General features: G+C 43.3%; 1 protein-coding gene across 7 annotated transcripts; it reads left to right on the top strand.

Moving 5' to 3' along the window:
* Positions 1-15,053: 15,053 nt before the first annotated feature.
* On the top strand, positions 15,054-94,775 carry LOC106586808 (E3 ubiquitin-protein ligase Midline-1). Of its 7 annotated transcripts, none has more exons than XM_014174481.2 (11): positions 15,054-15,210; positions 65,517-66,238; positions 67,956-68,021; positions 83,578-83,673; positions 85,313-85,420; positions 90,469-90,617; positions 90,720-90,847; positions 91,455-91,598; positions 92,265-92,426; positions 92,765-92,972; positions 93,215-94,775. In XM_014174481.2, the coding sequence occupies exons 2-11, from the start codon at positions 65,573-65,575 to the stop codon at positions 93,561-93,563; spliced, it is 2,076 nt and encodes a 691-aa protein (XP_014029956.2). In that variant the 5' UTR covers positions 15,054-15,210; positions 65,517-65,572; the 3' UTR covers positions 93,564-94,775. The 7 variants fall into 7 exon arrangements, with proteins under 7 accessions (XP_014029956.2, XP_014029955.2, XP_014029953.2 ...); XM_014174480.2 differs by lacking the exon at positions 15,054-15,210 and adding an exon at positions 36,226-36,492; XM_014174478.2 differs by lacking the exon at positions 15,054-15,210 and adding an exon at positions 41,666-41,895.
* The last annotated feature ends 12,082 nt before the right edge of the window (positions 94,776-106,857 follow it).

The raw sequence follows: 106,857 nt of genomic DNA on the forward strand, positions 1-106,857 counted from the left end.
TTCCAAGATCACAATAATCTCCATCATTCGGAAATTGAAAAAATATGGAACTACCTCGACTCTGCGCAGAGCTGAATGTCCGACCAAACTGAGCAACCGGGAAAGAAGGACTTTCGACCAAGAAGCCCATGACCACTCTGATAGAACTACAGAGTTCCTTGGCTGAGATGTCTCTACAGCACTTCGCCAATCTGGGCTTTATGTGAGAGTGGCCAGATGGAAGCCACTCCTGAGAAAAAGGCACATGACAGCACGCCTGGAGTTTACATAACGGCATGTCAAAGATTCTGAGAGCATAAGCCAAACAATTCTGTGGTCTCATGAGACAAAAACGGAACTGTTTGGACTGAATGCAAAGCGCTATGTCTGGAAAAAGACAGAGACAGCTCATCACCCATCTAACACCATTCCTTATTCAATCAATCAAATTAAATCTTATTTGTCACATGCGCAGAATACAACGTGAAGAATTTACCGTGAATTTCCTTACTTACGAGTCCTTAACGAACAATGCAGTTTTTTATTAAAAAGTAAGTAAGATAAATGTCACACTCATCTTCGTCTTCTGACGATATTGCGAAATCGTCGTCGGAAAAGGTAGACCAATACGCAGCAGGTATGTGATTGTTCATTTTGAACATTTATTCACTTCAAAACGAATACAAACCAAGAAAACGAACGATTTACTGACAGTCTACAAGGCTAACACAGAACAATCACCCACAAATAACAAACAAACACACCCTAATATATGGGACTCTCAATCAAAGGCAGATAGACAACACCTGCCTTCAACTGAGAGTCCCAACCCCAATTAACCAAACATAGAAACAGACATACTAGACTAAACATAGAATACCTGAAAACCAAACAGTGCCCAAAAACCCCGGAATACTTAAACCAAATGCCCCTTCAACAAAACACACCACCCCGAACCACATAAAACGAATACCCTCTGCCACGTCCTGACCAAACTACAATACCAATGAACCTTATACTGGCCAGGACGTGACAATAAATCTGCTAAATAAAATTAAGGAAAAATAGTAACACAATAAAATAACAATAATGAGGCTGTATACAAAGGGTACCGGTACCGAGTCAATGTGCAGGGGTACGGGTTAGTCGAGGTAATGGAGGTAATATGTACTGTAGATGTAGGTAGAGGTAGTGACTATTCATAGATAATAAACAGACTATTAGCAGAGCATGTGAATGTACAGTATGTGTGTGTGTGTGTGTGTGTGTGTAGCGTCAATATGCGCATGTGTGTGTGTTAGTGTCAGTGTAGTATGTGTGAGTGTGTGGTTAGAGTCCAGTGAGTGTACATCGAGCCTGTGCAAAAGAGTCAGTGCAAAACAATTATAATAAATCCGAATAAAAAAAGGGGGTCAATGCAAATAGTCAAGGTAGCCATTTGATTAAGTGTTCAGCAGTCTTATGGCTTGGGGGTAGAAGCTGTTCAGGAGCCTTTTGGTCCCAGACTTGGTGCTACCGCTTGCTATGCGGTAGCAGAGATCATCTTTGATCATTTTTTGGGCCTTCCTGGTATAAAGGTCCTGGATGACAGGAAGCTCGGCCCCAGGGATGTACTGGGCCATACACACCAGTGGAGGCTCCTCAAAGGAGGAAGGGGAGGACCATCCTCCTCAGTGAATTTCATAAAAATTAAAATGATAAAACATTAAAGTTATCCTTTTTAGGTAAAACTTTACTCCATAATCACGTCACCAAATAATTGATTAAATCACACTATTTTGCAAAGAAGGTAAACAGTAGCCTCAACAACACTCTGTAGGGTAGCACCATGGTGTAGCCGGAGGACAGCTTGCTTCCGTCCTCCTCTGGGTACATTGACCTCAATACAAAACGTAGGAGGTTCCATAGACTTAAACAGAAATTATAACAAATGTGTCTCTTGACATGGGTGCACCTACAATACCAGTGAAATGTTTGGACATACCTACTCATTCAAGTTTTTTAAATGTTTTACTATTATTCTACATTGTAGAAAAGTAGTGAAGACATCAAAACTATGAAATAACACATATGGAATCATGTAGTAACCAAAAAAGTGTTAAACAAATCAAAATATATTTTAGATTTGAGATTCTTCAAATAGCCACCCTTTACCTTGATGACAGCTTTGCACACTTTTGGCATTCTCTCAATCAGCTTCAGCTGTAATGCTTTTCCAGCAGTCTTGAAGGAGTTCCCACATATGCTCAGCGCTTGTTGGCTGCTCTTCCTTCATTCTGCGGTCCAACTTGGTTGTGTGATTGTGGGGGCCAGATCATCTGATGCAGCACTCCATCACTCTCCTTCTTGGTCAAATAGCCCTTACACATCCTGGAGGTGTGTCGGGTCATTGTCCTGTTGAAAAACAAATGATTGTCCCACTAAGTGCAAACCAGATGGGATGGCGTATCACTGCAGAATGCTGTGGTAGCCATGCTGGTTAAGTGTGCCTTGAATTCTAAATAAATCACTGACAGTGTCACCAGCAAAGCACCCCCACACCATCACAGCTCCTCCTCCGTGCTTCACGGTGGGAACCACAAATGCGGAGATCATCCGTTCACCTACTCTGTGTCTCACAAAGACACAGCGGTTACAGATTTGGACTCATCAGACCAAAGGACAGATTTCCACCAGTCTAATGTCCATTGCTCGTGTTTCTTGGCCCACTCAAGTCTCTTCTTCTTCTTGGTGTCCTTTAGTAGTGGTTTCTTTGCAGCAATTCAACCATGAAGGCCTGATTCACGCAGTCTCCTCTGAACAGTTGATGTTGAGATGTGTCTGTTACTTGAACTCTGTGAAGCATTTATTTGGGCTGCAATCTGATGTGCAGTTAACTCTAATGAACTTATCCTCTTTAGCAGAGGTAACACTGGGTCTTCCTTTCCAGTGGCGGTCCTCATGAGATCCAGTGTTATCATACCACTTGATGGTTTTTGCGACTGCACTTGAATAAACTTACACTTTTCTGGATTGGCTGACCTTCATCTCTTAAAGTAATGATGGACTGTCATTTCTCTTTGCTTATTTGTGAACCGATTCAGGGAACTAGGCTGAATGTCGCAAGTCAAGACTTAACAGAAGAGCCGTTTGAATGTATAAAATATTTTTTTTATCAAAATACAAAATGCCTTCTCGAACATGTGAACTTTCATGTGCCTTAATAACAAACTTGTATGTCATCTGTAAATACGAATACAATTGTTAAATCACAAGCCTTGTTGGTTAAGCCACAGAAAATGCAAGCAACCTTTCCACTAGCCATGGCTGAGATAATGAGTGGGCTGGACATGCAGAGGGGAGTGCGGATTGGTCTGCCAAATTGAAGGCTGCTGTCTATTTGAGCTCGTCAGTCTGTGTTGTTAATCCTGTCGAACGCGGCTTTTTAAAAAATGTATTGTGTAGTGGAGCTGCATAAGTGTTGCTCTCCACTTTCTGGAGGATCACGTTTTGAAATCAGTGGAATTAGAGTATGATAGCTAAAGAGATGGAGAAAACACCTGTCTCCGGATTACATCTTCAAACTAAGGGCAACCGTGGTATGGTATTCCTGACAGGGAGATGCGTCCATCATGCATGACGATGTATACAGGTAAGATAGTCTAGCATTAGCTAGCTACATTTTCAGATATTACACGTTTCTAATTTTGACAGAAAGTGTTTTCATTTCAAGCTTAAATATACTTTATAGCTAGCTAGCTAATGTTAGCTGGCTGGCTCCCTAGCTGATTTCACCCTAGCTAATTCTGATTTCACTCACTAGCTAATTCCACTGATTTCAAAACTTGAGGCAATAAGTTATATTAATAACATCAGGGGCGTCTCTATTGGTGACGAAGAGCATAGAATCAATACAATCAACTTAGAAACTATATCTCCTGTCTAATTGCCTGAAACAGTCTTAAAATACTTGGGCATATATATGACTCCAAATCTTAAAGACCTGTTCACTTCCAATGACATGCCTTTGGGCACAAAGATTAAACAGGGCTTGGTTAACTGGTCTACCGTACCAAACTCTTTTTTTGGAAGGATTTATGTCGTCAGGATGAATATCCTTCCTCGGCTAAATGATCTATTCCAAAATATCCCATGACATTTATCTCAGTCCTTTTTTAAGAAAATGAATGCCAATATCTCTAAATATATATGGAACAATAAGAAACATAGAACCACTTTAACCAAACAAATTTTAAGCCTAAGGATTTAAGAGGGGTCTCTTTTGCCAAATCTGCAACTATATTACTGGTCTGCTCAGATCAAGCACATGTTTAGTTGGTGCCTAAACAAATGCCACTTACTTCGGGTTGGGATGGAATTAATAGCATGTCATCCAAGAGCCATAGCTTCCTTATCATTTATTAATAGCTTTGAAAAGATCCTGGCCTTAAATGGTACTTGCAGATTCCAGAACTTAAATCCCTCTGATTGTAAACCGATTGCCCTTAATTCGATTGCCCTTAATGTTTCAGATGTAAACAGGATACTGGCACCTTGATTTTTTTTATTTCATGCACGTTTTTTGGTACTGTAGCAGAATCCAGTCTTATTGGAATTATATTCATTTACACATCCAGAAGGATTTTGGGTAGACAATTAGCTTTTTCACCAAATTAATATTTGCTCTACTTTGATTGTAACAATGTGTTTGACCCTGACTCTGAACGTCTGTTCAATACTCTTGTTTACTTAGCCAAAACATTTATATTGTTATTATGGTCCACACCTAAAGTACCATCTGCGAGAATGTGTCTTTCTCAAGCTTCTGCTATTCTACCCCTAGAGAAACTTACCTTTGATTTACACAAGAAGTCTGACACATATTAAAAAACTCTGGTCTCCATTGTGGTCCTATGTAGAAAACCTCCCATAAATGCCCCATGTTATAGCTGTGATGTTTGTAATTTTTTTCTTCATTTTATGACTGTTGTATAATATTTTGCTGTATCCATATTCATTTTATTGTACTTGGTCTGTGTGGTGCACTTTGTTTGGTTGTTTATTTAACCCCTGTTAAAATTATAATAAAAGATAATTACAAAAATAAAGGTCTTACATCGGCTACGGAGAGCGTGATCATACAGTCGTCCGGAACAGCTGGTGTTCTCATGCATGGTTCAGTGTTGCTTGTCTAGTAGCGAGCATAGAAGGCATTTAGCTCATCTGGTAGGCTCGCGTCACTGGGCAGCTTGCGGCTTGGTATCCCTTTGTAATGCATAATAGTTTGCAAGCCCTGCCACATGCGACGAGCATCAGAGTCGGTGTAGTAGTATTCGAGCCGGTGTTGTAGTATTCTAAACGATATCATAATCGCCATCGATAAGAGACAATACTGTGCAGCTGTATTCATCGACCTAGCCAAGGCTTTCGACTCTGTCAATCACAACATTCTAATCGGCAGACTCAACAGCCTTGGTTTCTCAACTGACTGCCTCGCCTGGTTCACCAACTACTTCTCAGACAGAGTTCAGTGTGTCAAATTGGAGGGCCTGTTGTCCGGACCTCTGGCAGTCTCTATGGGGGTGCCACAGGGTTCAATTCTCGGGCCGACTCTCTTCTCTGTATACATCAATGATGTCGCTCTTGCTGCTGGTGATTTTCTGATCCACTTCTATGCAGACGACACCATTCTGTATACTTCTGGCCCTTCTTTGGACACTGTGTTAACTAACCTCCAGACAAGCTTCAATGCCATACAACTCTCCTTCCGTGGCCTCCAACTGCTCTTAAATGCAAGTAAAACTAAATGCATGCTCTTCAACCGATCGCTGCCATTAAGCATCTCCAATCCTAAATTAAATCTAGAATCGGCTTCCTATTTCGCAACAAAGCATCCTTTACTCATGCTGCCAAACATACCCTCGTAAAACTGACTATCCTACCGGTCCTTGACTTCGGCGATGTCATTTACAAAATAGCCTCCAACACTCTACTCAGCAAATTGGATGCAGTCTATCACAGTGCCATCCATTTTGTCACCGAAGCCCCATATACTACCCACCACTGCGACCTGTAAGCTCTCGTTGGCATGCCCTCGCTTCATATTCGTCGCCAAACCCACTGGCTCCAGGTCATCTATAAGTCTTTGCTAGGTAAAGCCCCGCCTTATCTCAGCTCACTGGTGACCACAGCAGCACCCACCCGTAGCACGCGCTCCAGCAGGTATATTTCACCCCCAAAGCCAATTCCTACTTTGGCCACCCGTCCTTCCTGTTCTCTGCTGACAATGACTGGAACGAACTGCAAAGATCACTGAAGCTGGAGACTCATATCTCCCTCACTAACTTTAAGCACCAGCTGTCAGAGCAGCTCACAGATCACTGCACCTGTACATAGCCCATCTGTAAATAGCCCTTTCAACTACCTCATCCCCATACTGTTATTTATTTATTTATTTTGCTCCTTTGCACCTCAGTATTTCTACTTGCACGTTCATCTTCTGCACATCAATCACTCCAGTGTTTAATTGCTATGTTGTAATTATTTCACAACTATGGCCTATTTATTGCCTTACCTCCCTTATCCTACCTCATTTGCACACACTGTATATAGATTTTTCTATTGTATTATTGACTATGTTTGTTTATTCCATGTGTAACTCTGTGTTGTTGTTTGTGTCGCACTGCTTTGCTTTATCTTGGCCAGGTTGCAGTTGTAAATGAGAACTTGTTCTCAACTAGTCTACCTGGTTAAATAAAGGTTAAATAAAAAATACAACTTTTTTATTAATGAAGCCGGTGACTGATGTGGTATATTCCCTGCCGTGAAGCATGGTGGTGGCAGCATCATGCTATGGGGATGCTATTCAGCGGCAGGGACTGGGAGACTGGTAAGGATATAGGGAACAATGGATGGAGCCAAATACAGGCACCTTCTTCAGAGTGAATAAGTGGGGGCCCCAGTCTAAGCTCATTGACCCCAAGCATGCAGCCAAAGCAACGCTGGAATGACTTCAGAACAAGAATGCGAAAAATCCTTGAGTGGGCCAGCCAAAGCCCAGACTTGTATCCTATTGAAAATCTTTGGAAATACTTGAAGATAGCTGTTCACTGCCACTCCCCATCTAACTTAACATAGCTTGAGAAAATCTCCAAGCAAGAATTAAAATAGATCCCCAAATCCAGATGTGCATAGCTGATACAGACATACCCAAGACGACTCAAAGCTGTAATCACTGCCAAAGGTTCTTCTACAAAGTGTTGACTCAGGGGTGTGAATACTTACAGTATGTAAATGAGATATTTAAGTGTTTTATTTTCAATAAATGTGCTAACATTTCTAAAAACATATTTTCACTTTGTAATTTTGGGGTATTGATCATTTTAAATATTTTATTCATTTTGAATTCAGGCTGTAACACAAAATATGGAATAAATCAAGGGGTGTGAATACTTTCTAAAGGCACTGTATGTTATCTTGCTGAATATCCATAAAAATGGTTGTGTATCCTTCTACTTTGACGTGTTTTTATATTTACAGAATGTGTCTAAGCTCAGTCTCTCAATGTAGACAGTGTAGTGATCAAACTCAGCAAGTCACTCGAAAACAAAGTGCTGCTTGACATCATGTCCAGTCACCACCCTACTATTCGTTGGAACAAATAGGACATCTAGTTTTCTGTTCTCATAATACAGCAGTCTACTCCTTGTTAGGCAAAGCCAGGGATATTTCTCAAAACTGAGAAATGTGGTTAAACTTTGTGGGCCACATCTGCCTCGCCAGCTGTGTTAAGGCTGTGGTCCTGTTCCATTCTGACCACAATAGAGCTTGTCACACACTCTCTGACCAGGCCAGAGAGACAGAACAGGATGTCTGGATGCACCACTACCACTACCACCACCTCCAACATCACCACCTCCTCCACCACCACCTCCACCACTTCTACTACCACCACCACCTCCACAACTTCCTCCACAACAACTACTTCCACCACTTCCTCCACCTCCACCACGTCCTCCACCACCACCGCCTCCTCCACCTCCACCACCACCTCCTCCACCTCCACCACCACTTCCTCTAACACCACCACTTCCTCCTCCTCCAACTCCAACACCACTTCTTCTAACACCACCACTTCCTCCACCACCTCCTCCTCCACCTTCACCTCCACTTCCACCTCCACCACCTACACCACCACCACTTCCTCTACCACCACTTCCTCCACCACCACCGCCTCCTCCACCTCCACCACCACTTCCTCCACCACCTCCTCCACCACCTCCTCCACCACCACCTCCACCACTTTCTCCACCTCCACCACCACTTCCTCCACCACCACTTCTCCCTCCACCACCTCTTCCACCACCACTTCCTTGACCACCTCCTCCTCCACCTCCACCACCACCTCCTCCACCAACACTTCCTCCTCCTCCTATACCACCTCCACCACCACTTCCTCCACCTCCACAACCTCCTCCACCACCACCAACTCCACCTCCCCCATCTCCACCACCACCACCTCTACCACCTCCACCACCTCCACCACCACCACTTCCTCCACCCCCTCCACCACCACTGATCCACTGGCTGGGAGGGGAGGAGAGGAGAGGAAGGGAGCAGAGGAGGTGAGGAGAGGAGGGGAGGAAGGGAGCAGACGAGGGGACGGGAGAGGGGTCTGATTTGTCTACAGGGGTCCATCCTGTCTGGGTCTACTGGTAGCAGCAGCAGCTGTAGGGAGGACAGAGGAAGGTTATAGCCGAGACAGTGGGTGGCTATCCAGGATCCACAGAACACCAGGAACCACAGAACATCCATTAGAACTCCTCCAAGAGCAAGAGGTTATGTCTGCACTCCACACGCAAACTCTGTAGACCTGTCACATGTTTTATTAAAGATGTGATCAACTGCTGAGCTGTTTCAATACATATTACTGAATATGAGTGACAACTTCCAATGGAGACATTGAACAACCCTGAAATTATGTTAAAGCTTTATTACTGCAATATTATTACTTCCCGTCTAGAAGGACTCCTTATGTACTAACTAGCTTTTACTATTGCTCCTAGTTTTCTACTAAAACACTAATTACCAATGAAACACCCATTATTAAAAATATATATAACAAATGATGTAACCTTTATTTAACTAGGCAAGTCAGTTAAGAACAAATTCTTATTTACAATGATTGCCTATACATTATTGGTTAAGGTTATGAACTTTATGCTGGAGATAATTTCCTTTCGGATTAAAGGATTAACACTGATTGCATTAAGCCTCTAAACCCAAAAAATCTTCTTAAAGGGATTTTTTTCTTCTTCTTGACTTCAGATTATTACCAAGGCTTTTAAAGATAAAAAAAAAAAGATAGGCTGAAGTTATTGGGTGCACTTTGTTGTCAAACTTTTGATTCTGAGCAAGACCTTTTTATTTGAAACGCGCAAGAAAACATCTATTATGGGAAACTGGTTTACTTTATGTTTTATTCAAATATTAGTGCTGAGATAAGAGAATGTATTTTAATAGCAGGGGACAACTGCTGGATTCATATTTAGATAAGAAAATAACTTTCAACTGACACAAACACTGATGGGTTATATGTGTCCCCATACAAATAAATACAACTTGCTACATTAACATTGGTCTAGGACTGTTTAAACTTCTACATTACTACTTTTAGCTCAGTGTAGTCCCTGATCATGTATTCTATATTTCAGCCGGAAAATATAACTACAGCCTTCCTTCTTAATGTGAATCATTTAATGTGAAACATTCTTGCTCCCACTGTGACTGACAGACCACTGGAAGGATCTGCTTTGTTTTGTTCTCAGCTGGCAGCTCGGTTTTAACCTCATATTCAGTCTTCTAGAACTCTGTTCAGCTTCCCCTCCATGTGAAACCAAGGGAATATGTGTTATTTAAATTACATGTTAATGATCCAAAAGGAAGTATAATGAGTCTAATTTTTGTAGTTGAGCTAACAAGCGTTATTTAATTATCACTATATACTTGTAGTGTTATAAGAAATTAAAATAAATATGTGTGTGCCTTGAAAAACATTTCAAATATTGGTATCCCCTAGGAGAGAGATCATGTTTCCATTAATTGGCTTAGATCATCTGCATGGCATGATACTTTAGCACAACTGGGATACAGATGCCTTGGACATGGTGGAACAAGAAATCAATTTGGGTCAACCTCAATATATTCCTGTTCTGGCACCTGATTCTAAACAATTGTTGTTTTATAAAATGTGTTATCACTCTACTTCATCATATTCACCAGAAGGGCGTTCCTAATACAGAAACTGTGTCGCCATCCAACTTTCAAACAATCAGAGAATTGTTAAACTGAACTGCAATATGGAGCAGCTCTCCTCTCCTCAGAGCTACAAATATTATGTATCCAGATGTTGTCCTGCAGACAGTCCAGAGCAGTCATCTGCTTGTTAACAAATGATTTGAAAAAAACCTGATCTTGTAAACAGATGTTTTCTTATTATGTGGCTTCTCAGAAGTGACCGTAAAATAGATAGAAACTGAAATATTGCTCCAGAGCTCTTGTTTGTTCTCCATATTTCTCCATTGCTTTGTAATGCTTCTGGAGTCATCGACAAAATATGAATGTAGTGTTGGGAAATATTGTCAAGTGTGTGCATGTTGGTTTCTGAAACTGATATTACAGACCGTGGATCTGTGTTGTTTCGGGTGAGACTGCAATAGAAGAAGCATTATCAACTTTATTCATCCAAATGAGAACACATTCTTATTTGCAATGACAGGCTGGCCAATCATCACAAATGTTGAGTGTATGCAATTTTCTCGTCCCCCTTAGGGTTCTCAGATCTACATTCCCCAAAGGTCATTACCAGTATTCACTGGAGACAACATTGTGAAGGCTATGTTAGCTAACATTCCAAGGCATACCTTCAATTCAATTATACTGCTGACTAGATAGATTGTGGCAAACATTGGTGATCAGACTAAGGTAGTAGACAGTGATAAATCTAGTTTCTAACCATATAATCATGTGTTTTATGCCTCAAAGAAACATCCAGTGAAAGCAAGCAGCAATTAAGCAGAAGATAGGACTTGATAATAAGCAGTCATTTTAATTTATTGGAGTCACTGAAACTGAGGGAATTTCTTCAAGATTTTTCAAAGTTCAGTTAGCATACAGATGACTTGTCTTTAGGGAGGTTGGGAGATTCCTGTGCACTCCACACCCATATGATCTCCCTATTGTGATGATGAAATCATTCCTTTTCAAACATCGCAATGAATCCTGCTGGGTTTAAAGTAATTTGCTGAGAAATCCAATTTGGCCTTTTTCTAATAACAATGGGTTTGTTGCCTGTCGGCGTAGGATGATGCTTAGGAAGATGATCCATTCTGTTCCAGATGTCTTTATTTTCCAGAGTCTTCTCTGTGGGATAAACTGTTAGGATGAAAGAACATGTATCCTCATAATCGGGAACTGATTTTCCACTCACAGCTAACATTTGCTAGTCCTAGGAAACACACTGACAGCTAACACAGCTAGTCCTAGTAAAACACACTGGCAGCTAACACAGCTAGTCCTAGTAAACACACTGACAGCTAACACAGCTAGTCCTAGTAAACACACTGACAGCTAACACAGCTAGTCCTAGTAAACACACTGACAGCTAACACAGCTAGTCCTAGTAAACACACTGACAGCTAACACAGCTAGTCCTAGTGAACACACTGACAGCTAACACAGCTAGTCCTAGTAAACACACTGACAGCTAACACAGCTAGTCCTAGTAAACACACTGACAGCTAACACAGCTAGTCCTAGTAAACACACTGACAGCTAACACAGCTAGTCCTAGTGAACACACTGACAGCTAACACAGCTAGTCCTAGTAAACACACTGACAGCTAACACAGCTAGTCCTAGTAAACACATTGACAGCTAACACAGCTAGTCCTAGTGAACACACTGACAGCTAACACAGCTAGTCCTAGTAAACACACTGACAGCTAACACAGCTAGTCCTAGTAAACACACTGACAGCTAACACAGCTAGTCCTAGTAAACACACTGACAGCTAACACAGCTAGTCCTAGTAAACACACTGACAGCTAACACAGCTAGTCCTAGTAAACACACTGACAGCTACTAACACAGCTAGTCCTAGTAAACACACTGACAGCTACTAACACAGCTGGTCCTATCAAACACACTGACAGCTAACACAGCTAGTCCTAGTAAACACACTGACAGCTAACACAGCTAGTCCTAGTAAACACACTGACAGCTAACACAGCTAGTCCTAGTAAACACACTGACAGCTAACACAGCTAGTCCTAGTAAACACAATGACAGCTAACACAGCTAGTCCTAGTAAACACAATGACAGCTAACACAGCTAGTCCTAGTAAACACACTGACAGCTAACACAGCTAGTCCTAGTAAACACACTGACAGCTAACACAGCTAGTCCTGCAAACTTTCTACTTTTAAACTCGGACAAAACAGAGATGCTTGTTCTAGGTCCCAAGAAACAAAGAGATCTTCTGTTGAATATGACAATTAATCTGGATGGTTGTACAGTCGTCTCAAATAAAACTGTGAAGGACCTCGGCGTTACTCTGGACCCTGATCTCTCTTTTGAAGAACATATCAAGACTGTTTCAAGGACAGCTTTTTTCCATCTACATAACATTGCAAAAATCAGAAACTTTCTGTCCAAAAATGATACAGAAACATTAATCCATGCTTTTGTTACTTCTAGGCTGGACTACTGCAATGCTCTACTTTCCGTCTACCCGGATAAAGCACTAAACAAACTTCAGTTAGTGCTAAATACGGTTGCAAGAATCCTGACTAGAACCAAAAAATGTGATCATATTACTCCAGTGCTAGCCTCCCTACACTGGCTTCCTGTTAAGGCAAGGGCTGATTTCAAGGTTTTACTGCTAACCTACAAAGCATTACATGGGCTTGCTCCTACCTATCTTTCCGATTTGGTCCTGCCGTACATACCTACACGTACGCTACGGTCACAAGACGCAGGCCTCCTAATTGTCCCTAGAATTTCTAAGCAAACGGCTGGAGGTAGGGCTTTCTCCTATAGAGCTCCATTTTTATGGAATGGTCTGCCTACCCATGTGAGAGACGCAGACTCAGTCTCAACCTTTAAGTCTTTACTGAAGACTTATCTCTTCAGTAGGTCCTATGATTAAGTATAGTCTGGCCCAGGAGTGTGAAGGTGAACGGAAAGGCTGGAGCAACGAACCGCCCTTGCTGTCTCTGCCTTGCCGGTTCCCCTCTCTCCACTGGGATTCTCTGACTCTAACCCTATTACAGGGGCTGAGTCACTGGCTTACTGGTCTTCTTCCATGCCGTCCATGGGGGGGGGTGCGTCACTTGAGTGAGTTGAGTCACTGGCGTGGTCTTCCTGTCTGGGTTGGCGCCCCCACCCCCCCTTGGGTTGTGCCGTGGCGGAGATCTTTGTGGGCTATACTCGGCCTTGTCTTAGGACGGTAAGTTGGTGGTTGGAGACATCCCTCTAGTGGTGTGGGGGCTGTGCTTTGGCAAAGTGGGTGGGGTTATATCCTGCCTGTTTGGCCCTGTCCGGGGGTATCATCGGATGGGGCCACAGTGTCTTCTGATCCCTCCTGTCTCAGCCTTCAGTATTTATGCTGCAGTAGTTTATGTGTCAGGGGGCTAGGGTCAGTCTGTTACATCTGGAGTATTTCTCTTGTCTTACCCGGTGTCCTGTGTGAGTTTAAATATGCTCTCTCTAATTCTCTCTTTCTCTCTTTCTTTCTTTGTCTCGGAGGACCTGAGCCCTAGGACCATGCCTCAGGACTACCTGGCATGATGACTCCTTGCTGTCCCCAGTCCACCTGGCCATGCTGCTGCTCCAGTTTTATCTGTTCTGCCTGCGGTTATGGAACCCTGACCTGTTCACCGGACATGCTTGCTGCACCCTCGACAACTACTATGATTATTATTATTTGACCATGCTGGTCATTTATGAACATTTTAACATCTTGACCATGTTCTGTTATAATATCCACCCGGCACAGCCAGAAGAGGACTGGCCACCCCTCATAGCCTGGTTCCTCTCTAGGTTTCTTCCTAGGTTTTTGGCCTTTCTAGGGAGTTTTTCCTAGGGAGTTTTTGTTAGCCACCGTGCTTCTTTCACATGCATTGCTTGCTGTTTGGGGTTTTAGGCTGGGTTTCTGTACAGCACTTTGAGATATCAGCTGATGTACGAAGGGCTATATAAATAAATTTGATTTGATTTTGATTTCATTTAAACACACTGACAGCTAACACAGCTAGTCCTAGTAAACATACTGACAGCTACTAACACAGCTAGTCCTAGTAAACACACGGACAGCTACTAACACAGCTAGTCCAAGTTAACACACTGACAGCTACTAACACAGCTAGTCCTAGCAAACACACTGACAGCTACTAACACAGCTGGGCCTAGCAAACACACTGACAGCTAACACAGCTAGTCCTAGTAAACACACTGACAGCTACTAACACAGCTAGTCCTAGCAAACACACTGACAGCTACTAACACAGCTAGTCCAAGTTAACACACTGACAGCTACTAACATAGCTAGTCCTAGTAAACACACTGACAGCTAACACAGCTAGTCCTAGTAAACACACTGACAGCTACTAACACAGCTGGTACTAGCAAACACAGTGACTTTCTTCCTATTTCCATCTTTCAATTGGCTTTTACAGCAGATGACCAAAAGTGAATCATGAAGTTCCAAAGTTACAGCCTATTAGGTGTAGAACAGAGACGTTCTCCCACCATATGGGTGGTTTGGGGGATGAATATTTCAGAGTATTTTTAGAGTATAACGAAGGTGAATTAAAAGGGAAATAGTTGTATACTGTGTTTGTGGAAAGAACTGTAAAGGTAAAGGCGTTACCGTAATTCAGCTCCCCTGGGGGCAGAAGGCCTCAGCCCAGCCCAGCTCTCTGTGCTCCTGTGTAAACTTGTAAGGCAGATGAGAAGCAGAGTGTGAGTCAATAAAATATGTGTGTGTGTGTACCCACCCTGATGAAGAGGAGGGAACAGCAGTGAGACAGAACAACTTCCAACCTCCTGTCTCCTGTCTGTTTTTACCAGAGGAATCCTTTACTGGCTGACTGCTGTCTCACGGAGACATTCTGTCTGGTTCTGCTTTTCTGCCATTATTCAGCTGGGAGAGAATCTCAAACATGGCAGGATTGGCAGCCATGGGGAGCCAGGTAAGATGCACACTGTACAGCAGAGATCATCAACTAAATTCAGCCTTGGGCCTTTTTCTTGAGCGGATGGTCAGGGGGCCGAATCATAATTACAAATAATTTGTAGACTGCAAATTGACCGCAAGAAGCCTAAACAGATATAATATTTGATTAAAACATCATTTCAAACCTTGTTTACATTTGTATACGATCACATAGTATCTCTCTGTTATGCATGGGAATACTTTGGAACATATTTCCAAAATTGTAATAATATTTGACTAAAACATAACCATTTCAAATCTTGCTTACATTTGAATACGATCAGATAACATATCTCTATTAGGCGTGGAAATACTTTGGTGTTTCTAAAATCTTTTATGTTCAACAATATATATATACGTGTGTATATATGTATGTATGTAATGCCTTTACCTTTACCTATATATATATTTATATATACAGTTAAAGTCGGAAGTTTACATACACTTAGGTTGGAGTAAACTCATACATTTGTTTTTCAACCACTCCACAAATTATAGTTTTGGCAAGTCGGTTAGGACATCTACTTTGTGCATGACACAAGTAATTTTTCCAACAATTGTTTACAGACAGATTATTTCACTTATAATTCACTGTATCACAATTCTAGTGGGTCAGAAGTTTACATACACTAAGTGGACTGTGCCTTTAAACAGCTTGGACAATTCCAGAAAATTATGTCACGGCTTTAGAAGCTTCTGATTGGCTAATTGACATAATTTGAGTCAATTGGAGGTGACCCTGTGGATGTATTTCAAGGCCTACCTTCAAAGTCAGTGATCTTTGCTTGACATCATGGGAAAATCAAAAGAAATCAGCCAAGACCTCAGAAAAAAAATTGTAGACCTCCACAAGTCTGGTTCAACCCCTGAAGGTACCACGTTCATCTGTACAAACAATAATACGCAAGTATAAACACCATGGAACCACGCAGCCTTCATAATGCTCAGGAAGGAGACGCGTTCTGTCTCCTAGAGATGAACGTACTTTGGTGCGAAAAGTGCAAATCAATCCCAGAACAACAGCAAAGGACCTTGTGAAGATGCTGGAGGAAACAAAAGTACAAAAGTATCTATATCCACAGTAAAACGAGTACTATATCGATCTAACCTGAAATGCCGTTCAGCAAGGAAGAAGCCACTGCTCCAAAACCGCCATAAAAAAAGCCAGACTACGGTTTGCAACTGCACATGGGGACAAAGATCGTATAATAATTCACCCAACTTATTGTGGGAAGCTTGTGGAAGACTGCCTGAAAAGTTTGACCCAAGTTAAGCAATTTATAGCCAATGCTACCAAATACTAATTGAGTGTATGTAAACTTCTGACCCACTGTGATGAAAAAAATAAAAGCTGACATAAAATCATTCTCTCTACTATTATTCTAACATTTCACATTCTTAAAATAAAGTGGTGATCCTAAATGACCTAAGACAGGGAATTCTTACTAGGATTAAATGTCAGGAATTGTGAAAAAATGAGTTTAAATGTATTTTGCTAAGGTGTATGTAAACTTCCGACTTCAACTGTGTATATATACACTGCTCAAAAAAATAAAGGGAACACTTAAACAACACAATGTAACTCCAAGTCAATCACACTCCTGTGAAATCAAACTGTCCACTTAGGAAGCAACACTGATTGACAATAAATTTCACATGCTGTTGTGCAAATGGAATAGACAACAGGTGGAAATTATAGGCAATTAGCAAGACACCCCCTATAAAGGAGTGGTTCTGCAGGTGGGGACCACAGACCACTTCTAATTTCCTATGCTTCCTGGCTGATGTTTTGGTCACTTTTGAATGCTGGCGGTGCTTTCACTCTAGTGGTAGCATGAGACGGAGTCTACAACCCTCACAAGTGGCTCAGGTAGTGCAGCTCATCCAGGATGGCACATCAATGCGAGCTGTGGCAAGAAGGTTTGCTGTGTCTGTCAGCGTAGTGTCCAGAGCATGGAGGCGCTACCAGGAGACAGGCCAGTACATCAGGAGACATGGAGGAGGCCGTAGGAGGGCAACAACCCAGCAGCAGGACCGCTACCTCCGCCTTTGTGCAAGGAGGAGCAGGAGGAGCACTGCCAGAGCCCTGCAAAATGACCTCCAGCAGGCCACAAATGTGCATGTGTCTGCTCAAACGGTCAGAAACAGACTCCATGAGGGTGGTATGAGGGCCCGACGTCCACAGGTGGGGGTTGTGCTTACAGCCCAACACCGTGCAGAACGTTTGGCATTTGCCAGACAACACCAAGATTGGCAAATTCGCCACTGGCGCCCTGTGCTCTTCACAGATGAAAGCAGGTTCACACTGAGCACGTGACAGACGTGACAGAGTCTGGAGACACCGTGGAGAACGTTCTGCTGCCTGCAACATCCTCCAGCATGACTGGTTTGGCGGTGGGTCAGTTATGGTGTGGGGTGGCATTTCCTTGGGGGGCCGCACAGCCCTCCATGTGCTCGCCAGAGGTAGCCTGACTGCCATTAGGTACCGAGATGAGATCCTCAGACCCCTTGTGAGACCATATGCTGGTGCGGTTGGCCCTGGGTTCCTCCTAATGCAAGACAATGCTAGACCTCATGTGGCTGGAGTGTGTCAGCAGTTCCTGCAAGAGGAAGGCATTGATGCTATGGACTGGCCCGCCCGTTCCCCAGACCTGAATCCAATTGAGCACATCTGGGACATCATGTCTCGCTCCATCCACCAACGCTACGTTGCACCACAGACTGTCCAGGAGTTGGTGGATGCTTTAGTCCAGGTCTGGGAGGAGATCCCTCAGGAGACCATCCGCCACCTCATCAGGAGCATGCCCTGGCGTTGTAGGGAGGTCATACAGGCACGTGGAGGCCACACACACTACTGAGCCTCATTTTGACTTGTTTTAAGGACATTACATCAAAGTTAGATCAGCCTGTATTGTGGTTTTCCACTTTAATTTTGAGTGTGACTCCAAATCCAGACCTCCATGGGTTGATAAACTGGATTTCCATTGATTATTTTTGTGTGATTTTGTTGTCAGCACATTCAACTATGTAAAGAAAAAAGTATTTAATAAGATTATTTATTTCATTCAGATCTAGGATGTGTTGTTTAAGTGTTCCCTTTATTTTTTTGAGCAGTGTATATATATATATATAACTGGCACCACCAGTTTTAGAACCCTGCTGTAGAGGACTACAGATGTAGTATCCTAATTTGATCACCCGGTTGGAAGAGAACTTTCCTGAAAATGTTAAACTTGTAGTGTATTTGAGGTTTTATATGGCTTCTGAAGTTTGTAATTTCCACTTTGAAATGTTCCCGAAAAAATGTATCAATCCCTACAAAAATGTCCATTAATTATAATCCACACAATAATTGGCATTTCCTGTTGCTACAGGATTATTTTTCTGATGTAGCAAACTGGTTCAAATTAAGATCCTACAAATGTAAGGACAAATGACAACACTGGATTAGTGATGAAACTGTAAATTGTGTTCATGATTGAATTTTTGCATAACTTTCTCCATGACTTTCACTTGCGTATCTCAGCTTCTAAATTGCTGCTGACTCAACATTGTTGTCTCCCCTGCACATTGTGCACAAGGCAGAGAATGTGATTTGATTAGGGATTGCAGAGTGATTAGGATAACACATCCTCAGTATTGCCTTAGAAGGACTATAAAAAGACTTCATCAATCTCTTTTATATGAATATTCATGAGACTCAGAGCCCTCAGAGCTTAGGCTTTTTCTTCCACTCTGATAAACAGCAGAATAGAAATGGGCTGTAATTGAATTAATGTGACTGAGCTACTGGCGTGTGTGTGTGTGTGTGTGTGTGTGTGTGTGTGTGTGTGTGTGTGTGTGTGTGTGTGTGTGTGTGTCTGTGTCTGTGTGTCTGTGTGTGTGTGTCTGTGTGTGTGTCTGTGTGTGTGTCTGTGTGTGTGTGTGCGTGCGTGCCAGAGAGAGAAAGTGTGTGTTCAGATTAAGGAGGAGCAGGAATTGCTGAGGTAGAATAAGTTAAGACTGGTGTGAACATGAATCATACCATCTGAAACAAAATGGAATCTGGTCTGACTGGTCCAGTGGGTTACCAGGTACCACAAAGAGGAATCTGGTCTGACTAGTCCAGTGGGTTACCAGGTACCACAAAGAGGAATCTGGTCTGACTGGTCCAGTGGGTTACCAGGTACCACAAAGAGGAATCTGGTCTGACTGGTCCAGTGGGTTACCAGGTACCACAAAGAGGAATCTGGTCTGTCGTTGACTTATTAAACAGAAAAAGGAATGCGTAACACAGGAGGTTGGTGGCATCTTAATTGGGGAGAACAGGCTCGTGGTAATGACTGGAGCGGAATCAGTGGAATAGTTTCAAATACATCAAACACATGGTTTCCAGGTGTTCGATTCCATTCCATTGGCTCTGTTCCGGCAATTATTATAGGCCGTTTTCAGCAGCCTCCTGTGAATTGCATACTTATTTTCAGGCAACCATTTAACTGTCAGGCAGCTACTGTACTTAAGGACAGAGGGTTTCCATTCCATGTAACTTTACACTATAAAGCTTATCATTTGAAATAAACATTATGGCATATATCTTAACCTAAAGCTTTTTGGTTAAAATGACACCAATGCCATGCTATTTTAGTAAAGGATAAAGTACATATATCTGTGCCAACACTTGTAAAAGTGGAAATCTGGTATATTAATTTTGGTTTCCTCAAAGAAGCATCTGGTGGTGTTTGAACACTCCAGAGACTCTTTGTAGACTTCATATTAAAGAGACTGAAGCAGTAGTATTTTCTCTCTACATTAATCTCTAGTGCCTTTACATTTTAGCAGATGCTCTTATCCAGAACAACTTAAAGTAGTGAGTGCATACATTTTCCTATTGGTCCCCCAGTTGGAAAGCACCATGCTCTAACAACTGAGCCAAACAGAACCTTTCTCTCACTTCTGGACTGAATTCCTTACCCAACTCCTTTTTTTCAGCTGTTATCTCATGAATATGTGGATTTCTTGTGATCTTTCATTTACGTATAAAAGTGTGAATTTTTGTTTCTCTTGCTTTATCACCTCTTAAATTCCACTTTAACCTCAATACTGTTCTCCTTAATGATAAATACAGTAACCCCATACAGTAAATCACAGATCAAGAGAGGCAAGGCCATTCGTGAGTGTGAGTTCCCCAGACCTGGGTGTTGTGAAGGAACACGACTCTGTGTTGATGTGAGCCCCAGTGTTGTGCCATAGTAGCGACTGTGGAAAGAGAGATGCTGAGTCTGTGTGTCAGTCACCACAATGTGTGGTTGGATACTCCTCTGCTGTTGTAGGCTAGAGCACAAGCTCCCGTTCTCAGAGAAGACAATTTGAGGCTGGAGCACAAGCTCCCGTTCTCAGAGAAGACAATTTGAGGCTGGAGCACAAGCTCCCTTTCTCAGAGAAGACAATCTGAGCTCAAGGAATAAGGCAACTGTTTAACCCATTTTGAAATGGGAGTCTATTGTTCGAGCCAAGTTTGGGGAATGTGTCCTGCAAATACTTTAAAGCATGTGAGATACATATGGAGAAGGAGTGAAAGAAGGATATTCTGCATTCCTCAAGTAGGCCAAAACAATGAAACTTTCAGCTATGTCAGTTAACTGATAGACTACTCAACACCATCTAACCAGAACCTTCTCAATTATCATGTAGCACAACAATGATATATGCCAACAAGTGATAACTAACTTATATCCACTGTGATAAGCTATTCTGCCATCCAACAACCCAGCATGTGACCATTCCCAGTGAGGGAATAAAGTAGTGTTAGTGTTTTGATGATCCCTCAGAGCCAGTAGTCTAGTTAGGATGGAATGCACCCAGCCACACTTAGAGCTCAGACCCAGAGCTCAGACCCAGAGCTCAGACCCAGAGCTCAGACCCAGACCTTAGCCCCAGAGCTCAGACCTTTTGTTTTTTTATGTGTTATTTCTTACATTGTTACCCCAGGTAATCTTAGGTTTTATTACATACAGTCGGGAGGAACTATTGGATATAAGAGCAACATTTTACATTTACATTTTAGTCATTTAGCAGACGCTCTTATCTAGAGCGACTTACAGTAGTGAATGCATACATTTCATTTCATGCATTTTTTTATTTTTTTTAATATATATTTTTTTGTACTGGCCCCCCGTGGGAATCAAACCTACAACCCTGGTGTTGCACACAGCATGCTGGCGTTGCAAACGCCATGCTCTACCAACTGAGCCACAGGGAACGTCAACTCACCAACATTACGACCAGAAATATGACTTTCCCGAAGTTGATCCTCTGTTTGGCCTACCACCCAGGACAATGGATCGGATCCCAGCCGGCGACCCAAAACAACGACGCCGTGGAAGAAGGGGCAGACGGAGCGGTCTTCTGGTCAGGCTCCGTAGACGGGCACACCGAGCATACTACTCGCCAATGTCCAGTCTCTTGACAACAAGGTAGACGAAATCCGAGCAAGGGTAGCATTCCAGAGAGACATCCGACACTGTAGCGTTCTTTGTTTCACGGAAACATGGCTCACTCGAGACATGCTATCTGAGTCGATACAGCCACCTGGTTTCTTCACGCATCGCGCCGACAGAAACAAGCATCTCTCTGGTAAGAAGAAGGGCGGGGGTGTATGCCTTATGATTAATGAGACGTGGTGTGATCATAACAATATACAGGAACTCAAGTCCTTTTATTCACCTAACTTAGAATTCCTCACAATCAAATGCCGACCGCATTATCTACCAAGAGAATTCTCTTCGATCATAATCACAGTCGACGGCCCTGAAAGAAGACACAGACACATCGACGGCCCTGAAAGAACTTCATTGGAGTCTATGTAAACTGGAAACCACATATCCTGAGGCAGCATTTATTGTAGCCGGGGATTTTAACCAGGCTAATCTGAAAACAAGGCTCCCCAAATTCCATCAGCATATCGATTGTGCTACCAGGGGTAGCAAAATCCTGGATCATTGTTATTCTAACTTCCGCGACGCATATAAGGCCCTCCTCCGCCCTCCCTTCGGAAAAGCTGACCACGACTCCATTTTGTTGCTTCTAGCCTATAGACAGAAACTAAAACAGGAAGCTCCCGCCCTCAGGTCTGTTCAACACTGGTCTGACCAATCGGATTCCACGCTTCAAGATTGCTTCAATCACATGGACTGGGATATGTTCCGCATTGTGGAGAACAACAACATTGACGAATACGCTGATTCGGTGTGCGAGTTCATTAACAAGTGCATCGGTGATGTTGTACCCACAGCGTCTATTAAAACATTCCCCAACCAGAAACCATGGGTGGATGGCAGCATTCGCGCAAAACTGAACGCGCGAACCACTGCTTTTAATCAGGGCAAGGTGACCGGAAACATGACCGCATACAAACAGTGTAGCTATTCCCTCCGCAAGGCAATCAAACAAGCTAAGCGTCAGTACAGAGACAAAGTGGAGTCGCAATTCAACGGCTCAGACATGAGAGGTATGTGACACGGTCTACAGTCAATCACGGACTACAAAAGAAAAACCAGCCCAGTCGCGGATCGCGATGCTTTGCTCCCAGACAGACTAAACAACTTTTTTGCTCGCTTTGAGGACAATACAGTGCCACTGACACGGCCCGCTACCAAAACCTGTGGGCTCTCCTTCACTGTAGCCAACGTGAGTAAAACATTTAAACGTGTTAACCCTCGCAAGGCTGCAGGCCCAGACGGCATCCCCGGCCGTGTCCTCAGAGCATGCGCAGACCAGCTGGCTGGTGTGTTTACAGACATATTCAATCAATCCTTATCCCAGTCTGCAGTCCCCACATGCTTCAAGAGGGCCACCATTGTTCCTGTTCCTAAGAAAGCTAAGGTAACTGAGCTAAATGACTACCGCCCTGTAGCACTCACTTCCGTCATCATGAAGTGCTTTGAGAGACTAGTCAAGGACCATATCACCTCCACCCTACCTGACACCCTAGGCCCACTCCAATTTGCATACCGCCACAAATAGGTCCACAGATGACGCAATTGCCATCACACTGCACACTGCCCTAACCCATCTGGACAAGAGGAATACCTATGTAAGAATGCTGTTCATCGATTACAGCTAAGCATTTAACACCATAGTACCCTCCAAACTCGTCACTAAGCTCGAGACCCTGGGTCTCGACCCCGCCCTGTGCAACTGGGTCCTGGACTTCCTGACGGGCCGCCCCCAGGTGGTGAGGGTAGGTAACAACATCTCCACCCCGCTGATCCTCAACACTGAGTCCCCACAAGGGTGCGTTCTCAGCCCTCTCCTGTACTCCCTGTTCACCCAAATTCGGCTTGTCACCAAAAACACTCACAAACATTTACAGATGCACAATCGAGAGCATCCTGTCGGGCTGTATCACCGCCTGGTACGGCAGCTTGCTCTGCTCATATCCGGAAGGCTCTCCAGAGGGTAGTGAGGTCTGCACAACGCATCACCGGTGAAAACTACCTGCCCTCCAGGACACCTACACCACCTTATGTCACAGGAAGGCCAAAAAGATCATCAAGGACAACAACCAACCGAGCCACTGCCTGTTCACCCAGAAGGCGAGGTCAGTACTGGTGCATCAAAGCTGGAACCGAGAGACTGAAAAACAGCTTCTATCTCAAGGCCATCAATCAGACTGTTAAACAGCCATCACTAACATTGAGTGACTGCTGCCAACATACTGACTCAACTCCACCCACTTTAATAATGGAAAAATGTATGTAATCAATTTATCACTAGCCACTTTATATTATATAATGTTTACTTACACTACATTACTCATCTCTTATTTATATACTGTACGCTATACCATCTACTGCATCTTGCCATCTGATGTAATTAAATGTATCACTAGCCACTTTAAACAATGCCACTTTATATTATATAATGTTCTCATACCCTACATTGCTCATCTCATATGTATATACTGTACTCTATACCATCTACTGCATCTTGCCTATGCCGTTCGGCCATCACTCATTTATATATTTTTATGTACATATTCGCATTCATTCCTTTACACTTGTGTGTATAAGGTAGTTGTTGTGAAATTGTTAGGTTATATTACTTGTTAGATATTACTGCATGGTCGGAACTAGAAGCACAAGCATTTCGCTACACTTGCATTAACACCTGCTAACCATGTGTATGTGACAAATACATTTGATTTGATTTGAACCAGACCCAGACCCAGAGCTCAAACCTAGAGCTCAGACCCTGAGCTCAGACCTAGACCCAGACCCAGAGCTCAGACCCTGAGTTCAGACCTAGACCCAGAGCTCAAACCCAGACCCGGAGCTCAGACCCAGACCCAGACCCAGACCCAGAGCTCAGACCCTGAGTTCAGACCTAGACCCAGAACTCAGACCTAGACCCAGAGCTCAGACCCAGACCCAGACCCAGAGCTCAGACCTAGACCCAGACCCAGAGCTCAGACCCTGAGTTCAGACCTAGACCCAGAGCTCAAACCCAGACCTAGAGCTCAGACCCAGACCCAGACCCAGAGCTCAGACCCTGAGTTCAGACCTAGACCCAGAACTCAGACCTAGACCCAGAGCTCAGACCCAGACCCAGACCCAGAGCTCCGACCCAGAGCTCAGAACCAGACCCGGAGCTCAGACCCAGAGCCAGAGCTCCGACCCAGAGCTCAGACCCAGACCTGGAGCTCAGACCCAGACCCGGAGCTCAGACCCAGAGCTCAGACCTAGACACAGAGCTCAGGCCCAGAGCTCCGACCCAGACCCAGACCCAGAGCTCAGACCCAGAGCTCAGACCTAGACACAGAGCTCAAACCCAGAGCTCCGACCCAGACCCAGACCCAGAGCTCAGACCCAGACCCAGAGCCCAGACCCAGAGCTCCCGACCCAGGTCTCTAACAGCTGGGCTCCCGCAGTGCTCAGCCTGTCCCAGGATAGGCCACAGTAGTCTAGATAGTAGTAGTCTAGTCTCTACTTTGTTCAGTTTTTTAAGACTGTCTGTTTGTGGGAGGATGCAAGGCACAGTACAATAGGGTCTGTATTAAAGTTACGTGATGATTTGAGCAGGGGTATCATGAATGTACTAATGACTACTGTAAGTTTAATTAAGCAGTTGTTAGCTGTGTAAATGTATGACCTGGACATTTCTCATCTCATCTGAATTGAGAAAAACAGCTTTAAAGTGTCAACCAGCAGTTGAAACAATTACAAAGCCAAATCCCCACCCCTGTTTCGGTATGGGGATAGGGCTGGATAAATTCCTAGACAGAACTATGAATGCAAGGACTGACCATCCATGATATCAAAATTGTAGTTTTAACCATGTTTTGAGGCTACCGTATATAGCGTTTGTTTACATTTTGCTTTGTTTACAAACATTGGAGTAAAACAAGCTTATATTTTTGGTTCTCATGGAGAGTGACAGTTGAACTGAGCTCATGAGGTGTTTCTAAGTTATATTCTTCAAGAATCAATGGTTACATTTAATTAACTCAGAAGGCCAGACATGGATGAAGCAACTGCAGATTGCCCCTTTAAGTTGTGATGATGCTTAATGAAGACATCTCATAGTCTAACTGTCACCGAAGGTGGTTCCTCTCCTTGTTCGGGCGGTGCTCAGCGGTTGGCGTCGCCGATCCATTTTTCCTTTTCTGTTGGTTTTGTCTTTGATTCATTTTAATTTGCTTTAATTTATGTGTGTATATTTACCCCTGTTTCCCCGCTTAGGTTTGTGTGGGGTTATTTTCATGTTGCTCATGGAGGTTTTTTCCTCAGTTTATTCACGTGTGTACCGTGTGTTAAGTATAGTAGGAGCGTTGTTTTTCCTCCTTCCGTGAATAACTGTGTGTTCTATTGTCTCGGGCGTTTATGGACCTTGTATCTGTACCGTTTTGAGACTTGCCTATTAAAGACGCTACATTGACATCTCTGCTCTCCTGCGCTTGACTCCTTAGCTACCTTCAGTACGATTTCACAACAGAATCCCGCACCATGATTATGGAGTCAGCAGGAGCAGACGCTCTCCCGATATCTATGGAGGAGTGCGTTCAACAACACACGGCAGTACTGCAACGTCTGGGAACACCGATGGATCAGGTGATGGCAACGATGGACAGGTGGGAGAGAGGTGGCCTTCCTAAACCTCCACTAGCCACACTACAACCAGCCCCACAACCCTCTCATACGTCGCCTGGTTCCAGTGGTATTCGGCTCGCGCTCCCGAGGGTATACGATGGGACGGCTGCCGGGTGCCAGGGGTTCCTACTCCAGCTGGATCTCTACCTGGCAACCGTTCACCCGGCTCCTTTGGGACGTGAGAGCGTGAATGCCCTCGTCTCCTGCCTCTCAGGCAAAGCCCTGGAGTGGGCCAACGCGGTGTGGAATGAGGTAGACTCGGCGAGGGACCACTACCCAGAGTTCACCCGCCACTTTCGGGCAGTGTTCGACCACCCACCTGAGGGCCGAGCGGCGGGTGAACGTCTGTTCCAGCTGAGGCAGGAGACGAGGAGCGCGCAGGAATTCGCACTGGAGCTCCGGACCTTGGCCGCCGGCGTGGGATGGAACGACAGGGCACTGATCGATCACTATAGGTGCAGTTTACGCGAGGACGTCCGTCGGGAGCTAGCCTGTAGAGATACCACCCTCACCTTGGACCAGCTGGTGGACATGTCCATTCGGCTGAACAACTTGCTGGCTACCTGCGGACGTCTGGATCGGGCTCTGTCAGTTTCATCCCCCAGCACCTCCGCTCCGATGACCATGGAGCTAGGAGGTGCTGCAGCAAGGGCGACCAGAGGAGGAGCCCTTTCCTGTACCAGATGTGGTCGTAGAGGGCACATTGCTGACCGGTGCTGGGGGAGCTCTTCTGGGAATCGAGACGACAGGCAGGGCACTGTTCGGTCACCCCAGGTGAGTAGGCACCAGGATCACCCAGAGTCCCCTGTTGCTCACATGTATGTGTTGATTTCTTTTCCTGAGTTTGCCCCACATTCCCAGCATAAGGCGCTAGTAGATTCAGGCGCAGCGGGTCATTTTATTGACCGTGGTTTTGCTTATAGTTTAGGGATCCCCCTTGTTCGGATTGATAAGCCCTTCCCAGTTCATGCTTTAGATAGTCGACCATTAGGGTCAGTGCTAATCAGGGAGGCCACGGCTCCACTGGACATGGTTACGCAGGAGGGTCATGGGGAGAGAATTAGTCTCTTCCTTATTGATTCTCCTGTGTTTCCCGTGGTGCTGGGGATACCCTGGTTGGCCTGTCACAACCCCAAGATTTCGTGGCAACAGAGGGCTCTGAAGGGGTGGTCAGAGGAGTGCTCAGGCAGGTGTGTAGGAGTTTCCATCGGTGCAACGAAGGTGGAGAGTCCAGACCAAGTCTCCACCGTGCGCATTCCCTCAGAATATGCCGATTTGGCTATCGCCTTCTGTAAAAGGAAGGCAACTCAGTTACCATCGAATAGGGGATTGTGCGATAAATCTCCTGGTAGACGCCGCACTTCCCAGGAGTCACGTGTATCCCCTGTCACAGGAGGAGACGGTGGCTATGGAGACATATGTCTCTTAATCTCTGGGGCAAGGGTACATTCGGCCCTCCACTTCACCTGCCTCCTCGAGTTTCTTTTTTGTGAAGAAGAAGGAGGGAGGTCTGCGTCCGTGCATTGACTATAGAGGTCTAAATTCTATTACAGTGGGGTACAGTTACCCGCTACCTCTCATCGCCACGGCAATTGAGTCATTTCACTGGGCACGCTTCTTCACAAAACTGGATCTCAGGAGCGTGTATAATTTGGTGCGTATCCGGGAGGGAGATGAGTGGAAGACAGCGTTTAGTACCACATCCGGCCATTATGAGTACCTCGTCATGCCGTACGGGTTGAAGAATGCTCCAGCAGTCTTCCAATCCTTTGTAGATGAGATTCTCAGGGACCTGCACGGGCAGGGTGTAGTGGTGTATATCAATGACATTCTGATATATTCCGCTACAAGCGCCGCACATGTGTTTCTGGTGCGCAGAGTACTTGGGCGACTGTTGGAGCATGACCTGTATGCAAGGCTGAGAAATGCTTGTTCTTCAAACAGGCCGTCTCCTTCCTAGGATATCGCATTTCCACATCTGAGTTGGTGATGGAGTTTGACAGCATTGCAGCCGTGCGTAATTGGCCGACTCCCACCACGGTAAAGGAAGTGCAGCGGTTGCCAACTACTACCTGAGGTTTATCCAGGGTTTTGGGCAGGTGGTTGCTCCCATTACCTCACTGCTGAAGGGGGGACCGGTGCGTCTGCGTTGGTCGGCTGAGGCGGACAGAGCTTTTGGTCGCCTGAAGGCTCTGTTTACCTCGGCTCCCGTGCTGGCGCATCCGGATCCCTCTTTGGCATTCATAGTGGAGGTGGACGCATCCGAGGCTGGGATTAGAGCCGTGCTCTCACAGCGCTCGGGTACGCCACCGAAGCTCCGCCCCTGTGCTTTCTTTTTGAGGAAGCTCAGCTCGGCGGAGCGAAACTATGATGTGGGGGACCGGGAGTTGTTGGCTGTCGTCAGGGCTCTGAAGTTGTGGAGACATTGGCTTGAGGGGGCTAAACACCCTTTTCTCATCTGGACTGACCACCGGAATCTGGAGTACATCCGGGCAGCGAGGAGACTGAACCCTCGCCAGGCAAGGTGGGCTTTGTTTTTCATCCGGTTTAGGTTTACGATGTCATATAGACCAGGTTCCCAGAACACTAAGGCAGACGCACTGTCACGACTGTATGATACAGAGGAGTGGTCCATCGATCCCACTCCCATACTTCCGGCCTCTTGTCTGATGGCACCGGTGGTACGAGTGGTGGACGCGGACATCGAGCGGGCATCACGTTCAGAGCCTACCCCACCACAGTGTCCAGCTGGACGGATGTACGTTCCGTTCGATGTTCAGATTGATCTGGTGGGCTCACACGTCACCCTCCTCTGGTCATCCGGGCATCGGTAGGACGGTGCGAAGTCTTAGTGGGAAGTACTGGTGGTCCACTTTGGCCAAGGACGTGAGGGTTTATGTTTCCTCCTGCTTGGTGTGCGCTCAGTGCAAGGCTCCTAGGCACCTGCCCAGAGAAAAATTACAACCCCTTCCCATTCCACAGCGGCCTTGGTCACACCTGTCAGTGGACTTCCTGACCGATCTTCCGCCGTCACAGGGCAACACCACGATCTTGGTTGTTGTGGATTGGTTTTCTAAGTCCTGTCATCTCCTCCCTTTGCCCAGTCTCCCTACGGCCCTACAGACTGCGGAGGGCCTGTTTACACACGTCTCCCGGCACTATGGGGTACCTGAGGACATAGTTTCTGATCGGGGTCCCCAGTTCATGTCCAGGGTTTGGAAGGCATTCATGGAGCGTCTGGGGGTCTCGGTCAGCCTTACCTCAGGTTTTCACCCTGAGAGTAATGGGCAGGTGGAGAGAGTAAACCAGGATGTGGGTAGGTTTCTGCGGTCGTATTGCCAGGACCGGCCAGGGGAGTGGGCGACATTCATTCCATGGGCAGAGATGGCCCAGAACTCACTCCACCACCCCTCTACTAACCTATCGCCCTTCTAGTGTGTGTTTGGGGTGTCAGCCGGTTCTGTACCGTGGCATCAGAGCCAGACCGAGGCTCCTGTGGTGGACGAATGGGTGAAGCGGGTACCACGGGTACCTGAAATGGGTCGAAGGGCGGCAGAAGGCGAGCGCTGACTGTCACTGCAGTGAGGCCCCGGTGTTCGCACCGGGGGACCGGGTCTGGCTCTCGACCCGAAACCTGCCCCTCCGCCTGCCCTGCTGGAAGCTGGGTCCGCGTTTTGTGGGGCCATTTAAAGTCCTGAGGAAAATAAACAAGGTGTGTTACAGGTTACAGCTCCCCCTGATTACTGTATTAACCCCTCGTTTCATGTGTCTCTCCTCAGGCCGGTGGTGGCTGATCCGCTTCAAGAAGCTGGGGTACAGGAGGTTCCTCCGCCCCCTCTGGACATCGAGGGGGCTCCGGCATATGCAGTTCTTTCCGTACTGGACTCGAGGCGTTGGGTGAGGGGCATTCAGTACCTCGTGGATTGGGAGGGGTACGGCCCGGAGGAGAGATGCTGGGTGACGGTGGAGGACGTATTAGACCCATCGATGCTGAGGGAGTTTCACCGCCTCCATCCGGATCGGCCTGCAACTCGTCCTCCGGGTCGTCCTCGAGGCCGGCGTCGGTGCGCTGCAGGAGCCGAGCGTCGGGGGGGGGGGTACTATCACGACTTCCACCGAAGATGGTTCCTTTCCTTGTTCGGGCGGTGCTCGGCGGTCACCGATCCATTTTTCCTTTTCTGTTGGTTTTGTCTTTGATTCATTCACACCTGATTTTCATTTGCTTTAATTTCTGTGTGTATATTTACCCGTTTCCCCACTTCGGTTTGTGCGGGATTATTTTCATGTTGCTCATGGAGGTTTTTTCCTCAGTTTATTCACGTGTGTACCGAGTGTTAAGTATAGTAGGAGTGTTGTTTTTCCTCCTTCCGTGAATAACTGTGTGTTCCATTGTCTCGGGCGTTTATGGGCCTTGTACCTGTACCGTTTTGACACTTGCCTATTAAAGACGCTACATTGACATTTCTGCTCTCCTGCGCTTGACTCCTTAGCTACCTTCAGTACGATTTCACAACACTAACTGTGTCTCAGAAAACCCTCAGAACCTGCTGGAAGCAATTATAGGGCTCTCCAAGCAGTAAAGAATGTGGCCGGCTTTCACCACAGTCCTACAAAAGAATGATACATTTTTCAAGAAAAAAATTAAGCAAACAGTCTTTGGCTATGGGCTATTCTGTGGAACTAAACACAACACATGAACTTATTTTCCCATAAATTACTCCCTGTTTAACTGGGAAAACAACAGATATTCAGTATCACATTGTGCTGCTCTAAACCACAGATCTCAACTCATCCCGGCTCTTCTCTGTGAGTGATTTATCTGTGCTGGACATTTGAGTCATACATTGTCTGCAGGCTTTCTGTCTAAGTTGTGGATTTGTAGAGTGAGTCAGGCTAGCTAGTCATAACCTGCCTCATCGTAAACAGTCTAATCCTGACATTTATCTTTGATAGGAGATTACATGACCTCTGACCTTTTGAGGAGTCAGGTATCAGGAACACAGTGGACCACCAGAGGTGAAACTCCAGAGAATCTCCAAAGTCATCTCTTTATGCAAAGTTATTTTATAGTCTTATCACTGTAGAAGTGTTGTTTGATACACATACCAGCACTGTTATGATATTTTAAGAGTCTACAGCGTATCAGTAGATAAGAACTGTACAGAGTAATATCGACTAGGGAATGCCCTGCCCAAGCAACATGGGAAATGTAGACAACCTCCATATTACACTGTTAAACAGCATACAGTTCCTCCAAGTCTTTTTCTATGCTCCTGATAACATCCTACACTGTGTCAGTTCAGATCATGGCTGCTGTTGGTTTGCTACAGCTCGTGTGAGAGAGAGAGAGAACTGCATGGCATCTGATGCCACAGTGCTGGCAGGCAGGGCTGTAGCCATGGAGCCAATCACGCTGTAGTATACGTTGCACCCTACACCCACAGGAAAAACATCACTTCCAGGTCAATGACTCCTATAGCCCCTCATAGATATGTTATCCGGGCTAATCAGAAAGCAGTTCAAAGGTAGTTTACATTCAGTGGATCTCTTGCTGTGGCATATATACATTTGGCTTTCCAGTTCCACTCGCTTGACACTTAAGCAACGCTTCTCAAACTGAAAACAACAAAGGTTATGAGGATACTAGGCATCGGCATTGCTATTCTATTGCTATTCTATATGTCATATTTTTGATAGAGTTAAAAGTAGGTTCATTAGTTATTGTAGGACTCTGTGATGCAGCTGTAAATGCATTTCTATATTGATTTATACCACAGCATTGTTGAATACTAATTTCTGATTGGCTAGAAGGGAATTCTCGAATGGGTATTAAAACCAGATAGCTTACAGTTGGAAAAGATATCGGGACTCTGTTCGAATAGATATCCCGGACACTTTGAAATCCTGACGCTATATGTGCATACACAACTGTACGTGCTGCAAAGTTACAGAAAGCTAAACCAAGAACCACACAAACCGAAATTGGATACATTGTAAACGCAGGTTCAAGGAGGAAAAAGTTCCAGCATTGATTTGTTTTTGCAGACATCTATTTATTGGGAGCATCTGATGACCTAACATGGTGAGTGCTGACCATGCATTTCTCTGGTCCCTACTGATGCAGTCATGACACAAGTGGCTCTATGCTGTCAAATCCTGCCATGTTTCTAGTTTGACCATCTGTTTTAAGCAAATATTTGTTCATTTGGTTGTCATCTAGGCAGGTTTTCAAGCAACAAACTATTTAGCTAAAGTAGCTAGCTTCTAGCCTAGAGTTTGATATGCATTGCGATTTCCTCGTAATGTACAGTGTTGAGTGTCTTGACGAGAAGGCAACATTTTCTAGCTTTGCCAGGCAAACTTGGGCATCATCTTTAATTTGGATGTATCCAAATGAATTTCAATAGAAAACAGCTTAAACAAACACAAATGCAGCTACTTTGCTTTTATTCTGTCTGCAGAGGTCGTGACTGTTAGCCATAGTTAGTTGGCTAGCTAGCAAGCATGGGACAAGAACGTTGCCAGCGAGCATGGCAATGAAACATATAAAACAAACAACCAGTGCTTGTCTTGGGTCGGAGCTGTCTGGAGCGCCATACCAGCACCTCCAATTTTTTGGGAACTGCATTTCAGCTCCTCTATAAAACTTTATATTTTACCAGGTAAGTTGACTGAGAACACATTCTCATTTACAGCAACAACCTGGGGAATAGTTACAGGGGGATGAATGAGCCAATTGTAAGCTGGGGATAATTAGGTGACCACAATGGTATGAGGGACAGCTTGGGAATTTAGCCAGGACACCAGGGTTAACACCCCTACTCTTACAATAAGTGCCTTGGGATTTTTTACCAAACTCAGAGAGTCAGGACACCCATTTAACATCCCATCTGAAAGACAGCACCCTACACAGGGCAGCGTCCCCAGTCGCTACCCTGGGGAATTGGGATATTTTTTAGACCAGAGGAAAGAGTGCCTCCTACTGGCCCTCCAACACCACTTCCATCAGCATCTGGTCTCCCATCCAGGGACTGACCAGGACCAACCCTGCTTAGCTTCAGAAGCAAGCCAGCAGTGGGATGCACAGTGGCCTATCACCAGCAGGGATTCACACAAAAAGTTTGATCAAAGCAGAATGAAGGCAGGAGCGGCATTGAATAGCAACGGAGAGTGGGCATTCATATCCTTATTTCGCTTTAAGTTTATTTGCTGCTAGTCTGTGAATCCGGTCTACAGTATATGGTGCCAGCTTCAGAATGCACAGATTGAGAATGTGCCAGCCTGAATGGGCAGGATACGGTGTTCCAAGTTGTCAAATGAGGGTTCTAATGGTCTTGAAAATCCTGGAAAAGTCATGGAATTTTAATATAGTGTTTTCCTCTTTAAATATATCATCACTCACTTAAAAGTCGACATATCAGACATGATCAGAATTAGGCCAGCACACACACAGCGCGTCTCTCGGTGTGTGATGTGCATCATCTGTGTGTGTGAGTGTGCCGTGCCGTTGCCTGAGGAGAGAGACACATTTCAGAAGACATGGAAGAGATGACGAATACAAATCAGTAGCAGATTTAGGTACGGGCGACATGGGCAGCCGCCCAGGGCTGCATCTTGCCGGGGGGGCGGACAAGGGCGCCCCCGGGTGCGGGCGAGGGCAGGCGCGGGCGCTGAAGGGGGGGTTCGCCAAGAGCGCCATACAAGCTAGAACCGCCACATACACTTGAAAAAAAAAGCTAAACCGAAAACTGAGTGAAGAGCAGATATTTCAACTAGCAAGCAAGTCGCAGCAATGAAGAACACGAATAGGGGGAGAATTCTGGCAGGGGGGATATTTTTGGCACATCACCGGCACTGTTGAGAAATAAATCTGACACTGTTATTTGAAAGCTGGGATTCCCCTCTATTAAATAGTGGGCTATGTAATTCAGACAATGTAAAAAATATTCAAAGAATAGCCTAATTGACAAATAACTTCCATGCTGTGCATAGATCTCCCCTGAAACATGAATATTTTAGCCTTTTCAAGGTTGTAGATAAACATGTATTAGCTACTTTGCTTGAATCATTGAATGAGGGAATAATTGTAGAAAGACAGAAAACTATTTGGTTGTAATGTTACAACCTTTTATGTAAAGGGTTGCCAGCCATCCTCCAGGAGGACTAAGCCTACTGGGTGTGCTGGCTTTTGATTGGACACACAACAGTATATTTATATATTATTAATTCCATTCCTTTACTTTTAGATTTGTGTGTATTGTGTGTATTGTTGTGATATTGTTAGATATTACTTGTTAGATATTATTGTATTGTTGGAGCTAGAAGCTACAAGCATTTTCACTACACCCGCAATAACATCTGCTAAACATGTGTATGTGACCAATAAAATTAGATTTGATATAGCCTAAACACCAGCTGCTCAACAAGACCTTGATAAGCAGACTCGGGTGTGTTTCAGGGCTAGATCAAAAGCCTGCGCGCCCAGTACCTCTCCAGGTGCAGGGTTGACCACATGTGTTTTATACAGTAGCCTAATAGTGCAGTTATTCTACTTTGTGGAGGGTGAAGTGCCTTGATTGATTTCAGAGCACAATGGCAGGAAATAGTAGGTCTACATGGGATCTGTATAGAGACGCTACCAATTATTTATCATTAAAAAAAAAATGGTTAAAAGTCATGGAGAAGTCATGGAAAAGTCATTGAAATTCCATCTGTCAAAATGTGTATGAACCCTTAGCAGTGAATAATCAGGTCTCTATAGCATTCTGTCGTTTGGGAATTTCTTTGAACATAGTCTAACGAACTGACTTGGAAAAAGAGAGCTCCTGCACTTCTTTCATCCAACTGGGTCACGTCCTTAAATATACAACCAAAAGATAATAAAGTATGAATTTGCTTATAATGAAAACATCAACAAGAATAAAAAAATATTCTACGGATAAATTTATGCTTGAGTATTGTTTTCTTTGGCAGCTGTGGTATAAGCGGGATAATTCCTCTGTTCTGTACATTACCTTGGGGGGAAAAAAAATTGAACTCCACCAAGCCTCGTCCTGCCATGTTCCATTATTTCCAAGGTAATGTACAGAACGTGTGCGTTTATCCCTTACTTATTTGATTCATTAGCCTTGTGTTTTTCAGAAGTGAGCCTTGGGGGAGATCCTCTTACTGATGGGGCAGCAGAGTAATTAAAATCTTGAACCTTTGCCATGGTTACCGTGGGCACATCCACATCAGATGCTAATCTACATTGCCAATAGAACTGTCTGTGGGGGACAATAAGGTAGAATAAAGTAATGATAGTGTTCTCACAGAATGATGCAGATTTAGTTCAGTACTGTGTCGTTCATACTGGATTTATCCCTCAATTTAATGTTAAGTCTCCTGGCTGGTTGAATACAGAAATATTCAATACGGCCTCATAATAAATCTGTGAAACATTTATCGTTAAAAAAATGCTCGCATTCACTTGCATTACATCTCTGTTCTCACAGCTGACCATGCTAACATTGGAGACATCAATGAAGGCGTCGCCCTTCCACCCTAGATCTTGTCACTTTTTGTGGTGTTGGAATTGAACATTTATTTGACCATTCATGATCTCATGAGTAGCTTTCATTGAGCAGTGTTGTCTATCTATTGTGATGATGAATGGGTGTGTGGATGGGATGCAGCGAAGCAGCCGAGCCTTGGAGGCTGACCCCATCTGGCTTCAGCCTGGTTATGTTCTAGAATGAGTTCCAGCCCCATCCCCAGCCTCATCACAATAGAGTCCCCAAGGTTCCCCCTGCTCCCCAGCCTTTGTCTTCACATTGGCTTACCTTTTGTCTCATAACGTGGAGAAGGGATAGATGGGAAATAGAGAGCCCTAGCCCTTAATGGAGGCAGCGTCCTTGAAATAACCCAGTGGAAATTACGCTTCCCCAGCATGTTACACGCTTCCGTGAGCATACAGCCAAGGCTGGGGCTGAGGCAGAGGGAGGGAAGGCACCACAGTAACTAGGTGGCTGTGTTATGTTTGGAGGCAGAGTTTCATCCATGTGCCAGTGACATGCAATAGAGGGTTTAATAACCGTTCAGTGGGAGTTGCATCATTCCTCTCTGTTGGATAGGACCACCCTGGAACGTGTTATGTGAGTACTGCTTACGCTGTGAAGGCTGTATATTGTGGAAAGTTGTTGTAATTTATGAGTGTAGCTATTTATTATGATGTCATAGAGAGCAGTAGCGTCTTGAGATTCTTTACATGCTGATTCATGATATAAACAGTATACTTTTACTTGTAAGTAATCCTTTAGATTTTTGTGTTTGAAGGATATCACATTACTTTTGTGGAGCATTATCCTCTTATTTAGTATATTTATGAACCTAAATAAACTATTGTTTGATGATGGGGAATAATGTGACTAGTTTTGATACACCTGTACCTGAAACCTTATATATTTGAGAAGTGTATTATGTTCAGAAAACTTCATGTATGAATCTGTTTAGTTGCAATCGTATGGACTAGTTAAACGGTTCAATAACCAGACTAAACCAAGAGTACTGGGAGAAGTAGATGAATTATTGGATGGACGGTGTGAACCCAGTCCGTAATATGACACATCCTACATCTGACTCACCCATGTGCTTTAGACTCTTCGAACCATTAGGCCTCAGTGTTTCTCTGTTCCGTCCCTTATCTTGTCTTTCAGGAAGGTTTTTTCCAACCGGCAATATCTTCTGTTTGTCGTGCCAAGCACCACAAACGAAATAGCCCCTGGCTGCTAATGGCCTTATTTAGAAGAAATGAATAGTAATCTGTTTGGAATATTTGTTCTATATTATGGTAGTCATCGAAGCGAACAATAGATGCTTTATATATATACATATATATTATATATATACACACACTACTGTTCAAAAGTTTGGGGTCACGTAGAAATGTCCTTCTTTTTGAAAGAAAAGCTACTTTTTTGTGCATTAAAATAACATCAAATTGGTCAGAAATACAGTGTAGACATTGTTACTGTTGTAAATGACTATTGTAGCTGGAAACTGCCGATTTTTTATGGAATATCTACATAGGCATACAGAGGCCCATTATCAGCAACCATCACTCCTGTGTTCCAATGGCACGTTGTGTTAGCTAACCCAAGTTGATCATTTTAAAAGGCTAATTTATCATTAGAAAACCCTTTTGCAATTATGTTAGCACAGCTGAAAACTGTTGTCTTGATTAAATAACAATAAAACTGGCCTTCTTTAGACTAGTTGAGTATCTGGAGCATCAGCATTTGTGGGTTCGATTACAGGCTTAAAATGGCCAGAAACAAATACATTTCTTCTGAAATTCGTCAGTCTATTCTTGTTCTGAGAAATTAAGTCTATTCCATGCGAGAAATTGCCAAGAAACTGAAGATCTCGTACAACGCTGTGTACTACTCCCTTCATAGAACAGCACAAACTAGCTCTAACCAGAATAGAAACAGGAGTGGGAGGCCCCGGTGCACAACTGAGCAAGAGCACAAGTACATTAGAGTGTCTAGTTTGAGAAACAGATGCCTCACAAGTCCTCAACTGGCAGCTTCATTAAATAGTACCCGCAAAACACCAGTCTCAACATCAATAGTGAAGAGGTGACTCCAGGATGCTGGCCTTCTAGGCAGAGTTGCAATGAAATAGCCATATCTCAGACTGGCCTATAAAAAGTAAAGATTAAGATGGGCAAAATAACACACTGGACAGAAATATGATTTTTCTTTGCAACTCTGCATATGTGGTAACTCCTTCAAGACTGTTGGAAAAGCATTCCAGTTGAAGCTGGTTTAGAGAATGCCAAGCGTGTGCAAAGCTGTATCAAGGCAAAGGGTGGCTACTTTGAAGAATCTCAAAAATAAAATATATTTTGATTTTTTTAACACTTTTTTGGTTACTACATGATTCCATATGTGTTATTTCATAGTTTTGATGTCTTCACTACAATTCTACAATGTAGAAAATTGTCAAATTAAAGAAAAACCCTTGAATGAGTAGGTGTGTCCAATATATATATATATATATATACACATTACCGTTCAAAAGTTTGGGGTTACTTAGAAATGTCCTTGTTTTTGAAAGTAATGCAGCTGTTTTGGCCATTAAAATAACATCAAATTGATCAGAAATACAGTATAGACATGGTTAATGTTGTAAATGACTATTGTAGCTGGTACTGTGTATATATATGAAACAAAATAACCACTTTCAATTTATTGATGAATATTCAAAGCCTTCTGGATCGGATGAAGCTGTATTTGCTGCCTGTCTAATGTTCATGTAAAACCTCACCGTCTCAGTTTGTACTCTATGTAATGCCTCAGTTAACTATAACACCGTCAGATGTAGCTTACACAATTATGTACCAGAAGTTCATTGTTATCGGTATGATTATGTTGTTGAGGGAAGTTTGTTTAGAAGTGAGTTATAGTTAAAAACCTTAAGGCTTTGGTTTCCTGACTCTTTTCTCTCCGAAAATCATAAATGCAGCTTTGTTTGCCAGCCTGCATTCAGGATCAAGTTGGATTTCATGTGGGCGAGGTGGAGACAGTCGCTAAGCCGCAGTCAAGACATGTCCTTTTGGAGTGTTTCAAAATAACGTTTCCACTCAAGCCTTATTTCAGCTCTAAATGGGTGTGATATTGGACTTGACCTACTGCTGGTAAACTAGTTGTTACCAGTAAAAAGAGTCTTGTCCCCAAATAACCTGGACTGCTGAGGCAATGACACTGCAGCATCTGTCATAATGGCATTTCGAAAAATCTGAGTGGAAATGCTATTATGGAGCAATCCTGTTTACTCTGGAGCTTTACCTGGAAACCAAACAAAGGGAATAGAATAAGAGCTATTTCAATACAGGCCTTCCAGGAGGATTCATACACTGCTGGAATCTCAATTGTGTGTCGAACATATACAGTATGTGTCAGTTAGCTTGTGGAGTTGTTGTCACGTGCTGTAATAAGGGGGTGGAGGGGGGACGTACTTCTGTCAAGCGAAGTGAGAATAATCTAACATGGCGTGTATACAGCATGTGCGAAGTAGTTCTTGGTACATCTTTTTTTTTATTTATCTTTAGAAACAAGGCACATTTTTCATAATGATGTACGCATTTCATATTTCACAATTATCACGCTGCGTTTGACCTATTTTATTGGAAGCTCCTCTCAAGCTACGATGTAAAGAGAGGGTCAGGTTGACGCAGGTATACTAGACATCAACTTGACCACTTCTGTTGGGAAGCCTTTGTACAAACCTTCCATCTGTACCACTCCTCAAGCCTCTCCATGTCAAACCGTCAAGTTTAAGAGTATATTTGGGGTCAGCGGGAACAGAAAGACCCTTCACACGTCCAGTCCCATTGTGTGGAGAAAGCCTTTGTAAACAAATTGCTTTGCCTTTTGAAAACATTCTACCAGTCTTCACAGTAGGGGGTGGAGAGAAGGAGAGCAGGAGGGACTGGCAGCCATGGGCCTGACTCGGAGACAAGCAGGCTTTCATCTGAGATGGAGCGAGAGAGCTGAGCTGGAGGACTTGCCATGAAAAGATTAGAGTGCTGTTTGGCACAAGAATCAAGATGCACTGTGGATCTGTTGCACACCACCATGGCAACCAAAGCCTTACAGCCCCCTGCCAACTCTCCTCAATGCCATCCCTTCTCATGCAATTAAAAAGGATCTTACTGTATGGGATGAATACTTTTTTTGTACTGTACTCGCTTGTAACTGTAGCATATGAGCAGTGAAATCGTACGGTGAACAATAATGCATCTACAGTACATAGCTAAGTACACATATATTTCATGTGTCAAGTCTCTTATTGCAAAATAATAGGAGTCATTTATCTCCATTATCAATATACAGGCCAGCTAAGCTGTCCCAACTCCCTGTCCCAAAATCCCCATATCCCCATCCCTTATCACCATATCCTTACCCCCATATCCCCATATCCTCACCCCCATCACCATGTCCCTATATCCTCACCCCATACTGTATCACCATATCACCATCCCCATATCCCCATATCCTCACCCCCATATCCCATATCACCATCCCCATATCCCATATCCTCACCCCCATATCCCCATCCACACATCCCCATCCCCATATCACCATCCACATCTCCCCTTATCCCCATCCCCATATCCCCTTATCCCCATCCCCATATCACCATCCCCATATCCCCTTATCCCCATCCCCATATCCCATATCCTCACCCCCATATCCCCATCCCCATATCCCCTTATCCCCATCCCATATCCCCTTGTCCCCATCCCCTTATCCCCTGATCCCATCCCCATATCCCCTTATCCCCATCCCCATGTCCTTGATCCCATCCCCATATCCCTTTATCCCCATCCCCTTACTCCTGATCCCATCCCCATATCCCCTTATCCCCATCCCCATATCCCCATATCCCCATCACCATATCCCCTTATCTCCATCCCCATATCCCCTTATCCCCATCCCCTTATCCCCATCCTGTTATCCCCTGATCCCATCCCCATATCCCCTTATCCCCATCCCCTTATCCCCATCCCCATATCCCATATCCTCACCCCCATATCCCCATCCCCATATCCCCTTATCCCCATCCTGTTATCCCCTGATCCCATCCCCATATCCCCTTATCCCCATCCCCATATCCCAATCCCCATATCCCCATATCCCCATCCCCATATCCCATCCCATATCCCCTTATCCCCATCCCCATATCCCCATATCCCCATCCCCATATCCCCATCCCCATATCCCCATATCCCCATCCCCATATCCCCATCCCCATATCCCCATATCCTCATCACCATATCCCCTTATCCTCACCCCCATATCCCCCCATCCCCACCCCCATATCACCACATCACCATCCCCATGTCCCATATATCTCCATGCAGGGCACTGCTGTACCCTAATTACCAACCAGGGATGTCTCCTTGGAAGCCAGACTCCCCAGTCCCCGCCACCAGGTTTGATTGACAGCCTCCCACCACAGGAGGGGATTATTTACCTCCTAAAGTCTCCAGGGACTAAGTTAACGATCCCAGCCAGCAACACAACACAAAGAGGAAGTTAACGATCCCAGCCAGCAACACAACACAAAGAGGAAGTTAATGATCCCAGCCAACAACACAACACATAGAGGAAAAGCCTGAGAAGTCACTTCTGCCTGCTGGAGTTATTTGAAGCACACTCTGCTTCCTTTGAGGGGGATTAGAGAAGAGAGAGAAACGATTGTGTGTTGTGTGTGTGTGTGTGTGTGTGTGTGTGTGTGTGTGTGTGTGTGTGTGTGTGTGTGTGTGTGTGTGTGTGCGTGCGTGTGTGCGTGCGTGTGTGTGTGTGTGAGGAGAATTTCACAAATAGTGGCAAAGGCAGACGAAGCAGGAGAGACCAACCAAGGCTGAGAGAGAGAAAGAGGCTCCTGAAGTAAGAAAACTAATGTTCTCAGCACTTTGCCACTCTTCAAGGTGTCTGTGACAGTGCTGTGTTCATCTGTCACCCAGGCTGTGTGTGGAGAAGTGACTGGTAAGGGACAATGGCAATGTTTTGTGTTTTTATTAACAAATACAAGATATCACATTTAATCATGGTAGTAGGTGTGATGGTGGTGATGACGATTTATCCTTTGTAGCGTGATATTTCTACTGTTTGGTTTGTTTAGTTAGCAGTCTTACTCTTATTTTACTTATATACTTAGACCATATTATACAATGTGTCATCAAAAAGAAAGGAGGACCAAGGCAGTCTTCATATAATTAAAATGCCTTTATTTGTATGGCATGTTCAATAGAAACAAAGTTTTAAAAAACATTTTGTATTTATTTTTGGCTACTTTATGCCAAATAAAGATAAACGGGTTGAAGAAGTAACTGTATACTAAGGTCAAATTCAACAAGTTTGGCTGCAGTCACTTTCTTTTGTGTGTGTGTGTGTGTGTGTGTGTGTGTGTGTGTGTGTGTGTGTGTGTGTGTGTGTGTGTGTGTGTGTGTGTGTGTGTGTGTGTGTGTGTGTGTGTGTGTGTGTGTGTGTGTGTGTGTGTGTGTGTGTGTGTGTGTGTGTGTGTGTGTGTGTGTGTGTGTGTTTGTGTGTGTGTGTGTGTGTGTGTGTGTGTGTGTGTGTGTGTGTGTGTGTGTGTGTGTGTGTGTGTGTGTGTGTGTGTCTGTGTGTCTGTGTGTGTGAAATATTCAATCAATAATGTGTTATTCCCCTCTGGCTTTGTTTGCATTGTTCATCTGTATGTTTCATCAGCTGGAACATGATGGGGAAGTATGCATTAAGTCACTATCGATTGGTAGTGCCAGTATTTGTATGCAGCTGTTGGCCAGTGTCCTATACAATACACAGGACTGGGAATAAAAACAACTAGAGCTGAGACTGTTGTTGTTGTGGCATCAGAGGGGCTGATGTGCCAGTGTTGATTAGGAAGTTAAATGTAGATTTCCCGTCTACAATAGATGGACAATCTCAAAAGTAATTATTTATCATGAGAGGACCATAAACAATCAACTAATAATTCCTATACTGCCAGAAAGATTATAATATCACCTTTCTGGTAAAACTAGTCACATATTATTGTTTTCCTATACAACAAAAGTGGGGGCTTGAAATAATCAAAATAATTTCTAAATATAGTAAGAATCTAATTATAAACAACCTTTCTTATAACTGTAAAATAAATATCAACAAATCAAATTTTATTGGTCACATACACATATTTAGCAGATGCTTTGTGGGTGTAGCGAAATGCTTGTGTTCTTAGGTCCAACAGTGCAGCAGAATCCAACAATTCACAACAATACACACAAATCTAAAAGTAAAAGAATGGAATTAAGAAATATATAAATATTATGACGAGCAATGTCGGATTGGCATTGATTAAAATACAGTAGAATAGAATACAGTATATACATATGAGATGATTAAAGCAGTATGTAAACATTATTTAAGTGACTAGTGTTCAATTATTAAAATGGCTAGGGATTCCATGTCTATGTATATAGAGCAGCAGCCTCAAAGGTGCAAGGTTGAGTAACTGGGTGGTAGCCGGCTAGTGATGGCTATTTAACAGTCTTATGGCCTTAAGATAGAAGCTGTTTTTCAGTCTCTCGGTCCCAGCTTTGATGCACCTGCACTGACCTCGACCTACTGGATGATAGCGGGGAGAACAGGCAGTGGCTCGAGTGTTGATCTTGTTGATCTTCTTGGCCTTCCTGTTACATCGGGTGCTGTAGGTGTCCTAGAGGGCAGGCAGTGTGCACAGTGATGCGTTGGGCAGACCCCACCATCCTCTGGAGAGGATGCTCTCAATTGTGCATCTGCAAAAGTTCGTGAGGGTCTTAGAGGCCAAGTCAAATTTCTTCAGCCTCCTGAGGTTGAAGAGGTGCTTTTGCACCTCTGTGTGGATGGACCATTTCAAATTGTCAGTGATGTGTATGCAGAGGAACTTGAACCTTTTCACCTTCTCCAATGCGGTCCCGTCGATGTGGATAGGGGCGTGCTCCCTCTGCTGTTTCCTGAAGTCCACGATCAGCTCCTTCATTTTGTTGACATTGAAGAGAGGTTATTTTCCTGGCACCGCTCCGCCAGGGCCCTCACCTCCTCCATGTAGGCTGTCTCGTCATTGTTGATAATTAGGCCTACCACTGTTGTGTTGTCTGCAAACTTGATGATTGAGTTGAAGGCGTGCGTGGCCACACAGTCATGGGTGAACAGGGAGTACAGGAGGGGGCTGAGTACGCACCCTTGTGGGGCCCCTGTGTTGAGGATCAGCGAGGTGGAGGTGTTGTTTCCTACCTTCCCCACCTGGGGGCGGCCCATCAGGAATTCCAGGATCCAGTTGCACAGGGCAGGGTTCAGACCCAGGACCCTGAGCTTAATGATGAGCTTGGAGGGTACTATGGTGTTGAAGGCTGAGCTATAGTCAATGAACAGCATTCTTACAAAGGTATTCCTCTTGTCCAGATGGGATATGGCAGTGTGCAGAGCGAATTGAAGTGGGTCTAGGGTGTCAGGTAAGGTAGAGGTGATATGATCCTTCACTAGCCTCTCAAAGCACTTCATGATCACAGAAGTGAGTGCTACTGGGCGATAGTCATGTAGATCAGTTACCTTTTGCTTTCTAGGGTACAGGAACAATGGAGGACATCTTGAAGCAAGTGAGGACAGCAGACTGGGAATGGGAGAGATTGAATATGTCCAGCCAGCTGGTCTGCACATGCTCTGAGGACGCGTCTAGGGATGCCGTCTGGGCCGGCAGCCTTGCGAGGGTTAACACGCTTAAATGTCTTACTCACGTCAGCCACTGAGAATGAGAGCCCACAGTCCTTGGGAGCGGGCCGTGTCGATGGCACTATGTTATCCTCAAAGTAGGCGAAGAAGATGTTTAGCTTGTCCTGGAGCAAGACGTTGGTGTCCACAACGTGGCTGGTTTTCCCTTTGTAATCTGTGATTGTCTGTAGACCCTGCCACAGACGTCTCGTGTCTCAGCCATTGAATTGTGACTTACGGAGGGAAAAACTACACTGTTTGTGTTCAACCATATTACCAGTCACCTTGCCATGGTAAAATATCGTGGTTCGTGCTTTCAGTTTTGCGCTAATGCTGCCATCTATCCACAGTTTCTGGTTTGTTTAGGTTTTAATAGTCACAGTGTGAACAACATCCCCTATACACTTTCTGGTGAACCTCGTTACTGTGTCCGTGTATACGTCAATGTTATTCTTAAAGGCTATCCGGAACATATCTCAGTCTGCGTGAGCAAAACAATCTTGAAGCATGGATTCCGATTGGTCAGACCAACGTTGAATAGACCTTGAATAGAGTTTCTGCCTATAGGAAGGGAGGAGAAAAATGGAGTCGTGAAATCATGATCAATGATGTTTACTCTCAGGTGTGGCCGGATATTGGGAGGTTATTATTTGCAGATGATGTGGCCTTATGTAAGAGAGGAAGACATGTGCCTTACGTAGTCAGGAAGGTACAGGAAGCTATTGATGAGGTAGAGTGGTAGGCATTAATGTTGGAATTCAGGTTCTCTGTAGAGAATTTAGACAGTGTTCTTTACCAGGGGTAAGGTGGGAGATGAGGTATGCTTGAGGTTATATGGGAGAAACTTGGAGAGGGTGGGGCCCTTCAGGTTCCTTGGGGTGTACTTTGACACTAGACTGACCTGGGCAGAACACATTGAGAGAGCGGTGGGAAAGTGTAAGAAGGCGCTAAATGTGATGTGCTGTCTGACGGGGAAGGAGAGGGGGGGCTGCGCGTTTCTCATTCAGGACCATGTATGTTGCATTGATCTGATCTGTAATAGACTATGGCAGTATAGCGTATGGTTCGGCAGCCTGGACCTTAATGGAAAGGCTAGATGTCATACAGGGGAAAGGACTCAGTAGTGTGGCGTTTCTGACCTCCCCAGTTGCTGCACTACAGGTGGAGATGGGGGAAATGCCATTGCAGATTAGGAGACAGCATCTGGCAATGAATTATTGGGTCAACCTACAGGGACATGGGGTGTCTCATCCTGGAAAGGGATTTTACAGGCATGCTTGGAACATGAGCGAAGACAGAACATGAGCTTTGGGTGGGAGGGTAATACCCAGGCGAAGGAGATGGGACTGTATGGAAGAGAGTTTAGTCCAACGGTAGCTATTCCTGTAAATCCACCATGGCTACTCCCGCCTCCAGTAGTTCATCTAGAAGTGTTGGAGAGACTACAGAAAGATAGGGAGGGTGATGATCCATCTGATTTATTTAATAGACGTCTGGATTTTGTGTATCAGGATGTTGTGGCCATTTACACAGATGGTTCAAAAGATCCAATGACAGGACGTACTGGGTCAGCATTTGAAGTGCAGGAATGTGGGGTGAGAGTCAGGAAACGTATTACAGATCATCTGGCTGTATATACGGCGGAGCTGATGACTATACTGTTGGCCTTGCAGTGGGTGGAGGAAGTCAGGAAGCATATTACAGATCATCTGGCTGTATATACGGCAGAGCTGATGGCCATAGTGTTTGCCTTGCAGTGGGTGGAGGAAGTCAGGAAACGTATTACAGATCATCTGGCTGTATATACGTCGGAGCTGATGACTATACTGTTGGCCTAGCAGTGGGTGGAGGAAGTCAGGTAACGTATTACAGATCATCTGGCTGTATATACGGAGGAGCTGATGGACATACTGTTGGCCTTGCAGTGGGTGGAGGAAGTCAGGAAACGTATTACAGATCATCTGGCTGTATATACGGCGGAGCTGATGACTATACTGTTGGCCTTTGCAGTGGGTGGAGGAAGTCAGGAAACGTATTACAGATCATCTGGCTCTATATACGGTGGAGCTGATGACTATACTGTTGGCCTTGCAGTGGGTGGAGGAAGTTAAGCCAGACAGAGTAGTTATTTGCTCTGATTCATGTGCAGTGTTGATGAGTCTCTAGTCCTTTAGCTCACATAGCAGACAAGACATGTTTTATGAGGTGCTACAAACCCATTGCAGGATTAGAGTAATGAGTATACAGATAAGATTTACTTAGGTCCCAGCCCATGTGGGGGTGGAGGAGAATGAGCCAGTTGATGTACTGGCTAAACAAGCACTTAGTACTGGGGATGTTAAGGTTGTAGTTTCCATGAGCAAGGCAGAGGCAAAAAGCCTGATATGGACAGTAGTGGCGCAGAGATACTAAGGGCAGGCATTTATTTCAAATACAGAGGAGAGTCAGGGAGACCAGGACGGCAGGAAGGGACAAGATTAAGGGTGGGACACAGCCAGTTGAATAAGACCTTAAGTGTGATAGGAAAGCATCCAACAGGAAATTGTGATTATTGCCACGAAACCGAGACAGTTGAGCATGTATTGCTACAGTGTGGGCAGTATCAGAGGGAGAGAGAGAGGCTGAGATATAGTATCAGGGAGAAGGGGATTCAGGAAATTAGTTTAAAGAGTATATTGAGTAGAACGTCATTAAACATAGTCTCAAATATTTTGTTATCTTTTTTTAAGAGCAACGGGGCTGGCAGGTAGGATTTAGATTCTCCCTGTCTCTGGCCCACACTCCAGAATGGTAATGCACCATGACATTGGATGCCAACCGCCAATAAACCCCACTGAAGAAGAAGAAGATGGAGTCGTGATCTGATTTGCCGAAGGGAGTGCGGGGGAGGGCCTTGTAGGCATCTCGAAAGGGGAATTTTCTGTAATTGAGTGTTTTTCCAGAACTTCGGTAGCGTTTTCCTCAAATTTGCTTAGTTAAAATACCCAGCTACAATAAATACGACCTCAGGATATGTGGTTTCCAGTTTGCATAAAGTCCAGTGTAGTTCCTTGAGGGCCGTCGTGGTATCGGCTTGAGGGCTGTGACTATAGACGAAGGGAATTCTCTTGGGAGGTAATATGATTGTCATTTGATTGTGAGGTATTCTAGGTCGGGTGAACAAAAGGACTATGTTATCACAATCACACCATGAGTAGTTAATCATGAAACATACACCCCCGCGCTTCTTCTTCCGGGAGAGTTCTTTATTCCTGTCTGCGCGATGTACTGAGAACCCAGCTGGCTGTATGGATGGGGACAGTATATCCCGAGAGAGCCAGGATTCCGTGATATAGAGTATGTTACAGTCCCTGATGTCTCTCTGGAAGGAGAACCTCGCCCTGAGCTCGTCTACTTTATTGTCCAGTGACTGACCAAGAGCGAGTAATATACTCGTAAGCGGTGGATGGTGTGCACGCCTCCTGAGCCGGACTAGAAATCCACTCCAAATACCTCTTCTCCGCCGGCGGCATCTTGGAGCAGCCTCTGGGACTTCAGTTCAATTGCCCTGGGGGGTACAAACAAAGGATCCAATTCGGGAAAGTCGTATTCCTGGTCGTAATGCTGGTGAGTTACCACTGCTCTGGTATCCATAAGTTGTGTCCCAGCAGTATGTAATAACACAAAAAACGTTCTGAGCTAATAATGTAAGAAATAACACACACAAAAAACTAAATACAGCAAAGTTGCTTAGGAGCTAGACGTAGAGCTGCCATGTCTGTCGGCGCTTACTTAGTGACAATATACAATTGGAACCATTCAAATGCCTGCTGGCTCGTTAACAACTTCAGCTTTAAGCACACATTGATTTTGGCCATCTGTGACTAAGAGAAAGTAGTCTTGTTTCAATTCTAAATCCATCTGAGAACATCACAGCGAGATGAGACTATGTTTGCTGTAACCGCTAGAGCCCTCAAACTCAACTCTGGACCTCGAAGCCAGTTCCACTGCATTTTTTCAATGTTCCCCTCTAATCAGGGACTGATTTAGACCTGGGACACCAGGTGTGTGTGCGATTAATTATAAGGTAGAACAGAAAACCAGCAGGCTCCGGACCTCGTAGGGTAAGAGTTGAATACCCCTGCTCTAGAGTCTCCCGTTTCGTATGCCATATTGTAAGTGGAGCTGTGAGGTTCACAGCCAATGGAGTTCTATCCTTTGTCTGGATAGGCCAGAAAATGTGACATGTCGCTACTTACTCAAATGAGGTGTCAGATTTCACATACTGTGGTCGGGTTCCCCTGCTCAGACATTGCGTGCATCAACCAATGGTTGCGTGCCACATCATCGACTGTGTCATCGACTGACAGATTGCTGTAACATATGATGCGGTTAGATGAATGCGTAAAATACCTATCCTGGCATGGTAAGATCTGGGCAGAGGAACGCAACCTGTGTCTCAGATGAGAGCGGAGCAGGACAACCAGAGATGTCACGGAGCAATTCACAGAGCGCTCTGTATAGAAATATGTTGGTCAGAACTGGTCCAGAATCGCTCAAAGTCACCCAAATAGTGGACTTAACGTTTAAGAGGATTACTGTAGGCCATCAACGTCATATTGAGGCAGATTTCCATGACAGATGCCATGCAGTGTGCAGTGCACTGTCCACTCACCCACTATTTATCTCGGAAGATTCTGTTTTGATGAGTTCGCAAAATCAACTACACTGGACAAAAATATGAATGCAACATGTAAAGTGTTGGTTCCATCTTCCATGAGCTGAAATAAAAAATCCCAGAAATGTTCCATTCTGACATGACTTTCCCTTTTGGGTGAGGATCATAGGAGCCAGATCCCCCCCCCTCTCTCTCCCACAGAGGGGGAGAGGGGTGAAGTTGGACGCTTTATGACGGTCTAAATTGCTGCAGGAACTCTCTCTCTCCCACACAATGAAAGGGAAGTAAAAAAATCCCTTTGTTACAACAGAGAGAGATTTTGTAGTACGGTGACATCCAAGGTTGGATAATGAAACAGTATTTCTGTAATCCAAATGGTTGAAAGGGTTCGTGGGTACTTAAAGAACAATCATGTTGAATTCATTACTAATTTCTGATGTAACTAAGGACAGTAGAACAACGTAACTGTATCTCTGAATGTGTATATTTCCTAGTGATCAGATTCACATCTAGATGTTGTGGAACTTATACGATTAAATGTGAAACTATTTATGAGAAGATGTAATGTGATGTTAGCCTTCTAAATGACAGAAATGTTTTTCATATGAAGTCTTAACCAGTCAGTGACCACACCCACGTGAGCACAGACATTATGTCGGCGTAATGGAACAACCTTTTTTCCGGAGTGCATAAAAGGAACCGTGATGAAATTTACATCAGACCAGTGGGACCGACAGCGTGAGCTGGAAGGTACGAAATGGTTAGACGCTCTGAAACTTTCAACAGAGGAGAAGAAAATCTCTATAGACCAGATAGCATAAAGCAGTGGCCACATGGCTGAGAAATAGTTTAAAACTAAAGACCAAGCAGGCAGACAGTGTGAACCGGACGTCACGAATGATTAGACACTACAAGACCAGTACACGGACAGCGTGAGCTGAAAGGAACAAAATGGTTAGAAACTCTGAAACTTTCTCAAGTGAAGAAGATGAAGACTATACAGGAACATTCCCTCTGCAGCTGTTTAAGTACTTTAGTCTAGTAAACGCGACTGAGAACCACCAGGTGGTACTCTGAAAGATCCATTCTATAGAACATTTCCCTATCAAACGACCATTGGTACGTCTGATGTATGCATTATAACAGAGCTACAACTACAAAAGACTTTGATCCCTGGTGAACAAACCAGAGACTTCCAGTCAAATTACTCCCCAGACGGACCATCAATTTCAATAGAGAGACAACAAAGACATACACACGTAAATGTGTACATTGCAATTCTTTCAAATGAGCGGCCGTTCATGTGCAAAGTATTCGCATTTCCATGAGCATAGTTCTCAGCTTTATGTACGTTAGTGAAGTCCTTTCCCTTTTTCTCCAGCTCTTTCTTACATGCCACTCACTTTCCCTCTCTTTTGCATCCGCCATTTTGTGTAACAAGCCGTCATATCTGTTCAGTCCACTAGAGACTTTTCATTGCATTATGTAGTAATCAATGTGTAAGTTATTCTGTTTGTGCGTTTATGTCATTTTCTGTGATTATTTAGTTAGTTAGTAAATAAATAATTAAGCCTATGTGTATATCGCTGATTCATCACTTATGCTAGGGTTGTGCAGATATCCAAGGATTTTGCGACATCCAGAATGAGACTGAAGGTAAATTAATTAATGACTGATTGATGACGGAAATGTAAGAGATCTTTATATCTTTAAGAGTTATTTCGGGAAACGGTAACTCGCTAAATAAACTTTTTCCGTGGTTCACCAAGATCGCTGATAAGTTAATTGTTACAGGATTAATTTAATCATTGTAATAATTAAACATAGTTAATTGATTTGAGAAAATAATCGTCATCACCTTATTAATGACAGTAAAGACACGACAATTCTCACAAATTTCATTCAAATTGTGTGCACAAATTTGTTTACATCCCTGTTAGTGAGAATCCATCCACTTGACAGGTGTGGCATATCAAGAGGCTGATTAAACAGCATGGTCATTACACAGGTGCACCTTGTGCAGGGGACAATAAAAGGCCACTCTAAAATGTGCAGTTTTGTCCCACAACACAATGTCACAGATATATCAAGTTTTGAGGGAGCGTGCAATTGGCACGCTCCCTCAAAACATCAGGAATTTCCACCAGAACTGTTTCCAGATACTTTAATGTTAATTTCTGTACCATAAACCGCCTCCAATGTCGTTTTAGAGAATTTGGCAGTACGTCCAACCGGCCTCACAACCGCAGACCACATGTGACCACGCCAGCCCAGGACTTCCACATCCGCCTTCTTTACCTGCAGGATGGTCCGAGATGAGCCACCTGGACAGCTGATGAATTTGTGGGTTTGCACAATCGAAGTATTTCTGCACAAACTGTCTGAAACCATCTCATGGAAGCTCATCTGCGTGCTCATCATCCTCACCAGGGTCTTGACCTGACTGCTGTTTGGCGTCGTAACCGACTTCAGTGGGCAAATGCTCACCTTCGATGGCCACTGGTACGCTGGAGAAGTGTGCTCTTCACAGATGAATCTCGGTTTCAACTGTACCGGGCAGATGGCAGACAATGTGTATGGTGTTGTGTGGGTGAGTGGTTTGCTGATGTCAACATTGTGAACAGAGTGCACCATGGTGGCGGTGGTTATATTATGAGCAGGTATAAGTTACGGATAATGAAAACAATTGCATTTTAACTTGAAGGCACAGAGATTCCTTGACGAGATCCTCAGGCCCATTGTTGTGCTATTCATCATCCACTGACATCACCTCATGTTTCAGCATGATAATGCATGGCCCCATGTCGCAAGGATCTGTACACAATTCCTGGAAGCTGAAAATGTCGCAATACTTCCATGGCCTGCATACTCACCAGACATGTCACCCGTTGAGCATGTTTGAGATTCTCTGGATCAACGTTTACGACAGCATGTTCCAGTTTCCGCCAATATCCAGCAACTTCACACAGCCATTAAAAATTATTGGACAACATTCCACAGGCCACAATCAACAGCCTGATCAACTCTATGCGAAGGAGATGTGTCACGCTGCATGAGGCAAATGGTGGCCACACCAGATACTGACTGATTTTCTGATCCATGCCCCTACTTAAAAAAAAAAGTAATGTCATCATCGTAACCCTACTGACTGGGCAGACATCAATTCACCGTCTTTTCCAAGTTGGTTCAATGTAATTTCATTGAAATGACATAGAAACAACATTGATTCAACCAGTGTGTGCCCAGTGGGTAGTTGCTCTAGTCTAGTGCAATGGGCCACTGAAATATTTGTATTCATTAATCAATCTTTTCTCAACCCATAGAAAACTGGATTACATTTTCATAGCTTTCTGAAGTGAGAAAGAAAACATGAACGTAAGTGTTCTCATGGCAGGGGTTCTGCGATGGGTAACGACCAATCTGAATGGATTACTGCCAGAGCTCTGTAGCCAGCATGCTGTTCTGGGGCCTTTGCGCTGCAAACTAACACGGGGTCTTATTACGAGTTATCAATAGTCATATTTTGCATCTGAAATGGTACCCTATTCCCTATATAGTGCACTACTTTTGACCAGAGCTCTATGGGCCCCTGGTCAAAAGTAGTGCACTAAATAGGGAATAGGGTGCCATTTTGGGAGAGAGCCTTAGTGATCCCATGAGGTCATTGATAAAAGGTCATCCCAGGTAGTGGAACGTGTGAGCTGAGATACGGGACATACATCAGCCTTTGCCTATGGATGTGGGATGGAGGCCAGGGTTTAGCATTGATCAGATGTTGTACGATGTGATTTCATCAACGGGCGGCTGCCAAACATGTCTAGTAGCTGCAGACGTTTAGAGAGGGTGCATTTTTCCACATGACCACAGAGAGAGAGAGCGGTGGAACTGGTGTCAACAAACTGAGGAGACTTTCAACACTGTCTCAGTCAACTGTTTCAACCACAGATACATTCTGCTGTGTCTCCATGTCCATTCAGTGTGTTTACATGGGAAGATGGAATGAGGGTGTGTTCAGTGCGAGAAACTGACAAGTGGCTTGTGAAGTTTAATGAAAGTCAAGATAAAACTTCCCAGTGTTTGGCTTTACCATCACCTCAGTATTATGATCATGATGCCATCGAGGATGATGTAAATATTTTGTTGTGACTGTAAACACACCATTTTCATACAGAATCTAATGTATTCACGGTGGTAAACAGCACAGCCAATATGATCCTGATAACTCTTTACCATGGAAGTCTAGCTTTCGTTCCACTGTGAGTGTTTCTGCTCTGTTAGGCCACTAGTCTCATTCTGTACAGGTGTAATGATGCATGGTGACATCATTCATTGTTTTGTTTGGCTATTTGTCACTGGGCTGTATAGTGTTTCCCTAAGACTGGGATGAGAACCACCACCTCACATTGAACTGGGATGAGACCCACCATCTCACATTGGACTGGGATGCGACCCACCAACTCACATTGGACTGGGATGAGACCCACCACCTCACATTGGACTGGGATGAGACACACCATCTCACATTGGACTGGGATGAGACCAACCATCTCACATTGGACTGGGATGAGACCCACCACCTCACATTGGACTGGGATGAGACCCACCACCTCACATTGGACTGGGATGAGACCCACCATCTCACATTGGATTGGGATGAGACCCACCATCTCACATTGGACTGGGATGAGACCCACCATCTCACATTGGACTGGGATGAGACCCACCATCTCACATTGGACTGGGATGAGACCCACCATCTCACATTGGACTGGGATGAGACCCACCACCTCACATTGGACTGGGATGAGACCCACCATCTCACATTGGACTGGGATGCGACCCACCAACTCACATTGGACTGGGATGAGACCCACCACCTCACATTGGACTGGGATGAGACACACCATCTCACATTGGACTGGGATGAGACCAACCATCTCACATTGGACTGGGATGAGACCCACCACCTCACATTGGACTGGGATGAGACCCACCACCTCACATTGGACTGGGATGAGACCCACAATCTCACATTGGACTGGGATGAGACCCACCACCTCACATTGGACTGGGATGAGACCCACCATCTCACATTGGACTGGGATGAGACCCACCACCTCACATTGGACTGGGATGTGACCAACCATCTCACATTGGACTGGGATGAGACCCACTACCTCACATTGGACTGGGATGAGACCCATCACCTCACATTGGACTGGGATGAGACCAACCATCTCACATTGGACTGGGATGTGACCCACTACCTCACATCGGACTGGGATGAGACCCACCATCTCACATTGGACTGGGATGAGACCCACCACCTCACATTGGACTGGGATCAGAGCAACCATCTCACATTGGACTGGGATGAGACCCACTACCTCACATTGGACTGGGATGAGACCCACCATCTCACATTGGACTGGGATGAGACCCACCACCTCACATTGGACTGGGATGAGACCCACCACCTCACATTGGACTGGGATGAGACCCACCACCTCACATTGGACTGGGATGAGACCCACCACCTCACATTGGACTGGGATGAGACCCACCACCTCACATTGGACTGGGATGGGAGCAACCATCTCACATTGGACTGGGATGAGACCCACCACCTCACATTGAACTGGGATGAGACCCACCATCTCACATTGGACTGGGATGAGACCCACCACCTCACATTGGACTGGGATGAGACCCACCATCTCACATTGGACTGGGATGAGACCCACCACCTCACATTGGACTGGGATGAGACCCACCACCTCACCTTGGACTGGGATGAGACCCACCACCTCACATTGGACTGGGATGAGACACATCACCTCACATTGGACTGGGATGAGACCCACCACCTCACATTGGACTGGGATGAGACCCACCATCTCACATTGGACTGGGATGAGACCCACCACCTCACATTGGACTGGGATGAGATCCACCACCTCACATTGGACTGGGATGAGACCCACCATCTCACATTGGACTGGGATGAGACCCACCACCTCACATTGGACTGGGATGAGACCCACCACCTCACATTGTGACAGTGTTATGTGTTTTTCATCAACTACATGGACATTGGCGTGTTGCGTTGAATAATAATCATTGTGGGAAATACAGGATTGATAACGTGGCTCTACCTGCTGTGTTTCTATATAAGTCAACAGCAAGTCACTGAAACCACATACATTATGATGAATGCTTATTGGATTATATAAACATTCTCTAGTAACACCATATGTGCCGTTTTGGAAATACTTTCTGAACACAGCAAAGCTTCTCAGCTCACAATCCCTGAGCAGACACACCCACCTCTCCAGAGGTCCCTCCCCCGTCTGTGTGATTGGTTAGTTTGCAGCCCACGGCAGACAGTTTCAACCTTCCTAGAGGGCCAGAAACTCACAGAAGAGTCAATACTGGTACTGGAGGTAAAAACAGACGAGTCAATACTGGTACTGAAGGTAAAAACAGACGTGTCAGCCTGTTCTTCCAGAGCGTTGCAGTGGATTGGCCTGTTATAGTGTAGAGTTGCCGGACTCGTCAACTGTGAGACATTTCTTATTTCCCCCTGTTTGTGGATAATGGGATTTTAACCATGTGGCAGGTAAAAAAAAAAGAGGTTACTGCTTACTTTATCTTCAGGTTTGCATATTTTCTTACACAGAAACAAGTGGTGTCTGTGTGCTGTAAGTGTTTCGGTGTCAGTGTGTTGACATGTTTGGGAGCAAAATGTTGACTCAGCCTCGAGGCAGGGCGTAGTTCAAAAGCTGATGTCACTCTGCTGTTCTGCACTCAGAAAATTCCATTATGGTTGAATTATGAAAGTGACATCACAGAGTGTAGAATAACACAGCGGGTTGAGGGAGGCAACAACACGGCAAAATGTTGTGATCATGTGCAATGGATTGTCTGTGATCTTCATTCTTTTGACGTGACTCATTCTAAAGCTGCGAATGTTGTGATTAGGAAAGCTGGTGTGTCAACTTCAGTGCTGATACCAATACCAAGGTTTACCACCTTGATTGTCACGAAAACATTATTTATGAGTTAGATCAATCCTAAGAAGTGTAGCCTCTTTTTTTTATCAAACATTCCATTTTCAGAATGCAGTTGGAATATCAGCATTTATTGTTGTTCAGTTCATAGAATTCTTGTCTTGCTCTCACACATGTCAATGAAAGCTATTTCTGCGTTGAGTGAAGCTCCTCTTTTTCAAAAGTTTATTACCAATAACATTGTCAGTTTGTTCCACAGTATGAGAGTTATATGCTAACAGGAAAATGAGAATATCCCGGTGTCCCAATGCCCCACCAAATGTCTTTTACTACTTAAGATAAGATAAACACAAGTGAAATATAGCAGTGTTTGCAATCTGAGTTGCCTGTCTAGCTTCAAAGCAGTACTATTGTAACAAAATATTGCCTGTAGTTTTAGAACAGAGCTTATCTGTGTACTTCCTTATTACTTTATTATTTTATAAGTATAAAATGGAGACTTGTTGGAGCCTGGGGTTTTCTTGATTAATTAGTAACTAACTATCTCCCAGTGGAACAGAGGAATGCCTGACTTTTCTCTGTATTCACTCTTAGATCACATGTATCCCCATGGAAACCGTGTCAGTGTGTGAATGATTTGTTTAGGTTGATTGTAGCCTAGTTGTTGAAAGAGGTCAACAAGGAAAGGTACAGGCGGGATAGTGAATAATGACTTTGGGAGTCTACATCCGTAACGTTTTGTTTGACACTAATATAGATCAGTATTATGGCAGTCTGTGTGCATAGTGCATGATTTATCATCAGTTTAAATAGTCCAATTTGTCAGGGATTGTCAGTGTCATGCGGTTTACATGTCAGCCACTAGGTGTCCCTCTCTTACCTCTGTTTTGTAGTGGCTAAAATGCCCATCAATTTATATGTGGTAATCTGAAATCACTATGCAGCAATATAAACTGTACACTTTATGTATAAGAATTACAAAATATGTACTTTGTTAATCCATACATTTTTTAAGTAATTTCAATGATGCATAATAAACCCTCATTTTAATCCAGTGAGTACTTTGTACAGTATTTTGGGATCAAGGGAGAACATTAGATTATATTTTAATCATACGATTGGAATACGAGATTAGTGCAATCCAACTGCAACCAATTCTGTTATCATTAAATCTATGCTGGGCCAGGGCTTTGCTGGAAAATAATGAGTCTGGGGGGGATTCAGTGAAAGTTCATGTGGTCATGGAAAGAAAACGCTATTTTCCTGCTGATGCCACCTGCCAAGCCGCAGAGAGGAAATGGGAGAGTTTGGCTGTTCTGATAACTGACCAGGATGACCTATGACCTACAGAAAGACTGGCCCTGCCAGCAGAAGGCGTAGCTAACAGACCCTCTGTTCTAAAGCTGCTTGACTGCTTGGCTGGCTAAAGGCTAACTGGCAATGGTTCAATCCAACTAGTGGCCTCTGTTTCCAATTTCTTATCTATGGTCAAATCCACATTGGATTGTCTCTCTCAAATGCACACAAACTCCTTTGCAGTGTATCTCCTTCAGCTGGTTGCATTTCGTAACTGTAATATTGTATTTTTACATGTACACTCCTTACTGTAGGCTATTGTTTATTGGCACACATTGTAATCAAAATCCCTCATCAAGACATCAATACTAAACAAAGGAAATACCTATTGTCATGTCACAGTCAATACATATGTAGAATCTTAATTTGATCACTCTTTTGCTGCTGAAAAATGTCCTGCACAGCAGGATATGCAAACTTGTAGTGTATTCAAGGTTTAAAAAAGGCCTCTAAAGTTTGAGATTTCACATTGAAATGTCAGACTTGATGTCAGCCTTGACAGGAGGGGGCTGTTGGACCGCTCTATTGAACCAGCTGCTTTAGGGGGCAGAGCCAGGCCACACAAGTGCTTTAGGGGGCAGAGCCAGCCCACACATTGGTCACAGATACGCCACAAAAACAGGATTACAGATAAACATGTATGGTATCTGCCCCGGGAAAAAGAGCAAGTTCTCTCTCTCTCTAATGATGAATACATGGATAAAGGCCGTCATTAGAGATGATCAAATAGCGTGGCAAAGCTGATTAGAAAGAGCTTGAGTTGAGAGAAAAAACAATCCAAGTATGACTCTCGTTTAAAATAAATCTATTTAGTTATACAGATGTAGGATCTTAATTTGATCACTCTTCTGCTGCTGAGAATTTTCATGCATAGCAGGAATTGCAAAGTTGTAGTGTATTCAAGGTTTAAAAAGGTTGTAAAGTTTTGTAATTTTACTGCTGTAGCAAACTCACTCAAATTAAAATCCTACATCTGTAAGCTTTAATAGAAGCTCTAATATTCAAATTCAGTTTCACGGAAGCACCGTATTGCTTAGTAGAGTACTAATGCTTGATTTGTGCATATATCCAACTGGAAAACCTGTCAGTGCCCACATGCAGAGAACCTTATCCCTGTCTACTGTTTCTCTGGTAGTTCAGCAATTACACCACCATGCATGCCTGGGCCCTGGGGATAAACAATTTACACTTCATCCTATTATTAAGCGTATATTATCGGCTTTCCTGCACTTAATCTTGCCCGGTCTGCTGAAACTAGATGTCGGGGATTTAACAACCTTTATGACAACAGCTCTGTGGGTCTCTTTTTTAGGCTGGCGGTGTCTAGATGTGGTTACTCATTAGACAGTGTTAGTTGGCTTTTTAAAAGTGCTGTTTCTCTCTCTCAGGCCACGTGAATGCACAGTCCTATTGGCTATTGATTGTGAGTCTTGTGCCAACCAATGACTGTAGGTGACAAACCCCCCCGGGTTGGTTGTAGAGCCTGTCCCGGCCCCATTGGAAAGTTCACATTTTTCCATTGCTGGCAGTGGACAGACAGGGGGCTGGCTTCAAGGCAATTGATCATTCAGATCTACCCATGCATTTACTAATCCAAGTTAATGCAGCATGATTTTTGTGTATGATGAGACTGCTGACTCAGTGTTATATTTCTCATAGATAAGCACATTTTTTCAATTTAACTAGGCAAAACAGTTAAGAACAAATTGTTATTTACAATGACGGTACACCCCGGCCAAACCCTAACCCAGATGACGCTGGGCCAATTGTGTGCCGCCTAATGGGACTCCCAATCACAGCCAAATGTGATACAGCCTGGAATCGAACCAGGGACTGTAGTGGCATCTCTTGCACTGAGATGCAATGCCTTAAACCGCTGCGCCACTCCAGAGCATGCCATCAATTTATTTTGTATTATGCATGAATGTTGCATACTTGTGGCCAATGTACGTATGAAACTATTCCTAGAGGACTTTGTGTATAACAAAACATTATTTTTAAATAGCAGGCATGTGTTAGGCTACTATAGGTGTAGAAAGAATCTAGGACCATGTTTTTAGGAACCTCTGGGTCCCGGGTGTGTGAAGATGAACCTCACTCTTCTCCACTGAAACACACTGACACTAAAATGCACCAGTACAGTACCTAACAGTACAGTACAGTACACTACCTAACAGTACAGTACAGTACACTACCTAACAGTACAGTACAGTACAGTACATTACCTAACAGTACAGTACAGTACACTACCTAACAGTACAGTACAGTACAGTACACTACATTACAGTACATTACACAACAGTACATTACACTACACTACAATACACTACAGTACAGTACACTACACCACAATACACTACAGTACAGTACATTATCTAACAGTACAGTACACTACAGTACACTACATTACACTACCTAACAGTACACTACACTACACTACAATACACTACAGTACACTACCTAACAGTACAGTACACTACATTACACTACCTAACAGTACAGTACACTACATTACACTACATTACACAACAGTACACTACAGTACACTACATTACACTATCTAACAGTACAGTACAGTACAGTACAGTACACAACAGTACACTACAGTACACTACATTACACAACAGTACATTACACTACACTACAATACACTACAGTACAGTACACCACCTAACAGTAAAGTACACTACACTACAATACACTACAGTACACTACCTAACAGTACACTACACTACAGTACAGTACACTACAGTACAGTACACTACAATACAGTACACTACAGTACAGTACACTACAGTACACTACAGTACAGTACAGTACTGTACAGTACAGTACAGTACACTACAATACACTACAGTACAGTACATAACAGTACAGTACACTACCTAACAGTACACTACACTACAGTACAGTACAGTACACTACAATACAGTACACTACAATACAGTACAGTACACTACAGTACACTACAGTACAGTACAGTACAGTACAGTACCATACACTACATTACACAACAGTACATTACACTACACTACAATACACAACAGTACAGCACACATTACATTACAGTACAGTACTTTACACTACAGTACAATACATTACACTACATTACACTGCAATACACTGCAGTACTGTACAGTACAGTACTTTACACTACAGTACAATACAGTACACTACAGTACACTACTGTACACTACCGTACACTACATTACACTACCGTACTTTACACTACGGTACAGTACAGCACACTACACTACATTACACTGCAATACACAACAGTACACTACACTACAGTATACTAGACTACAGTACAGTACAGCAGGCATTACTGCACAGCTGGAGGCCTCACAGGAAATCAGACAGGGGAATGCCATTGACATTCCGATGCCATCTCCAACACCATATGTTACACACTGGAACAGATTAACACAGGGTTTATCATGAACACACTGGAACAGATTAACACAGGGTTTATCATCAACACACTGGAACAGATTAACACAGGGTTTATCATCAACACACTGGAACAGATTAACACAGGGTTTATCATGCACACACTGGAACAGATTAACACAGGGTTTATCATGAACACCCTGGAACAGATTAACACAGGGTTTATCATCAACACACTGGAACAGATTAACACAGGGTTTATCATGAACACACTGGAACAGATTAACACAGGGTTTATCATCAACACACTGGAACAGATTAACACAGGGTTTATCATGAACACACTGGAACAGATTAACACAGGCTTTATCATGAACACACTGGAACAGATTAACACAGGGTTTATCATGAACACACTGGAACAGATTAACACAGGGTTTATCATGAACACACTGGAACAGATTAACACAGGGTTTATCATGAACACACTGGAACAGATTAACACAGGGTTTATCATCAACACAGGGTTTATCATGAACACACTGGAACAGATTAACACAGGGTTTATCATCAACACACTGGAACAGATTAACACAGGGTTTATCATCAACACACTGGGAAGTTTTATGTGGTGGAGAGACATTTTTACAGATTTTACTAGTCTTGCGGAGGGGTCTGGAAATGCAATAGTTTCACTTTGAAACAGCAATTCTTACCTTTTGTCATTGTCTTTTGTAATCTAATGATGATTTTGTGAAACTTTGTATGCTTACTGCCTCAACCCAGTGAGACATTTGAGAAACACTGACGTTTTGAGCAGGGAGAAAGAGTTCAGATTGGGATGTGATCCCTGTGTTCCAGGTCAGCTTGTTGTTTGGAAGCAGAGGGAATCAGAGACCCCTGTCCCTGCTCCAATCTCAACCCATCCCCTGTGTGTGTCTGTGTGTGCACATAAGTGTGCGTGCCTGCGTTCCTGCGTGCGTGTGTATTTGTGTGCATGTGTATCGTCAGCCTTTCTCAGCTTTTAATCCCTGGTGACAGAGCTAAGAACAGTTTCACCACACAGGGCAGCATTGTGCCGCTAGAGAGGCAGAGGAGACGGTCACAGAGGGAAACTGATCCTGACGCTCTCCTCTCTGTCTCCTCTCTGGTTTACAGCTCAGAGGGCAGGGATCAGAGGACAGAGGACACTGACCTGCCTGTCCTGTGTGAGGGCCAGTTACACTGACTAGGCCTACCCCTGGGGTCCTGGAGAACTCCGTCTCTGCTTATGTCCTGCCTCTCTCTCTCTCTCTCTCTCGCTCTCTCTCTCTGTCTCTCTCTCTCTCTTTCTCTCTGTCTCTCTCTCTCTGTCTCTCTCTGTCTCTCTCGCTCTCTGCCTCTCTTTTATTCTCTACTCTCTCTCGCTGTCTCTCTCTCTCTCTCTCTCTCTCTCTCTCTTTGTCTCTCTTTTATTCTCTACTCTCTCTCTCTCTCTCTCTGTCTCTCTTTTATTCTCTACTCTCTCTCTCTCTCTCTGTCTCTCTCTCTCCTCTCTCTGCCTGTATTTCCAGTGATTGCTGGCCAGCTCTCCTACTGTAGGTGGAGCTGTCTGTCCTGGAGTTGTGGGGCAGGTCTTCCTGTTGTGCTGGCTACCTTTTGCTCTCTGACTCTGGTTCCTGGTTAATGACAGCCGTGCTCCGGTACAGCAGGATTACTGCCTTGCGAAGACTTTTGTCATCTGGATGCTCCACCGTCTGTTACTGCATACCGCCACCTCCTCGTTACGGGGGGTTTCCTTTGATGTCCTTTAATATGTTTTCATGATTTTGGTCAGAAGTTTTCCCCTCAACCGAAATGTCTCTGCAGTGCAAAGCGGGACGAAATCCATCGGTGGGTAAAGTAAACTGTGTGTGAATGGAAAACTTTCAAGGGGAGTGGAGTAAGGTGTAGTTTATGTGGAGCACTCTCCTCTGGCTTTCTGCCACGGTATACTTTGACAGGGTTTCAGTGTAACTCTAGGGCATTTGTATGATGACATCAAGGCTGGGACATTTGTCTTTATGTACAGTATTTGCACTTCACGCAAAGCTCTTTGATCTTTTTTGAATATTTATGAACTATTATTTGTCTTCACTGAACGGAGACTTAATCATTTGCCAGGGATGTTCAGTCACACATAGAAGTTTATTTGCATGCTACTGTTGTATTGTAATTTGCTTTGAGGAAATATACCAAAACATTCAGGCGTGCACTCTTAGGAAAAAGGGTCTGAAAAGGGTTCTGAGTCTGTCCCCACAGGAGAACCCTTTTTGATTCCAGGTAGAACTCTTTTGGGTTCCATGTAGAACCCTCTGTGGAAAGGGTTCCACATGGAATCCAAAAGGGTTTTTATCTGGAACCAAAAGGGGTTCTCCAAAGGGTTCTCCTATGAGGGCAGCGCAGAACCCTTTTTTGGTACACCTTTTTATCAGAATATTTTTGTATATTTCCTCAAAGAAAATTACAATACAACAGTAGCATTAAAATAAACTGCCATGTGTGATTGAACACCCCTGGCAAATGACTAAGTCTCCGTTCAGTGCAGACAAATAATAGTTCATAAATATTGTTCTAGATATACTGTAGCACCTTTTCTTTGTAAGAGTGTACATGTCAGTCGAGTTGTGTTTGTTTTGTGTAATACTTACCCACATTATGAGTGGCGCAGCGGTCTAAGGGACTATGTCTCAGTGCTAGAGGCGTCACTACAGACCCTGGTTCCATTCCAGGCTGTATAACAGCGGTCTGAGGTACTACATCTCAGTGCTAGAGGCGTCACTACAGACCCTGGTTCCATTCCAGGCTGTATCACAATTGTCTGTGATTGGGAGTCCCATAGGGCGGCGCACAATTGGCCCAGCGTCATTCGGGTTTGGCCGGGGGTAGGCCGTCATTGTAAATAAGAATTTGTTCTTTACTGACTTGCCTAGTTAAAAATAATAAAATCAGATTTAAAAAAGGATGACAGACATGTCAGGACAGTGATCTTGTGTGGATTAGAATAAACTTCTAATTCTACTACTATTCTTAGTAGACATGAGCACTAATCTACTTTGTAAGTAATCTTACTGTTGAAATTTTATAACTTCCATTTCACCAGATTAATTCACTTCAGTGTACAAACAATCAAAATGTTATATTGTGTGCACTGTGCATTTTAAGATGGATCATTTAACATTGCATTAAGAATAGACTCTATTTTTTGTGGAGGAAACCATAAAGCATAATAATATTTGAGTGTATTTCTGGCAACTGCTATACAGTAACCTATACCGTATGTTTTCTTAGAACTGACATCACGTTTGAACATTGGACACACTAATTCTACCCTCCTTCGCTTGACTTGGCTCATCAACTTGGATAACAGAGAGGTTTTTGTTAAAACAAACTCCATGTCTGGGACAAAGCACCAACAGTAGCACAACAAAGCCCCACAGATGAATTCATATTGTCTACATCACAGACATGTGAGACGAGTGCAACAATTGTATCTTCCAGTAGGTTAACTGAGTGTCTCTGTGGATTTGAACAGAACAGGGGGAGGGAACAAACTCGTCCTTAGCTATAGCTCTCTGCGAGTTTCTGTGTCCTCAACTTCAAAGACCACTTTTGCCCGGCTGGCCTGATAATGAGCTTTTGCCTTCTTTCACACATAATGAGTGGAGGTAGAGTTCACACAGGGAGACGCGACGGGCACAGCGCATCCACTCGCAGCTGGGGTGTCTGACTGGCCTGGAACAAAGGCTCTGTGTCCGTCAGGCCAGTCACAGTAAGGAGTTCCAGCCGTGAACAGGCAGGGACTTCTGCTTCAGTGAGCTGTCTGGCTTCACTGCCCTGGGCTAGCTAGCCTAGCCAAGCCTCTCCATAGACATGGGCCACTTGACGAAAATGACTCATTTATGGTGTTTCCAGAGCTTTATCATCAAAACAACTCAAAGCTCTTATAAAATATGCAGCGTTTCTTTGTTTTTCCCAATTTCGGTCTTTTTCGTTTGGCTGTTGCATCACAGGAAATATGGACATATGTGCCTCCCTATAAAATATGTAGGAATTAGTTCTAGGGAACTCAATATTCACATGGATTTCTTTACTTTTTACCAAATAAGTTTCATTTCGATTGAGCTTTAATTTATATTTCTGTAAGGGGTTTAGAATACACTGAAACTCAATTTAGAAGTGTCTGCATTTCATGCAATACCCCTGATGAAGATATCAGAGATGTGTTATCCAATACCTGCTATTTATTCCTCTACTACACCAAGTAATCTCCAATTTTCTTTAGATTAGGAATGTGGTCAGACTACTCATTAATTTCTATTCTGGGAAAGTTGACAACCCCCTACTGTTTAACCCTTTTGAACCCCTTGCTTCTCTCTCTTTCTCTCTCTCTATCTCTCCCATTCTCCCATTCTCTAATGATGAAGTCCATGTCATCCCTACAGATAGCTGATCAGCTTCCCTGGATTTCGCTGACGACATCGCTTTGTTGTGTGTGAAGATGGAAACACTGGAGTCGGAGCTGACCTGCCCAATCTGTCTGGAGCTCTTCGAGGACCCCTTGCTCTTGCCCTGCGCTCACAGCCTGTGCTTCAATTGTGCCCACCGCATCCTGATCTCCCACTGCAGCCCCAACGAGCCTGTGCAGTCCATCAGCGCCTTCCAGTGCCCAACCTGTCGCTATGCCATCACCCTCAACCAGAGGGGCCTAGAGGGACTGAAGCGTAACGTCACTTTGCAGAACATCATCGACCGCTTCCAGAAGGCTTCCGTGAGCGGGCCCAACTCCCCCAGCGAGACTCGCCGTGAGCGGGTCCCCCCGGACGGCACGGCCATGACCTCCCCCAGCGAGACGGTGCAGTGCCAGTTCTGTGAGCAAGACCCTCCGCAGGATGCCGTCAAGACCTGTGTCACCTGTGAGGTGTCCTACTGCGACGAATGCTTGAAGGCCACCCACCCCAATAAGAAGCCCTTCACCAGCCACCGTCTGATCGAGCCCATGCCGGACTGCCACATCAGGGGACTCATGTGTCTGGAGCACGAGGACGAGAAGGTGAACATGTACTGTGTCACAGATGAACAGTTGATCTGTGCCTTGTGCAAACTGGTCGGTCGGCATCGGGACCACCAAGTAGCCGCCCTCAGCGACCGCTATGAGAAACTCAAGGTAAGAGATGCTCTGTGCTGTACTATGCTATACTGTACACAGCTTCAGGAATGTTTGGGGAGTATGGGAAGTTAATGACTGACTGTGAAGAGCTCACTATGTGCAATAATTTGTGTCCACTGAGTGGAATAAATGGTGGTATTAAAAATCTTATTTGATTCAAATCAAGCAAAAACATTTGGGTATATTAGATAAACAATATTGTGCCTGAATTGGCTGACACATCAGATTTAATATCTGACCTTCCTTTTTTTGTTTTGTTGAGATTCACCACACACATTTTCAGAGATGCAATTAATCATGTGATTGCTAATTGTGTTGTTTTCCAAATGTTGCCTCATCCTAAAAATCTATGTGACATACTGCAGAGTGAAAAAAAAACGTTGTTCCACAATTCATTGAGGCATCATGACAAGGGCATTTTAAGATTTAAAATTGAGGTAGGATCCAATATTTCAATAAATCGTCTATCTCCTATTAATATCCTCTGCTAACCAACGAGGAATGTTTCCTCAGACTCATGGGTAAATCAGGAGTCATTGTGGTTGGAAAACAGTGTAGCACAAGAGAACAATACAATCAGGTAAACTCACATATATACGCTATGTGTTATACTGTATCACTGGCCCTCTTGGCTTACGAAACGTCAAAACAAAGCTAACAGTATTAGAAACATGTCAAATGGAATTCCCCATTCAGTCAGATTTCCCCAGTAATGCAGCAGCAGTAAACTCATGTGAGGTCTGTTAATATTTCAAAGAGCAAGAGCTTTGGGAACAAGGAGTGATCACACACCATGACACTTTCTTTTAGCGGCTTAAATATAACATTTTGCCACAAAGTTACAACCAATAAATAAAGATTGCTTCCAGGGTTTCAGGTTAAGTTGAACTAACCTCTTTTCCTCCATGTGTCCATATTAATATGGTATCATGAGAGGCTCTTAGCTGGAACACACAAAAAGGTGGCCACGCATTCCTTGCACTTAAGACTTGAATGAGCTCCTGTCAAAGCACTGACGTTTGGGCTTTGTGTGCTAGTATTTTGCCAACACGCCATGGGACACGATCATGGCTCCAGAAACCTCATGGGAGCGATTAATGCTTTATTAGCAGGCAGAACCATGCGGCTGTGTGTTATAGTTAGCCTTTCACATGGAAATGTACCCTCACATTTGACAAGTTCTATCAAGAGACACGGCAAATAGGGCTGTGATGTCAGTAGACCTTAACCCCTATACATTCTGTTGAACAACATGTATTGAAGTATTTTATCAGTAAATTCATATTTTTTTTTTTGTATTTACAGTAGCAATATCTATTATCGTTTTTTTTTTTTTTTTACAGTTGATTGATAGCCAATTGATGTTTTATTTGAATGAGGCAGTGTTTAGCCAATTACTTTATTAAAGGAGAAGTCAGTGTAATAATGTAATAATGTGTCTAGATGAAGGGTTTCTAGGGTCCACATGGACACATGGCTTTGAAAGACGTCAGGACTTTTCACAAATCACAAAAAGACATTTTGCATTACATAGTACACGCGGACTACTTTTTGCTCGGCCTTTCACCAAAAACAAAGAGAATGCCAAGCTTGGTCCCAGAATCTCAGTGAAACTGAGATGTGGTAATCTTAGATTGCAACACTATGGCGATCGAGGTCAGAGCATCAGCGTTAACCGGTGTTTCCTTTGTTTGATCATGCTGTCATTGTGCAGAGAACTCCAGGCTGCTATCTCAGTGAGAGGAGTGAACAGGAGGAAGCAGACCAGGAGATATCTACGGTATCTACAGTATTAATCCAACTCCACATTCAGGGACAGCTCTACTAAGAGTTAACAGCTGTTATTTTCAATGGGGAATTAAACCTGCAGACTAAACAATACCAATAAGTTATATCAAGGTAAAATCCCCCCCCAAAATTGGGCTCTTTTATTCTCCTCTGAAAATAACAGGAGAATATTTTGCACAGGTGCAAATGCTCTGTAAACCTGACCCGTAGAATATAGTCCACATTTTACTATGGGTGGCTTCATGGCCTCTATGTGATATCTGCTTTGTTTATGTAACGAGTAGTGCCTTACAGTATATATACATTATAAAGATAATGTATGTACTCTGGAACATAGTTTACCATCAGGTTTTTACATAACCCCCCCAGGGAGATTACTACTTAAATACATACTGTATTTGATTCTGTGCAAAGTTATCCATTTGGAAAAAGTGCACATTAGTTCCACAATAGATAAAAGATTTACATATTTATCATAACCGAGGAGATTGTGGATAATGACAAGCCCCTCCTTCCTGTTGTTCTGTATTTGACTGATGTCACTTATGGCTCCCAAGTGGCGCAGCGGTCTGAGGCACTACATCTCAGTGCTAGAGGTGTCACTACAGACACCCTGGTTCAATTCCAGGCTGTATCACAACCAGCCATGATAGGGTGGCGCACAATTTGCCCAGCGTTGTCCGGGGTAGGCCGTCATTACAAAATAAGAATTTGTTAACTGACTTGCCTAGTTAAATAAAGGATAACTAAAAAGGAAGAGTGGCAGACTTGAGGGTCAAACTTGAGCTCTGCATTTCTGATATTTCTTGCCAGTTGTAAGATACACTACCTACTAGGTGGTCACGTTTTTTTCAGCACAAATCCTACATTATATCTGATTACAACGTCCGTGGCCATGTCAACTCCTTCATTCTTCAGATACAAATGAATGAAGTTATTCTGAGCATGACAGTAAACGTCAGAACTAACCAACAAACCCAGAACTGGTGCTCATTAGTCTTTATCCAGATGTTAATACCCTTGTCTTGTGTGGGATTACTTTTTGTCTGTTTGTAATTCCCCCCTGACCTCTGTGCCAAGGTATTGTCATACTGTGTCCCTGAGTCAGTCTATAGTACTAGAATGACCAGGTTTTACGGGTTGTTTGTTTTAGTCTACAAGGATTCATTTTTTTGTGGTTGCAGCATTTTCCTTTGTGCTCCCTCGCTTTCACATGGGGCTATTGTCTTGATTTTTAAAATATTTTTTGTTAACAAAAATGATTAGTCACCCCGCTTCACCTTTTTGAATTTAAGCGTATAAAATATATAACAGCCAAAGTACAAAATAACCTAAATAAATCATGTTAACAGAGACTTTATGAAAAGACAAAGATATTTAATTTATATGAAGATGCAGCCATAGACCTCACTGCAAAAACGCAGCGTTGCTAAATGAATTGCACTTAGCATGCTCCAAGTCTTGACAAGCTGGACTACAGTATGCCGATGTTACCCACTGCGAAGCCACATCTTAGCCCTATTCATTTACATCCCAGAAGGAACATGCAATGTAGTGCTCTCTGGCTAATGTAGAAGGAACGCAAATCATAGCCGTAACAGAAGTATTTAGATACCTGTACATGTCTGAAATCTCTTATGTTAGGCAAAAGAAAGTGAGAAAGAGAGGGGAGGGGGTAAAAATATTTCCAATTTTATTGGTTCTAGAGTTAGAAGGATCAAATCAAATAAATTGTATTTGTCACAAGCCCTTAACCAACAATGCTTTAAGAAGTTAAGAAAATAAATAAAAATAAGTGGTAAGTAAAAAAATAGATAAGTAAAAAATAGAAAATAGAAAATAAAAGTAACAAATAATTAAACAGCAGCAGTAAAATAACAAGCGAGGCTATATACAGGGGGTACCGGTATAGAGTCAATGTGCGGGGGCACCGGTTAGCTGAGGCAATTGAGGTAGTATGTACAGTACATGTAGGTAGAGTTAAAGTGTCTATGCATAGATTATAAACAGAGAGTAGCAGCATCGTAAAAGAGGGGTCTGGCTAGCCCTTTGATTAGATGTTCAGGAGTCTTATGGCTTGGGGGTAGAAGCTGTTATGAAGCCTTTTGGACCTAGACTTGGCGCTCCAGTACTGCTTGCTGTGCTGTAGCAGAGAGAACAGTCTATGACTGGGGTGGCTGGAGTCTTTAACAATTTTTAGGGCCTTCCTCTGACACCACCTGATATAGAGATTCTGGATGGCAGGAAGCTTGGCCCTAGTGATGTACTGGGCTGTACGCACTACCCTCTGTAGTGCCTTGTGGTCGGAGGCCGAGCAGTTGTCATACCAGGCAGTGATGCAATCAGTCAGGATGCTCTCGATGGTGCTGGTTCTAGAGTTAGAAGGATCATTATTGGTTCTAGAGTTAGAAGGATCATTATTGGTTCTAGAGTTAGAAGGATAATTATTGGTTCTAGAGTTAGAAGGATCATTATTGGTTCTAGAGTTAGAAGGATAATTATTGGTTCTAGAGTTAGAAGGATCATTATTGGTTCTAGAGTTAGAAGGATCATTATTGGTTCTAGAGTTAGAAGGATCATTATTGGTTCTAGAGTTAGAAGGATCATTATTGGTTCTAGAGTTAAAATGTTCATTATTGTTTCAAGTTAAATTATGAATATTAGTTCTAGAGTTAAAATTAGCATTGTTGGTTCTAGAGTTAGAAGGATCATTATTGGTTCTAGTTAAAAGTATCATTATTGGTTCTAGAGTTAGAAGGATCATTATTGGTTCTAGAGTTAGAAGGACCATTATTGGTTCTAGTTAAAAGTATCATTATTGGTTCTAGAGTTAGAAGGAACAGTATGTGTTATGGTTCAAGTTCCAATGGTTCTACATTGTTTCTTCACGTTCATCTGACATGTTTTTCATCTTCATGACATATTTTTAAAATTAATTTCCTCTATGCTATAATGATAAATTATACAACTGTGTGCCTCAACTATAGTACATTGAAATGCTCTTAGTGTTTAGACAGTTCCCTGCGATGGATTTCTATTTTCCTAAATCAATTCAGACATGATGAGAGGAAGGAATAGCTGCTTCCTCTGGATGAGGAATGCTTTTGGTCCCATACCTTTGGTTTTGGCTTGCTCAGTCTCTCTTCCTTCCTGACAAAAACCTGACCGGTCAGGTCACTGTCTGTGTTTCGAAACTGTTCTGCCAACTTTTCTGTCATTTTACTACCTGATCTCAGGACAGTGTTAGTTCTGACTGTGCCGATTGTAAAAAGGCAGATGATAGCCTGGCATATGATATCAGCAGTCCACTATTTCCAGATGTTAGAAACAAAGCAGAACTCTGTAAATATATGACAAAAGAGAGCATTTCTCGGAAAGAGTGTCACACCTTACATTCACATGCAAAACAATGAAATTCACAATTTAGATGACCTGCCAGTGACAACGATTGCAGTGCATCAACGCTCAAAAAGCTGAAGGAAGTCCATCTGAAGGAAGTAACAGAGAAATGGAGTTGGAAGAGTGGGTTATATAGTCTGGGCTTTCTGTCTGTCTTTCAGTGTTGGACAGGGAGGTTCTTGGCAGAGTGGGTTATATAGTCTGGGCTTTCTGTCTGTCTTTCAGTGTTGGACAGGGAGGTTCTTGGCAGAGTGGGTTATATAGTCTGGGCTTTCTGTCTGTCTTTCAGTGTTGGACAGGGAGGTTCTTGGAAGAGCAGGTTATATAGTCTGGGCTTTCTGTCTGTCTTTCAGTGTTGGACAGGGAGGTTCTTGGCAGAGTGGGTTATATAGTCTGGGCTTTCTGGCTGTCTTTCAGTGTTGGACAGGGAGGTTCTTGGCAGAGTGGGTTATATAGTCTGGGCTTTCTGTCTGTCTTTCAGTGTTGGACAGGGAGGTTCTTGGAAGAGCAGGTTATATAGTCTGGGCTTTCTGTCTGTCTTTCAGTGTTGGACAGGGAGGTTCTTGGCAGAGTGGGTTATATAGTCTGGGCTTTCTGTCTGTCTTTCAGTGTTGGACAGGGAGGTTCTTGGCAGAGTGGGTTATATAGTCTGGGCTTTCTGTCTGTCTTTCAGTGTTGGACAGGGAGGTTCTTCAGGGATCCAAACACTTTCAAATGAATGGCACAGGATAAATCATCTCTGAGAGGAAGTGGATGCTTTATATCCTGTTTGGAGTTGAAATGCCAACTGGCATGCCACCCTAACTGTCAAACGTTTATGGAAGAGAGACAGGCGAGACGGGGAGATACCCTATTTACATAAAAGCAATGTTATTTTGACCTGGAAACAGTATTAACCAACCATAACTATTCCCTTTATGACTCCTTATGTTATCACATTATGTTTTCGTCACCAAGTCAATTATTTCAAGTGCATTATACAACTAGACGTGCAAACATACTACTAGACATACTGCTGTATAAAAGAAATATATTTTTCAGCCGATTAAATTATCATAATGAGTCCATTTAAACTTTATGAACTGCATTGCAGCATTTATCATGGAGTTACGGACTGTTTCTGTGAGGCTGCATCAGCTGTTCTCCAGCCAGGGCTCTATGGATCTCCAGGCAGCTTCCATCCATGCATCCATCCATCCACAGAAGGCAGCACAAAGCTATTATATTGCTTTCATCACCTCTGCTTGGATATAAATAAATAATTTTGGTGAGAGCAGTTTAATAAAAAAATAAAAATTAAATCCTATTTCTGTGCACGTTGACGGCTGATGCACAGAGCCTAATGAAATGGCAATGTGAAAAGGCCGACCTGAGAGAGCTTCCCAACTTTAGCTAAACAGTGACTTCACAGACACCTTCAGTTCTCCAAAGTTCTCTGTTTACTAAATTCTTCCATTTTTTTTCATCATACTGTGCTGTACACTGCATTCTGAAAGTATTCAGACCCCTTGACTTTTTTCACATTTTATTACGTTACAGCCATATTCTAAAATGGATTAAATATATTTTTTTCCTCATCAATCTAAACACAATAACCCATAATGAAAAAGCAAAAACAGGTTTTTAGAAATGTTTACAAACATACAAAAAATGAAAAACTGAAATATTACATTTACATAAGTATTCAGACCCTTTACTCAGTACTTTGTTGAAGCACCTTTGTCAGCGATTACAGCCTTGAGTCTTCTTGGGTTTGACGCTACAAGCTTGGCACACCTGTATTTGGGGAGTTTCTCCCATTCTTCTCTGCAGATCCTTTCAACATCTGTAAGGTTGGATGGGGAGCTTCGCTGCATAGCTATTTTCAGGTCTCTCCAGAGATGTTCGATCAGGTACATGTCCGGGCTCTGGATGGGCCACTCAAGGACATTCAGAGACTTGTCCCGAAGCCACTCCTGCGTTGTCTTGGCTGCGTGCTTAGGGTCATTGTCCTGTTGGAAGGTCGCCCCAGTCTGAGATCCTAAGTGCTCTGGAGCAGGTTTTCATCAAGGATCTCTCTGTACTTTGCTCCGTTCATCTTTCCCTTGATTATGACTAGACTCCCAGTCCCTGCCAGTGAAAAACATCCCCACAGCATGATGCTGCCACCCCCATGCTTCACCGTAGGGATGGTGCCAGTTTTCCTCCAGATGTGATGCTTGGCATTCAGGCCAAAGAGTTCAATCTTGGTTTCACCAGACCAGAGAATGTTGTTTATCATGCTCTGAGAATCCTTTAGGTGCCTTTTGGCAAACTCGAAGTGGGCTGTCATGTGCCTTTTACTGAGTGGCTTCCGTCTGGCCACTCTACCATAAGGGCCAGATTGGTGGAGTGCTGCAGATGGTTGTCCTTCTGGAAGGTTCTCCCATCTCCACAGAGGAATTCAGGAGCTCTGTCAGAGTGACCATCGGGTTCTTGGTCACCTCCCAGACCATGGCCCTTCTACCCCGATTGATCAGTTTGGCCGGACGGCCAGCTCTAAGAAGAGGCTTGGTGGTTCCAAACTTCTTCCATTTAAGAATGATGGAGGCCACTGTGTTCTTGGGGACCTTCAATGCTGCAGAAATATTTTTGTACAATTCCCCAGATTTGTGCCTCAATGTAGTCCTGTCTTGGAGCTCTATGAACAATTCCTTCGACCTCATGGCTTGGTTTTTGCTCTGACAGGCACTGTCAACTGTGGGACCTTATATAGACAGGTGTGTGCGTTTCCAAAACATGTCCAATCAATTGAATTTACCACAGGTGGACTCCAATCAAGTTGTAGAAACATGTCAAGGATGATCAATGGAAACAAGAATCCGTCTAAGCTCAATTTCGAGTCTCATAGCAAAGGGTGTGAATATTTATGTAAATAAGGTATTTCTGTATTTTTTTTCTAAAACCTGTTTTCACTTTGTAATTACGGGGTATTGTGTGTGTATATTGATGAGGAACTGTTTTTATTTAATCAATTTTAGAATAAGACTGTAACGTAACAAAATGTGGGAAAAGGGAGGGTCTGAATACTTTCCGAATGCGCTGTATGTATCACAATTACTTTATGGCATTGCAATACGAAGGGCTTGTACTTAATATGATAAAACCAAGGGGGAAAAAACATGGTGGACAATTACTTCAACATATAGGTCTAAGGATTTCAACAAGCAGTTGATTTAAATTCTTTGTTATGTTGAGCAAAGTGTTCTGGCATTAACAGTCCATTTTGGTATTATCTTGCTGTTTTCATTCAGTGAGGTAAGCCCATGATGCTATCTGTAGACCCATACATGGAACAATTCTTCTGAAGCGTAATCCCAATATTAAGTTCATCCAGGATTATATAACCATTAACGAATAACCCTCTCAGACATCAAACCAATGTTCTGATATTCTCCTTATGCCTCACTGCATAACCCTTGTGGAAAAACAAAGTAATCCTTGGAGAATAGTTAAAACAGAGAAGAGTAATACTAAATTGTTGTGCAAGACAATCATACAACATAAAATGTACTTGCTATGACTGTGATATGTGGTTTAATACAATGGGTGGGTCTAATCCTGAATGCTGATTGGTTAAAACTGAATTCCAGTCGGTGTCTATTCCACAAGTTACCACCGGCTAAATTGATGACGTTAAAATGCCTATTTACTCTGTTCCTGTAATCGGCCTGTGTCACATCCTGGCCAGTATAAGGATGAATTGTTATTGTAGTTTGGTCAGGACGTGGCAGAGGGTATTTGGTTTATGTGGTTCGGGGTGGTGGTTTTTCTAAAAAGGGCATTTGATTTATGTATTCCGGGGTTTTTGGACATTGTTCCTTGTTTATGTAATTCTATGTTTAGTCTAGGTAATGTGTGTCTATGTTTGGTTAATTGGGGTGGACTTCCAATTGAAGGCAGCTGTGTGGTGTTGGCTTTGATTGGAAGTCCTATATTAGTTGGGTGTGTTTGTCTGTGTAATTGTGGGAGATTGTTTCTTGTTTTGCCGAGTGAGCCTTTCAAGACTGTTTCGTTGTTCGTAAGTTCGTTTCGTTTTGTTGTTTTGGTGTGTTCATTCTGAGTTAATAAATGTCAAGATGAGCGTACATATACCTGCTGCGTTTTGGTCCTCCATTACCAACGACAACCGTGACAGCCTGTGTGTAGCTGGTGTGGAGGAGTCAGGCGCAGGACAGCAGAAATGAGTATGGAACGTACTTTACTCAAAGAATCAATAACATACAACACAATAAACTAGCCCACAATAACGGACCGTATACATACAAACAATCACTCACAAAAAAACATGGGGGAACAGAGGGTTAAATAATGAACAAGTAATTGGGGAATTGAAACCAGGTGTGTAAAACAAAGACAAAACAAATGGAAAATGAAAAGTGGATCGGCGATGGCTAGAAGGCCGGTGACGTTGACCGCCGAAACGCCGCCCGAACAAGGAGAGGGACCGACTTCGGCGGAAGTCGTGACAGTTCCATCTGACTGCGCAATCCACTATCTCATCAGCCCAGCCAGGCAATTTATAAACTTGATTTCCACTATAAAAAACATCTAGACATTATCTCACATTTATTTTAGACTAACATTTAGTTTTCAACAGCAGAGATTTGTATAAACCTTGCTGTCTGTCTCTCCGACATTTGTAACATTGTTTCAATATTCAAATTCAAACTCCTGCTGTCCCATAGTAATGAACGTGTCGGGAGTCGAGACGAGACAGACAGGCAGCGTTTCTCAGCCAGTCGAAATCATGAATCACCTGGCATAATTTTTATGGATATATACAAAGAAATGTAAATTGAAAAAAGGTAAAACGAGAAATAAAGTGCAGCTAGTTTGCAGTCTTTCCAGCTTCAGTTTGAAGTGATTGTGTTACTGTAGCTTTGTTGTTGGCTAGCCTCTTCAGCGTCTGATCCCGTTAGCGGGATCAAAATCCAGCGAAAAATCATATCGCCAATTAGCATTAAAAAAAAATCATAATTTAAAAATAATAATAATAATATATATATATTTTTTTATAGATACACCTCTCCTGAATCGACCCACGTCGTCCGATTTCAAAAAGGTTTTACAGGAAAAGCAAATCATTAGATTATATTAGATGAGTCCATCGTAAAAAGCAGCTTCATAGCCATTTTCCGACCAACCACTTGCATCACATATAATCAAAAAACAGCTAAATGCAGCACTAACCTTTTACAAACTTCATCAGATGGCACCCCTAGGACATCATGTTATACAATGCATGCATTCTTTTGTTCAATAAAGGTCATATTTATATATAAAAACAGCATTTTACATCTCTGTCTGACGTTGACTACATAATTTCCCCTCAAAAGCGTCCCGGTAAACAATGCTACATTTCCCTAAATTACTATCCTATAACGATTTTTTAAATGTATATTGTCAATCTAACATTTATAGATGAATATCTCTTGAGAACACCCGTCATACCAGATTTTCATTTAACTTTACTGGGTAATCACACTTTGCGATAAAAGGAGATGCGATACTCAGAAAATTAGCTAATATACAGAGCTCGGCGCCATCTTGGAAAGAATCTCATGTCACATCTTATCTTCTATAATATTGTCAATAATCGCCTACCTTTAGTTGTCTTCATCAGAAAGCATCCCAGGTCCACAACAGATGTATTTTCGGTCAAAAAGTCCATACTTCACGTTCCATTAGCCTGATGTTGGTAGCGCGTCCTATGGCTCTCTCCAAGCGCAGCTCTGAAGTTCATAATAAATGCAATGCTCGCGCATGTAGGTTCGTTCAAACATGTCAAACGTTGTATAAAATAAATCTTCAGGGCCTCTAACACCAAGAGAGCCAATAAGATTCGAGGGGGATGATGTCATGGCCTTTAAAACCGTATCCAAAGGTGGGGGCAGACATGGCCGCCGGCGTCATAATGGTGATGGCCCATCCCCTGTGACCAATTTCAAACTCGTGTCATTCACTGAGTTTTGACTCTATAAGGCTCAAACCACTGTGAAAGGACTGGCGACATCTAGTGGAAGCAATAGGAAGTGCTCAGTGAACCATTGCTCACGGTGTGATTAATAGGCAAAGTGATGAAGTCGAGTCCACAATTCAGAATTACACTTCCTGTTTCAATCGGTCTCGGGGTTTTGACTGCCATATGAGTTCTGTTATACTCACAGACACCATTCAAACAGTTTTAGAAACTTTAGAGTGTTTTCTATCCATATATAATAAGTATATGCATGCCCTATCTTCTGAGTTTGATTAGTAGGCCGTTGAAAATGGGAACGATTTTTTTTCAAAATGCGCTGTGGCGCCCCCTATCCTACGGTATCCTCAAGAGGCTAGCTCCTCTGAACAACAGTGTCCTGACGAGAGAGTACATTTCCTATGCCAGACGATATCGTGCCTCATTAGCTCATTGTTATGGATGTGTCCAAATAAATGTCACTAGAAACCAGCTTAAACAAATGCAAATGCAGCTACTGTTGTTATTCTGTCTGCGCTGTTTAATGTGACTGTAAGTTAGCCATAGTTGACTAGCTAGCAAGCAAGGGATAAGAACGTTGTCAGCCAGTATGGCAATGGAACATTTAGAACGAACGACTGGGTCCAGTCTCTGGCAACCTAACCGATAGAACAAACGACCAGTCGGCTTGGGTACTAACTCTATATTTGTGTCGGGGCTATATCTTGTGGAAGGATGAAATAGTATGAATAAATTCATGAAAATAAATGTTTTAATGAAAATATCAATCATTATTTTAATATGTTGGTAACCCATTGTATCAAAGTGATAATGCCCTCGAATCCAGTGTTTGGAGGATATATTGGCACGGGTGTTGTTAGGCCCGAGACAAAGTCGGCTTCTCGGGCATTATCACTTAAGTCTCATATGGCTATCTTAAGATGAATGTTAATCACTCTGGATAAGAGTATCTGCTAAATAACAAAAATGTAAATGTAAAATAAAGAAACTTTTAGATGCATAACAGCATAACAGTCGTATGCACACGTTACACATGTTATACACAGTCCAATGAAATGCTTACTTGTAGGTTCCTTCTGGACATTGCAACAACAATAAGAAATAATAAAAGATAATAATAGGAACATAAAGTAAATAGCTCAGTAGAAGAAAAAAAAAGTAGAATATTTACACATGTATCAGGAAGTTCTTATCAGCAGGTTTGCATGGGCGGGAGTTTCAGCTTTCCATGGTGACATCACCATGCGGTAAATTGGTTAACAAGACCAATAACAAAGAGAGTTCCAAATCTCTCTTCCAATAACAGTTCGTTTTTAGTTTTCCCCTCCCCACTCAGACCACTCCCAGACAGTTCTAGCAAAATTGTTGCTTGAGAAATCGTTACAGTAAGGTACTTAATTGTTACCCAGAAATTATTTGAAATTGATATAAAAACGGCATCATTGGGCCTTTAAGATTTGTTTTCTTCAAAAAAAGAATAACAGTTGGGAGCTTAATAACTGGTTGTTTGGATCCTGGATACTGATTGGACGAGCAGCGTTCCAAGCTGCGCTGTAATGTCCATCACAGACACACTTATGCCTGCTAAAAGTTCCATCTGAAAAAATAAAAATAATAATAATAATAATATTAAAAATATATATAAAATAAAATATAGAATAAAAAGTTCCATCTGAAAAAATAAAAAATAAAAAATATTTATAATATAATATATATATATATAAAATAAAAAATGAAATAAAAGTTCCATCTGAAAACGATCACTGCACCTCCATCATATCATGTTGCTGTCAGAATCATCTCTTGTATTTGTCTCAACTCGCACATTATTTCCCTTTTCTTCCAGCCTAGCTTTAAGTTTGGTACAGTGGGGGTTTAACATAACCCTATCATTTAGTTTGGTACAGCAGGGGTTAACATAACCCTAGCATTTAGTTTGGTACAGCAGGGGTTAACATAAGCCTAGCATTTAGTTTGGTACAGCAGGGGTTAACATAAGCCTAGCATTTAGTTTGGTACAGCAGGGGTTAATATAAGCCTAGCATTTAGTTTGGTACAGCAGGGGTTAATATAAGCCTAGCATTTAGTTTGGTACAGCAGGGGTTAATATAAGCCTAGCATTTAGTTTGGCACAGCAGGGGTTAATATAAGCCTAGCATTTAGTTTGGCACAGAAGGGGTTAATATAAGCCTAGCATTTAGTTTGGTACAGCAGGGGTTAATATAAGCCTAGCATTTAGTTTGGTACAGCAGGGGTTAACATAAGCCTAGCATTTAGTTTGGCACAGCAGGGGTTAATATAAGCCTAGCATATAGTTTGGTACAGCAGGGGTTAACATAACCCTAGCATTTAGTTTGGTACAGCAGAGGTTAATATAAGCCTAGCATTTAGTTTGGTACAGCAGGGGTTAACATAAACCTAGCATTTAGTTTGGTACAGCAGGGGTTAACATAACCCTAGCATTTAGTTTGGCACAGCAGGGGTTAATATAAGCCTAGCATTTAGTTTGGTACAGCAGGGGTTAACATAACCCTAGCATTTAGTTTGGTACAGCAGAGGTTAATATAAGCCTAGCATTTAGTTTGGTACAGCAGGGGTTAACATAAACCTAGCATTTAGTTTGGTACAGCAGGGGTTAACATAAACCTAGCATTTAGTCTGGTACAGCAGGGGTTAACATAAACCTAGCATTTAGTTTGGCACAGCAGGGGTTAATATAAGCCTAGCATTTAGTTTGGTACAGCAGGGGTTAACATAACCCTAGCATTTAGTTTGGTACAGCAGAGGTTAATATAAGCCTAGCATTTAGTTTGGTACAGCAGGGGTTAACATAAACCTAGCATTTAGTTTGGTACAGCAGGGGTTAACATAAACCTAGCATTTAGTCTGGTACAGCAGGGATTAACATAAACCTCACTGTCTGCCTGTCCGACCTCGGAAACAATGTTTCACTTTTGAATGTCTATCTCTATAGTACCATACATATAGTGAACACTTTTCCTGAGCCAGTCGAAATCTCGCATTATCATGGTCATATCCAAGTAAATGCCAGATCAAAAATGCTCAAGAAAATGAAAATGCAGCTAGTCTACTGTCATTCTAGGTTCAATGTTTGACGTGACTTGAGTTAGGCTAGCGAGCTAACAAGTTACAAGAAAGTTATCCAGCCTGCATAGCAACCATTTTATTCAGAATGGATGACCAGTCTTTTTGCATAGCAACTATGGGTCGCGTCTGTAGCAACATGACCAAAATACCTAACAACCAGATTTTTGTCCGGACTATATCTTCTGGTGGAAAAAAAAATGTCATTGTATGAATTGACTTATCAAAATAACGTTTTAATGAAAATATGTAATTCATTGTTCTTTAAATATTTTGGTAACAGTTTTATAATTAAGCAATAAGGCACGCAAGGCAGTGCTGTGTAGCAGGAATACATCACAGAATCTAAATGGGTTGACTGGGACTGGATTCGTGATAAAGCCCTGCCTCGCATGTCTTATTGCTTAAACAATCCATTTTACATTACTTTTCACAATGCAAATTGTTCATAACAATACAGTAATTTCAATAGGCCTTTAATCTGTTACGTTCGTGTTAAACTTTACTCTAAATTTGACGCGCAAAATATTATATGGAAAACAATTCTGGGACTCCACCAATGGTGGACCTCAACAACTTTTGACGGTGAATTAGTGGCCCCGGAACATACGGTAAAAGGTTGGAAACCGCTGCTATAGACTATAGCCATGGATGTACTATGCAGCAATGTCATAATTAGTAAAGTTGTGAGAGAGTTGGATCTGAGTCATCATTGGGTGATTAATGCATGAATGGTTTAGTTGCCTAGAGCTCGATTAAATACGTATCGCCAATGTTCACCGCTATACTACGCTTGAAATTTAAAGATCATTACCGATTGGGCCGGAATATGCAGTCTCCACTAACGGCGGAACATTGCATTTACATTTCTATCGCGCTATAGCGCAGGTCTTCATTGTTAAGAATTTCATTTACACACAAAGGCACACCACACACATGGACACACTTCCAAACACACCCACTCTACACACACGTATTTTGTAAAATTGCTATATTGCTGCATTATGGATTTTGTATTGTAGATATGTAGTGGTAGAGTAGTGGTATAATAATGTGTTGTATTGTAGATATATAGTGGTAGAGTAGTGGTGTAATAATGTGTTGTATTGTAGATATATAGTGGTAGAGTAGTGGTGTAATAATGGGTTGTATTGTAGATATATAGTGGTAGAGTAGTGGTGTAATAATGTGTTGTATTGTAGATATATAGTGGTAGAGTAGTGGTGTAATAATGTGTTGTATTGTAGATATAGTGGTAGAGTAGTGGTGTAATAATGTATTGTATTGTAGATATATAGTGGTGTAATAATGTGTTGTATTGTAGATATATAGTGGTAGAGTAGTGGTGTAATAATGTGTTGCATTGTAGATATATAGTGGTGTAATAATGTGTTATATTGTAGATATATAGTGGTAGAGTAGTGGTGTAATAATGTGTTGTATTGTAGATATATAGTGGTAGAGTAGTGGTGTAATAATGTGTTGTATTGTCGATATATAGTGGTAGAGTAGTGGTGTAATAATGTGTTGTATTGTAGATATGTAGTGGTAGAGTAGTGGTGTAATAATGTGTTGTATTGTAGATATATAGTGGTAGAGTAGTGGTGTAATAATGTGTTGCATTGTAGATATATAGTGGTGTAATAATGTGTTATATTGTAGATATATAGTGGTAGAGTAGTGGTGTAATAATGTGTTGTATTGTAGATATATAGTGGTAGAGTAGTGGTGTAATAATGTGTTGTATTGTAGATATATAGTGGTAGAGTAGTGGTGTAATAATGTGTTGTATTGTAGATATATAGTGGTAGAGTAGTGGTGTAATAATGTGTTGTATTGTATATATGTTGTGGTTGTATTGTAGATGTATAGTGGTGTAATAATTTGTTGTATTGTAGATATATAGTGGTAGAGTAGTGGTGTAATAATGTGTTGTATTGTAGATATATAGTGGTAGAGTAGTGGTGTAATAATGTGCTGTATTGTAGATATATAGTGGTAGAGTAGTGGTGTAATAATGTGTTGTATTGTAGATATATAGTGGTGTAATAATGTGTTGTATTGTAGATATATAGTGGTAGAGTAGTGGTGTAATAATGTGTTGTATTGTAGATATATAGTGGTAGAGTAGTGGTGTAATAATGTGTTGTATTGTCGATATATAGCGGTAGAGTAGTGGTGTAATAATGTGTTGTATTGTAGATATATAGTGGTGTAATAATGTGTTGTATTGTAGATATATAGTGGTAGAGTAGTGGTGTAATAATGTGTTGTATTGTAGATATATGGTGGTAGAGTAGTGGTGTAATAATGTGTTGTATTGTAGATATATAGTGGTGTAATAATGTGTTGTATTGTTGATATATAGTGGTAGAGTAGTGGTGTAATAATGTGTTGTATTGTAGATATATAGTGGTGTAATAATGTGTTGTATTGTTGATATATAGTGGTAGAGTAGTGGTGTAATAATGTATTGTATTGTTGATATATAGTGGTAGATTAGTGGTATAATAATGTCTCTGTTTTGTTTTGTATGTAATTACCTTAATCTTGTTTTGGACCCCAGGAAGAGTAGCTGCTGCCTTGGCAGCCGCTAATGGGGATCTGTAATAAAATACCAAGAAATAATTGAGCCCTAGGATACATCTCTGGCAGACGCTCTGCTTGTCCCTCTCAGCTTTGGCAGCTCAGTGAGCAGGCTGGATGATGGAGCTCTGGCACTGGGGCTAGCTCAGAGGTCACTGACTGACTGACTGACTGACTGACTGACTGACTGACTGACTGACTGACTGACTGACTGGCTGGCTGACTGACTGGCTGACTGACTGACTGACTGATCACACGACAAATGGGACACAACCAGACCCTATGAAGGGACTGTCTGTTAGTGCATCGTCCTTTTCCAGTGGACAGCCATGATTGTGATTATGATTTTTCCTCCCCTTCTTTCCACATTTAGTTAACAGTTTACATTTTGCTAGAGGAATATTTTCAGCTACAGACTCTCTCTGTTGTTCATATTTCTTCTATTCTTTTTTTCCCACAGCAAACCTTGGACTCCAACCTCAGCAATCTGATTAAGAGGAACAATGAGTTGGAAACTCTGATGGGCAAGTTGATCCAGATCTGCCAACATGTGGAGGTAAGTAAGGATGTTTATCTGTTTCCATATTAAGCTATATGATACAGCTCTCAGTTTCAGCGGCATTTCTATTGTTTGATAGGTTAAGCTTTTTTGATTTCTTCCTTGTATTGTAAATGTAACATATCAGGTGTCCGATAAGACACATTTTACAGTGGTTGCTGACATACAGTAGATAGAAAAATCTTTCTGGTTAAAAAAATCTTTCTGGTTAAAAAAATATTTGCTTTAAAAAATATTTGCTTTAAAAAATATTTGGGGTTTAAAAAATATTTGGTTTATAAAATCTTTGGGGTTTAAAAAATCTTTGGTTGAATTGTTTTTAAAAAAAATCCTTATTGTTGTTATTTAGCATTCAAGCTGAGCTCACCAGATTCTGTGACATGCAACACTTTGAAATTCATTGAACATGTTAGAATACTGTAACATATCTCACGGACACAGTTACTGAGATGAATATGCTGACCCGGGTATTCAGTCAAGTGGATATGCCAGTAAACTTAACTATACAAAGTAGGCTAACCTCACATAAACAGTGCCATATTGCCAATTTGGCCGTGTGTGTGTGTGTGTGTGTGTGTGTGTGTGTGTGTGTGTGTGTGTGTGTGTGTGTGTGTGTGTGTGTGTGTGTGTTTGTGCATGGTAGGGTGTTGTTTGGGGTAAAAGCATGAATGGGACATAGCAAAAGATAAGTTCATGAACCAACTGAGGAATAAAATGGCACAGATAACACAATGTGCCCACAGAGAGATGTAGGAGAAAGTGGGCCAGCAGCAGATCTGGCTGTATGTGGGAAAGCAAAAACAACTGTTGTAATGACTAGGCTCAGCTGACTCTCACCTGTGGCACTATGCTACTCTGTGTATGGTGACAGCGTTTTGTACATAGAATGACATACTAGAAATGTAATTTAATAGGATCTCTGTGGCTGTGTAGATCTATCCTGGGAAATACTAGATAGCCTACTGCCTCAGGTGCACTGTTATATATGAGCCAGGGGGGCTTTGTTACAGGCTATGAGCGTTATCTAATTAATTGTACTCCTGTGGGCTAAATCAGGGTCACCCAGGGTGTTTCTTGGTAGTCTTAAACAAATCTACTTTGAAACAAAAGTCTACATTTCACACACCTGGTTATGGGCTTAAAAAAAGAAGAGACCTGTACCATGTCAGATATAGAGTAGAAATGTATTACATGTTGAGTTTGCATCCCTATATTACACTTTATATACATCACAGAATACTGAAATATAACAAAACTGTTTGACATAGAAACACCAGGTTTTATGGCAACAAAAAAAAAGGTTTCATAACATTCCACCCATGAAGCCACTAGAGTGAGTTTTGGTAATTTGACTGCAGGAAAGAGCTACAACAATTACTGTCTGTATCACAACCGGCCGTGACTGGGAGTTCCATAGGGCGGGGCACAATTGACCCAGCGTCATCCGGGTTTGGCCGGGGTAGGCCGTCACTGTAAATAAGAATTTGTTCTTAACTGACTTGCCTAGTTAAATAAAGGTTAAATAAAAAAATACAAATAAATAAAAAATACAAATGTCTGTAAATGCTATGTTTTATCCTGTCAATGCCAAACATAAAGTACTAGATTCATATCCCTGTCCTGATCTGTTTCCAAGGGTAATGCATCAAGACAAGAGAACAAGCTCCTTGAAGAGTGTGACCTTCTGATGGACATCATACATCAGAGAAGACAGATCATAGCCACCAAGATAAACGAGGGCAAGGTAATACTTTATACTGCCCTCCTCCTTCCCCCACAGCTGTTTGCAACTATCAACAACAGCTACAAGTCAAAACTTGCAAGTAGACATCGCAGCTCTTATGGCAAATCACCTCACTACATTACAATGACAATGTAATCAGTAACAAGGCAATGTTCTGATTCAACCTTGTTGTGACTGATGGCAATGTTCTGATTCCACCTTGTTGTGACTGATGGCAATGTTCTGATTCCACCTTGTTGTGACTGATGGCAGCGTTCTGATTCCACCTTGTTGTGACTGATGGCAATGTTCTGATTCCACCTTGTTGTGACTGATGGCAATGTTCTGATTCAACCTTGTTGTGACTGATGGCAATGTTCTGATTCCACCTTGTTGTGACTGATGGCAATGTTCTGATTCCACCTTGTTGTGACTGATGGCAATGTTCTGATTCCACCTTGTTGTGACTGATGGCAATGTTCTGATTCCACCTTGTTGTGACTGATGGCAATGTTCTGATTCCACCTTGTTGTGACTGATGGCAACGTTCTGATTCCACCTTGTTGTGACTGATGGCAGCGTTCTGATTCCACCTTGTTGTGACTGATGGCAACGTTCTGATTCCACCTTGTTGTGACTGATGGCAATGTTCTGATTCCACCTTGTTGTGACCGATGGCAATGTTCTGATTCCACCTTGTTGTGACTGATGGCAATGTTCTGATTCCACCTTGTTGTGACTGATGGCAATGTTCTGATTCCACCTTGTTGTGACTGATGGCAATGTTCTGATTCCACCTTGTTGTGACTGATGGCAACGTTCTGATTCCACCTTGTTGTGACTGATGGCAGCGTTCTGATTCCACCTTGTTGTGACTGACGGCAATGTTCTGATTCCACCTTGTTGTGACTGATGGCAATGTTCTGATTCCACCTTGTTGTGACTGATGGCAATGTTCTGATTCCACCTTGTTGTGACTGATGGCAACGTTCTGATTCCACCTTGTTGTGACTGATGGCAACGTTCTGATTCCACCTTGTTGTGACTGATGGCAACGTTCTGATTCCACCTTGTTGTGACTGATGGCAACGTTCTGATTCCACCTTGTTGTGACTGATGGCAATGTTCTGATTCCACCTTGTTGTGACTGATGGCAATGTTCTGATTCCACCTTGTTGTGACTGATGGCAATGTTCTGATTCCACCTTGTTGTGACTGATGGCAACGTTCTGATTCCACCTTGTTGTGACTGATGGCAACGTTCTGTTTCCACCTTGTTGTGACTGATGGCAACGTTCTGATTCCACCTTGTTGTGACTGATGGCAATGTTCTGATTCCACCTTGTTGTGACTGATGGCAATGTTCTGATTCCACCTTGTTGTGACTGATGGCAACGTTCTGATTCCACCTTGTTGTGACTGATGGCAATGTTCTGATTCCACCTTGTTGTGACTGATGGCAACGTTCTGATTCCACCTTGTTGTGACCGATGGCAATGTTCTGATTCCACCTTGTTGTGACTGATGGCAATGTTCTGATTCCACCTTGTTGTGACTGATGGCAATGTTCTGATTCCACCTTGTTGTGACTGATGGCAATGTTCTGATTCCACCTTGTTGTGACTGATGGCAACGTTCTGATTCAACCTTGTTGTGACTGATGGCAATGTTCTGATTCCACCTTGTTGTGACTGATGGCAATGTTCTGATTCCACCTTGTTGTGACTGATGGCAACGTTCGGATTCCACCTTGTTGTGACTGATGGCAACATTCTGATTCCACCTTGTTGTGACTGATGACAATATTCCACCTTGTTGTGACCGATGGCAATTCCTTTTGTCTAGGCCCAGATTTGTTTGTGCCTGGAATCGTTGTACATCGCCCAGGGTTTTATAAGTGCCTGTGAATATTTCCCAGCCAATAGTATGTTTTGACGGTTACAGAGGAGGGCAGATGGGTCAGGATGTCTAACTCTTCGGAGCCGGCATGCTTAGACCTCTTCTTCCTCTGCCTCCAAGGTTGAAAAAGGAAAGGGAGATACCTAGTCAGTTGTACAACTGAATGCATTCAACTGAAATGTGTCTTTCTGCATTTAACCCAACCCCTCTGAATCAGAGAGGTGCAGGGGGCTGCCTTTATCAACATCCACGTCTTCAGTGCCCGGGGAACAGTGGGTTAACTGCCTTGCTCGGGCAAAACGACAGATTTTTACCTTGTCAGCTTGGGGATTCGATCCAGCAACCTTTTGGTTACTAGCCCTCTATAAAGGCTGAGGATGAATGTTGTAACCGTGCCATACATCTCTGCTAGACATGCACAGCTTCCACTGACTGTGTTATTTTATTGAACCTTTATTTAACCTTTATTTAACCTTTTATTTAACGAGTCAAATCAGTTAAGAACAAATTCTTATTTACAATAGACGGCCTACCCCGTCCAAACCCTAACCCGGACGACGCTGGGCCAATTGCGCGCCGCCTTATGGGACTCCCAATCACAGTTGGTTGTGATACAGCCTGGAATGGAACCAAGGTATCGGTAGTGAAGCCTCTAGCAGTGAGATGCAGTGCCTCAGACCGCTGCGCCACTCGGGAGCCCCAGTGCCACTGTAACGTACCTCAAGAGGCAAACATAAGCAAGAGTCTGCTTGCTTCTTTAATGGAATGTATGACGAACATCATTTACTCTGGAATTCCTATTTGATGAAAATCAGTGTTGTCAGGTCATCGCTATGTGACTGATCGAACTAGAGCAGCTTTGTTTTGTGTGTGCTATACAGTATGCTGTAGTAATGGAGGAGAGTTTGCACAGCATTATGCATCTGCTCCTTGAGTGGTTTCCCTTCCTTTCCCCCCATTAAGTGTCATTAGAGAGGGCTTGGGGAGGGGGGGGTGTCGCTGGCATGCTGTGCCATGTTCAGTGTCAGAGCCATATCAGACCTGTTTCCTGTGATCTGGCCCCTCTGAGGAACACTGCTTCCTTCCTCGCCCCGTGCCTCGTTTCAAAGTCAGGAGGCTGCTCTCTGCTCTCTGCTCCCTGCTCTCTGTTCTCCCTGCTCTCTGTTCTCTCCTCTCTGCGCTCTTCTCCCTGCTCTCTCCTCTGCTTTCCCCTCTCTGCTCTCTCCTTTGCTCTCCCCTCTCTGCTCTCTCCTCTGCTCTCCCCTCTCTGTTCTCCCTGCTCTCTGTTCTCCCCTCTCTGCTCTCCCCTCTCTGCTCTCTCCTTTCTCCTCTCTCCTCTCTGCTCTCTTCTCCCTGCTCTCTTCTCCCTGCTCTCCCCTCTCTGCTCTCTCCTCTGCTCTCCCCTCTCTGCTCTCTCCTCTGCTCTCCCCTCTCTGCTCTCTCCTATGCTCTCCCCTCTCCGCTCTCTCTTCTCCTCTCTGCTCTCTCCTCTCTGCTCTCTCCTCTCTGTTCTCCGCTTCCTGCTCTCCCCTCTCTGCTCTCCCCTCTCTGCTCTCCCCTCTCTGCTCTCCCCTCTCTGCTTCCTGCTCTCTGCTCTCTCCTCTCCCCTCTCTCATCTCCTCTCCTCTCTCCTCTCTGCTGCCTGCTCCCTCCTCTCTCCTCTCTGCTACCTGCTCATTGCTCTCTCCTCTCACCTATCCCATCTCTGCTCTCTGCCCTCTCCTCTCTGCTCTCTCCTCTCTCCTCTCTCCTCTCTGTTATCTGCTTCCTGCTCTCCCCTCTCTGCTCTCTGCTCTCTCCTCTCCTCTCTGCTCTCTCCTCTCCTCTCTGCTCTCTCCTCTCTGTTCTCTGCTTCCTGCTCTCTGCTCTCTGCTCTCCCCTCTCTGCTCTCCCCTCTCTGCTCCCTGCTCCCTGCTCTCTCCTCTCTCCTCTCTGCTCCCTGCTCATTGCTCTCTCCTCTCACCTATCCCCTCTCTGCTCTATGCTTCCTGCTCTCTGCTCTCTCCTCTCTGCTCTCCCCTCTCTGCTTCCGGCTCCCTGCTCTCTGCTCTCTCCTCTCTCCTCTCTGTTCTCTGCTTCCTGCTCTCTGCTCTCTCCTCTCTGCTTCCTGCTGTCCCCTCTCTGCTGTCCCCTCTCTGCTCTCTGATCTCTCCTCTCTGATCTCTCCTCTCTGCTCACCCCTCTCTCCTCTCTCCTCTCCTCTTGGCTCTCTCCTCTCTGTTCTCTGCTTCCTGCTCTCTGCTCTCCCCTCTCTGCTCCCTGCTCTCCTCTCTCCTCTCTTCTCTCTTCTCTTCTCTCTCCTCTCTCCTCTCTCCTCTCTCCTCTCCTCTTGGCTCTCTGCTCTCTCCTCTCCCCTCTCCGCTCTCGCCTCTCTGCTTCCTGCTCTCCCCTCTCTGCTCTCCCCTCTCTGCTCTCCCCTCTCTGCTCTCCCCTCTCTGCTTCCTGCTCTCCCCTCTCTGCTCTCCCCTCTCTCCTCTCCTCTTGGCTCTCTCCTCTCTGTTCTCTGCTTCCTGCTCTCTGCTCTCCCCTCTCTGCTCCCTGCTCTCCTCTCTCCTCTCTTCTCTCTTCTCTCCTCTCTCCTCTCTCCTCTCTCCTCTCCTCTTGGCTCTCTGCTCTCTGCTCTCCCCTCTCTGCTCTCCCCTCTGCTCTCTCCTTCCTGCTCTCCCCTCTCTGCTCTCCCCTCTCTGCTCTCCCCTCTCTGCTTCCTGCTCTCCCCTCTCTGCTCTCCCCTCTCTGCTCTCTCCTTCCTGCTCTCCCCTCTCTGCTCTCTCCTCTTTCCTCTCTGCTTCCTGCTCTCCCCTCTCTGCTCTCTCCTCTCTGCTCCCTGAAGACGGACAGAGGGGGCAAGCAGGCACATTCCGTTACCATGGTGATGTTTTGGATGATGTAGATGCTCCTCATTCCATCCTCAAAGTTGATCACTTGGCTAATCATGATGGTCGATGCAAATTTGATTAGATAAAAACACGCAAAGCATGTTTTTTGAATTCGAGAAAAATGGTGAGATGATTATGTACAATTGAATGACCTCTCGATTGTGACCTTTTAAATAAAGAACTGTCAACTCTATTGAACCTGCTGTAGCACAGTCGTTTCTGAAGCCGCAGTAGCAGCAGTCTATTGGTCTGTCCCTGCACCGGGGTATTCAATAATCCACTGTTTCCTCTCAGGCTATCCGGCTGCGGAAGCTAGCCCAGCAAATCGCCACCTGCAAGCAGATCATCGAGAGATCGTCATCCCTCATCACTCAGGCAGATCACACCCTGAGAGAGACAGACCACACCCGCTTCCTACAAACAGCCAAAAGCATCTGCGAGAGGTGACCTATCAAGTCAGCTGATTGTTGTGATAACGCTCCAAACAGTCTAAACTGACAGAGTCCCAGGTTGTAACGAGATAATTATATATCGTTGTGTTTCAGAGTGTCCATGGCAACAGCATCCTCGCAGATCCTGATCCCGGAGATAAACCTGAATGACACCTTTGATACGTTTGCGTTGGACTTTACAAGGGAAAAGAAAATGCTGGAAAGCTTGGATTACCTCACAGGTGAACGCAGTTCCACCTGTTATCCATCTTTTTCCATCTTTTCAGTCAGAAATATATTGAGAACATATCTATAACTCAGGTCTATCTGAAATGGGACATTCTGGTACAGTGCAATTTCTCTGTTTATCTATTTTCTCCAGCAGTCAAATATAAAAAAAAATCGACACTGTAGCTTCTCAAATTGTTTTTGTCACATGCTTTGTAAACTACAGGTGTAAACTGACAGTTTGGTGTTCGTTTACAGTTGAATGAATTGGATTTTGATTGTTCTGGCTTTTAGGGAATTCTCCACAGGATGTCTTATTAACTTTATGGCCAGTAACTTAACCAACTGAATCACACAGAACAATTTTATTTTATTATTTTATATATTTAACCTTTATTTAGCCAGGTAGCCATTTACAATTGCGAACTGGCTAATGAAGTCACAGCGCCTTGCAAGAGTGGACTAGAATTAATTTACCAACCCCTTTTGGTCATAAATATATATATTTTTTGTAAATCCAATGTACTGTAGTGAGTATGTCTACTGTTCATCATTGTTGTCTTAAATAACTGACAAACACCAGAGACGTGAAGAAAAACAACTAAATATTTCTATTTTCAGCACCAAATCCCCCAATAATCCGTGAGGAATTATGTACGGCATCGTACGACACCGTCACTGCTCACTGGACGTCTGATGATGAGTTCTGTGTCGTCTCCTATGAACTGCAGTATGCCATCTTCACCGGACAAGCCAATGTCGTCAGTATGTACACAAAGCATGTCCTAGATCTCCTCAGTACAGTTTGCTGTGTGACTGTACAGTATGCCTGTTGTGGTATAAACTGTTAAATCATGAAAGGTAGACTATCTGAGTGGCTCCTGCTGTGAATAGCTTTGGGGGGGGGGGGTCATTACATTACCCCGATCAAATAAAGGATTTTTTCATTTCAGAAGGGCGGCAACAACCATGCTTTCCTTTCATTGGATAATAAGACGATAATAAGATATCAGAGATCTCTGCTGTGTATCTCTGCTAGAGACTGATCCAGGCCAGAGTATATAGCCTGAGTCAGACTGGATTCCAATCCAGATGGAGGTTTGTGTTTCCCTGCGGCTCATGTAAGTGGCAGACTGTTGGAACAGATCACCCTAGCAAGGGTTGCAAGGAATTGGCCCTCTTCTGCCCAAGTGCCTGTTCATACTACAGTGAACTGGCAATGTTATTGTGTACGACGGGTCACGCAGAGAAATAACAGCCGTAAGAGGTTACGACAGTACAGATGATAGAATTACCACAATCTTGATTTGATGACAACAAAGTATTAATTGTTGTTATGTCAACGAATGTCTGTTACATTTGTGTGTTTGTTACAATCCAGTGGTCTGTAGCTCCTGTTATTTAACTGATTTGACTTTGTCTGTGGTCTAGCTTTGTGTAACTCAGCGGACAGCTGGATGATTGTGCCCAACATCAAGCAGAACCACTACACAGTGCATGGACTCCAGTGTGGCACCAAGTACATCTTTATGGTCAAAGCTATCAACCAGGCAGGGAGTCGCAGCAGTGTACCTGGGAAGCTCAAGACCAACAGTATGTCAGAGTTTCCAAAAGCTGTACCGTGCTGACGTCATCAAGCGTCTTAGGAGATATTGACATATGGAGATATTTACTATTTACTAGCGTATTTACTATTGTTTACGGTTAAATTATAAACCGGGTTGTTCGAGCCCTGAATGCTGATTGGCTGAAAGCCGTGGTATATCAGACCGTATACCAGAGGTATGACAAAACATGTATTTTTACTGATCTAATTACGTTGGTAACCAGTTTATAATAGCAATAAGGCACCTCGGGGGTTTGTGATATATTGGCCACGTAACACACCCCCTCTGGCCTTATTTCTTAATTAATCTATGGTCCATTCACAGGTCAACCGTTCAAGTTGGACCCAAAGTCTGCTCATAAGAAGCTGAAGGTCTCCCATGACAACCTGACAGTGGAGCGGGACGAGACGTCATCCAAGAAGAGCCACACTCAGGACCGCTTCACCAGCCAGGGCAGCTACGGCGTCACAGGGAATGTGTACATCGACAGCGGGCGCCACTACTGGGAGGCCTTGATAGGAGGGAGCACATGGTAAGAATATGGACCAGTCGTGCCTGAGATACCTCAGACCAGAACATGTGGAGAGACAAAGGTGTGTGTGTGTGAGATTCAGATTGGAAAGTCCAATCACAGTCTCTGTTACACTATAATAAAACTCGATCTTGAAATCTAAAAATCTCTAGGACGCTAGGACTCCTGTCATTTCCCACAGGTGCTATTTTACCTCTACTAGAGAAGGACCCATTAACATGCTATATTTCTATCTTCATCAGGTTTGCTGTGGGCGTTGCTTACAAGTCAGCACCGAAACACGAGTGGATCGGCAAGAACTCGGCCTCGTGGGTATTATCTCGATGCAACAACTCCTGGGTAGTTCGTCACAACAGCAAGGAGATGCCCATCGAGCCGTCCCCCCACCTGCGTCGCGTGGGGGTGTTGTTGGATTACGACGCCGGTTCCCTGGCCTTCTACGATGGCGCCGGCTCACAGCACCTGTACACGTTCGACATCACCTTCGCCCAGCCAGTCTGTCCCGTGTTCAACGTGTGGAACAAGTGTCTGACTGTTCTCACGGGGCTGCCCATCCCAGACCACCTCGAGGGGACAGACTGCCAGGATTAACAGACCAGCTAATGCAACACAAAGACACAAAGGGAGCAGAACAGACCCACTTCAGCCTCACCTGGCTCACTTTGTGTCACACCATCCATGCTGTATAAAACAGAACAAAGCCATGGTCCTCCAGTCTCCAATCATGCTCTTATAGAAGCAAATACATTTTTTTGTATTATTATTTATGGAAACCATTTATTGGGTTTTAAAAAATATTGTAGATTTTATTTCTTGCTTAACACATTAATATTCACTGCTATTTATGCTTGTTGATTTTGGGATGCGCTTAGAGAGGAAGGTGGGTATAACGTTTTGAAATTCAGTCAAACTTACTGTATTTTTAAGCAGGCAGTGGCAGGTAGCCTAATGGTTAGAGCGTTGGGCCGGTAACCAAAAGGTTGCTCGTTCGAATCCCTAAGCTGACAAGGTAATATGTCTTTCTGTTGTTCTACCCCTGAACAAGGCAGTTTAATCCACTGTTCCCCGGTAGGCTGTCATTGTAAATAAGAATTTGTTCTTAACTGACTTGCCTAGTTAAATAAAACAAAATGAAAATCCCTGAGATGAGCTTATTTCATTTTTACACATACAGTAGATTGTTGACCTTCGTCCATGTATCAATCGTTAGCAGCATGTTGATAAATGTTTTACGTGTAACATGTTTATTTTGACATGTCATCATGACACCAGTTCCTCTGATTACAGAGCAGTTATAACAGGAGTATTCATCTACAATCTTCTGTTTCATACGAGATCCTCGCTATGATTTTTCTTATGAATTAGGATGATGTTTGTGAAAATAAACATGTTAAGAGTTTTTTTTTAATAGTTAATCTGCCGCTTTTACAATTCTAAAATCACAGCACTTCTAATGCACTGACAACTTGACTATAATTGACAAACTCACAAAGACACAATTCTTCATCTCTTTGTCAAAAAAAAGCACTGCGATGTTAAAAAAGTTGATTCATGTTGAAAATGTATACTTTTAAAGAAAAGCCATTTTAAGTGAAATTTCAATACAGAAATGTCTTAATAATTGTAATTAGAAACATGTGCAATCTCTGTAAATACCTTACTGTTTTCTTCTCACGTATTGGCTCGGTATGTTCATATGCTGGGACATATTTGAGCAATTTGACTTTTTTCGATGCATCATTATTTTCCCGCATTCCTTGTTAAAAATGTAATAAAATTACATAAATAAAGTGTGAATTGTAATGATAATGCTTTTTATTTGTCTGCTACCTAATCTTAACTGTAATTTTCATTTAATTCAGACACACACTGTAGGCAAAACAAAGAAAACCACTTGATATTTTTTGGCTTAGATTCATTTCACCGATTATAAGGTCTCATGAATGTTAGGTGGCTGTATGGCTATTATTCTACAGACCACTTCAGCATCGTACAACAACGATTAAACTGTGATGAGATTCCTTCTGACATCTCTTTTTATCCTCCAGTAAGACCACTGGACCCCGATCCTTTCAACTAGTACTAGACTAAAAAAAGATTTGAACTTACTGTGACCTCACCATCAGACACCGTCGTGACATGGATCATGACAGATCCCGAGTGCACAAACACAGTCCAGCTAGAATGATGTTGATTGGAGACGTCTGTAAATAATTTGTTTACAAAAAAAAATATTTAAAGACTGAAAATGTTTTGCTGGTCAATTTGATCAAATGTGCATTTGTGGTATTTACACAGTAGCTTAACATACACTTATTTGTCTAAATAACATTATACAAGCTGAAAAACAAGGTATTTAAACAGTACAATAACATACCTTTATTTGTTTAAATAAAAGTATACAGGGTGAAAATAGCAGGTGCAGTAGTTAAGGAATATATTCAATCTGGCCTTTAATCTTGGACAAAGTATTGGCTTGTGGCTTCACCGAGGTTGGCGGTTGTTTCAGTGATACAGTCCCAGAGAGAGAGGGATAGAAAGACATTCTAACCATGCCGACTGATTAACAAGTTATCTAAGTCACTGAAAACATGGTTCAAGAAATCTTATTTATTTTATTGCATGAACATTTATTCATTTCAGAGCATTGAGAGAACAGTGGATTTGCACGCAATCTGACACAGAATGGGGTTAACAGCAGTCCGGAACGCCCTGAGGCCATTATGTAGCAACGATGGTGTTGAAATAGTCATACAGTAAGATGCTTTTCAAAAGAAGGAAACAAATAAATTGCTTCATCAATACGGTGTACTGTTTGATGACTGATGAACATTCTACAGCTGTAGTCTCAAACACAATGTTTTTTAACATACTGTATTTCTTTCCTTTCCTTTCCATTCCATTCCTTTCCTTTCTAATCGACCTGGCCCTGGTATCCTGGAAGGATATTGACCTCATCCCGTCAGTAGAGGATGCCTGGTTATTTTTTTTAAATGCCTTCCTCTCCATCTTAAATAAGCATGCCCCTTTCAAGAAATTTAGAACCAGGAACAGATATAGCCCTTGGTTCTCCACAGGCCTGACTGCCCTTAACCAACACAAAAATATCCTGTGGCGTTCTGCATTAGCATCGAACTGCCCCCGCGATATGCAACTTTTTAGTGAAGTTAGAAACCAATACACACAGGCAGTTAGAAACGCCAAGGCTAGCTTTTTCAAACAGAAATTCGCTTCGTGCAACTCCAACTCTAAAAAGTTCTGGGACATTGTAAAGTCCATGGAGAATAAGAACACCTCCTCCCAACTGCCCACTGCACTGAGGATAGGAAACTCTGTCACCACCGATAAGCCCACTATAATTGAGAATTTCAATAAGCATTTTTCTACGGCTGGCCATGCTTTCCACCTAACTATCCCTACTGCATTCAACAGCACTGCACCCCCCACAGCTACTCGCCCAAGCCTCCCCCATTTCTCCTTCTCCCAAATCCATTCAGCTGATGTTCTGAAAGAGCTGCAAAATCTGGACCCCTACAAATCAGCTGGGCTTGACAATCTGGACCCTTTCTTTCTAAAATTATCTGCCGAAATTATTGCAACCCCTATTACTAGCCTGTTCAACCTCTCTTTCGTGTCGTCTGAGATTCCCATAGATTGGAAAGCAGCTGCTGTCATCCCCTCTTCAAAGGAGGTGACACTCTTGACCCAAATTGCTACAGACCTATATCCATCCTACCCTGCCTTTCTAAGGTCTTCGAAAGCCAAGTCAACAAACAGATTACCGACCATTTCGAATCCCACCGCACCCTCTCCGCTATGCAATCTGGTTTCAGAGCTGGTCATGGGTGCACCTCAGCCACGCTCAAGGTCCTAAACGACATCGTAACCGCCATCGATAACAAACAATACTGTGCTGCCGTATTCATTGACCTGGCCAAAGCTTTTGACTCTGTTAATCACCACATCCTCATCGGCAGACTCAGTAGCCTTGGTTTCTCAAACGATTGCGTCACCTGGTTCACCAACTACTTCTCTGACAGAGTTCAGTGTGTCAAATCGGAGGGCCTACTGTCTGGACCTCTGGCAGTCTCTATGGGGGTACCACAGGGTTCAATTCTTGGGCCAACTCTTTTCTCTGTATACATAAATTATGTCGCTCTTGCTGCTGGTGAATCTCTGATCCACCTCTACGCAGACGACACCATTCTGTACACTTCTGGCCCTTCTTTGGACACTGTGTTAACAACCCTCCAGACGAGCTTCAATGCCATTCAACTCTCCTTCCGTGGTCTCCAACTGCTCCTAAACACAAGTAAAACTAAATGCATGCTCTTCAACCGATCGCTGCCTGCACCTGCCCGCCTGTCCAGCATCACTTCTCTGGACGGTTCTAACTTAGAATTTGTGGACAACTACAAATACCTAGGTGTCTGGTTAGACTGTAAACTCTCCTTCCAGACTCACATCAATCATCTCCAATCCAAAGTGAAATCTCGAATTGGCTTCCTATTTCGCAACAAAGCATCCTTCACTCATGCTGCCAAACATACCCTCGTAAAACTGACCATCCTACCAATCCTCGACTTCGGCGATGTCATTTACAAAATAGCTTCCAATACCCTACTCAACAAGCTGGATGCAGTCTATCACAGTGCCATCCGTTTTGTCACCAAAGCCCCATATACTACCCACCACTGCGACCTGTACGCTCTCGTTGGCTGGCCTTCGCTTCATAATCGTCGCCAAACACATTGGCTCCAGGTCATCTACAAGACCCTGCTAGGTAAAGTCCCCCTTATCTCCGCTCACTGGTCACCATAGCAGCACCCACCTGTAGCACGCGCTCCAGCAGGTATATCTCTCTGGTCACCCCTAAAGCCAACTCCTCCTTTGGTCGTCTCTCCTTCCAGTTCTCTGCTGCCAATGACTGGAACGAACTACAAAAATCTCTGAAACTGGAAACACTTATCTCCCTCACTAGCTTTAAGCACCAGCTGTCAGAGCAGCTCACAGATCACTGCACCTGTACATAGCCCATCTATAATTTAGCCCAAACTACTACCTCTTCCCCTACTGTATTTATTTATTTTATTTATTTTGCTCCTTTGCACCATATTATTTATATTTTATCTCTGAACTTTCTTCAAACTACAAATCTACCATTCCAGTGTTTTTCTTGCTATACTTTATTTACTTTGCCACCATGGCATTTTTTTGCCTTTACCTCCCTTATCTCACATCATTTGCTCACATTGTATATAGTCTTATTTTTTTTTCTACTGCATCATTGATTGTATGTTGTTTTACTCCATGTGTAACTCTGTGTTTTTGTATGTTGTCGAACTGCTTTGCTTTATCTTGGCCAGGTCGCAATTGTAAATGAGAACTTGTTCTCAACTTGCCTACCTGGTTAAATAAAGGTGAAATAAATAAATAAATAAAATAAAATTAATGAATAACACATAATGGAAAGACTTATTAAGCAACAATATCAGGTGATTTTTATATCAAATGATTATTTGAAACATATGATCGGATGTGGATTATATGTCTTGGATATACTGTACAGTACAGTCACCATTTTTCCAGGGAATAGCAAAGAAACATGGAACATATCAACGTTGGGCAAGAACATTATATTTTAACTGACGGTAAATTGGTTGTTTTTCTACCACAACAAAGAAAGAACATTCTGTTAGAAGAACATTATCTATGTAATCATGTAATTGAATTTTCTCCTTTATTCCCCCAGTCTTTTATATATATATATATTTATTTATTTATTCTTTATTTAACTAGGTAAGTCAGTTAAGAACAAATTCTTATTTACAATGAGCTAACCCGGATGACGCTGGGCCAATTGTACGCCATCCTATGCGACTCCCAATCACGGCCGGTTGGGATACAACCTGGAATGGAACCAGAGTCTGTAGTGATGTCTCTAGCGGCTCAGTGACTTAGACCGCTGCGCCACTCAGGAGCCCCTTATGAAAATAAACATTTCTCATAAATGAAAGCAGATTGTTTGGTTGAAAACAGCGCAAAAAATAAACAACAGAGAAGGAAACACAGACAAAACTAGTGATATGTATGCCTAATATTTTTGTCATTACTAGATGCAGATCTCTGAAGTTTCTTGGGACTTATCGATCCACGTCTAGACAGACTGCATGCTGGGGGCAAAAACTGTCTCATACCCCGTCATAATAAAGTGGTTGATTAGACACAATACATGGCCGTCTATGAGTCTGTCAGTCTGGTTCAAGGGTTCTTGCTTTCACAAAAATTCCACAGACAGTATTTTTGGGATTGCTCTTTGTATAAGTGCCTCTTTTAAAAAATACATTCAGCACAGCCTATGTTGATTTACAAACCAGTACAGTTTGATATGGTTTTGTCTGATATTATTGTAATTCTGAGAGTCATACAGAAGTGTTCCGTATGCCTAGTTATATCATTAGGTTGTGGAAAAATCAGTTATTGGATGTAAAATCTGATCCAGGGCTCCACCTGGTGGTATATGTCACTCTCTCTGTATGGTAGCAGGTAAAACACACATATTACAATCTACACATACTAACAGTGTCGGTTACCTAGCCAAGAATTCTCACCTCAACTCCACCCAGGTAGCAGATACCAAAAGGACATTCTTATTAATCTAATTCTAGGAGCCATGGGCAACAGCAGTGAGTGCTTCTATGCTGTCATGCAAATTGATGCTTTGGGTTATGTCATTCCTCTGTTTAGTGAAACAATGTCAAAGAGTGTCCTCAATGGGGTCGTGCGTCTTTTTGGGTGTGTGTGTCTTTTTGTCAATAACAGCTGGTGCGCGATGTCTAATATTAAAGAAGTCTCGAGGTATTGCTCGCCTGAGGTAGAGTACCTTATGATAAGCTGTAGACCACACTATATACCAAGAGAGTTCTCATCTATATTATTCGTAGCCGTCTATTTACCACCACAGACCGATGCTGGTACTAAGACTGCACTCAATCAACTCTATAAGGCCATAAGCAAACAAGAAAGCGCTCACCCAGAAGCGACGCTCCTAGTGGCCAGTGATTTTAATGCAGGGCAAACTTAAATGAGTTTTATCAAATTTTTACCTGAATGTCGCATGTACAACCAGAGGAAAAAAATCTCTAGACCACCTTTACTCCACATAAAGAAATGCATACAAAGCTCTCCCCCGCCCTTCATTTGGAAAATCTGACTGTAATTCTATCCTCCTGATTCCTGCTTACAAGCAAAAATTAAAGCAGGAAGTACCAGCGACTCACTCAATACGGAGGTGGTCAAAGACACGGATGCTACGCTACAGGACTGTTTTGTTAGCACAGACTGGAATATGTTCCGGGATTCATCCAATGGCATTGAGGAGTATACCACCTCAGTCATCGGCTTCATCAATAAGTGCATCGACGACGTCGTCCCCACAGGGACCTGTCACGTCCTGACCATGGTAAGCTGTTATTTTATATGGTAGAGTAGGTCAGGGCGTGACAGGGGGGCTTATTCTATGTGTTCTATTTCTATGTTCTTAGGTTCTAGTTTTTGTATTTCTATGATGGTTTGTTTGGGATGATCTCCAATTAGAGGCAGCTGGTCCTCGTTGTCTCTAATTGGAGATCATACCTAAGTAGGGGTTTTTCTTCCTGAGTTTTGTGGGTGATTATTTTTGAGTAGTGTTTGTTTCTCCTCTGCATCACGGTTTGTTGTTTTGTCTATTCAGTTATTTGATGTATTGCATCGTTTCACAGAGTAAATAAAACGTGGAACTACACACACGCTGCACCTTGGTCCTCTCCTTTTGACAGCCGTGACAGGACCGTAGGTACATATCCCAACCAGAAGCCATGGATTACAGGCAACATCCGCATCGAGCTAAAGGCTAGAGCTGCCGCTTTCAAGGAGGGGGACACTAATCTGGATGCCTATAAGAAATGCTGCGATGCCCTCAGACGAACCATCAAACAAGCAAAGCGTCAATACAGGATTAAGATTGAATCCTACTAAATCGGCTCTGATGCTCGTCGGATGTGGCAGGGCTTGAAAACTATTACGGACTACAAACGGAAACCCAGATGCGAGCTGCCCAGTGACGCGAGCCTACCAGACGAGCTAAATGCGTTTTATGCTCGATTTCAGGCAAGCAACACTGAAGCATGCACGAGAGCACCAGCTGTTCTGGATGACTGTGTGATAACGCTCTCAGTAGCCGATGTGAGCAAAACCTTTAAACAGGTCGACATTCACAAAGCCACGGGGCCAGATGGATTACCAGGACGTGTACTCAATGCATGCGTGACCAACTGGCAAGTGTCTTCACTGATATTTTCAACCTCTCTCTGACTGAGTCTGCAATACCTACATGTTTCAAGCAGACCACCATAGTCCCTGTGCCCAAGGAAGCGAAGGTAACCTGCCTAAATGATTACTGCCCCGTAGCACTCACTTCGATAGCCATGAAGTGCTTTGAAAGGCTGGTCATGGCTCACATCAACAGGATCCTCCTGGATACCCTAGACCCACTCCAATTCGCATACCGCCCCAACAGATCCACAGATGACGCAATCTCAATCACACTCCACACTGCCCTTTCACACCTGGACAAAAGGGACACCTATGTGAGAATGCTGTTCATTGACAACAGCTCAGCATATCCTGGATCCTGGACTTCCTGACGGGCCGCCCTCAGGTGGTAAGGGTAGGCAACAACACGTCTGCCACGCTGATCCTCAACAGTGAGGCCCCTCAGGGGTGTGTATTTAGTCCCCGCCTGTACTCCCTGTTCACCCATGACCGCGTGGCCAAACACGACTCCAACACCATCATTAAGTTGCTGACAACACAACAGTGGTAGGCCTGATCGACAACAATGAGACAGCCTATAGAGAGGAGGTCAGAGAACTGGCAGTGTGAGCAAGACAAAGGAGCTGATGGTGGAGTACAGGATAAGGCAGGCCGAACAGGCCCCCATTAACATCAACGGGGCTGATGTGGAGCGGGTCGAGAGTTTCAAGTTCCTTGGTGTCCACATCACCAACGTTCTTATCATTGTCCAAACACACCAAGACAGTCGTGAAGAGGTCATGACAAAACCTTTTCCCCTCAGAAGGCTGAAAGGATTTGGCATGGGTCCCCAGATCCTCAAAAAGTTCTAAAGCTGCACCATCGAGAGCATCCTGACCGGTTGCATCACCGCCTGGTATGGCAACTGCTCGGCATCTGTCCGTAAGGCGCTACAGAGGGTAGTGGCCCAAGATTCCTGCAATCCAGGATCTATATAATAGGCGTTGTCAGAGGAAAGCCCATAAAATTGTCAGAGACTCCAGTCACCCAAGTCAAAGACTGTTTTCTCTGCTGCTGCACGGCAAGCGGTACCAGAGCGCCAAGTCTAGGACCAAAAGGCTCCTTAACAGCTTCTAGCCCCCAAGCCATAAGTCTGCTGAACAATTAATCAAATGGCCACCGGACTATTACATTGACCCCCCCCCCCCCCCATTTGTTTTGTACACTGCTGCTACTCGCTGTTTATTATCTATGCATACATAGTCACTTCATCCCTACTTACATGTACAACTTACCTCTAACCTGTACCCCTGCACACTGACTCTGTACCGGTACCCCTGTATATAGCCTCGTTATTGTTATCTTATTGTGTTACTTTTTATTATTTTTTACTTTAGTTATTTGGTAAATATTTTCTTAACTCTTCTTGAACTGCACTGTTGGTTAAGGGCTTGTAAATCAGCATTTCACGGTAAGGTCTACACTTGTTGTATTCGGCGCATGTGACAAATAAAGTTTGATTTGATGTTACAGACTTGCAACTGCATTGGAAAAACACTGTTCACTAAATTCCACCTGAGCATAACCCCTCATTTATCACCTTAATTTCCGTGTGCAAGGTTTTAAGCCTTTCAACGTTTTAACCAATGAAGTCTACATGTGTTGTGAAGACAGTCATACTATTGGAAGCTGTAGTCACAGTCCTCCTCCTGTTTCCGGAACAGGACCAAGTCTGCTGCTGACGGGTTTCCACTGGATAGCACAGCCACAAAGTTAAAATTGGCAATGCCTGTATTAAAATGTATGAAAACAAAACATGTATTGTTGGTCTTCATGTAAGGTTAAGGCATAAGGTTAGCAGTGTAGTTAAGGTTAGGATTAAGGTTAAGTTTCAAATGAAATTTTGGTGAATTGTAGAAATAAGAGGGGTTTATGACTTTGTGGCTGTGGTAAATAGCGACGACCGCGCGTTGGATGTTGCTGAGGAGGAGGAGGAGGAGGAGGAGGATGATGATGGCGTACACAGACCAGTCTCTCCTGGATCTGACAGATGAAGAAAGGCGTGAACAACTGTCACAGTGGGACCGGCGGACAGATGAACAAACGGACTCAGTTCATGACATCCGAGCTGCTGCTGAAACCCTCTCTATTCCCGCAGACCTGACACTGACGACAGGCGTTTACTGGCTAACTGCTTGCTAATGCTAACAACCGAGCTAAACAATCACTTAAGCTAGTTGACCGGTTCAAAGATCCAGCCCAGAAAGCAAATGTATTGACTTCATTGTAGGATTGTCAGGACGGACTTAACATTAGCTAGTGTCACAACTCAACCTATCTAGCTGCCAGCTCAAATATCTAGCTAGCTACTGTCTGCCTCGTCCTTGCGTGACTTTTTAACTTGTAGCCACTAGCCAGCTAGGCTAACTAGCTAGCTAATTCCCAGAGTTTATCAACTTGTCTGATGACTTATTTTGAGGAGGCTAGCTAACTCACATACCTGGCCAAGTATTGAAGTCAGCCTATCATAAGTGGCTAACCTTAGCTAGCTTAACTGTTTAGCATTTTCAGATCTAAATCAACAAATTTCATTTGACACATGCGATGAATACAACAGGTGTAGACCTTACAGTGAAATGCTGAATACAACAGGTGTAGTAGACCTTACAGTGAAATGCTGAATACAACAGGTGTAGTAGACCTTACAGTGAAATGCTGAATACAACAGGTGTAGTAGACCTTACAGTGAAATGCTGAATACAACAGGTGTAGTAGACCTTACAGTGAAATGCTGAATACAACAGGTGTAGACCTCACAGTGAAATGCTGAATACAACAGGTGTAGTAGACCTTACAGTGAAATGCTGAATACAACAGGTGTAGTAGACCTTACAGTGAAATGCTGAATACAACAGGTGTAGTAGACCTTACAGTGAAATGCTGAATACAACAGGTGTAGTAGACCTCACAGTGAAATGCTGAATACAACAGGTGTAGTAGACCTTACAGTGAAATGCTGAATACAACAGGTGTAGACCTTACAGTGAAATGCTGAATACAACAGGTGTAGTAGACCTTACAGTGAAATGCTGAATACAACAGGTGTAGTAGACCTCACAGTGAAATGCTGAATACAACAGGTGTAGTAGACCTTACAGTGAAATGCTGAATACAACAGGTGTAGTAGACCTCACAGTGAAATGCTGAATACAACAGGTGTAGTAGACCTTACAGTGAAATGCTGAATACAACAGGTGTAGTAGACCTTACAGTGAAATGCTGAATACAACAGGTGTAGTAGACCTCACAGTGAAATGCTGAATACAACAGGTGTAGTAGACCTCACAGTGAAATAATGAATACAACAGGTGTAGTAGACCTCACAGTGAAATGCTGAATACAACAGGTGTAGTAGACCTTACAGTGAAATGCTGAATACAACAGGTGTAGAAGACCTTACAGTGAAATGCTGAATACAACAGGTGTAGTAGACCTTACAGTGAAATGCTGAATACAACAGGTGTAGACCTTACAGTGAAATGCTGAATACAACAGGTGTAGTAGACCTTACAGTGAAATGCTGAATACAACAGGTGTAGTAGACCTTACAGTGAAATGCTGAATACAACAGGTGTAGTAGACCTTACAGTGAAATGCTGAATACAACAGGTGTAGTAGACCTCACAGTGAAATGCTGAATACAACAGGTGTAGTAGACCTCACAGTGAAATGCTGAATACAACAGGTGTAGTAGACCTTACAGTGAAATGCTGAATACAACAGGTGTAGTAGACCTTACAGTGAAATGCTGAATACAACAGGTGTAGTAGACCTTACAGTGAAATGCTGAATACAACCGGTGTAGACCTTACAGTGAAATGCTGAATACAACAGGTGTAGTAGACCTTACAGTGAAATGCTGAATACAACAGGTGTAGTAGACCTCACAGTGAAATGCTGAATACAACAGGTGTAGTAGACCTTACAGTGAAATGCTGAATACAACAGGTGTAGAAGACCTTACAGTGAAATGCTGAATACAACAGGTGTAGTAGACCTTACAGTGAAATGCTGAATACAACAGGTGTAGTAGACCTCACAGTGAAATGCTGAATACAACAGGTGTAGTAGACCTCACAGTGAAATGCTGAATACAACAGGTGTAGTAGACCTCACAGTGAAATGCTGAATACAACAGGTGTAGTAGACCTTACAGTGAAATGCTGAATACAACAGGTGTAGTAGACCTCACAGTGAAATGCTGAATACAACAGGTGTAGTAGACCTCACAGTGAAATGCTGAATACAACAGGTGTAGGCTATGTGACTGTGTCAGAACCAACATGTAGGCTATGTGACTGTCAGATCTAACATGTAGGCTATGTGACTGTGTCAGATCTAACATGTAGGCTATGTGACTGTGTCAGAACCAACATGTAGGCTATGTGACTGTCAGATCTAACATGTAGGCTATGTGACTGTGTCAGATCTAACATGTAGGCTATGTGACTGTCAGATCTAACATGTAGGCTATGTGACTGTCAGAACCAACATGTAGGCTATGTGACTGTGTCAGAACCAACATGTAGGCTATGTGACAGTGTCAGATCTAACATGTAGGCTATGTGACTGTCAGAACCAACATGTAGGCTATGTGACTGTGTCAGAACCAACATGTAGGCTATGTGACTGTCAGATCTAACATGTAGGCTATGTGACTGTGTCAGAACCAACACGTAGGCTATGTGACTGTGTCAGAACCAACATGTAGGCTATGTGACTGTCAGAACCAACATGTAGGCTATGTGACTGTCAGATCTAACATGTAGGCTATGTGACTGTGTCAGATCTAACATGTAGGCTATGTGACTGTCAGATCTAACATGTAGGCTATGTGACTGTGTCAGTACCAACATGTAGGCTATGTGACTGTGTCAGATCTAACATGTAGGCTATGTGACTGTCAGATCTAACATGTAGGCTATGTGATTGTGTCAGAACCAACATGTAGGCTATGGGACTGTGTCAGAACCAACATGTAGGCTATGTGACTGTCAGATCTAACATGTAGGCTATGTGACTGTCAGATCTAACATGTAGGCTATGTGACTGTGTCAGATCTAACATGTAGGCTATGTGACTGTGTCAGAGAACCAACATGTAGGCTATGTGACTGTCAGATCTAACATGTAGGCTATGTGACTGTCAGATCTAACATGTAGGCTATGTGACTGTGTCAGAACCAACATGTAGGCTATGTGACTGTCAGATCTAACATGTAGGCTATGTGACTGTCAGATCTAACATGTAGGCTATGTGACTGTCAGATCTAACATGTAGGCTATGTGACTGTGTCAGAACCAACATGTAGGCTATGTGACTGTGTCAGATCTAACATGTAGGCTATGTGACTGTGTCAGATCTAACATGTAGGCTATGTGACTGTCAGATCTAACATGTAGGCTATGTGACTGTGTCAGATCTAACATGTAGGCTATGTGACTGTGTCAGATCTAACATGTAGGCTATGTGACTGTCAGATCTAACATGTAGGCTATGTGACTGTCAGATCTAACATGTAGGCTATGTGACT

This window comes from Salmo salar, chromosome ssa25 (genome assembly GCF_905237065.1).
Source record: "Salmo salar chromosome ssa25, Ssal_v3.1, whole genome shotgun sequence".
NCBI classification, from domain to species: Eukaryota; Metazoa; Chordata; class Actinopteri; order Salmoniformes; family Salmonidae; genus Salmo; species Salmo salar.

Bases quoted from the DNA above. Each gene is read 5' to 3' on its own strand.
- LOC106586808 (XM_014174481.2), top strand. From the start codon at position 65,573: ATGGAAACACTGGAGTCGGAGCTGACCTGCCCAATCTGTCTGGAGCTC. The intron at 90,848-91,454 runs GTGAACGCAGTT...TTCTATTTTCAG, and splicing joins AAGCTTGGATTACCTCACAG to CACCAAATCCCCCAATAATC. The intron at 91,599-92,264 runs GTATGTACACAA...TCTGTGGTCTAG, and splicing joins CGGACAAGCCAATGTCGTCA to CTTTGTGTAACTCAGCGGAC.